The sequence below is a fragment of the Gambusia affinis genome, linkage group LG08 (assembly GCF_019740435.1).
Source record: "Gambusia affinis linkage group LG08, SWU_Gaff_1.0, whole genome shotgun sequence".
Lineage (NCBI taxonomy): Eukaryota > Metazoa > Chordata > Actinopteri > Cyprinodontiformes > Poeciliidae > Gambusia > Gambusia affinis.
This window is the reverse complement of record NC_057875.1, coordinates 8,554,716-8,698,894: the sequence shown is the minus strand read 5'-3', so window position 1 is coordinate 8,698,894 and position 144,179 is coordinate 8,554,716. Positions and strand designations below refer to the sequence as shown.

The 144,179-nt window shown below is 37.8% G+C and overlaps 5 protein-coding genes across 11 annotated transcripts; 2 read left to right on the top strand and 3 right to left on the bottom strand.

Annotated features, from left to right (window-relative positions):
- Positions 1–18,194: 18,194 nt before the first annotated feature.
- Positions 18,195–20,458, bottom strand: foxb1a (forkhead box B1a). The gene has a single exon (XM_044123793.1). It carries the CDS (start codon positions 20,076–20,078, stop codon positions 19,137–19,139), a length of 942 nt encoding a protein of 313 aa, XP_043979728.1. The 5' UTR covers positions 20,079–20,458; the 3' UTR covers positions 18,195–19,136.
- A 32,972-nt stretch (positions 20,459–53,430) lies between these two features.
- On the top strand, positions 53,431–65,217 carry bnip2 (BCL2 interacting protein 2). 5 transcript variants are annotated; one of them, XM_044123791.1, is made up of 12 exons: positions 53,463–54,433; positions 57,559–57,657; positions 57,762–57,826; positions 58,087–58,263; positions 60,405–60,587; positions 60,706–60,808; positions 60,877–61,008; positions 61,142–61,228; positions 61,314–61,412; positions 62,769–62,804; positions 63,306–63,336; positions 64,617–65,217. In XM_044123791.1, exons 1-11 carry the CDS (start codon positions 54,108–54,110, stop codon positions 63,313–63,315), a joined length of 1,317 nt encoding a protein of 438 aa, XP_043979726.1. In that variant the 5' UTR covers positions 53,463–54,107; the 3' UTR covers positions 63,316–63,336; positions 64,617–65,217. The 5 variants fall into 5 exon arrangements, with proteins under 5 accessions (XP_043979725.1, XP_043979726.1, XP_043979722.1 ...); XM_044123787.1 differs by lacking the exon at positions 63,306–63,336; XM_044123788.1 differs by lacking the exon at positions 63,306–63,336 and having other exon boundaries at positions 53,464–54,433; positions 57,562–57,657.
- Positions 64,807–67,447, bottom strand: gcnt3 (glucosaminyl (N-acetyl) transferase 3, mucin type). The gene has a single exon (XM_044123792.1). The coding sequence runs from the start codon at positions 67,345–67,347 to the stop codon at positions 66,052–66,054; it is 1,296 nt and encodes a 431-aa protein (XP_043979727.1). The 5' UTR covers positions 67,348–67,447; the 3' UTR covers positions 64,807–66,051.
- Positions 67,448–67,626: 179 nt separating this feature from the next.
- Positions 67,627–87,593, bottom strand: LOC122835065 (proprotein convertase subtilisin/kexin type 5). Its single transcript, XM_044123785.1, has 16 exons — positions 87,208–87,593; positions 84,683–84,886; positions 84,533–84,601; positions 84,341–84,380; positions 80,162–80,307; positions 78,710–78,904; positions 76,492–76,578; positions 76,188–76,386; positions 75,882–76,105; positions 75,557–75,799; positions 73,839–74,084; positions 70,920–71,115; positions 70,353–70,558; positions 70,087–70,187; positions 68,874–69,045; positions 67,627–68,781 (listed from the first exon to the last, which is right to left on the bottom strand). The coding sequence occupies exons 1-16, from the start codon at positions 87,392–87,394 to the stop codon at positions 68,411–68,413; spliced, it is 2,886 nt and encodes a 961-aa protein (XP_043979720.1). The 5' UTR covers positions 87,395–87,593; the 3' UTR covers positions 67,627–68,410.
- A 3,486-nt stretch (positions 87,594–91,079) lies between these two features.
- otud7a (OTU deubiquitinase 7A) lies at positions 91,080–136,562 on the top strand. Of its 3 annotated transcripts, none has more exons than XM_044123782.1 (13): positions 91,080–91,211; positions 111,594–111,723; positions 115,404–115,557; positions 118,094–118,279; positions 118,397–118,615; positions 120,559–120,660; positions 121,984–122,111; positions 123,408–123,520; positions 124,888–125,015; positions 125,112–125,261; positions 131,450–131,564; positions 131,910–131,994; positions 133,315–136,562. In XM_044123782.1, exons 3-13 carry the CDS (start codon positions 115,473–115,475, stop codon positions 134,872–134,874), a joined length of 2,871 nt encoding a protein of 956 aa, XP_043979717.1. In that variant the 5' UTR covers positions 91,080–91,211; positions 111,594–111,723; positions 115,404–115,472; the 3' UTR covers positions 134,875–136,562. The 3 variants fall into 3 exon arrangements, with proteins under 3 accessions (XP_043979717.1, XP_043979718.1, XP_043979719.1); XM_044123783.1 differs by lacking the exon at positions 91,080–91,211 and adding an exon at positions 97,520–97,662; XM_044123784.1 differs by lacking the exon at positions 91,080–91,211 and adding an exon at positions 97,711–97,727.
- Positions 136,563–144,179: the final 7,617 nt, after the last annotated feature.

Below are 144,179 nucleotides of genomic sequence, written 5' to 3'. Positions count from 1 at the left end.
GCATGGTGAAAGATGTATTGCTCGCTTATCTGCTCAGTGTATGAAAATGTTATTGGATTGTAAATGACCCTGCATTCTGATATGACTCAAAAAAAAAAATAATAATAATCTCTTTTTTTTCTCCTTATTTTTCAGTTTCCATCTTATTCCTTGTGACAATTTTTTGACACAAAGTGACAAATATTACATATTGCTCTGAAGGCTCAAAGTCTGCAAATTCAAGGAATTTAAATTTGTGTGCGTGCTGTGCATGTAGGTGGTGGGTTGTTATACATGAGATGAAATAATCACTTTCTTGTGTTGTTCCAAAAATCCCACTCATCTTAGAAGTTTTTCATAAGTTTGTTGAAAGCCAAGAAACAAAAACAGCCAGGAATGAGTGACAAGAGGCAGACTAATGATAAGCTTTATAAGTTTTGATAGGTTTTACGGCCTTCTCGAGCAGCTGAGACACATCACTGAGATGTGCTCTTGAGCTGCGCGGAGAACAATGTGCCTTTGAGAGACTCTCGCTGCACTGAAGCTGCCTCGTCCTTCCACCTCTTGCTGCATATGCTTTATAGCCGACAATAAACCATTTTAGTGCAAAATAAATTGGGATCTTATTGAAATGCTGGCGCTATATATGTCATCGAAGACATACAGTTATTTTTTAGCAAAGCTGGAGCATAGTTTATCATCTTGTGAGCGCTGCGACGGGTCTGTTCCACATCATTGGCTCCTCTTGCTTAGTTAGATTGTGAAGGTCAGAGTTCTCAAGCCTTTTATGGATGTTTAACTTCTGAGAGTTATCACCGGTGTGGGACACAGCTGATATATACTCTGCGCCAACCTGCCTTGGGATATGTGAAGCTTGCATTATATTTTGTCCATATGAAGTCACAAATAGTATCACACAGCATCTGGTGAAGTTGAAAGAGAAACTCATTTCAGTTATAAGCTAAGAAAAATGTTTTTATATTCACAGAATTAGTACTTTCCTAAAATGCACCATCTGAAATAATTAGTTTTGATGTGATTTCTTAAAGATCAGGATTTTGTTATTTAGTGGTTTATTATTTTGAGATGAAGATAATGTTATCTCAATATCTAAATGGACAACCTGTGATGCAAATATGAGTTGTTAATACTTTCATACTTCAACATCAGTGCTAAGATGAAATCTGAATCTGTAATTTATATTTTATCAAGCCAGTACAATTTATTCTCCTTTTTTTAAAATTGTTTTTATCTTGTAAAAGATTTTGAACTGCGTTATTGTTGAAATGTGCAGTATAAAAAATGTCTTGCCATAACAATAACTTAAACACTAATGTGCATTGGTATAACCTCCTAAACTTCAAATTAGGAGACCTCGGTTGTATTTAATTTGGATATTGAAATAACTTTTAAGTTGAAGAACTATGAAAATAATATCAGTTTTCTTGAGATGTTAACATACTTAGTCAATTTTTTTGAGATAAAGAAATAAATACCACATTCAAATGAAATTTAGCTGTGTTTCATGTGACAGACGAGTCAGATTAGATAAGTTGTTTTCCCAATATAATGTCAAGAAAATAAGTTGCTATTCAAGTCCTCTCAGAGTTTCCATGCTTTTTAATAAATGTTAATGTTATTCTTGTATAGATTATCCACATTGTAGCTAGTTTTAGAAGCAAGCAGCAGCATATTTTTCGGAAGAACAAAATGCAAATCATGCCTCCTTTCCACCATGGAAGTAACAATACTTTACTCTAATGTTTATTTGGAGCTTAAATAAAAGGCTTTTAGACTTTAAAGTGTGTGATTTTAAATGATAATGTTAAGCTATATTGAGATGTCAATCAAGTGACTTGCTCCTCCCAGTCCTGTTTATTTTTGGTGGTGTTAATATATCAGTGTCAATGTTCAGTCATTTAAATATGAACTCTCTAAATGCATAATTGACTTGAAATTTTCTGCTGCAGCTACTGGATCCACTGCCTCTGTTGAGTTTAGAAACTTTCATAAATATAATTAACACCCCACAGTAAAATTAAAACCCTCTCAGCACACAGTGCAATCAGAAAATTACCATAAGAAAGAATTTCTAAATTTTCCAAATGAAAGCTTGAGGGGAGAAACTTTCCCTTGAAACACCAAGGTGACATTTCATTTCCAACTTCTTAATTGATGTTCTGCTGATTAAAGCATATTTAATGCCGAGGACTGGGGGGGGGTTGCATCTGTTTCTGTGAGCTATCAGTTTGCAGGCGTGAATTGCAGTAGAGTTACAAGGCCGTGCAGCGCCTCGTATCTTTTTTATGTATTGCATCAGAGATCCAGTATCTTCTGGGAAAGCTGCAGATAAAAGAGCAGATTTAAAGGACAGGGAAATATAATTAGCTTTTAAAATAAGCCCCGCATCATGTGAGCCCCAGTACTGGTACTGTCATTCTTGCAAATGAAAGCTGCTGGTAATATCTCACGTTAATTCTTTAGCACTTAGCTGTGAATACCACAGTTGCATTAGTGTTGTATTGTTTGCACTGTAAAGTCAATGCAACTTTTCCGACTCATAAAAGACCAGTTTCATTAATTCCTAAATCCTATTTGTTAGAGCAAAACAGACAGATAACCCCCAACTGCATCTGTTTTTATGGATGTGAACAACTGATAAAACGCCAGGAAGTTTTGATCTTTAATTCAATTCCTACACAGACCTCTTTGTCAGAATAATCAACACAATCTGCATAATTTACATTACTTACTTAGATGCACGTACAAGCAGCAGCTTAAAGTAAAGAAGTTTGTTTTCTCATGTTTGTGCCTATTAGCCACAAATTAATTAATTTACCATCCGAAACCCAATTAAGCCACAAGCTATATTAATACATTGCCCTTTTCCCAGCATGCAAGAGGAAGCAAAACAGACGCTCTATTATTTTCCCAAACATAATCACATTTTTGCTGCAACGTTTATGTAATGTATTCAGGAAAGCCAGGAAGCCAAATCTTAGCAGGGAGAGGATGTTTTTAATATCCAAAAAGGCAGATTTATTTTTTGCCACTAGAGGGAGGGGTTCTACTCACACACACAGAGCAATAATATGCAGCTATAAAACACTGATGAGGCAGCTCAGTGAATACTTATGAAGGCTTCTAAGTTGGATTCACTCTCACAACCTTCAAAATGCCCCTCTCTCTAGTTTATAGTCCATGTATAACGACACCTCCCGAGCACCGATCATAGAATTACCAGCGTCTCAAACTCAAGCATTCATTCACCATGGGTTCCTCAAGCCTTTCACATTCCTCTATCCATCAATGATGTGGAAAAAAAGGGAAAAACGTCAGCTCCTCCATTTAATATTGTTTGTTTTGTTGTTTGTCAACACAACAGAGGAGATGTGCGTTTCTAAAGCGGGCTGTTAAAGAGGCACCCCCGGAGAAAGAATACACACAGGGTTGCCATGGAGCCCCATTGATGTGCAAATGTTTTCATTTAAATATTTTTAAGAGGATCAGCTCAGATTACGCCAAAGTTTGACAGAGATAATTCGATGGCTTGTGTAGCAGCTTTGTTTGCCGAGACCATCATTCAGGGCACGTCAGACCACCTTCACACGCCGTGCAGCCCTTTTAATGAAGTTTACTTTAAGTGGAAGGCCAAAGCTGCTACTGTGCAAAGGGAAGTCTGGAGTGGAGTGTTTTAAAAAAAAAGAGTTTATGTCTTTGCTTGGACAGATATAGGTGGCTAGGTGACTGCAGTTAAAATTGCTAAATATTTTTGTACGCAATAAAAACATGCACACACACGCTTGCAAATCACACCAAAAAGCTTTTGCAGTTACATCTATATATCTATATCTATATATATATATATATATATATATATATATATATATATATATATATATACATATATATATATATATATCTATATCTATATATATATATATATATATATATATATATATATATATATATATATATGTGTGTGTGATTTTTTGTTGTTGTGTTTTATTATAAATAAATGCACCATGGAGACCCCCTAGTATTTGGGACAAGGGAGAGTAGCTTAAATATTTATGCCTAAGCCTCTGGAGGCCAACTATTAGTAGTAAAATGTTTTACTTTTTGGGGCTGTCACTCTGCTCCTGCTCCTATTAACAACAGGACTGACAGAGACCTCTGGGTCAAACACTTTGAGGCAACAAAAGGCGCTGATGAAATCACTCAGCGAGACCCAAATTACTTCTGTGTCATTGCTGAACAATATTTTCTCCCCAAAGCATTCCTTCTCCTGTTAAAGCCGTGACCCCATCCTCTGCATATGGAAAAGGGCTGTTTGTCTATAACACTGGGGAATGGAGATGAGGAGAAGTTCATGGACAATGTTCGTGGCTCTGTTGGCCTCCCCCCACCCTGCTTTCCCGAGTCCCAACTGACGGCGAGGATCTCCTCCCTCTGTTTTGTTGTGCTTTGTGAGAAAAGTTGATAAAAACAGGTTGTAAATGGAGATGGGCATTTGGAAATGAACATGTTGGGGTGGAGCAGTGGAGCGGGAAATCCAAATATACAAGACCTCATTGAAAAAAAAAAAGAAAGAAAAAAACACTGGCAAAAGCAAAGTGAGTGAGGCGCTGACAATGTTTTGTGTGCGTGTGTGTGTGTGTGTGTGTGTGTGTGTGTGTCTAATACACCAAAATTGTAACCAGGAACACTAATCTAAAAATTGGCTTCAGGGTTAAAACTTTTAATTACTTTTGATCAATTATTGTTGACATATAATAATCACTAATTATTATTTAATAATTTAATAAAGTTCTCTGCTTTGAAAAATATCTATAATTTAAAAGAGACGCAATACTGCAATACTGTCCTGCAGAGGACAAAGTAGTGAACAGATCAATGTTAAAGTCAAATATATTTTAGGTGGGGCTATTGATTTGAAATTCCATCACATCTCAAAAAACAATTGAAGTAACTGACACATACAAAAGAACTCAAAACAAATAAATAAACAAATTATGTATCATAATGTGGAATTCCCCAGGAAATAAGAGATAAACACATAAAGAAAAGAAGGATCTGACAGGCTTAGAAAGCCAAGAAACCAGTTGAAATTTGTCAGTGTTAAGAAAACTGTCCTGATACTAATTTGGAGCAAATTAATATCAACTAATCTGGTCCTATCTGGTAGACTGCAAAAAGGTTTCTCGCTACTAAGATATTACACAAACATGTAACAATAGGAGAACAAACAACTTTCTTAAGAGTTTGAAAACCTACTTGTTAAAACTGACGACGTTAGTGACAGGCTTTTTTCTACATTTCTTAACACTTCAGCCACACTGTTGTTCCGAGTAAAACAATTAATCCAAAGAGCTGTCAACCAGTGAAGGGACTCTGATCATCATAAACACCTTCAAGTAAAGATTTCTGATAAAGACAAAAAGCAACGTGCTGAACTGGAATCACCACTGCAATTACTGCACAAACCTCCACTGCTGAAGAAAAAAACATGTTGAATCTTGTTTAAAGTTTGAGGCAGGACCTTTAGATGAGATCAGATGAAAGCAAAATTAGAACTCTCAATTGGTTATATAGAAAGAAAATAAAGTGTGATTCACCCAACTTGAATCCAATTGAAAATCATGGGAAAAATCTAAGCATGAGAGTGAATTGAAGATTCATGTATGAAAGAATACTTTAGAACCTTACCTCACCTGAGCCAGTGTAACTATATGCTTTATCAAAAAGGAAAGTTCTAATCTTAAAAATAGACAAGGTGTCTTACTCATAGATTGAAACTGGAAGCTGGTTCAACAGGAGAAGCCCAATCTCTAAAGGATCTGTCTCCCATTCTATTTTTTTGAAATTGTAGGAGCCAACAGTTAACCTGAAGTCTGAGAGCAAAGTGCTCTGTTAGGACTTTTTAGTAGTAGTTAATTACAACAGCCCAGCCTCGAAAAACCAATTATGTGGGCTAGCTTTTCACCTTCTCTCCAGGACAGAATATTTTTACTTTTGGAAATATTCCAAAATGATACAAGGGAAATCCTATAAACCTGTTTAATATTGAAATTAAATGACATGTCCTCGTCCAACATAACACTTTATTTTATTATCAGAGGCCAACGTAATTCCATCCATATCAAGTAATTGACTATGCAGTTTATTTTTCAAAGCTTCTGGTTCAAAATCTTTACTTCTATTTTTTTTTCAGCTGTATGTAAAAACACATGAACCATGTTTTCATAAATCTATGAAATAATGGTAAAAGTGACACAATTGGAAGAGCTCAAACAGCATCGGAAAGGTCTGGTCAGGCTGTTTCAAATCCCCTCTCAGCCCCAAGTGGGTGGTCCTTTTATTGTGGGTAGCTGTGCAGTCGCCAGGCATTTCCACGGATGGCTTTTTCTTTTCCCTTTTTTTGTATCCAGAAGGAGGAGGACTGCTTCTGCAGACGCAACAGTCACCGTCCCAAGCTTACATCCACAAGAATTAGATTCATGCTACACTGACTTTATTTAAAGCTAAGAGTTCTGGCACAGAGAGCATTAATTGACAGCCAGTTCTGTGGCTCTTTTCCCCTCCGGATTAAAGGATGATTCAGGAGAGGAAGGCAGAATGGACTCAGAAAGAATTCATTCAAGGAGAAAGAAGTGTTTTTTTTAAAGCAGTAACTGAGACTTGGAAAGGTTGCCAAATACGATTTAACACTTTCGACATACATAGAGTTTGACAGGTAGGTATGTTGTTGCTTGTCCACCTCCAAGATTCCACTTCCCTTCTTTTGTTCTGCAAAAAAAAATCCACCACTGTATACATAAACACATTAGCACTGCCATCTTCCTTTCTTACAAATAAACCATGCCAAAGTCTCCAAAATGCAACCAGTCTCTCCTAATATTGTCAATAAAATAATATTCACGTTTTTCATGCTTATTGCACTTTTAGAAAATGCTATAATCAATCTTATTATTAACGTCCTGTGAATATTTCCGTACTTTGTCATGTTAGTACCATAAACGTCAATTAATTTTATTGGGACTTGAATATATAGACCAACACAAAGTGTTGCATAACTGTGAAATGAAAGGATAATGATATATATTTTTGTTTTTTTTAGTAAATTAAAATCTAAAACATGCAACTTGCATTTGTGTTAGAATTTGTATTCTGACAGCCCTAAAATAAAAAGTTAAAGTGGTATACATCCTCCAACAAGGCACTCATTTGTCTTATTTTTTGTTTTTACTTAAATGCAGCTATTTGTTTTCAGTTGTGAGCAAAGACCATTTAGGCTTACACATTAGGAAAGAGAATAACTCCAATGCTGCAACAGAGATTGACGTTTACATAGTTTTAGGCCACTTTTTACCCTGACAGTAAATATTTGAGCGCCACCCAGGCATGGGAATAAAAAGCGACGAAGCAGCCTCCAAGCTGAGCACATAAGAACTGTTTAAGCTGGCCCTACAAGTCATACATCTGAATGATTTCAAAGAAACCTCCAATTAAAAGCTACAAACATGTCTTTGGAATGCGAACTAACACAATTAAAAGTCCTTCATGAGTGTATTAGAGGAATAAGTTGTGAATTAGCACTTTGAATACACAAGGCTGTTTTTATTCCCAAACCCATTCACTCATTCAAGAAGCAAAAGGAGATGGAGGGGGGTGGGGGATCTTTTTGAAGTCAGTCAGTACTCTTTCTCCCCCCACCTCTCCTTCTCTCTTCAGGCAAAAGAAGATTGAGTCAGCCTAATCTGCTCCTTGTACATTTGAATGTCTTCTGCAAAGAGCTCATCCTGGCTTGCTTGATAAAGGCCCAGGTGCAGAGACAGTGGCTGTGCCTAACTTTGTCTCTGTGGGGGCTGTAAATCACACGGAGAAGCCCATCCTTTGAAGATTGTCGAGGCTGATTTGTGGCCGTGAGGGCGAGCCCTTTTCCAGCCCAGCACAATGCTCTCAACCAACCAAGGAGGATGCCAGAAGGAGGCAGGACTCATAACTTGCTGATATGCTCGAGGGCCCTTAATAAGGCTGCACAACACACACTTCATGCAGCAAGAAGAAGAACTCCTCACTACGCCAAAGGTCAAGTGAAGTCAGACTCGGATGAAACCGTTGAGGTTTTCAAACACAGCCTAAAAATATCAGATGCAAAGGGAAAGCAGGTGTTGTCGAGAGCTAATGTTAACAAATCTGTCCTTTGGACATGTCAAACACAATCTGTAAGGGCTGCAGTACAAAAAAGCTATAAATTTGACACTGATCTATCAGTTTACCAAACACTCTATTACAAGAAAACCATGTACCTGCAAAGTCCAAAGGATTTGGTTATCTAAAAACAAGTAATCGTGCTAAGACTTCTTAATTTAATGTCAAATTGTTTATTTTTCATAAATATAAGTGAAATTCTTTAAAAGATGTATGCCAATAATCTGCTCAGTGGTCCCTGCCTTTCATTTGTCTGCTACAGTGCCATCTAATGATGCCAGAGAAAAGAAATTAGCCAGCCGTTGCACGCTCCCTTTGAGAGAGTCATTAAGGTGGCCGGTGCACGGCTAAGGCTGAGCCCTGTGAAGCTCTCTGTGACACACAGGCTTGCATGCCTCTGTTTGTTATTTAGATCCTTATTTACACTTGTTGTGAGAGAAAGAGGCTGGGAGCGCAGCAGTAGCTTCCTCGATTGGGTTGGATAATAATTAGCCGTGGGGAGCAGCACAGCAAGGCGTTTAGCCTCAGCTCCCGCCCCGTCGGGAGAAGAAGTGCATCGAGAAGTTTTATGAGAAACTTTCAAACCGCACTGTACTGTGCTCTGCATAAAATGTTAGTACCTCTTGAACTGTTGAGCATTTTGTCATGTGGAAACAACATGCTATTATGTGTTTTATTAGGGTTCAGAATGATGGAGTGCCACAAAGTGTCTTACCGCTATAAAGTAAAGTATAAAAGGCTTTTAGGTTTTATTTGCAAATACAAATCTAAAAGGTGTGGTATATACACTTTTTAGATTTGCATCTAAAAATGTACAAATTAAGTCAAGTCTTAATACAAAAGATGCATCTTTTGTATTAAGACTTGACTTAATTTTCAAGTCTTGCCATAGATTCCCTTCTAGAATTAGAACAGAATTTTGATTGCGCCATTGTAACACATGAATAGACTTGGATCTGGCTGTGTGTTTAGGGTAATAGTCCCACTAGAAGATTAAGTTTCACCCGAGTCTCACTTCCATGTAAGCCTCTAACAGGTTTTGCTATTATGCTATTATGTGTCAACAACTATTCTGTATCAACTATTTCCCAATGAAGCCTGAGCAACACTCCCACAGCATGACACTGCCATTCCTGTTTATTATGCTGGGGACTGTGCTTTTTGCTCATAGTTAAAAAAATCTATTTTGGCCTCATCCGACTTGTTTACCCCATATTTTGTGGTTTTTAATTGTGGCCTATGGCAAACTGCAAATAGGACTTCTTAGGACGTTCTTCAAAAACATGCCCATAATATTATTCTATAAAGTGAGCTTGTACTGCAACACTAATGGCTGTCCTGTCAATAGAATTTCTCCACCAGAGCTAGTGTGCAGCTCCTCCAGAGTTACAACAAGTCTCTTGACTACTTCTCTAACTAATCCTTCTTTTGCCCTCATTAATGTTCTCTATAGTTACACACAGACACAAATTTAATGTTTTGTAATCAAATCCCGTTTAAAGGTATTTGGATTTTACATAAGGTTGTCAGAGTAAATGGGGGTAAATATGCTGATGTTTGATGCTTTTGTTTGTAAATAACTGTAAAACTATGTATCATTGTTGTTTCACTTCATAAGCATATACTAATTTATTCTTATAAGGGGAGAAAATGTGATGTGTGGTAAAAATACTTAAGCAAGACGTTATATCGAGCCTATCTCTACCACTGACCTCCATCTGACAGCACCTGTATTGTTCTGGCAAAAGCCCAAAGTTAGATTTCAAGTCTGAAGCAGTGATATGGGGTGAGGTAGGCCAATATCTTCAAGTTCTGCTCTAAATCCAAAAAGTCAGTAAAACAAAGCAAGTCGTATTCAAGAAACAGGCTCTCACTCCTCTTATCTACTGCTCTGTATAACTCACAGAAAAGTAAGATGGAGGCAGCAAGCCAGAAAGTGATGTTCATTTGAGGTTTATGAAAGTGCTGGCCTGGCTCTTTCATCGCATTTCATCATTCTGTGCTTTGGTTAATGAATGTAATGAGAGCCAAAAAAGCAACAAATGAAGAGAACTCCATGTTTTCTGTTCATCATCACTAAAATTTCGACCTAAACTGGGTCTACCCTGTGGATAATTTGGAAAAGCTGAACTTGATAAGAAAAGCTTTTATGATTTTTTTTTTAGAAACACAAGGAAATTTATTGACAAGTAGTGCTATCAGCGCTATCATCAACAATTGAGTTGATATCCTGACTTAAAAACATTTACCTACATTTTGAAGCATATGAATTGCTTTTGAGTTGCACAGGCTTCAAACATACCGTACATGTCTGAGCCAGATTTTGATTCCAAGTCATGATGGATTCTTCTGTGAATGCAGAAGGACATTGTGACAATGTCTTCAGAGAACCTGTTCAATTTTTTTTTTTTTGATTTATACTAATGCTTGTCTACTTTTTTTAAGACGAGTTAATTCAATGATCAGTGTAACAATGATAGAGCTACTTCGCTCAAGGATTTATCAGTGTTGTGAATCAAAATAATCTATTTTGCTATGTATGAAAAATCTATCTGCATGAGTTCTCATTTGTTGAAACTTTTTGCATAATATTCAGATAAACATCTTGTAGCTTTCATCCTGAAGAATCAGCAGAACTGTTGTCATTTTAAAAATAATATTCTAAATAAAATTCTCACATGTTTTTGACTTGCCATCCAGGACCATTAGATTGATGATGAAGTCTGCAACATATAATTTGATAAAGGGTACACAGTGTTATCATTCTAACAGTGTGTGCATGTCCTTCTAACCGTTTTTTTTTTGTTTGTTTGTTTTATTTATTTATTTTTTTGCCAACTTCCTGTAGAAGTCAGGGAGCACGTTAAGAGGTATCGGCTGTTGTGTGCTACACGCCTCTGATCCAGGCCAGTTATTGACTTCCTGAGATTTGAATTAATTACTTGCTTCACAAGAGAAGCTGGATTGCAGTGGTACCCCCTAAGAAGTCCACTCATTCTTTGGGAAACAGCCCCATGGACTTGCAGATGGTTTCACTGAGATGTGCTTTTCCCAGAGAGAACAATTACACAGGGGATTGTGGAGGCTGGCATAAACCTGCAGCACACAGTCACCATTCTGAACATTTCAAAACAGCCATAGGGGAGGTTTGTGACTTAACATAAATTAGACCACCAGGGAATGGGAGATGTGAAGTGGTGGAAGGGAAGTATTGCAGATAAATGTGCTGCACTGAGAGTCTCTGCACCACAGAAGAAAGAAAATTACAATGTGACATCTTGGAATTCTATTAAAAATATTCTAATTAAAGCAGTTTAATGTTGGACAAATATAATCACAGCAACCTTATCTGCTGACATATTCTAATTTCCTTCCAAATCCAGTTCTGTGTGTTTAAACACCATGTAAAGAAATGATAAGAGCAATTAATGATGTTAAGAGACAATTACGGTTGGTGATGTCTGAAAGGGATTAGCTGCGCGCCGGGTTTGTATCATGCTTGCTTACAATCGGCTCAGGGCCTTGTGTTTGGTCTCTGTCTGCCACCAAAGAACGTACTTCAGCTGGGAAGGAGTATCCAGGAATGCAGGGGTTACCAGTGGCTGCTAATTAACCTCGCATTGTGCTCAGTGACAAAGAAACAAAAGGAACAAAGTGGAATTTCAATGCAGCAGATTATCACAATTACAATGAGCATGGCGCTGGATCATGCTCTTAATAGGGATTTTCACACCGGCCATGACAACATGAGATTGGATCAAAGACAAATGGAGTTACATTAACAAAACAATGTGGTCTTGTCATGCAACAAGCTGCTCCATCTGCGCTTTTTCGGGGGCTTCAAGTGCACAGCATCAACGGGCTCCTTGCGCCTAGATGCTCGCTCCTCCTCAGCAGCTCCTTCTCAGCAACTCTGGATTTGATTGTGAAAACTTTATTGCAGCTTTGTTCTGTTAGAGGGGAGATAGCATCCTTCTTTAAAACACACGGAGACAAAGAGGAAGTGGGCTGTGTGTTCTTTGCCAGTTACTGTTGTCTCTGTTTCTGTCCCACCGGCTGAATGGCAATTACCACTGACTTCCTATGCAGCGCGGAGCCCGGGCCCCTCTGAGGGTGCCCTGACCCCGTGGTGTCCAGAGGGAAGAGAAGGGAACTGTCAAAACTTACACGTCTCCGCAGTCCCTTGGGGAGTTCTCTTCCAGCTGCTGCCCCACGGGGGCTTTGCTGCACACTCCTGCTAATCAGCTCCATTTCATCTCTGGAAGGCCCCTGAGAGCATGCGGGCCCTTTTTCTCACCTCTGTTACCCGTCACACCTTTGAAGTCCCACTGCAAGTGTTAGTTTATGGCTGGAGAGGGTCCGATAAGATCCCAAAGAAGGTGGTGAATCAGGTTGCTGTCTCATGTTCAAAAAGTGGGAATACAAGGCTGCTAAAACCTACAGAATCAGTTACTGTTCTAACACCTGACAGCTAAAGCACTCGACAAGCAAAAACATTGCTGTGTGAAAACTGGTAAGTAGTTTTATTAAAGTCACTTATTTGGACATTCGGATGAGACTCTCACAATAGTGTAAGGCATAAGCAAGTGTTTGCTCATGAGGCAATTCTTTGAAAATATAATGAATGAATGAAAGTCAAATAGTTTAAGTTCAGCACATTTACTTAACTGACAAGCTGCAACAGAGCAGTCACCTTTGATACTCTTCTCACACCCTTCACAGGCATGTCAGACTGAAAACAAGATATTACATTTTAATTAAACAAAAGTTAATGTCTAGTAAAAAGAAAAACAAACAAAAAAAACATGATTAGCAGTAAGGAGGTTCAGCTCAACGCTGAAGTCATTCATTCCCCAAATTTTACTGACGTGCAAATGCCTTTTGAAAATTTTCCCACCCAAAAGGAGTGAAAATTTTGGGATATCTCAATAATAAATTGATGCATTTTTATGGTATTCTGTGTTTTAGACTTTCACTAAATGGTGCATAATTGTAAAGTTAAAGGAAAGTGATTTATGGTTTTGAACAATTTTACAAATAAAAGTCAGCTAACGGGTGAGAGTTATGTACTTTCCTGGCATATCATGCCATTTTATAGCACAATCAAGTAACTATGTTACCGTAAGTTCTTATAAAAATGTGGTATATATCAAACATAATTTTAAAGTTCTTTGGCTTTGCTATTTAACACTTAGAAATTGGCCTATGTCTCTTTAAGAAGCTCCAACTCATTCTGACACGCCATCTTTAGTGAATGACAACAATAGTGCTCCTCCATCATGGGGTTTACAGTCATTCTTAGGTGCATCAGACTTAGAAATAGTTCATGTGATGAGCTCAGCAGAACCACAGTTCCAGCAAGTGTTTGTTAAATGCTGCTGCTGCTAGTCTGGAGGTACTGAGTGGTTGTGACGCAAGGTAGCGGTGTTCTGTGAAGGAAGCTCGGCTAGTCACTGCAGCTCCAAGGAGGAGCTTTGTGGAAATAGGTGGCAGTTTGTGTCACTAAGAACTTATTATGCACAGGAAATCCAAAGATTTCTCAAAATGATGAGAGAATAGCATTATAATATAATAAAAAGAACAATAAAAAATAGGGCACTTTAAAATCTGCCATTTGTTTGTAATGAGCCCCATTACTCAGCCAAACCTAATGAAAATTGGTGAACAAACAATATCATCAGAACCAACAGGTCAGAGACAAGACAGGTCAGACATGAAGTTGAGAAGAAGGCTAATGTGTTGGGATATAAAACAACATATCCAGTTTTAATGATCACAGAGCTCTGCTCAATTCATCAGCTGAAAATGGAAAATTATGACACAACTAAGCTACCAAGGCATGGGTGTCCACTATGATGACTACCTGTGCAGTATATTAATCAGAGAAGTAGTCAAGAAGCCCAAATTCTGGAGCAACGGGCTCAGGTGTAGGAATCTGCCAGCAGGACAAGCATTAATCGTATGCTCCATATCTGGCTTTGATGGAAGGGATACATCTTGAAAGAAAGCCATAAAATGTTCTGTTCCAGTTTGGCTAAAGGCCGTGTAAGGGACATATGCTCATGAAGCATGCTCTTGTCAGATGAACCAAAAAGCAGAACTGTTTGACGCAGAGGTGGCAGCACCATGCTGTGGTGATGTGTGACTTCAGCAGAAAGAGGAACCCTTGTCAGACATGATGGGAAAGAGGGAGATAAATACAGGACAATCCTGTGGGAAAACCTGTCAGACGCTGCAAAGGAGAACTCATTTAATTTTCCTTTAGCTCCACAGTCACGCACTGCTTTCTGTTGTTATAAAATGTTACAAAGCTTAAGCGGTATGACTGTTTTGCAAGGCACTGTGTGTTGATCAGATATAAATACTGGAAGTTGAAGGTGTCAGGACTGAAGCCTGGGGCAAGATGAATGGTTTCTGTTAGATGTCTGCCCTTTACCTTGTCTCAACCTGCCCGACACTTTCACACTCAGGCAATAACAAGAGATTCAGTGTGCATAGTGAAGGTGAAGTTGAGGCCATTGGTCAACCGCAAAAGAAAATCACATAAGGTTTTTTATTATTATTATTATTAGTACCTTTAACTTTATTTACAGAGACAGAAACAACAGATTCCAAGTACATCCCATATAACATGTTTTGCCTTCTCAGACACTTGACATTTAAACAAACAGAAAACAGCTAATGTTCACACTCCTGAAAACTTTGAATCTACAAACAGTTAAGTTAAAAATGTGTCTCCTCCACACACTCTTACATTTGCTGCCGCACTCTCCCAGAACTACAAATTTTTTCTTGTGACACCAACATCTTTTAGTGCACTTAAAAAAACGTCCACTGTCTGCTGCACAGTGACAGAGTGGAAAATGTATTCTCTCCAATTTTTTTGTAGGTTAAAATATGTTCAAATTTACAGCACTAAAAAGTTTCTCTCCACTTTATAAACCACGATCTACGGCCTGCTGTAACGTCGTGGGGGGACACTGTTTGCCGCAGCTCAGTGGAATTTCACCGCTGCCACCCGCTGACATAATTTGTTTCACAGTCACCACCCAGAAGCATGAATCAGATGTTGACACTCTAATTTCATGCACACATGGGTGTTTGGCTGAGCCGGTCGTAGATGCAGCAGCACCCTCCCTCCCTTCATGTCTCTTTCCCTCTGGCTGCCCGCACCATACCTGCCCTTTGCCCTCAGTCACAGCCAGGCGGTTTATTTACCCTGGGTAGCCACACATTATCACTGATGATTTAAGCTTTTAGTGCCATAACGATGATGTGCACTGTGACATCTGAAGAGAAAGCTGAAATATTATTCTCACTGCAAAAAGTCATAATCTATTTGAGATTAGCTGAATCTGGATTTAGAGGCTTACAGGGAAAATAGTCTCCTTCCCACTAATCAATGAAGCCCACAGGTTGCTCTGTTTACCACTTAAGTAAATCTGTTTACCATCGTCCGCTGCTCCGTCTGAAAATATTTGCTTTACTGTGTTGTTTTTGCAGAGGAAAAGTGCTCACATGATGTGATAAAATAAAGCCACAAGCCATGTTTCAAAATGTCAAGAGCTTGTCTGGGATTGGCACATTTGCAGAGTATGATTAATGCAAGTTTTGTCTATTCCTGATTATTTTTCCTCTAGAAGTTGGCGCTGACAAGCTGCTGTGGGAAAGAGAGCGAAAGGATGAGCTGCACTTTGTGGTGTTTGTCCTCATTCTGTCATCTCAAAGAAGGCAGAGGAAACTATCTTTGGTGAAAGTGACCAGCCGGATGCGGCCGACGTGGACATAAATGCCAAAAGAAAAGAGGGGGCAATTGGCAATATTGTTTACCTCTCAACAAATGTGACAGGCTCTCCTGTGACTGAACATAAATCCTGGAGATAAACACATAAAGTGGAAGTTGTTTGTGTACAGAATGGAGCTAGGTAGCGGCAGGGTTTGCTGAGACACTTGCTTACTCGTGACAAACGGTAAACACACTGTAAATAACAGTACCCTGTCCGCATCAGTTCTTCACTCGGGGTTAAGTTGAGTTTATTGCAGAGGCCAGTGCCTGCATGCATTAGGCAAATCATAAATTATATATACTAATTACCTTGGACCCACATTTAATGAATTATTTTAATTAAACTACAACACAGGCTTTCATTTTTTTTGTGCTTGTGGTCTATATTTCATCCCCTGCCTGAGATGACCTTCTTCTTTGTCTAAGTGGAACACAGTTGAAAGAACAAGGACAGCGCAGTCCTTGTACAGCTACGTTCATACAGTTGACTGAAGTGTGTGAAATGGTAAAAAAAAAAAAAAAAAAAAAAAAAAAAAAAGAGCAAGGGAAGAGAGGAAAAAATTAAAAAATAAATTACAAATTTACAAATTGGACAAATTTTGGATTTGCATTTTTAAGCTTTTTTTATTATTGCATTATTTATTTCAATAACATTCATCAATTATTTCCTTATTTGTGCATTGTAATTTGAATGATTTTACACTTTTAGCATAATTTTATTCTGTTTAATCTGTGTTTGTTTTTTTATCGGTAATAACATTGAAACCAGCACAAACAAGCACTCTGTTTATATCCTCGGGTTGTTTCTTTCCCTAAAGCATAAACCACAACCTGTTTTAAGATGAAATATGCAAATTTTGAATTAATGTAATTTTTTAATTAGATGAAACCTGCGAGTTATTTTTTTTACAGTTGAAATGAAGGAATTAGTTTACAATAAAGTTTATAGATACTTGCTATTATTTACATGTTTGGTTATTATTGCACAACAGACCATTCTTTCCCTACAAGAAAAATAAATAAATAAAGTCACTAAAGAAAAACGAAAATTAAAGAATATATGTTACACTAAATTAAATTAAAATAATTTTTTGTGTGTTTTTCTGACAATTTTTTTTTTAGCTATTATTGTTTTTCTTGTGGCCAATTAATGATGCATTTTAAAATGTATTTTGCGTTGCGATTCTAGCGACAATCTGAAAAGATTTCCATAATGATTTACTTCTACGCTGTAAAAAAATAAATAAAAATAGGATCAGGAGGGCATTTATTTATCCAGAGTCAGAATTAATGGTACAAACACAAATGCACAAAGTAAAGGAGGGGGTAAAAAAAAGAACACTGTTGTACAAACAGTCCACGGGGGGAGGGGTGGATTTAAATTCCAAAAGGGTCTCGGCAGCTCGTTTCCTAGTTCCCCAGTCAGAAATGTTTTTGTGGAAGAAGAAAAAAAATCAGCCTTTTTGTCTTGCTGAAAAAAAGGCTAAATCTACATTGGTGGCCCAGTCGAAGTTTACAATTCTTTGCACTTTCAATACAAGTGAATGAGGGCGAATGAAGTGGCCCGAGACCCTTTATTTGATCTGGATTGCATAAAGTGACGGAATTCTAATGTATTTGTTTAATGCTCCGAAAGAGCCTGTTGCTTATTTAAGCCCCCTCCCCTTTTTTTCAGTAAATATAGAAATCGATTTTAAATCTCTCAAAATTGAAATAATATCAGTTAAGGTGTTGCTGATATTTTTGTCTTCATATCTGTTAACCTGTTGAATTAAATACCCGGAAAAAAAGAGTAATGCGAAATTTAAAGTTCAAAAAGGGGAGATTCATTCATGTAAGTATTTAGTCGTCTTCGGTGATATTAGTTACAAAAGAAAAATGTTTATTTGCATGCTGCGTGCAAGTCTTTTAAATGTTTGTTGTGAGACCCAACAGCGTTTGGCTCGGCTTGATGAATGAGGCTGGTTGTCTGCGCCGTGAGCAGATCGTTTCAGCTCCCTGCATCCTAATCGACTGCACAAGCTTCACCGAACTAAAGGCTTTCCTGCTTTTCACAATTATTATTATTATTATTATTATTATTATTATTATTATTATTATTATTATTAATTTAATAGAATTACAATTTGAATTGTATAATAATAATAATAATAATAATAATAATAATAATAATAATAATAATAATAATAATAATAATAATAATTTCTAGCTTTTTTGGATTAAACCTTCAGAAACATTTGTGATTGTTTACTTCATTTTTAATGAGAAAATAATTTGATGACCATTTCCCCCAATTATTCGGAGACTGTTTGCACACTTTTCCAAAGCACGCATGCTTGCAAAAATAAAATAATAATAAGAAGAAAAAACAAATCTGGGAAAATAACTAGAATTTGAGTGAAACAAAAAGACAAAAACAACAACAATAACAACACCAACAGGAACAGTACAAATTCAGGAACGCATGCTTCACCTTAAAAAATTACAAATTTTACAGCACCTGATAAACATGGTCACCACGGCTTTTAAATTAAATGCTTCACAGAACATTTTTTTCCCTCCTGTAAAATAGATATTTAAAACGTAAAACTAAAAAAAAAGTGCATTTTACAACAAATGTTCACATCTTGCATTTTTGAGGACGACAATATCTATATCTTTCAGTTTTTTTGGAAACATTTCGTAACTCACTTTTACCTTCCTGTCTTATCTTTTTTTTAGGGATGGTGTATGAACGGACCTAAATACTACTCCTATTTGGTATTACCTTTAACCATCATTCCAGCGTTAAAAGCAAACAAAAAGGAGTTTTTCCTTTGCAATATTATTGACAGTATGGTGGTCCCACGGAAACGGTGCAAAAGTTCAAATCAGAGTTCTTGTCAAACTAAAAAGCACCCGACCCTGTGGCCCCCATCATCAACACTTACATATCACAACAAACTGAAAAATAGAACTATCAAATAATTTATATGTTCAAGAGCAATAGTTCGTGTGCAGTTCTGTGCTGGACTACGATTTAAAGCGACACATTCAACACATATACACAAATAAGTCGATATGCAACCTCAACTCGCCTTGGTAGTGTCCGACTGCAGAAAATATAAACTTTGGGTTTTGGTAATAAGGGGAGTGGAACCTGGACAAATTCGGGCGATCAGTGCACGGCCACGGACTGCAGCGTGGAGGGGCTTGTCAGAGTCTCGCTCGGGGTCGCCGGGCTGCTTTGGCTCGTCGCTGTCTGTGGGGAGGTCGGGCTCAGAGACTGTGGAGAGTTTGATAGGAACGCGGGGATGTGGGGCGGAAGCGCGGAAAAGCCCGTCATGGAGGTCGGGGTGGGCTTGATCGGCACTGGGATGGCCGGTAAGGACTGTCCCCCGTGACACAGCGACTTTAAGGGCACCCCGTACGCACTGTAGTCGCTGCTCGTCATGGAGATCGGGGCCGCCGTGTCGATCACGCTGCTGTTGTACATGTGGGGCCAGGCCGTCGTGAGTTGGTTGTGCAACGGGTACCCGGCGGACATGGACTGCATGGTGGAGAACGCCAAGCTGCCGGGGACCTTGTACTCCCGGGCGATGATGTTCTCTATGGCGAACGGGTGCTTGAAGGTGGACGACTGGGATACTCCGAGGTTGTACGATGACATCTGGGGAAGGTGCGTTCCTGTGGCCGCGAGTGCGCTCAGTCTCAACTTGGCTTGCTGCTGGAGGTAATGCGCAGCATCTGACTGCTTGGTGGGGCCCAGGTGGTCTGACGCTCCCAGCACCTTGAATCTCTTGCGGCGCCTCAGAAAACTTCCATTCTCGAACATGTCCCCGCAGTTGGGGTGCAGAGCCCAAAAGCTTCCCTTACCCGGCTGGTCAGGGCGCCGGGGGATTTTGATGAAACAGTCGTTAAATGACAGATTGTGTCGGAGAGAGTTCTGCCACCGCTGCGTGTTTTCTCTGTAATAAGGGAACCTATCCATGATAAACTTGTAAATTTCACTGAGGGGCAGCATCTTCTCCGGACAGCTCTGGATTGCCATGGCGGTAAGAGAGATGTAGGAGTAAGGTGGCTTCTGGTCGCTGTACGTGTTTCTCCCCGGACGAGGCATCCTCGATGTTTCGTAAAAACAAAATAAATGAGTACAATGGGACTGTTAAAATAGAAAGTTTAGCTTCCCTCGCTTCCTCGATGAAAACTCGATTCTTCTCACGCAAACGACGGACGAGGAAAGTTTCGGTCTTGGCTAAAGTGGAGTTGCGGTGCGCGTAAAGAAGCCAGTCTCTGAGCGCCTCCGCACTGGAGATGGACGGTGCGCATTTACGGAGCGTCTTTTCCGGAAAAAGCGTATCAGTCTGTCCCGTCAAGGTTGCGAAACGGACTTCATTTGGGGGTTTCCCTTCGAAGAGACTAGCTGTCGTGCGCCTCCATGGCCTTCCTCTAACCATCTGATAGTTTTATGTAGTGACATGAGCAGAAAAGAACCCCTGTAGAGGCGCTCCATTAATGTGCCACCTCTTTGCTATCACATGACAATTGCCATGGGAGGGGTGGGGGAGGCGGGAGGGGAGCTGGGAAGGAAGGCATAATCTGGTTTCATTTACACCTATTTACACGGACACCTTGGGCCAATGGAAATCATTTCCATTTGAAGACAGAAAAAGGGGGCGAAAGAGGCTCGGTTACCGGATGGCACTCAGTGTGTGAAGGTATGCGTTCTTCTGCGGACTTAACGCTCCGAATTTAAATTAAAACTAGGCATATTTGGTATGTTATTATTTCTATTTATTAACCCATGTTTTTTTCGTGTGTTGATGAATGTTAAGACTCAAATTGAAAACTACATTTTGCAATTTTGCTGTAATAAACGCGAAATAAAGTGTGCATTTTTTTAATAAATTGCATGTAGTGTTTAGGAAATGCATTTAGTTGCCATAAAATTGTCTATGTTGCAGACACTGTAAAATAAATAATTTGCCACGAGTAAGTTTGTTGACTATTAGTTTTTCTCAGCTAATTTCACCCAGAGCAGAGGGAAGGAAGAATTCAAAAACATCAACACAAAGCAAAACAGCGCTGTTCAAACTGAAACTTCATGAGGCAATCAGCTCCATTGTGCTTATGTTAAAGAAGATTCAAAAAGTACTTCAGGAATGCAAATAAAACCCTCGAGGATGGTGTGGCGAAAACTGTATAAAATATCCATAAGTCAATTATATGAATGCAAAGCCCCGAAATGGGGAAGCCTATTTTCAACCAAGTTCTATTCAAGCTTTTTTTGGCCGTGCAGGGCCACCTTTTTACGCTTGGAGGGTTCGCAATGCCGGGGGACCACACACACGCACATCCAGATTTACTCATAATTTATGCTAATTTCTCCGCCTCTATAAACCCACAGCGCACCCCATCACCAGTCTGATGGATTACGACAAGAATCGCATTGCGGGGGAGCACCGAGCTCTCTACTTTTACCCAGAAACCTGCAGAGGAGCGTCCTCCGGACTGATTAACGATCTGAAATCATCAGTCAGGACAAATATGTAAAGCAATTCATCTTTAAAAAAATAGAAAAAAAATTACGGACAATATTGCAATAACGTATGTTTCCCAAATTAAGTTAGGGCAATTATATTTGTTTGTTGAGTTTGACCCAAAACCATGAAGCTATGCTTTTTTTTCTGTTTTACTTCAGCAGACCGGCTTTTAACACCTGTCATTTCACGTTAATGTTCCGCTGAAAAGGTTTTATCCAAAAGGAAGTGGCCTTGTCGCCCTCAACTCAAACACTGCGGATAATGACCACACTCTGCCGAGTGCCAAACATCTTCTGACATGCAGTGCGCAGGGCGGACAGTTTATTCACTCCCATTAATTGCAGAGAATTTGTTGGATACGATGAAGGCCCAGTCAAATTAATCAGCAAGTGCACATGCTCTATGGAAAGTTACTCATTTTACATCGTGATATTAGTGAGGAATTTGAAGAGCCACACTCCACGCTGTTTTAATTTTATTTGTTTACAATTTTATATATTCAGAAATTGTGTCTGCGCGTTGCATGTTAACCTGCGGCGCTTGTCTTAACCAACCGAGCGACGCAGACTTTAAGAGCCTTTTTTTTTTTTTTTTTTTTTTTTTGACTCCTCTCACTCTCAAACTCAGTGGCTTTTTGAGCTCCAGGGTTATGGGATATTGTTGGGCCTTTTGTCCCTGCCCAATGCACACACTGAAAATACCACCATGACTCTGAATCTGAATAGGTTTTCTTCCTAGCAGCTTCCAAACTCCCGAGTTCAAGCAGCAGTAGATCAAGTCTGCACTATGTTTGGTCATTTGTAGAAACCCGAACAAAGGTTGGGATAAGCCAAATTGCATTGCACTTGTGAACCGTGCCTCGGTCTGAAGTATCCTTTATAGCAGGAGAAGGTGGGGGTGGCCGCGGGGTGCACAAGAACAATTTTGTGTGAGCTTTAAAAAAAAAGAAGACGAAGGAAAACAAAGGGCACTTTCTGAAACATCTTAAAGTAGAGTAGTGAGGCGTGACATTCCCAGGGTGACGAGACACAAAAGCTGAGGTCATGGGGATGAAAAAGAGAATCAAACAGCCACTTTCACACGTCTGCCCTCCTCTGCTGCGCCGCAGAACACAATAGGAAACAAATGTTGTTAAAAGAGGATCGATGCCATTCATCCTAAAGCAGCGAATGATAGCCAAACAATATTGTCACACTGAATCGAGTTGAGATATGCTGCCACCCAGACCCAAGGAGAGGGAGGAGGAGAGGAACTGCTATTCATGGAAATGATTGGAAGACAAATTTAAGTTCAGAATGATACAGAAGATTGTAGGACATGCTTTATTTGTAAATTAGATAGCTGGTTATTTATAATAATAATAATAATAATAATAATAATAATAATAATAATAATAATAATAATAATAATAATAATAATAATAATAATAAAAAATTAAATTGTATAGAATATATATATGTGTGTGTGTGTGTGTGTGGGTGTGTGTGTGTGTGTGTGTGTGTGTGATGTTGTGTGCGTGTGTGTGCTCCAGGTGGGAAGGTGCTCCTGGTTGCTACATATGTCAAACTCCGCGCCAGACTCCAGGCGATAAGCAAACACATTGATGACGGAAAATGCAGAGACTCACATTTAAATACAACCACTTGGACTCCACGTAAATCCGCAGCCAAACATCCGTAAATGTGTCGGACTGCTCGCACTTATTCTCATCGTAGCAGAGGTTGAGACCTGATGGCCTTTTGTGTGGAAAACGAGTTCACTACAAGAAAAAGCGTGCGGCGGTGGAGTTTGTTGTCTGCTGCAAACGCAACCAACAGGCCCGTCTCTAATTAAGTCCGGGGTGGCTTCAGCCCCCCAGAGATGTTTTACGGCGCAATTAAGGACGCACCGATCATAAGGTATGAATATTCAGCAGAATGACAATTAATTAGCAACCAGAGTGTTTTCTCAAGAGCTCCTCCAAAAGCAAATTTAGCCTATATGATAAGAAAGTTAAAGGCCACCTTTAATTTTCACCAAAATAAAAGCTGATTTTTGAGATTTTAAAATAAATTAAAATTATTTTAATTTTAATTTATTTTATTTTATTGACCAAAGAGAGGGCTTCTTTTTGGCAGTCTCTTCCATCAGCTGTTTCTGGATCAAATCCGAAGGAGGGGCTCCTACCTGGAAGAACACCTCGGGGCATTCCCAACATATGCTCGGATTATGCTTAATGGTCTAATTACATAAATTAGGCATTCATTATACGGCACATCATCTGTAACAGATATCTCAATTGGACGGAGGCGGGAACAAGTAATTCAATTTGTCTGGGAATAGTTTCACCCAATTAGTCACTGAAAGACATAGAAAATAAAAAGAGAAAATAACCAGAGATAGCTTTCTTATTTTATTGTATATTTATATTTGTCTAAGTACTGCTTAAATGTCTAATTATTTGTTTCAAAGCAGTATTGATATCATTAGTTTCTCACTCTTAAACCATCTATCTATCTATCTATCTATCTATCTATCTATCTATCTATCTATCTATCTATCTATCTATCTATCTATCTATCTATCTATCTATCTATCTATCTATCTATCTATCTATCTATCTATCTATCTATCTATCTATCTATCTATAATATTATTAGACAGTATGAAACATCTGTCCATTTATCTGCTTCTTATATAGAAGTGTGTTTAGGTATATTGCTGTGTGTGTATGGGTGTGTAGGGGTGTGTCAGTTCATTGATTCCATATGGTGAGAAACAGCAGGGCTGATGAGCGCACTACCTGAGGTCCGCGCTTGCGCTGTCGACTGTAACCAAAGCAGAGACCTCTTTGACCCCTCCTCGCATAATTTATCATAGACAAGATACAATTCTCACTCTTCCTTTCATCGCTTAGCTTTTGGTGACAGATGACTCCGTTGAAACACACGGTGACTATTAGACTACACACCATACTTAGCCAGCTGACAGATATAAAAAGAGGGTGGGCTCAAGGAGCGAGAGCAGGGGAGATGAAGGTGGGAGGAAAAAAAATAAATAAAAAAATTCAAAAGGTGAATAGATAAAAGACAGAGTGACACGGATTACATATCAATATTTAGGGGAGTTACAAAAAATGTTATTACCTTATAATGAGTTAGTTTCACTTGAACAGTAATTATGCTAATTCTCATTTTCTGTATATATTGTTGAAAATGAGAGAATAATGCAATATTAAGCAAAGACAGATCATAACATATTAACAACAAACTCAACAGAGGAGTGAACTTTCATCATGAAGAAAAAAGATTAAAGGGCTTTAATGTAAAAAAAATGAAGCACGAATTATCATAGGTCAGTCACATACAGACTTTTAATTCACAGAGGATAAAAATGAGGTGGAAGGCTTTGTGATGAACAGAAACCAGCGCAAATGCATAATGAGTCAGAGATCACAGGATGAAGTAATATTAATAAGGATACACTAAGTTTAAAGGGGTCGTGGGTGAGAACTTACTCCCTTGAACCGTGTCATTAAGTGCTGCCTAACCCTCCCAGTTGACAGGTGAGACATTATGAGAGCAGTGGGAAGAGGATCAATATATAGGGTCACTTTAAGTGAAATCACATCCTTATGAGGTCAAAGCTGCAAGCTTAACCTTTAACCTTTCTTTTCATATTTTTTTAATTTATTTTCCTTTTACTGCAGAGAAACTGGTTTGTACTTGAATATCTGGGATCATAATATCCCAAATCTGACCTCTCACCTACTTTAACTGCTCTCTTCCAAGACCCTTTAAAATGTAACCTCTGGACTAATATATAACTAAAACAGACTAAAATATTACTGTGTGAATGACCTTAAAGTCATAAAATAATTAACAATGATTTACTGTTTCTTCTTCTTTTTTTTAACAACTTAAAACATCAGAAATGTATTTTAAATAATTACCGATTATATTATCCACTAATTGAAGTCAACTTCTTTGTGATTTATTTGTTTAAGTAGAAAGATTATTTTAAAATCTATAATCTAAAACAGTTTGAGCCTGGAGATAGATTGTATGTTTTCTTGTTTCTTTGCATATAAAATATGTATAGAAACAGATCACAAAAATATCCTTCTAGAAAGTAGAAGCTGAAACTTTAATATTTCTTAAACAGATTTTCAGTTGTATTATTTTTTCCTGTTGTTATATATGTATTAATAACAATAATATGCATGAAAACCCACTGTTCATGTTTAGTTGAGTTAAAACTTGAAATAATGAGGGTATTATGACAACGTATTCTCGTAATTGTGCTGTACTGGCAGATGGCAACAACATATTTCATTTCATGTCTTCGTAAACATTTGAGCTGTCATTAATGAGGTGTTTTCTTCACATCAGAATTGACCTTAAAGTTGCAGTATAAAACTATGTTCCATATTTATTAAAACTGTCACCATGTAGTGACAGTACACTATGAGACAGGTAATCTGAAAAAAAAAAATCAAGCTCCTCCACCTCCTCCCAGTTACTGCAAAAGGCAGTCTGCAAAAATGCACCACTCCGGGTGAAAAACAACCAATCAAAGATAAACAGAACCACAGAGTTAACAGGAAGAATCACCAAGCAGAGTCAGTTGTAAACCTGATCATATTGACGGCATTTGTTTCAATAACTATATTTGGTGCATTTTAAATTTTCTTTTTGGAAGTCCAAAATTAGATTGTCCAACAATTTCTCTGAACCTCTGAGATGGACAAGCATGCCTTAGATCTTATGCAGACTTTTAATCAGCTTATATTTAATTTATCGTTCAGAAAGGGTTCCACTCCACACCACTACAATAAATAAGACTTAGAGATATATTTTGTTTCCCTTTTTTCTTTGGATATTTAGTTTTACTCAGTTAAATAATTTTCAAATAGACCTTAACGTGATTATTAATAAATACAATTCCTGATTATGAGTAAATCATTTGATTCCTGGCAAATAAATCAAAGATATTCTCAATATGTTTACCTCTTTTGAATGTGGAAATGCAATGACTGCATTCAATGGGTTACAATTCATTCTTCAGACATAATTTTGATTTATGTAAATTAATATGGCATATAAATACAAACATACGGTATGTGTTGAGTGTCCCCAATTAATTTCTGTGCTGAATTAAGTGCTGAACTTAGGAACAATTCCTTGTACATTCACATGTCCTCTGCAACGTCACCACAGCATTTTGGTTAGTGAGCAAGACAGCTAACTGATGCAAATCCCCTTATGTTGCTGGCTCTGGTGGTTGCAAGGCACGGTCTTTTGTGTGGCTCATGTTCACTGAGACCTTGGCAGTGATCAGAACACACTTAACCAATTGGGACCAAATGAGGGGCATTTTGCTCTGTCTTTCATCTCATACATCAGGGAAATGCCTGGTCTCCACGGAGGGCTGGCAGAACTAAAGACCAGAGCAGCACAATGCACAATAACAGTAGAGGTGAGTTTACAACACATGTAAACAGTAAACACATAGATGATCCCCAAAGGGAAGGTAAGAGATGAAAAATAGACCGCAGCACACTTTCGTAAGAAAAGTTGGGAAACAATCAAATTGCAATTCTTGAAAGTTTTGCTAACCACATGAAGACATAAAGACATGCTTTGGCTGTGGGTGTGTTCTTTCTTTTTTTAATTTGCATAAGGATTTTTAAAAGCCATCTTTCCCCTCCTCATAAGGTATGAACACAAAGACAATTGAGGATGTGCCAACACTCTGATAATGCCCAATATTTGGACTGGCCAGCAGAGACAAGCTCTGCAGTAAATTATAAAACATTAAATAAATAGTATATTTATTGTATGTTATACTTTACTTACTACTTCTCTCAGATATAAGGAATAATTTCCTTATAGTTGTTGTTTTTTGTGTAAAGGCAAAAGTGTACCCAGCATTATGAGTGAGTAAATAGTTACAAAAATAAATAAATAAGTAAACAAATAGTTACCTTAATCTCACCCCACACATGTATCTTCTCAGGCCAAATATGAACTGGAGATGTGACAAACTAAGTTTAAAGAGGAAACAACTTTATTTTGCCACCACACACAGCGAGCAGAATGATGGAGGCAAAATAATCTCCACAGGTCACTCTTGGAGAACTGCAGGAAAGAGCACAATCTTGGATCAGATGTATAACTTCACAGGGTTGATGTTATCATACTGTTGTTCAGTTACTATGGAATGAACGTCCATTGCTATTTTGTGTTATCTTAAGGGTCTTGACTAATTTAAAAACCAACTGTAGATTTTCTTAATCAAACAAGAGTTTCCGTAATGGCTGTTTTTTTTTTTCTTTTAAAAAAAATATTGCTTTGTGTTTGTTTTTAATTATCTATCAATAACTATTTTTTGCCAACTTAACCATGTCTTAATTTTAATATTCTCTTTTGTCAGTTTGTGATATTTATTTGTGGATATTGCTATATGGATGAAGATACTTGTCACTCATTACAGCTTATGAAGTGTCAGAAACAGCTAGTAGATGGTAAATATACACCAATTGGCAACTTAAAGGAATTGCTTCAAAAAAGCCTTACAAGAACTAGCATCAATTATAGCACAATAATGATCACAGATATGTTGGTAAATCAATACAGAAACAATTCAGCAAACACACAACTAATGTTTTCCGACAGCCACTTCAATTCACAGACATGAGACCCACAGAAGACCTGTGGGGTGTTCTTAGAGGAATTTTAAGAGGTTTTTTTTTTGTTTTCTGAATAACTTAGATATTAAATATATAATGATGGCTATATATTCCCCACTCTGTCTGCTCCTTCCTTTGAAATGTTTAAGAAGAAGACTAAGTGATAAGTAGAGTTGTAAAATGATTAAAACAGGGATTACAACAAGGGAAAACACATTTTTTCTTGTTGTGGTTTCTTCCTTCCCACCTCAATAAACTTACTCCTTTAAAAGTTAGTTTTAAAAATATATGTGAGATAATGCAACTGCAATAAAAATTTCATCTAATTATTTTTTATTTTTTTGTAAAACCTTTGAAGTGATGGCAATATCTGTGAAAGTTCTGCATAACATCACATTTTTAAGCATAATTGATTAGCTTTCTCAAATTGGAGCAACTTTATACCAAAAACATAAAGACAAAGAAAAAAAATACCATAAAGTTTCTCTTGAACAAGAACTAACAAATATAGGCACTATAGCAACCTAAAGAAATGTGTGACATTAATCTAAATTGAATTTGAAAACTTGTGTCACTGTGGAAGATGCTTAGTACACACTGTGCATTATTACCGTGGACTGATTCATCCAGTCCACCATGGCCTGGATGAATAAGTCCACGGTGTTGCTGGCAGCCCAGGACTTTGCAAAGCGTGTCTAATACGTAGAGGAAAATATATATTTATGTGTCTGAAATACGGTTGATTAAGTGTTCTTCAAGCAGCACTGTAGCTAATATATGGGAAGATTTATTTTTGACGGGTAGCAGTAATAGAGATGATGAACTGTGATGTTGATTAGTAAACCCTTGTGGGTCTGCACTTGAAAATAATGTTGTTGACTCTGACCTGTTCAGGAGCCAGCACTTCAGTTGTAACAAGGCATTGAAATTATAGACAGGGAATCTACGCAGACTGCATGCACAGAGAAGAATGCAATTACATTTCTATCAAACAAATTCAGTCCAGAGCCGGGGTTTGTGCTATTAGAATGCACTAATGGAATAGCACAGAAAGAATCCAATGAAATGTCAAGTGCTGCTGCGCATCAGGAAATACTCTTTACCCGTCACACCTACTGTAGGCAGAGACAGAGTGTTAACAGGCTTATCAGCTAGGGAAATGTCCCATTCCCCTGCCTAAACCAAAGCTATTACAATCCCAAATAATTAACTTTCAGCAGAGTAGCCACTTGTGTTGACAACCAGGATCAGAAGAGCAACATGTAGAATAATTTTGATCAAAGTCGGCCTGTTTCAGAGTGCGAAGAAAACCGCATCCTTGGGTTCTGGTTTTCAATATATTTAGCCCGCTAACTACTGAAGAACTAGAAAACAATAAGTTCACATTATCCCAGTGTTATCATGCTTTTTGTCAAAAAACTGTGATTTTCAAATTTAATATAAATGAAGCTTAAATGGTAAAAAAATATGCTAATTCATGATGAATTGCAAAAAAAAAAAAAAAAAAAAAAGAATGCAGGAAGTTTTCTTCTTTGTAGGTTGCGAAAGCTGTTTTCAAGACCTTAGGTTTCTGATAACTGGTACCATGTCTAAAAATATTGATTTATTGTGTATTTCCTCTAATCCACACAGGATAGAATTTTACAAACAGGCTCAAATATATATATATATATATATATATATATATATATATATATATATATATCAGGGTACAACCTCAATTTTGTTAAATTGAGGTTGTACCCTGAGCACATGTTTTTTGTAGACATTACTTCTTGGACACATGTAGCATCACATGTAGCATTGTAATTTATTACCCTTTCAGGTATTGCACCATCTTGAGTGGAACAAATTTGATTTCTCTGCATTTTCAGAGTGAGACCATGAAGAGATAGCACATCTTTTCCTCCTACTTCTTTACTTCAACAAAAAGGGACTTATTGAGAAACTTTCTTATCTGTTGGTCCCCGACGATTGTTTGGAGAAATACCATTTGTCTGTTTTCTATTATTCCTGCCATCCTGAGGAGAAAGATTTTCTGCATCTAAACATAACCATCAGAACCATATGTGACCAATCTAACACACTGAAAGTGATCTATGAGAAGACACGGCATCCCAAATACAGTTAAACTTATTTTATGTGTATGCTGCACTTATTATTTTTGAAGACTGACAGTGCTACCTGGAAGAAGCATATGAACAGGATTGACTTGATGCAGATGTAGGTAACTTTCCTTATGGATGTTCAATGAAGAGATTTAGCTAAAACCTGTCACTGAACAACACTCAAAGTGAGCAATTAAGAAATAGAGGGACAGTCACAACTACTGACATGTTCATTTTGATTGTTATTTATGACATTCCTGCTTCGCCTCTTCCAGTGCAACAGTTTCCTTCTGTCACTTGCAGTAATAAAGTAATCGGATGAAATGCGACATGAATGTTTAGACTGAGGTAACTTCAAAAAAACATCACGTAAGTTTCCTATAAAAGCAACCTGATTTAAAAAAAAAAAACAAAACTCTAAGTTGAATGGTTTAGATTGTCATATGGGTGCCAAACTTGCAAGATGGCCATTTTTCCCAAGATTGAGAGGAATATGTGGGTAATCGAAGTGCTGAAAGTCTCATCCAGTTGTGAAGTTGTCTCCAAAATGACTGCTCTGAAGTATTCATCTGTTTATGTCTGCATCCCACTAACTCACTTGAAGAGACTTTAAACCAACTCAGGTAATAAGGCCTAATAAATGACAACCAATAAAAAGCATTTACTCGTGAGTGTCAACATGATTAATTGTGCAGTAAAAAATCTATGCGAGACCTCACAGTCAATGAGGGCAGTGAAAAAGGCATTTTGCATTTCAGCATAACTGGCACCAGGACAGGCATTTATGCGAGTCTATCCATGGAGTGGGACGAATACCATATTAATAATTAGTCCTGTAATTTCTCCTCAGGAATTACTGTGCCTCAGACTGGTTAGTGAATTTAATTATTAGCAGCCTTTTTGTTTCCATGTCCCCTTCATTACTGTCAGGATTGATGTAACGTAAACTTCATTAAAAATTAAAGCGAGACTCTTAATTATCAGGCTACAGTGACTGAAGTTAGAATTAGCCAACTCAGTGATGTGCAAATGAGAGCATTATTTAAGAAACATGCTGGAAGTAGTTATGCTAATTTCAAGAGTTCACAGTAGCAGACCTTTTCACTTGCAGTTGCATATTCATTAAACACACTATGCAAATTTAATGTAGCAGTCTCCGTAATGCCTTGTTAATTTATTCAGATTTATTGAGAACGACTTGTAAAAAGTACCAATTTAATTACCCTATCTCCTTGGAAGGTAGGGGATGTGGCCAAGGTTTTAAACTGTGTAAATCAGGATTAGTGTGGTTTGATGGAGAAAAAAGGGAATGAGAGGACGCCTCTGTTAATGGCCATGCGTGAAATACATATTGATTTATTTAAGGGATGATCCAGGTAGCACTCTCAGCCAGTGAAAGAAAAGCAAAGACGAGCCTGTTCTTTTTGTAAATTGAAATAAAAACACCCCTGAACCTTTGCATTAGGAGACGTGCAAATATTTATGATATAGTGTTTTGCTAACGTCTGTAAATGCACTATGTTTTACAATTAATCGCTGGTTATGTTTCCTGTGATACGAGTCGTATATTTATTTTGTAACCCGGACCACTTAATGCACAAGGTGTAGTGATAAATTACATTTCACTGCAGTTCTGTTGAAGGGGAAAAAAAGCAATGACTGGCACACAAAAACCCATCTGGTGTTTCTGCATAGTTTATATCAAGGTGAAACAGAGGAAATACTTGCAGTAAAAAGCAGACATTATTTTGTAGACTACAGTACATTTACAATAAAAACAGCACAGGCATATTTGCAGTGAATACTGGAGAAGAACAATTATCAGGGTCTTTTTGCAATGACATTTAAGACCAAGGTTGAAGCTCATTACCTAAATCAGAATTCTGCAACTTGTGGCTCTTTAGGCCCTCATCGTTGGGTACTAGTCACTGAGGAGTTTTTAAACCTAAAGCTAATATTAAAGCTAGCTTAGCCAATTTTTATGTTTTCATGCTAAATTATATGCTCACAAATTCCGCAGCATAAAGGCTAGAGGTAAAAAAGTGAAATTCAACAGTTTTATTTTGTCAAAGCCCCAAACCAAATGCTTTACCCCTCAAAAAAAAAAAAATTAAATTTAAAAATTTAAAAAAAACATGACCATTATTTTTTCTTGTTCTAAAGTCAAACATTAGAAATAATAAAAGAAAAAGAATCACATAGTGGTTATTTGAAACATTTCATAAAGTATCTATTAGTCTAAAAGTAATGTAGGTTTTTCTGCACAGAAAACATGTGCTTATCAGGAGCAGGGGCAAAAATGAGTCAACAAATGTTACAATCAGTTGACTCATTCAGTTGGCATAACCCCTTTCCTTGGGTAATACCTTCTTACCTTACCTTATTTTATACTTGTTAGCACAGAACTACATTAAAATACCAAATCTTTTTTGATCGGAAATACATCCACATTAAAGGATTTAATATCAACTTAGAGTCTTGACAATGAATTGCCATAATATTATCAAAAACTATATTATATGGTAGGAAGCTGTCATAAATACCAGTCTTTAAGTATCCAAATCTTAAAGAATACTCCAAATAAACCTAAAAAGTATGCTTACCCTCAGGATAGACAACTATGTTAAATTTTAATATACTTACAGACACAGGCATCTAAACAATACAGTGAATGGAGCAACTACCCCATTTTTAAAAATGGGGGAGAAAAGTTATGTTTTAGCTTGCCAACTTTTTTAGCAGAACTACTTTCATCACTCCAGCAGTCAGATTAAGTGCCCTATATCTCTCATAAGATTTTCTTGCTTGCTATTAAAAATATATATCTAAGAATTAGAATATAAACTTCTAGTCTCACCCTCCTTCATAGATTGTGCGTGGGGTGATTGCACCCCACGCATAATCTACACTATGGAAATAAAAGTTGCTTAACTGAAAATTAATACAATCTGATTCAAGTTTTTTTAAGTGCTTTATCATGTTTTTAATCAAGTACATTTATGCAGAAAAAACTTTGCACCGAATTATTCTATTGAGGCAGGTCTGTACATCTGTAGCCAAACATTAGAAGTGATCATTGCAGCTGTAATGTTAGTAGACACAGGTATCATGCAGTAAAACACCAACCTCAAAGTTACTCCAATGTCATTAATAATTTTTGAACTGTTTTATGACATCATGACTTTAAGGTATCATAAACTGACAAAACGAAGACAATTTTTTTGAGGCTATTGTACACTTTTTTCCAAATATGCTCCCTCGTTTTATAACATACATGTTCAGTCCATGCTCAGTAACTTTTTATATTGGTGAAAAGTTCATCTATTTCAAAAATAATTATTCTGTTTTAGTTTTTAAATATTCCAAGATTAAAATCCACATAAATTGGTTTCCTTGCACTTCAAAATGCTCTATGATTTTATGTTGGCAAATCACATAAAATCCCAATAAAACACATTGGTTATCCATTTCCATCCATCCATTTTCTACACACCCTTTGTCCCTAATGGGGTCGGGAGGGTTGCTGGTGCCTATCCCCAGCTAACGTTCCGGGCGAGAGGCGGGGTTCACCCTGGACAGGTTGCCAGTCTGTCGCAGCACATTGGTTATGTGGTTATAAATTGTAAAATGTAAAAACGTTGTCTGTAAAAATGATTATGTTTCAAACAGCACTGTAAATAGAAAAAAAATATAGATTTTACCCCAAATTTTGTGGCTGTTAGCAATTTGTTCCACTTTTACATATTTTGTTGTAAAAATTTTCTCATTGTACAACATTAAACAAAATGTTTTATGACAAATCCAACTTAATATTCTTAAATAAATGTTTTAGAAAACTCTGGAATCTTTTACCACTTGGTTTCCAAGATAAAATATTCCTTATTTGCAATCTGTAACTGTTGTGTCAGAGCATATAAACTTCTGGTTCAATGAGAGGTGACCATTACAAACAACACAGCAATAAACATTTGCATCTAAAAGCCTATTTACTGAATTGGAACATGTCCAAACAGAAAGATTTACTGCGCATTGAGAGAAGTGCTAATTAATATGCGCTTTTACTTCAATATATAAAGCCTGGAAGACAAAAAAATAAACATGTCTGCTCACACATTGGCAGGGCCTGTTTACTCTAATGGACCTATATTTTAGGTTTAGGAATACTTGTGTCTCTGAATTTGAGCTGTGCTCCAACGACAAAAATGTTCTCTCAGTTGTCTGTGGGTGACTTCAAAAGTAAAAAGAAAGCAAAACCTGATAGACTCTGCAGCCTAATAATCTTGTTGGTTTCAAGTGGTATGGTCAGCTGTCAGTGACTAAACCTCAATCCCCAGGGATGCAGTAAAAAGCCTGAATTGCAGAAAAACATCCCTGGGGCATATGAGATGGTGGTGGTTAAAAAAAAAAAACAACAACCTGCATTTGAGCTCTGAGGGCCTTACTGCGCTGACCGTGTTGGGCCAGAGCTCATGGTCTACATACACACCACTCCAGGAGATAATTACACTGACTTGCTGTCTGTTGCTTGTCTCTGTTCATCACTCCCTGCTGCGACCTCTTAAGTCCCTTGAGGTGTTCATAAGGAGTGTGCATCAGAAGGTTTTCATGACTCTTTAGCTCCATTTTTTTTTATTCGTTTTACACAGCCAACATAAATAAATATACCTATTTAAATGGTAATAATTCACCTAAATTTAGATGAATCAATAGGAAAGCAAATAAGTGGAAATGCATAAAAACAAGATGAAGAGCACAATAGTCATTGACTTTGGTAAATATGTGAAAATTTGAAACAAAATATTATACATTTTAATGACTTGATTTTTTTTTCATTAAAAAAAATCTTTTACTTGAATGTTACGTTCTACTTAAAAAGTAAAGCGCTCAGATTATCTTGTAATTTAATTTGGTCAAATTTTGATTTAAAAGTCAGTTTAAAACTAAAAATGCCTTTTGAGCTTAACTCACCATGTTATTCTTTTTTTCAAGCTTTAAAAAGTCAATCAAAACCAGACGTTTGACAAGCACAATATAGTTTATGAAGACCATTATTACAGTTTTTATTAGAATTGTAATTGAGGTTTTGGTCATGTGATCAGTACATTTGTCTTATGTCTTTGGATATACAGCCAGTGAATTTATGTTGGAGATTTTTGAAGCATTATTTTACACTTATTAATTAAAATAAGCTGCATAAACATGAATATCTAAACAGGATGGAAATACTTGTATTTGAGTAAATGTAACATGAGTAAATGTCTACAAATGAAAAGATTCTAAGTATCGCTACTATTTTTTTTATCCACGTCGTCATGATGCTGTTCTAAAATGCTGATTGTATTCATCCCTACTGAACCCCCAAACCAGAAGATGACTTAATTCACACCCGTTATCATCTTGGGGGCAATCATTTCCATTTTTCTCTCTGAGAGTGACAGATGTGATCCATCCAGTTGACCATAATTAATCTGTGTTTAGGAGGAACACCGTCCACAGGAGTCGAGGTATAGCTGAGGGTCTGTGTCTCAGGACTGATCTGTGCGGGCCCCATTTGTTTCTACGTAATTATCCCATTGCTGTGAATAATGGGATAAAGGGTGCAAGCATTGCTTTGATAGGAGTGAGATTAGTTTAATCAAGTTCATTGCTCGGGCCAGGCCACCAAATCTCATCCCCTCACCTCTCAAATCACCAGACCCTCTCACCTCCATTCACCGAAGCTTTACGGCTGCCACATTAGTGTGAAAAATTTATGACGTTGTTAGTTTTAATTGCTACCCCTGTTAGGACAATGCATACAGACGGCTTTGTGACAAAAGGATGCATAATAAAGCAGGTGATATTGCTGAAACAAAGCTTTGAAAGTGTACTGCATCGTAGGTTTCTGTCCAATCCATTTGTGTATTTCAAATACTGGTTAATACTGCAGAAATAACAAGTGGATACCATTTACACCAACCCTGGTCCTCAAGGTCCCCTGTCCTGCATGTTTTAGGTGTTGCTGTCTTACACATGACTTAAATGACAGTGTGATTAACGGACTTCAGCGGCTCTAGAGGAAGTCATGTAATCATTTGAATTTGGTGTGCTGGAACAGAAACATATCTAAAACATACAGGACAGGGGTTGTTGAGGGCCAGAGTTGAAGCTCAATGTGGGTTGGTTTTTTTCAAACTTGATAGTCTCAATTAGGGACCAAAATTGCCTCCATCATCCTCTTTTCCTGCTCCCTATTTTTCAACCTTAATTTAACATTTGGTTTTGGTACTCAGAAGTATTTCTCCTTGTGTATCTTATGAACTTCTAAAAGATTTGAAAACCTTTGACAAAAGTTAAACCTATTATTGTATTTAATTAGTGGTAAGCAATATGATGAACTTAGGTTCTGAATGTTTAGAAAATCTTGACGAGTAGCCAAAGTACAGAGATTGTGACATCCTCTACAAGGCTCTTTCAAGGTACGCCTATCCCCTTGCTCTGATGCATAGGCTAGCTATTGTTTTCCTCCTTTATCTTCAACTTACAAACATAAAGGAACAAAGAACATTACGTAGCTAAGTTGAAATGCTTACCGGTTTTAGATATTACCAGTGTTAGTAAGGTTACCTAAAAATATAATTAGAATTTTATGTGCCGTCCACACTTCTTAAAAAAAGTACATCGATCGTAGCTGCTCAGATCTGTTACAGCAGATGGAATCAGAGGGCAGTAAACCTTTCCAAAAATATTTAGTTAATCAAAGATCCCTGAGTTTTAAATGCAGTCCTACTTTTGGACTTCACAAATGCACAAGGATGGCTTTTTGAAAATGTTTTGTCCTCACTTGGCAAGAGCAAAGTCCTCTCCTCCAACTGCTACTTTCTACTAATAGCTACTGGTGAATTTAGCTTGATGTTTACACTAGGAAGGCTAGGTTTGTCTGGTTAACTGGTAGCTATTTCATAAGGGTGAGATTACAAGGAGATTAGATAAAGCAGCAGCACAATGATCTATGCCTCTATTCATAGGGTTGGAATGGTAAAGTCTAAGTCTATATTCCTGGACTGAAATGTAACTATTTTTATGTGGCCTAGTAATCTTTATTTGTATTTTACATTTTTTGTTAATTATTGCACAACAAAATTATCAAACCAATGGAGTCTTATTTGTTTATTTAAAGTGATACAGGAAATAAATATATTTATTATAACCTACTATAATCTCAGCTACTATAATTTTGTGGCAACTTCAGCCAAATATCAGAAATTATTTATCATGTTAAGATTCATTCTTAAGAAAAAAAAATATTGGTTTTGAGTAATTCAAGCACTTCCCATTTGAAAGTCAAACATGGGATTTATCATTGTAATGTGTTACCCCCTGGAGGTATATATTCATGTGAAGAAGTAAAAAAAAAAATAAAAATCACAGGATACTCTGTGTATTTATGCTCAACAAATCATGTTTGGCAAAAGTGACAAACTCAGCATGCAACAAAGGCATTGAACTCCTATGGTGATAGAAAAAAAACAAATCCGTGAACACATGCTCCCTACAGCACACCATCACTCTCTGCAGCTGGCCAGACGTCAGAGGACAGGAGGCCCCCAAAGTGTCTAAAGAGGACAACAACTTCGTAAACAAAGCCCCGAGTCGAGCTTTCTCCCTGAGTCCCGGCTTTGACTTTCTCCTTCGCAGATCTGCAGCCCCCTCCGCACCAAAAAGGGGAAAAATACAATTGCAGCACAATTTGGGTGCCATTCATCAAATAAGACATAGGATTAATTAAGCCTGAGGAGTGAATTACCTCCCTCTTCACTCATCATCTCTTACCCTTGGCCTGGGGTAGGAGATGAGTTGGGAGCTCTGCACTGGAGGTAAGGTGGGTAGGGGGAGGAGATGGAGATACTGTAGTATTAATATGTGTTTAATTCACCTCAGAATCATGCAGATTTTATCCCATGTTTAAATGATGTAGGACAATATAAATGCTCCATAGGGGAACACCACAGCAAACTTATTTTTGACAAATATATGTTTTAGGAGATGTTAAAAAAAAGGGTTGAATGATATAACTTATTTCCTTAAAAACACTCCCCTAACATTAAAGGCATTAAAGTATTTCAGGTGATATTTTAGCTGACATCCATTCTTTTAAGAATGAGCATTAACAATGGGTTACTGTGTCATAATACCCAGTAATAAGTAAAGCTTCCCTTTCCGCTTGTGCAGAGATATGACACAGGTACGTTCATTACACCATGGCATCCTGTCCCTGAATGTAGCGGGTCATGCTTTTGATGAATGGACCGTGCTGCCTCTAGCTCCGGGCAAAGATTCGGCACCTCAAGAGGCTGACGGGATGCAACCCTGGATGGGCGAAGAAAGACAAGAAAGAAAGGAGGAAATGAGGGGGAGAGGAAGACAGATGAATTTCGATTACCCAGGAGTTCTGTCTCCCCTGAGTTCTGCTTCCAGAACACATTATGAATCTAATGCGCTATTATTCTCTATCACCCTCCTAAGCCTAAAACAGCTGTCCTTGGGGTGTCTCCTGTAATAGACAAGGGCTTTTGGGCCCTTCGCTAGGACAAGACGGCAGCTTCTACGAGGGCTCTTGACATCCTGCCGACTTAATCGGCAAGTGCTTCTGCAAAATCGACATTGCCTAGAGAGGATAGCAATCAGCGTTTGTGGAGTTACAGAGCATTGATATTGTCACAGTAGTTTTCAGACACAGTAAAGCCTGACCTTTGAGAAAAAAAGAAATCGGTTCTTTTTTGATTGGTTTTTCCTACTCTTCAATACACTTTTTTGACTTTTTAGTTCCTTAAAGGTTAGTAGCAAATGTACTTTGGAGTATCCAAGGTTGTATTTGATATTTTGTATTTTTTAACAAATATGGAACAAAATCCAGTAACATCAGGCATTAGCCTTTAACCATATACATCTATTCACTGCAAGCTATCTGTGCAAACTTTGCATTGCAACAGTTTTCATATTAGCTTTTTGTCATGTTGCAATGAAACATTTTTATGATGGGCAATTTAAAGTAGTAAATAGGAAAAATTCTGAAAATTTATATCTATATCATTATATCTAAATCTATATCCCAGATAAAATAAGTTGCATCAGGATGGCTCATTAAAAAGAAATAAAAATAAAAATGAGCAAGTCTCTTGATTGACTTTAATAAGTAAAAAATTTGCAATGAGACTTGGTGAGAAACTGATTAAGATAATTTCCCTGTTATTAAGAAACAAATGGTCATATCAATGACATTTCAACAAGAGAAGAACTATTTTTGACACAAAATACACTGACTATACAATAAATAGAATCTATGCATTTTTTACAGTATACTCCAACACTGTTAATGATTCTCACTTTAAACATGAAAGATGTGTTAATGGAGGTGTAGTATTTGATGTCGCCCTTCTGCTAATTGAATTAAATTGAGTCAAAGAGAAGAAATATTTGTCTTGGGGGCTTTATGGCCCCAAAGCCCTGATTACAAATGCGTCTCATTTAATGAAAAGAATATATCTCCATTCATTAAATATTAAGCAGAAGGGGAAATACTGTGACTATCCATTCATTTCAGAGAAATAAAGTCTCATTGGAACAACAAGCATCACAGCAACAACCCTGCTGCTGTGTAACAAACGCCAAGTCAATCTTAACGGGAAGTTTAGTTGTTAAAGAGATGGTGAACAGATGGAACAAGCCTGTTCATCTCATCTCTGTTTCTTTAGAGCAATTAAAAGTTTCTGGCTGTTTTTTCCTCCCGTTCCTTCCCAAGTACAGATTGCAAACAGAACAAGAGGTCAAATATCTGCAAGGGAACAACTGTTCCAACAAGCTGCTTTGGTCACAGCTGGTGTAAAACATGGACGCGCGTTCACCTGAACGAGGACTGATAATCACCCCCAAACCAAAGTGAATAATTAGTGTAATAATTACCAGGCTTAAAACAAATCTGCGAGCCGCCCTCCCTCACAATGCCATCAAGAATAACAGGTGCTGAACATACCCGGGAGGGACAGAGATTAAAGATTATTTCATTATCCTGTGTCTCCTTCAGGCACAGCTATCTTCTGTTTTATCCTGTCGTCCATAGCACAGGGTCATGTGTGTGAGTGTTGGAGGAGGGGGGCTCATTTTCCTCTGGCTTGGCAGTTTTGGGAGGCAGTCATTTGACAAAGAGTGAACATTGTTTGATCTGGGAGTGTAAGCTGTCCTTGAGCTTCCTGGACTCTCCGTGTCCACATAACCTCCAGCTACATAGAGTTAGGTTGCATTAATGGTTATTATTTGCTGCCATAATGTATTTTTCCTGTAATCAAACCCTGATGTTGATATTATCTTTGCTGTAAGTGTAAGTAGATTAATTTCTCCTAGACCTTGAAATATTAAAAATCATAGATATCTGCTGAACGTATATCTGTAAAAACAAATTAGCATTAATGATTAAAATAGCGGACAATACTTTCTATTTCTGTGACTGCTCAGTGGCTGTGTATACTCTCAGTTTTCACTTAAGCAATGAAGCAAGTGAGCCTAAGGGTGTTTGTTCATCAAGGAATTACTTAAAGGCTTGTCAAGATGCCACAACTTGTGCTTCAGCTCCCAGGCTCTATCTGTGTTGGTTATTCAGACTTCCTGTGTGTTTTTGAAATTGCTGCAGCAGGTGCAACACATATTAGACCCAGTTAATCAAATATTTGTTTCTGCTGCTTAATAAAGTGTGTTTTCTGTTTTAAATCACAGTTGGACTTACAAACATCACAGCAACAGTAAGGTTAAAAGGGACAGTGTCTTGTTATTTTATCTTGGAATTTTATGTAATAGACCAACACACAGTAGCACAAAATTGTGCAGTGATAAGAAAAAATGTGTGGTTTCATTTATTTTATTTTTAATTTTTCACAAATAAAAATCTGAAATGTGTGGAGTACATTTAAATAAAATCCATTGGCAAAATGTTTCCAAAGGTTACTTGAGTGTCATTAGTAAAATCAACGATAAGATAACTTTTTCTATTTCACTGAACTCCATCCCTCCTCCAGAAATGGAGAGAATATGGCATGACTGCAAATTTAGCCAGCCTTGCAACTAAAATGACTGCCTGTGCAAAGAGAATATTATTTAGAGAAGCAGCCAAGAGGCCCATGGTGGAGAAGCTCCAGAGATCCAAGTTTTGGTTGGCAGAGTCTGTCAACAGGACATGATTACTTTCTGACCTGTTTTGAAAAGTGGAAAAAAAAAACAAGAAAACATGGTTCAAAGAAACCACAAGAATTCTTGTTTGCAATTTGCTAATGCAGTGGTTCAGCTCAAATAATATTTATGTATTAGAATAATCTAGTCAAAATCCAAACTTAAGTCCAATTGGAAAGACTTGACAATTGACTTTTGCAGATGCTTATTTTGCCCCTTTCTATTTTTTAAATAAAAGTGGCAAAACTTCTGAGCAGCTGCTTAATGCTGATAGAGACATACTACCAGATTTACACCCATTTACTTTTGATTTCATATTGTGTGCTTTTTGTGTTTGTATATCACATACAAAATGAATAAAGTGAGTTAAAGTTTGTGGCTGAAACATGACAAATCTGGGAAAAGCTCAAAAGCTGTGAATAGTTTTGCAAAGCACTATTTAAACAGTCAAAATAAGTACAACGTTTCTGCAAAGCACTAATGTTGAACAGATGAGCAATAATGTTTCAATATTTTAAGGCAGCAAACTTGCATCCAGCCACATATAAAATGTTTGATGGGATTCTTCAGTGTTTCTATTCAGCAGGGAGCAGAATATATGAATGTCTATGCAAAATAAAGATGAATGTGAGCTTAAACGAGACACTGGTCTATTATAATATCAATATGACATACTGCACTTTATCTTTTACCCAGCTCTGTTGTCTTATAATGTTACATCATTAGTTTTCCTGACAATGATTTAGCATTCAGCCATCTACCCCATTGACCTATGCTGTGTTTAAATGTAACCTTCCTTTAGCCCCTGCTATCATTTGTCACCTCTGAGCCGTCAGAGACACACAAATTGGACGCAGCCTGGCACAGTCGCTTGACAGTGGGACACAGAGGGGCTGCAAAACAGAAGAGGGACAATCTGCTGCATCCATTACATTTACATGGCCTGGGAAGGTTAGCAAGTTGTTCCTGAAAGATTACTGCCTCTAATTTCTTTGGGGAGGGTGGGACCTTGGTTCTGATGCCAAGTCTGCTTTTCAGGTCAGGGCTCCCTGAATGTTAACTAAGACCCAGGAGTAGGTCAGCAGGCAGGCCAAGGGAACACAGCAAAACCTGGCCCCACTGTTAGCTGGTGGCCAGCTAAGCCGTGCAGAAAGTTGCCATCCATCTTTGGCACAGTTCTAATGATTCAGTTAGAAAAGGTGAACATTGGTGCTTCATGCAAAGCACAAATACTAAAATAACCACTAGTAAACAAAGTGACTGACTTGAAACAGGATCAAATTCTCTTTTTTTCCTGCATGTCAAGGCAAAAAACATGAAGTCAATGATGACTGACAATAATATAGAAGTATGCAAAGAGTCATATTTGGGACAATTGCCTTCTGGTTTATTTATTAATGACTTTTCAGAATGTTGTCTTCAAATGTAATTTGTCAGATGCATGCAGATGTCACAGCTCTCTCATGTAAAGGACAAAAAACACAGTGCTTAAGAACTGACAGTTGTAATGTATAATGTTAATAACTAGATCCAGAGTGTGGTTTACATTTTTATATATCAAGAAATGTTTGTTTGCAATTCTGAAAAAAGCAAATACTCACAGCAATTCAAGTTTTGTCATTCAAGACAAAAACATAGAAATAGTACAAGAATTCAAATACCTGGTAATTATTATTTATTAACAGCTTTGTCTCAAATATCCAGATGTGTAAAACACCCAAAATTTGAGAAAAATTCTGCAAAATATTTGCATTAATGACAATGAGCATGAGCAAAATCATTCTAATCTAATTAATCTAAAATGTCCAATTTATTGTACTCAGTATATTTTATGCATTATTTTGTTTATATAAATTTTCATAAATCTTTTTTTATTAATTTCTTCTCCTAAGTTGCTATATCATGATTTGGGCTCTCAGTAAGGATAAAATTTGCTTCTCTCCAATGCTATTTGTCACAATTCAACCTTATTAGAAATACATAGAGCCCCATGTCATTTCTCTGAGTTTGGTTTTACAATGCAAGAGCTAATTAGGAATTGCTTCATTATTTGTTAATAAAGCTGAGGACTGACTCAGGGGAACATTTCAGAGGAAGTTAATTATGCAGTCTGCTATTCTCAAACGATCTCAGCAAATGTACATTAAGGCTGTAAAGCTGTTTTGTGCTCTGGTACCATTATGTATTTGTTTTTGCTGCTCTCACCATATGCAACGACTGTGTTATTCAAAGAATGTTTTGTTTGTTTCTGCAGAAAAGCATTGGATTTAGTTCCTGTGATATAAGGTAGCAATTGTTAAAGCTTGACTTTAAAACATCAGCCTAATCATATGTTTATATGCTTGATGTTGTATTATCAACGCACAAACAAACAAAGCAGATAAACTGAAGACTCATTTGTCAACTCAGAGCATGCTATAAAGATCTGCACAAAAATAATTCATCTCAATTTTTAAAGTCCATGAAGGAAAAAGAATGCCTTAATGTTTTCACCTTTCTTCACTGAGCTGTGCTTTAACACTTTCTTTTTACATGCCGCACAGAGGTAAATGATGCTTGAACATCAGGGAGATTGCTCACTGTTAACCATATGGTTTTGTGCAAGAGGTCAGAGTGTTTGTGAGGGTTAATACTAAATGCCGAAACATAGACAAGAGAGACCCATGCATATTAATGTATTAATGTACAGCATGTATTCCCTTGTGCAAAGAAGATCTGACAAGATCATTTTTCTTCTTTGAAAAATGATCTTGAACTGTGCATGTTCAGTTTCTTTTTCTTTTTTTTTTGGTTTCTTCAAAAACAATAAGAAATAGCTTTGTCGAATCCAATTATCTGGCAAAAATTATGGCATTAAAACAAACCATCACGTCCCATGGTAGAGTAAAAATGTTGAACTCATGGTTTCACTCTTATTTTATTGTAACATTAAAAAAGCTTGCATTGAAATATTGTTTTTTTCCCCTATTTCTGATCAAGTCTTTTCTCACATTGACAGTGACTTGCTTTAGTTTCTCTTCAGCCACCACAAGAAATAAATATTTTAACAATCAAGTCAGAACCCTCTTTAAAACCCTAAAGATGTCCCGTGCAGTAATTCTCCCAGAAAATGTGCAAAATGTGACCAAAACAACTGCTGCCTTATGCCAGAATTAGCAAACAGTTATCATTTCTATGACATAAAAGGCTCTGTGCCAACATGCAGTAAAATAATAAAATATTGAAATGTCTATGAAACATAAATGTGAGCACTTGCTACATCTGTCTCTTGCTAATTGAGTTGGTACCAAGAATGTTAGTACTCTGGAGAATAATTTGTCAGTGCAAAACATCGAATGGACCAATTTATTGGTTGCTTCAGGCTGTGGAGTTCCAACAGTCTTTGATCAACCTTTTTTGGGTCAGTATCTCTCAAAATGCAGCAAGGAAAATTACACAGTGGAGAAAATGTTTCATGTTTTTTAAATAGACAACGAAAAGTATTTTTGTGGTTCCACTATGTGGCTCTAATTGCAAATGAATTCTTTATCAGATTTGAATCCAGTGAAGGGAAACATAGACCTCTGTGCATCATATTTATTGTTTTGTGTGCAAGGTAGCTTAAACATTTGTTATAAAACAGAGGGAAAAAAGAATCATTATAAGTTTTCTTTTTTCCATCTCTCTCTCTGAATGTCAAACTCACTGACTGTAGACTTGTCTGACACATTTGAAAATCTGCTTCAAAGGGTTGGTGTTAGCTGAGGGGTTGATCAATCTTTGATTTGAAAAGTTTCTTGACATTTTGACACTGATTATTGTTTCATACCATAGCCAAGTGTCAAACTTCTGTTTTGCCTTGACAAAAAGTAACTCTTTTTGTTTTAGTGTAGGAAGTGTAGGAAGTGTACTTGTTTGATTCTCTTCAGAAAATTTAACTATATGACAAATTAATTCCAATTAAATAAGTAGAGATTTGTCTTGAGGTATACACCTTAGTCTTACTCAATTTAGTGGTATGAATACTCTGATCAGACCCTTGCATATCTACTTTGCATATCTATGATATGAAAATATAAAATAGTTTTCCAGCCTGCTCATGTTCCACATCTGAGAATGTAGCATTAATAGTAATATCTCCAGCTAAGAAAAATTGATACCAATGTTTTGGTGAAAAATTCTGCGACATGAGTATTGTAATTGAAAAACACCACATATGAAAGATGATATTATTATATTCCTGTCATAGCCCGCAAGAACTTTATCCACAGAATTACTACTAATCTGCACAACAAATTGCACTTTTTCTAAGACATGTAGGCAAATGGCATATAAAAGTGACTCTTACATGATATTTAAGTAGCACAATGTCATGATACACCATGCAGATTCTCTGTTTGCACCGATAAAGATCCACTCAATTCAGCTTCCTGGCTAACTTGTGATTTCTAAGTAATTTAATCAATAATTACACTGGGGGTCACCGATAGGCTGTGTATACAGCGCCTGACCAGATAATCTAAGACTGTATATAAAGTAGCTTTCCTTGTTCTTGTACAGTAGTACAGTGTCAATTATACACCTTTCATGCAAATTAACAAGCCTAATTTGCAATAGTGGTGATTCATAAATTAAACATTTTAAATAAGTGACAGGACTTAATGTTTCAAAAAAGGTACTTTATTTCTTGACGTATTTAAAATGTGCTTTTAAGCATGCATGGTTACATGATAGTTTTAGTTTCTTTTTATATATATATGTATATATATATATATCTAGTTTAAACAACAAAAACTGATATTTTATGTTACTATAAAAACCAAATTTTGTCACAACATTCTAAAAAAGCAGTATACGCTGTCGTGGAAAAAAATCTATTTCCAAGCACTGTACAGGTAAAAATCACTCAATCAGGTTTATTCATATATTGTGAACAATACAGAGAGCTAGTAGGACAATCAGTAATGAAGCAAGTCTGGATGAAAAGCTCTGCCAGGCAGAGACTACACATGAGTTTTATACCAAAGATAAAGAATTAACAACAAGGGGCGAGACAGCCTGGTTCTGATGCAGCTGTAAAAAACAACTTCCAACCTTCTACATGTAACCCAAATAGTAGCAAATAGTTCTTTGCTACTAGAAAACTATTTGCTACATTCATGACTACATTCATTCGTAGTCATGAATGAACATGCTAGTCATGTTCATTCATATAACATGATTAGCAGATGTGACCTTATTGTAATTTTTCCATCACATGTTTAGTCAGACTATTAGATTTTTCAGTAACTAATTTAAAGTGAAAAAAAAAATCATATTGGCCTAGTATGCTCCCTACTATAACATTTACATAAAGGGCAGTGTTTTGTTTTATGCTCAGGAGTGCAGCTGGCCCCTTTGCTAAGCAGTTTTACCTCTGAAAAAGGCCAAGTGTCTATACGCTGATTATCATCTCATCTCATTCATTATACCCATGAATGGTCCCTTAGTCACAAGGATGGAAACTCTGGTAATGTAGCCAGAAAAATTAGATTTAAAGCACATTTTAAAAAAATGCTGAATTGGTTTAATTAATCAGGAAATACAATCAGTAAGTGGAGATAAATTCTCCTGTGTTCCCTAAAAACGCTGTTTCAACACCACGCCATTACTAGCTGGTGTGTACCCATATGATTATGCTCAGTTCAAAGAGAAGATCGTGTGTTTTTTGGACTCCAGATTGCCAACAAGCACTAGATCCCATATGTCAACAAGAATGAGACTACTCGCAAAGCAAATACTTGTGTAACAACAATAACAGACATCTTCTGAAGCCCTTCTGGGATAATTAAACAAAACTAATACAAGTCAGAATCATAACCTTATTCACAAACTACAACATATTTACTTGGAATATGTCCACACTTCACAATAGCGAGGTCATGCAATTCACTGTTGCTGGAAACATTTCAATAAGCCCCCTCAAGATAAGAAATCAGTTCTGGCTATATCATTAGCTCACATGAACATTCTCCCAGAGGACCTTTAATTTGAGTTGGAAAAGCCTGTTCCTTCACTGTGAGGTTAAAGAGTGGGTGACAAGTGAAGAAAATCACAGTGGAATGCATTAATTAGGTAGACCTAAAAGCATATTTATCAAAGGCTAAGCCGTACGGAAATGATCTAAGAAAGGATCCAATAAAGACAAAACAGGTTAATAGAATAAAAGGCCTTGAGCTGAATGTGTGCTTATACATAAAATATCTACCTGATCTCACATGTAAATGAAATATCAGGATGTGTGCGGATTAAAACATTACAGCAAGCTGAAACTTGTGACCTTTAAGCAGTTTGACAGTGACAGTCGGCATCTTCTGACCACTCTGATTAAAATGTCAGTGCCCCTGACTTCATTTATCTCAGATTCCACACCAAACGGACCAATATTTGCTCAGAGAAAGAAGACTGATTACACCAAACATGAATATGCTGATATCAAAGATAAATATTTAATGGAATCTTATGATCAGGAAAAGCAGTGGTCCACAGAGGAAACAAACAGCCCAGCGACTCGGGCTGAATCATCTAAACGGTGTCAATCACACGTGGAAAAACCAGGGCTTCGTTCGCTGGCAGTGATGACTTATGGTCCCTCGGTGGCGATTGAGACAGACGGGGCTGATTGAGAGAGCTTATCTTTATAAAAGGGGGGGAAGCCATGGAATTGTTAACAGGATGTGATGGCTTGCGTCCGCCAAGTTGAGCGGGGAAATAAAGCTGCCTGGCTGCAGTTGCCTTGCCATCATTCTCAGAGGTAATGATCTCTGTCTGGCTCAGGAGTAAGTAATAGTCTGCCCACAGGCTACGTGACATGCCGAGTTCACAGGCAAAGTTGAACCAGGACAAATGAGCACTGGTCAGAGCAGTGCTACACTTACAATAGAGTTAACAAATAGATTCATGAGGATTAGAAAATAAATTTTTCTTTTCAATTCTATTTATTTATGTTCATTTTATCTTATTTCTATTTTAAATAAGGTACTCACTAAGATAACAATAGTTTGTACAATATTTTACATATTTAAGAGGAAGTTAAGCCTACACTGATAAGCACTAATCAGAACAGAGCTACACTTGTAGCAGTTTTAATAAACAGATTAAAGAGTCAATTATGATTTATAATTTTTGTTTCAGCTAAAATAAAAAAATATAAATTGAAAATTAAAAGAGCATGGGCAAAAATTATCTTATTTTGTGCCGTGTTCTGCATTCCTTAGGGAAGGTTTAGCTATGACAGATGTGAAAACAGTGATTAACTTGCAATAGAGTAAATTATTTAATATCCTTTTATATTTATAGAATTATTTTTATTTTATCTTAGAAAACACATAATATTAATTTTTGAACATTATCTTGCACTGTTTTGGGAAAGATGAACCTTGATTCATTTCTTGTAACACATTACTTCAAGCTCTAAATACAATTAAATGTTTTATTTAATTTTATTTTAAAGGAAGCACACAAAAGAAGGTCTAATGGTATTGTCTATATCATATTTCCATTTTTCTGGATTTGCTGGGAGATGTTTAGTTGACTCAGTCATAAAGATCTAGCTCCGCTCAATTATCTTTACCAAGATAATTAATCAATTCACAATGCTCATTGTAGTCTCAGAGGCATCTTCGAGATAATTGTTCTCATTGACTTGAATAATTATTTGTTTGCCCATTTAATTATTTTCACATTTGGAAAACAAATGAATGCTTGCTGGTACACAATGCTATGTTTCTTGTTTTCATTCAAGTTGGTGAAATCAGGAAAAAAAAAAGAAAATGAAAAAAATAAATGCAGTGGAAAACACTAATGTTATGACAATTTCTGTTTTTGCTGCATGTCTCCTGAGAAATTAATCAGATTCAGTTTTTGTGTCATTATGTTGTCTCTTCAAAACTCTAACCTAACCTCAATGTGAAAAAGGTCAATAAAACATGATTTTATTTCTGCCTTGTGGCATATACTCAAACTACACTGGATCAAAGCATGAATATTTCTCTGATAGAAGGTTAGCTCTGGGTTACAGACACGGTGTCCTCATTTTTTCTTTGACTGGTACGGTGAAAACAATCTGAAAACAATCTTTGGAGTTCTCAGTTCACACCGCATGAGCGAGACCTCCCGGCTAATGTCGCGAGCAGCACAAATTATGAGAGCCAATTTAATGGCACTCCCTAGTATTTATCATGCTGTTTTAAATGTTTTGCTCATTTGTTTCCATTAAATATTTCATCTTCCCTTAAATATTCATTTAACTTCCTCTTTAAATTTTTTACCAGTCTCTCTGCAGTTGCTATCTTCATGCCTCCTTTTTAGGCTTTGCAATCATAAATAATGATTGCTCTGCACCCAAAAAAGCATTGCATAGAACATGCAAAAAAAATCCTTTTTGTCTTTTCTCATTATTGATATACTTTGAGTAGCCTAAATACTTCCCATAACTCCACTTATGGAAATTGGTTGGAGAGTTCTCTAAATGATTCTGCTTTGTAAATAAGATGCAGCCTATGTTTTTGTACCCAGTATCTATTCCTCCTTTCAAGACAAAATGAGATCCCTGCTTATTATGTATAGTTCCTGTGTTGCTTTTAAAAGCAAGGATCATCCTTTACGAACCCTGAATTAGACAATGAAACTTTAGCTTTCATTGTGAAAAAAGGTCCGTCTGATTTGCAACAATAGCTGTTTGTTGGCCCTTGGCTGTATAACTGAGCACAGAGGCTTACAATGAACAGAGGAACACTATAAAATTATATTTTAATGTGTTTCTTTCTCTACAGTTCCACTGCCTTCTGTTTGAGAAGGGCGATGTACTTGCATATGTCCTGCCAGGTTAATAGTTTTAACCTGGGCGGAAAAAAATTACTTCTAAACAGTTTTATATATATATTTTTTTTATTTTTTATTTTTTTCAGAATTTGAAAAGATGAGGCAATAGAATAATACAGCAAGCATGTCGAAGATAAGCATAAACTTTAATTTTTCCCCCTGGATTATCTACTTTGTGATGAGGTTTAATTATCCAGCAGAGTAAATAGCAATGTGTTAATTAGAAATTATGCTGAATGATCCACAGCAAACATTGCTGGAAATAACCAGACAGCATAAATCTATAATATAATCTTTGTTTAGATTTTTTATTTATATATATATTAACTGATGCCTAAAAATCAAATGAAACTAAATGTTCCTCAAAGGCCATACTGTTTTGGAATTTGTTCTTTATGGTGATATTTTGTTGCTGCTTCTTTATAGTGCAAACAATGTCTGTTGGATGACTGCAAGTATGTGCATCTGAGAATCATGAGGAGAATAGAAAAATATTAGTGTAATTATGACGATCAATGATGAAAGGATAGCCTTAACAGTAAGGATTTTCCACAAGACTAAATCGTTATAGCAAGCTTTTGACTCCACCTAGTGGCGACATAAAAATTCGTTCTACTAAACGAATGAAGAAAGTAAGCTGAGAATGATATTTAAGGTTTTCAGATTTCAAATAATATAAACAGAAAGTAATTTATTCTAAACAAAAATTAAGTGTCATGCTGACTCATCTTAAAGAAATTGTACATAACATATCTGAATAACTGGTTGGTTTCAGATGACCATATAGCCCATGCATAAATACTTGTATTTATCAGCAACACAATGGACTTTATGAGACAAATATAAAATCATCTTAAATGCAGCATGTATGGTTTAACAGTTTAATAAGTAATGAAGTTGTTTCCTTACTGTAATGTTGCCACCAATTTAATTAAATAAAATGTTTGCTTTCGCACCCAACATACTTTTTACAGTATTTTGATTTTCTTTATTTTTATTTATTTATTTTTCTCGGAAGATCAGGTTCGTCTTTAGGCCAAGACCTTCGGCATGTTCTGGAGTGATTTAGCAGCCTAGTGTGCTTAACCTTTTAAGAATACTACTCCATTGCAGGATACACACTCCAATACAGCCCTGGCCATATTTATTAGCAGATCTGGTAAAGATGTGAAAAAAATGATAAATTAATTTCAGCTTAGAGACATGTAGAAGTCAATTTCTTCTAGACACTGTCTGATAATCTGGAGAAGTTCTTATATTTATAAAGACCTCTCACAGTAAGAAGGTAGTTTAAAAAAAGTTTGTACCAAAGGAAACCAAGTAGATTGCATGGAATCTTTGACTTACAGCATTCACTCCTCCTGGACCAGCAGGGGGCGACAGCAAATTGCTTGTTTTAAGTAATTGACTTTACAGCAATCCCTTAAACCAGTGTTTCCCAATTCCAGTCCTCGGGGCCCCCTGCTCTGCATGTTTTAGATGTGCCTCTATACCAGAACAGCTGATTCAAATGATTGCATGACATCTTCTGCAGCCACCAACTACTGCAGGAGCCTGTTAATCACCCAAAGATTCAATCCAGGTGTGTGGCAGAAGGGAAACACCTAAAACATGCAGGCAGGGGGGGCCCGAGGACTGGAATTAGGCAACACTGATCTAGAGCAGGGGTCTCAAACTCCAGTCCTCAAGGGCCGTCCTGCAACTTTTAGATGTGCCTCTGCTGCACCACTCCTGAATAGAATAATTAAGGCTCTGGAGAACTGATCTACACAAGGTGGAGGTAATTAAGCCATTTCATTCCAGTGTTTTGTACCTGTGGCACATCTAAAAACTGCAGAACTGCGGCCCTTGAGGACTGGAGTTTGAGACCCCTGATCTAGAGAGATTGGGTAAAGAGGAGAGGTCAAAAGGTTTCTCTGCAGGCTCCCACTTTATGAAAAGTGTACTGTAGGGAACAATAAAGGGGTTTCCTTTTAGCAGAAGGGTTGTACAAAGCATTGACAGCTGGAATTCTGTTAAAGACAATATTTCAAGATGGAATTTTTTCCCCCACTGAATATACTCATAAATAATAGTTTTATAAAAACATTTTTCAGTGAAATTGACTATTATTTAAATGATTAAATTATTGTGCTGCCCAATGAGAGCAAAGAGTTTTAGGATTGAGACCTTTCACTGTATGGTACCATTTGTAAAGGGATGTGTGAGCCTTTTACAAAATTCTTTATAAACCATTTTTGGTTTAAGGATACTTTATTACATTTTATTTATGAGCTGCATTCCAATAAATTGAGTATTTCTCAACTTATCAAGGTATATTTTATCACAAACTCATACATTTATTCTTATTCAACTCAGTCTTTATTCCCTAATTTTCTCACAGTTTATCATAAGATCCAGTAAACTCAGACAGGTTGCTAAATAGTTTTTCAAGAGAGTATTTAGTTGCTGTATTATATCAGTTCATGAATAACTTGTATGTTATTCTTTAGCATTTTATTAGTATAGAAACAACATAATTAATAATATGCACAGCTATAGTCAATAAATTGTAATGTTACTGAAACTTTTATTTGTTTCAGTAACTCAATTCACCAAGTGAAACACAACATACACATTATTACACACAGACTGATGTTTCCATGCCTTTGTTTAATGATTTTCCACTGACAGCTAATGAAAACACATTTAGATTATTACATTAAAATAGTAAAAACAGAAAATACAGAAATGCGGGCTTACTGAAATATAAGTTTAATATCTGCTTGATTATTATTTTCAAAAGATATTTTTAATTTGACAAACAGGAGGGGCTTCTTCTGACCTGTTGTACAATGAACTGCTACTATTAGAGATCCCTACTGCCCGGTCATCTGTCATCACTTTGAAAAAATGTGTATAAGTTACATTCATATTCCCTTTCAGCTTGATCAGGTATTTTAAAATTCATACTAATACTGTAATTCAATCAAGGATAATAAATCCAGGAGAGGCTAGTCTAACATATAAATAAAGATGTACCTCTGAGTAAAAACAAAAATAAGAAATTGTATTTGTGGAAAGTGAAAGCAGAACCCCCCAAGCACCCCTCGTCCCCCTCCCTCAAACTCCGTCACCTATTTAATAAATGCCCACGCGCATAATATCCGTTTAACCGTCTATGGTTGCAATCGTACGTCGAGGAGCCTAGAGTTTGGGCAAGTTCAACCTACCGCTATTTATTAATTTTTCTGAACAAATGAAGACCTGTGTACAGTAAGCGGTTGAACATACATTCCGCTAAGAATAGACACTTGGTCCAAAACTTAGCTGTTGTTAGCCGCAGCTACCGGCTAAGTTAGCTCTACGTAGCCGAAAAAGCTAACGTGACTAACGTTTGTTAACGTCCGCAATAGAGGGGGGAGAGCATTGTGACTTGGAGGAAGGAAGGAAACTTGATAAGCAGGATCACTGCGTACTGCTGCTTGTGCAAAGCTAGCACACTTTCAGACCACCAGCCTCTTACTGTGACGCGTTCAGAAAAGGTGATCAAATCTAAGTACACGGTGTGATATTTCACACTGCTTAGTTTATTAGGTATGCTGATTTACAAACGTGTTAGCAACGCGTCGCTTGGCTAGTTTGCGGTTTCCTAGAGCTAGTCCGTTAGCAACAAACTTCTGAAAAAGTTGTTAATTCAGTTTGGCTTTTTGACTGTCATAGAAAATATAAGAAGATCGGAGTATTTTTTTTCTACACAAACCCCGTCTGAATCGCGTCAGCACCAAGGGAACCTAGTAACAGGACTCATGGCATCGGACGTGAAAGAAAGTGAAGCGGTGTTGAAGGGTGTAAGTGACACAAGTTTGAACAATAGCAACTCAGATTCTGTCACACCCAGCAGGACTGATGGGGATTTGGGAAACAGACCGTCTTCCGGGGTGTCGAGAAAGGAGGGTGGCCAGGATTTTCAAGATAGCTCAGACTCCGCGTTGGAAAATCGCGAAAAATCTCGTCGAGATAATGTGCCCAAAACAAGGACAACGCCAGGAAAAGTGCAAAAACAGTCTGGAGGAGGAAGCTCTGCCCCGGTTAGCCTTTCCAAGGCGCATTCACCACCAAGAGCATCAGGAAGGTGTGTATTTTGGGGATTTATTTAGGTGATTAAACTGTTAACAAGTGTGTAATTTCACATCGCACCAGAATTTAAATCAAAATAACTAGTAGGCCTATGCATCTTTTTAAACGTTTTGGGAAGTTTGTGTTTATTTTTTTTATTTTTTTTTTAAATAAATGTTAGAAATTCTTCAGTGCCAGTTTATGGAAGAAATGTTTAAAAGAAAACATTTCTGTCAGAGCGCAAATTCCCTTTTAACCATAACAATGTTTCATCATTCTGCATGTTTGTTCCTACATGAACTTCCCCTTATTCTCGCCTTTGAAAATGTAACAAAAATAGAGAAAATATTTAGAAATTAAATTTAAATTCCCAGACATAAGTTCAGCTCATGAAATTTATAACAAGCTGTATTCAAATTACTACTCAAAAGTTGAATGGAATTAAAGAAACAAATCACTTTCTCAAATTAGAGTTTACAGCAAAATAATTATAGTGGAATCCCTTGTACTTCTCAGTTCATCAGGTTTACTTCTCAGAAGGAGCAGAAAGTAGTAATGTCTATGCAGTTTAAAATCATGCAAACTTAAAAACTTGCTTACTCAATATAAACAATGTTCACAGCTAAAAGTCAATAGAAATAAATTGATGAGAAGCATTGAAGCTCCATTTGGTGATATAGGCTTGCAAATGATGTGTTTTTGCAGTTTTTCTTAGTAATTTCAAATGCTTCTTCTTTTGTAAGACCTCCCAGTACTGTGAAAGTGTATGAAATTACCCCAAACATTTCTCCAAGTATTTTGCTCCCATTTAAAAACTATTGCTTTAAATATAACTTCAAGTTCCTTCCATACACACATGCATTTTCACTGAACTTCTACTACAGCTAAATCATAAGAATGCCATACTGTAGCAGAAATTATTCCAAAACGATGAGATAAAGTTTGGATGAGATTCCCAACTGTATCTTTTGATATGTGGGGTTTGAAATTCTGTCTCAAAAAGCTTGTTGATTCCAGATGAATCAACAGTGAATGTACCGGTAATCAGATTTAGAAGGGTTTATGCTGATGTTTATTAGGGTGGTCTCAGGACTCCAACACTTGTTGGAGACCTGAGACCAGGCTGCTTTTTGCAGCATTTTTATAGCACGTTAGTTATCTTTAAACATGCAATAAAAATAAATTTGGGAGCATGCTGTGGTGGTGTAGGGGATAGCGCAACCCACATTTGGAGGCCTTGAGTCCTTGTAACTTGGGTCCGGGTTCAATTCCCGGACCCGACTGACATTTGCCGTATGTCTTCCCCTCTCTCCTTCCCCCTTTCCTGTCAGCCTACTGTCATATAAGGGACACTAGAGCCCACAAAAAGAGATCCCCTGGAGGGAAAAAAATAAATAAATACATAAATTTGACAATGACTTTATTTTTGGTACAACTAGTTTATGTTTGTTTTGTTTGAGGAATTCTTTAATCTCCCCTGGCAACTACTCATAACAAGTCACAGTTGGTGTTTTGAAGAATCTAAATAGCATACAATAATTCAGTGAGACTTTGACCAGTTCAGATATTTTAGTTTTTATATGCATTTTGTTCTAATAGTGAAAAAGCTCTCTATAAATTCTTTCCTAAATATTAAAGTGTGTTTTAAAGAATTTCTTTTAAGTGCTTCTTCTTTGTTTCCTTCATTATCCTTCCTTCTAGTTTCTAGGGTTTCTGCTGGTATCTTATGCAAACTCCTATTAGACATCTGTCAACAATTCATACTGTGTGTATGAATTTTACATTTTAAGATGAACTTGAGCAGTCCAGAAAATTATGGGATTTTACATGTGTGGGAATACTAAAAACTGTAAGAATGGTTTAGGCCATTTCTATTCCACAGTTATCATAGTTTACAATATTTAAAATTCACCACACCTTTGTACTGACATCACCAGCACCCTTGTAACAAATCAGTGCACATTTTTTAAAATAAAATGTCAGATGTTCTGTGTGGAAAAATAGACAGGTATTGGATTTCTAATAAAATCACAAAAACAGCACTTTAGTGTGTTTGACATTTCACACAGACATTTTCACAGTTTAACTTCACCTTTACATTTCCATATAAATAGACATTGTGTGGTGACTTGTGTGGCTTTATGTAAGCTCAGTGTTATGAGTCAAGTTTTTTTTTGTTTTTTTTTTACTTTCTCATTTTTTGCAGTTTAGCTTCCTTATTTTGCTGAAGTAGCTTACTATTAGTCTTTCCACTTGGTTTGCAGTTTTCCTTTAAAGGAAGCCATTTGCCTATTTCAGCTGTTAGGTTGTGTGGAGATTATTGTCATTTCGATTCAGATGCCTAAATAGGTTTATTCTGACATTAAATACCAAATCTATGGAATTTATGTATAAGCACAAATGCATTGTTGTACCCTATAAAAGGGGCTCTGTGTAACAGCAATACGGATTCCACATTTATCATTAGTTAGGCGTATGGCTTATAAACTAAGCTCTTTGCAGCAGCTGGTAAGCTTTCAAACGGCAAAATACCTGATTAGGAGAGCAGTTACAACCTGAAGCTTTTGACTTGATGCTTAAACATGCGACTAAAAATGTATTGTATGGTTTAAATTTTCAACTGTTTCATGCTTATTATGCATAGTAGGGAATCAGTTTAACACATCAATTCAGTTTAAAAGGAAGCTATACAATGTAGACCTTCAAACTCACTAATTTTCTCTGAGACTATCAGCAGAAATGGCTGTCCGTGAACTTGAAGGCAGGTTTAATTTACTTTAGACTCCAGTAAAGGCTAAATTAGTTCCAGTGTACTTGATGAAATGATTTTATCTTCAATGCACCAGTGTCTTTAAAAACAGGCTTTCAGTGTCTGACTCAGTAACCCTAAAATGAACGGGACTGTGGCGTTTTAGCAAATGAGTTCAACTTTAAGGCTTCCTAGCTAATCTCATTAAGACTGTATGCATCACCTTTAAAAAAAAATAACCAATTATGTGTTTACATTTTACAGATAATCTGTGGTGGCTCGCTCTTGAACTTTTCCATTTTATTCTACAAATGTCTTGTTTTTTAGCAATTAGATTCAGTTAACTATGAAATGTTGAATTCCTGTTTGTGTTGCCCCTCCTCCTCCACAAGCAGCTTGGAGCGGGAAGAGTCAGTCGCCACTACAGAAGCTCGTCTGAGAATGGAAGGAGTTGAGCTAAAGGAAGAGTGGCAAGATGAAGACTTTCCACGGTACTGAGATTCTCAGATGCATAGATGCTTTTGCCCACATTATGGGCAAAAATGTGAAAATCATAAAGTACTGAAGTTAAGATTATTAACTTATTTTTCATCAGGCCCCTCCCAGAGGAAGAGGAGCTTGATGAGTTTTTTTCTGAAACCTCTGAAGAGAGAGACCCTGGTAATCATAACACAGTAATGCACTTCATATTACTGAACAAATAAAAAAAAAAATCTGAACTTTTTAAAATATTAATTCAGATTTTTTTCTGAATCTTAAAGTTAAATCTTTGAGTACTCTTGAGTCTTGCTTTGTCTTTTTTCTGTTTTTCTTTTTCCAAAATATAATTTGTTGTCATTGCATTAAAAATGAATAATTTAGTCTATTTTTAAAGTGGCTGCACATATAATAGAACTACTAACAATTATTATGTATCCCAGGTTATGGAGAGAACCAAAGCAAGAAGGCCAAGAAAAAACTCTCCGCTCCAGACCTGAGTTTGACTCTGGACCGCAGCGACGGTTCTCTTCTCTCTGATGAGTTGGAGGAAATTACAGATCTGGATCTGGATGACATGGAGACGCCCTCAGACAACAGCAATGAATTTGAATGGGAAGGTAAAAATCACAGTGTTGGTCTTGTAGTGTTTTAGTGTTTCTTGTAACACTGATTGTTTTACTTTGCCTTACTAACAGAATGGCAAAATAACTCCAGTAAACATATTGATGGAAAAAGTGATAAATTCTTGGGAACATGCATGTAGTGCTGGGCGGTAAATCGATTTTATCGATTGAATTTTCAGTTTTTTGAAGATTTCATTTTTGAAACTGAGTTTTCCCCCTCCTTGATTTCCATAGTTCAAAGTGATGTCAGCCCAGCCAGGTCTTTAAAATACCTTTGTATTTTATTTTTTAAGAAAAAGCAAGAAAATAATTAACTAAAATTTAATTTATTATGAAAAAATCAGATTTTATATTTAGGCTTCATCACCCAGCGCCTACATGCATGTGGGATCCTGTTATAAGAAGCTAGACTTCAGTTTAGAAATGAGAAGCTGCCTGGTCTCGTTTTACTAAACTTGGTCTATAAACATTGTCCTTCATGGACTTTAGGGTGTTTTTGGTAGCTTACTTCCTCAACTCTGTTTAAAATGCTGTTTGTTGTTCTTGTTCCCACATTGCTGCATTCCTCTTTCTCACTTGGAAGAGTTGTTTCCTATGTCTGCCTGGAAACAGGCTGCAGTCCAACAGCAGGTTTTTCTCTTCTTGTGGTAAGAGTTCTTGGACAGACTTCATTTATTTTTTTACAAACCACAAGTCAATCAAATCCTTCATCCCAATCATCTCTTCACTTGTTTGAATGTATTTTCTCCTACATGTTATGTTTCTTGTTTTTATTTTGATATTTTTTTTGGTTTGTTGTATATTTTAAATGTTCATTTTCTAAGGTACTAATGACAGTTTAGCACTTCAGAAATGGTTTATTTTCAATATATTCACTATTTTACAGTTTGTCTCTTTTTAAGGGCTTGCATTTGATTGTAAGTAAATCTTGTAGATAGTACAATGAAAATAGCTCTTCTCTTACTGGAAAATATGGACCAGATGAGGAGAACACAAATCAATACTGAAATCTTAAATTGGGTGTATATTACAGATTGTGCTTACTGTATAAACATTCCCATGTAAGTGTTTCAGTTGAATTTATTTGTGTAGTTTGACTTTGATCATTCAAATACTTGTCTTAATGTTGAAACACTGTGCAGCAATAGATGTACAAAATACACACAGAAGTTCCTAGGGTATTTCTTGGAAGAACAATTCAGTGCAACCAAGGTGTTTACATACATTTATATCGAAAGAATTTTTTTCGCACTGTGAAATGAAATCAGAACAGGTTTGTCACGATAACATTTTCTGGACAATAAATTGTCCCACAAGTTATTGCAATAAACAATAATGTTTTGAGTTACAAGTAATATAATGCTTATGGCCTAAAAATGCAAGTACACCCTCTCAAACATCAATAAACTTTCATTTTTAAAGAACATTTAAACCTGGAACTTGGTTAGGAATTTTTTTTTGTTTTTAGCAGCTATTTAGCAACTTTTACTAAAGTTTTGGCTTACACATAAAATAGGATACCGAAGTCTCTGAATAAAAAGAAAAAGGTTTGATATTCCTACCACGGACCTCTCAGTAGTTTGTAGTAATTTTATCTCCTTCCTCCCAGCAGAACGGCTGTAACTGAGTCAGGTTTGCAGACAGCTGTGCTAACACACACTCTTTATGTCCTGCCCACATAAATCTTCCATGAAACTAAGATTACGGCTTTGCTATGAGCCTTCCAAATATCACTTTATAACTATTTTGATGGTAGTGAAAGAAAATCTGTAGTTTGCTTTTCTACAGAGTATGTAAATATCTTACTTCATTTGTGTTTGTCAATTTTAGTTGTAATGTGATGTTTTGTTTGCATTATGAAAAAAAGCTCTTTTTTTTTTCTTCTTCCTAATGAAAGGCCAGGAAAGAGATAATGAACTGCAGCTGTGATTGTTGGATTTTAATCTGAGAGCAAAGCATGTCAAGATACAGATGATCAACTGGATGTAATTGGAGCATGAGGAAAATAATCTAAAGATTTGAATGTATATTTGATGAAAAATGCGCTGATTTTAATCACACAAATTATCAGATGGCTTAATTTATTTATTTGCTAAACTGTATATTTAAATATATGTTGTTTTTTTTTCATTTAGATGATCTTCCTAAACCAAAAACCACAGAAATACTACAGAAAACCGTCGATTCGGTCCAGGAATATTCAGCCTCAGAAGAGCGGGAAGAAGGACGACGATGGAGGATTTTCCGTATTGGAGATCAAGATCACAGAGTGGACATGAAGGCCATTGAACCTTACAAGAAAGTCATCAGCCATGGGGGTCAGTGTAATCTTACTGCCATGCACAAAAGCACAATGACTTGACTTCGATGGTTTTAGTTTTCCAAATTTTCTCACTTTAAAACATTTTTTATAAATGTTTGATATGTTGTTTACAGGTTATTACGGAGATGGTCTGAATGCCATCATCGTGTTTGCTGTTTGCTTTATGCCTGAGAGCGGTCAACCAAACTACAGATACATCATGGATAATTTATTCAAGTAAGTTTTAATTGGGATCTTACTGCCAGCATTTGAAACAATTTCTTAACGTGTGATTTCTTCTCCAGGTATGTCATTGGCACCCTGGAGCTGCTGGTTGCTGAGAATTACATGATTGTGTATTTGAATGGGGCAACGTCTCGGAAAAAGATGCCAGCTGTTGGCTGGCTCAGGAAGTGCTACCAGCAGATTGATCGCAGGTAATTCAGCACAACTCTGAAAAAGACGCTGTTATCATAAGTAGAGTAGATATGTCACCATTTTCGTTTAGTCCAGTTAGGAGACCATTCTTAATTTGAACTTTCTTAACCTCTGATTGGTCTCTTCGTATAGGTTACGGAAAAACCTAAAATCGCTGATAATTGTCCACCCCTCCTGGTTCATTCGTACGCTGCTGGCACTCACAAAACCCTTCATAAGGTATGTTGTAGGTATAAATATTTGGAAAATTGAAATAATTAAGGCAAAAATATTTGCATTGTGCCATTTCTGCTTCCTTCTGCAGCTCCAAGTTTTCTCAGAAAGTCAAGTATGTGTACAGCTTGAAAGACCTTGCTGAACTTGTCCCTATGGAGTACGTGGCCATACCAGAATGTATCAAACAGTAAGTTTTCGACACATGAACACCGTTTGGTTTAGGTTTTGCAGTTACAGTTATGTATGAAGGTTAAATTTTCACTCTGTTTTCAGTAGAAACAGAATATAGGAGAGGGTATGAGCTGCCAAATCTTCAACAGTCACTTGAAGATGGATAGGGATACCCTCTGCACAAATAATGCTTGTAACAGATTGTCCCACCTGAGCTGAGTCTTTACAGCTCCTCCAGCGTTACCATGGGCCTCTTGGCTGCTTCTCTCAATATTGCTCTCCTTCTCCACAACTTTTTCCCTGACTTGTCTGATGTGTACATTGGTCTTCATGATGCTGTTTGACAAACACTAAAATAATCCAGCTGTGTTTATACTGAGATCAAAGTAGATAAGACTGGTTCTGTTTCTGGTAAGTCCTCTTGTGAAGGCAGGAAGGATTTTATTTAGGGTTGTAGACATGCAGAGCAAACCTTCAACTTTATTTGTAAAAGAAAATCCTTTCACTTAAAAATCACAACTTTGTGTTGCTCTATCACATATGGCAACAAACTCGACAAAGTTTGTAATCATTGGATGAAAAAAGTGGGAGAAGGCAGCTGTATGTGCACCGCCAGTACAAAGTGTTGAATTGCATTTTGTTTTTTCGCTACACAACCAGACACAATATCAGCATGTCCTAGTCGCTCAAAGGTGATTTCCTACTGCTTCCAAAGTGTTGAATTTCTGTTTCTTTTTGCTACACTGTTACATTCTTCTTTGTAGTCATCACTCACTTTTACACTTTCCTCAGACTTGGGGTAAAACTGTCTTGTTTATTTTTTTAATATGTTGTAAGATATTAAAAAAGATGGAACTAAACTATGATTAAAATCACTTTTAGTCTGCAGTGTCAGTACACAGTTGCCATCTATCAATATATTTTCTTTTATGTCAATGATTAGCTGGTTCCACTTTAAAATACAGCACTTCGAAGAATTGTTGTCAGATGCAGATCATTGAAAAATCATGTTCTGCAGAAATGTAAATATTAGCTTCAAATTAGAGCAAGGATTTTTACTTCACAGAATTTTTTTAGCACCGGGATTATATCTAAGCTCTAACAGGTTAGATCTGTCCTAAAGCTTTTTAGATCTAGGAAAAAAATAATAATAATAATAGAAATATATGTGTGTGCATACAGTAGGAAAGATATTTGTAAAAAATATTGTGAATAGATGAAACGCACGTTGTTGTCATTTATCTCCACGCTTTCAAAAAGATACTGCTCAAAACCTCAGAGAATCTCTGAACATTCTGCACATTTTGATCTGTTGTTGGTGTTGGTTGTCTACATTTTCTCTGCTTAAACCAGTTTTCCTGCCCCTCTTAAGGTTTGACGCCGAAAAAAATAGGAAAACCAATAAAAGGTATTTGCACTTTGACCAAGGGTCAGTTTCTGCATCCTTTTGTATTTTGTGAAACTAACAATAAATTGATCAGGTAGCTTGCAGAAACGCACCAAGACACCTATTCTCTTAAAGGAAAGGCAATCTCCTCTGCAATTCTCAACTGATGTGATTTAAATTCCAAGTAAACAGACTGAATGACTGTCTGCTCATTAAAATAGGTGGCTTGGTGAATGTTTAACCAGCTAAATTCTCGTTTGAGCCAGTAATGTAAAGTTAGCAGCATACTTTTATTCTGCATTGTTTTTTTTATTTTTTTATCTATAAATATTGTCAATCTTTACATTTTGCATAAGGCTTTTTGTATTTCACAATGTGCATTTTCTTACGCAGTTTAGATAGTAATGTAACAACTTTAAACAGGTTATACAAAAATAACTGTGCACAGATTGTCTTGATGTCACACTTACTGGCACTTATTTCTTGTTTAAAAAAAAAAAAAAAAAACGCCCCAAAAACCAGACAGGTTTAGAGTTGCTGCATTTTATATTTGGTAAGTTTTTTTGTTTTTTTTGTTTTTGTCAAAGTTAGTGCCACAAGGAACTAGTTTGTCCCTGTCATTGTGGTGCTTGTGGTTGCACTGTTGCACATTAACCGTGTCCTCACATGGTTGTCAGTAAGTGGCCCTCACTGAACGCCCATGCTTGTTCACGCTCACAGCTTTCTGCATGACTCACTCCCTGCTCTCCTGCTCCCCACTGATGTTTTGGTAAACAGATCGTTTGTCATCTTTCCTCTTGCACTCAGAAATGTACTCCTCTTTCCTGTTAAGTGATTAATGTTCAGCTGCTGCTGTGATTAGGATAATTGATTGAAAAGTATAACATTATTTAACTGTCAAGGACAGAGAAGTTTTCAGTTTATAACCTGTTGAAACAAAAGTTCTTGTGAGGAGTTTGCACTTCACAAACTTCTTGACATTAAGATTAACAGAGGCTCCAGTCAGTTCATTCTTCTTAACCTAGAAATATTAAGGACTTATCTCCAATTCCTTCATTTTCCATTACTTTGAAAATGACCACGTCTATCAAAAACCTTGCAGCTTTGTTCTGTTTTAATTTAGATTGAAATTGTGAGAACAAGTCCAACTCTGAATCAGTAGGTCAGACCTCAACCGAAATTGGCCTGATCGATAAAATAACAACTAAAATCCATTAGAAAAGAATGAAGTGCATTGATTTGACTTATCGCACTTTCCAATAAGCTGGAAGATGAATATCCAGTAAATGCACATATTGGTCCTTAAAGGACACTTGTTTGTTCTCAAAGGCAATTAAAAACATTGTCATGTACACTTGGTGTTGACTTTCTAGGTAAACTGAAATGTCAATTTTTTAGTGAAAGGTATGTATGATTTGAACATTTTCTAAATGTGAATATTTAGGTCAAGCCAAAAAAAAAAATCAATTAACCAGCAACAGCCTAAAATGTGTTTTTGAAAGCCTAAGCTGGTTTGATCCACCACTTTGTAACAAGCTGCACATAATATCGAATTTTAAAAGATCTCAGTGGACTCTGACTTATTTTGGGAAAAAAATTATATATATATATATATATATATTTAATTTTTTTATTATTATTTATTTATTTATTTTTGTTAATAAATTAGGAGTTTTATTTTTCTGACATTCATCCCAGTCTGAACACATTTCGGGGTGTGATTCTGAAAAAGTAGTATTTTTTAGAGGTCATTGTTGTAAGCTGATCCTGATTGATTGCATAAATGCCTCCCCGGTCTCACAGTCCTCTTCTGACTTCTGAATGTTTCTGCAGAGTTGACCAGGAAATATCCGGGAAGGTGGAGATGGCTGCTGCTGCTGTTCCTGAGTGACCACTTCACAGTGCCTCATGAGGAGGAGTCTCAATCTCTAACTCCTGTCCTCGTGTTTATGTTCTGCTCAAAGTTACAGGAGATTTTTTTTGCACATAAGAGTGCATTTTTTAATCTATGCTGTTTGTTACATTTTCAGACACTTTGCTGTATTTTTTTCTTGTTTACCAAACAACCTAACCCTTATAACTTTGCCCACATTTGCTGTTCGAAATATTGTATTTTGCTTTTATTTAGTCCCCTATGTTAAGTCAAGCCTGTTTTCGGTTTCTTAGTTAAATCCTCACTATTTAACACTTTGTTACAAGTGGTTGCTGCATGTTCTGCTTTGTTACATTGAAATATATATTTATATACAAGGTGTTAAAGGAGAGAAATTTAATATATTTTTATGAACTGATTTTTAAACTGCAATTTATAGGTGTCAAACTCACAGAGTGGCATTTTATGTAAAGTGTTGGCAGCACCTTTTCCACTGTTCATTGCTGATGTTCTGTTAAAATTTCACCTGGGGAAAATAAAGTTTTATTTTGTTGCCCCTCACTGGAATGGGCTTTCTGGTTGTTGGAAAGAGAACCTGAAACAAATTAGCTTAAATATCAATGTATAAAGGGTTTGTGGAAAGTCGAGAAGCACATTTGTCATAAAAGGTGTTACATTTTACTCAGTAATGTCTTTCATATGTACACTTGTTTGTTTAATGCTTATTCTGTCAACTTATTACATTCAACCAGTTTCTTCTTGAAGTAGTCAAGAAGCAATCAGAGACCGTGTTGATCGTACATTATCCACTTTTAGCTCATAAAGGTTATAATAGGGTTTTTCCTAAAACAGATTTTAACTTGCTAACAATCTGTCCAAGCCCCAATTATGATTAATATATAAAGAAAGAAGACAATGGTGTGGTTACCTTCTTGTGCCCAGCTTGCAGGCAAGAGTGAGCAAATGCTAGCTTATTGAATCAGCTTTAAATCCAGTACATATTGAAATCAAAGATTTAGAACATTGTATAAGAAACAGAATACCATTCTGACACAATAATTAAAGTTAAAAAAAGTGCACTGCTAGTAAGCTAGCAGCAGGAAGCAATTGCATTTTATTTGCCTACACGAAAGACAAATTTTCATGTTACATTACAGATAACATTACAACTGTAATAAAATGTTGTTTTATTTTAACAGTAATTTAAAATGACTATAAAATAGGTATACTTTATATTTTTGACATTTCACTGATAATACAGACCTTGTATGTTTACTCGGGGGGGTCATCGCCCTGTGAGAATCCTAAACCAGCTTATACCTGTCAGATGTTCTACTGCAATAAGATAAGCTTCTCAAAAATTACCTGCTCCATTTGAAAAGAAAAAAAACTATACTACGAGAGATAAGGATATTGCTGAGAGTCCAGGCGGTCTTGATCCAAAGCTTTGAAACGCAGAATTGACTCCAAACACCTGATGGAAATGTTATCAATTTCTGGGTCAAACTTATTTGCAAAGAAGTGTTGCTGTTTCAGGAGCCACTGGAGGTCGCCGGCGCCGTACACACACACAGCTCTCCTGTAGGTCCCCGTACATGGATGGTACGGAGCTCCTTTGTTCATGTCTCCTGTTAAATAAGACCACTTGACAGCTCGGGCGAGAGCCATCATGTCCGTCGTGTCATATTTGCTGTTTGAGGGCATTGATCCAGGAACCGAGGACATCCTCTGCAGGGTGGCCCACATGTGCTCATCTGGACTGTATGTGTCTTTTTCCCACTCCATGAATTTCTGAATCGCTCTGCTCTGCATCACATATTTCACAAAGGCCCTTGAGACCACAAAGTAGGCGTTTCCTGAGAACATTGGGCTGCTGATGGGTGGTGGGCTTTTTCTCACTTCTGTTCTAATGACCCTGTCGGTGACATTGTGGTGGTACTGCCAGCGACCTTTCTTGGAGGCACTGGTGGCTTCAGTTTCCATGCTGTTCCTCCCATTGAGGACTTTCAGAACCTTCACCATCTCTCTGTTGGTTTTGATGGGAAAGTCTGTCCCACAGGTATTCAAAAGGTATCTCCACTGAACTTCAGTGTGCAGCAGATCTTTCATGCAGTTCAGATCTGCCTGTACTCTGTACCATGAAGCATACACAACACTTTCTAATTTACTGGCAACAAAAACATTGGGAAAGCAGGAAACTATTTTCTTCACAGCCTTGTGAAAAGACGGGGAAGACTTCAGGTCAATATGGACACAGTAGATGTTCTGTGGAGCATAAATAGATCGTAGGAGTCGTTCAAACATCTCAATCTTCTCGTGTACCACTATGGAGTATGCAATGGGAAAATGTAGCTCCTCCTCACTTAAAGGCACTGTAACAAAATCTCTATTCTCAATGTAAGCTGCACAATCCTCTGTTGCATTAATGTAGAAATCCTCAGAAAAAGTTTTTTTTCTACTTCTGGATGCTAGAAGCTTTTCTACTTCAGCCTTGGTACCCCCTACATCTCCAGCGATGATGGCTAAACAGGCCGGCAGGTCAGCAGAAAACTGATCCGGGATATGGAATTGAGAGGGCAAACTTATGTCAGTGGCGGTTTTCCAAAAAACAAAAAAAAGGAACAAACAAGCCAGGCTGAGAAAGATGGTCCACAAAAAAGTCCACTTTTTCTGGAGCGTTGTGCAAGTCATCTCTTTGCTCAGGGGCGACGGGGCAGGTGAGCTCTCATCAATGCAGTTTCCAGTTTGAAGGAGATGCTGTGGTACTTAATCATCCCTTTGTGGAGGTGTGTCCGATAAGATGTGAAAGGGCGGACTGACTAGCACTACATCCTTGTTCATGATTAAATATTATTGCATTGCTTCTGTAAATGTAGAATTTCAAAGGAACTTTATGTGTATTTTTTGTAGTTGCCTAAGGAGTGTCAAGACACTCCTTAGGCAACTAAGGAATGTTGTCTAGAATAAATCATGCAAATTTATTCTGGAACGTTCAGTTTCCCAGATACTCTTTTTTAATGTTAATTATAAAAGGAAAATACATTTACACAAATATGAAGGTAGTTTTTCAGTCCCTGCTCACATGTCTTACTAACAGTGTGCATTATATAGATACAGGCACTTTGTAGAATCTCACAACTAAAACACAAAGAAAAAGAATATCATCGCAACAGTTCTGGCCAGATTTTTACATGCAATCTTCAAGGACAAAATGTTTTATTAATTTTAATGTTGAATTTAATAATTGCTTTTCCAGGGAGGAATTATTCTACAATCTAAAATTTCAGTGATTTTTGAAAAAAAAAAAATTGGATGTACAAGTTTGGATTTATTGGGGATTTTTGCCTCATGTACACAGTGCAGAAACATTTTACATGCACACACACTAAAATTTCTTTAAATTACCGTCAGCAGGTTGCACTTTTACCAAACCCTTTTTACGCCATTACCAAGCTTCTGGCACAGACAACAACATGCATCATGACAGTATATATTATATTTGATACTCTGCGGAGTAGAGAAATTCCACCACAAATTCAAACTTGTGCATGCAGCTCTTGTTTTAAAAGTTATTTTAATTTTAAACAAAATCATGTTCAAATAATCCTTAAAGGCCTGAAATTAACACTATGATTACATGTAAACATCTGTAAATGCATCTCCATGTCTTTCTAAACATAAACTAAACTACCTTTTTAAACCAAACTTTACAGTTATAATCATTCAGCGACAGTACACCTTGGCATGGATGCATCTACGACTGATTTCCGATGACCTCTTGGTCTGCGTCTGTGTCCTGCTCAAGGATGAAGCTGTAGCGTCTATAAACTGATCCGCCTCGGCTGGTGTAAACCACATCTACCTCATCGCCGCTGTCAGGCTCGGGCACGCCGTGCGGCATGTTGATGCCACCGCCCCCACTCAGTCTCTCGTAGCTTTGGCTCCAGCAAAGCCTCCTCCTGGCATGCACCTTAACCAAGGCAAAGACTGCCAGGGCCAGACCGGCTGCTAGCAGCAGGGCAACGGGCACAGCAGCTGAGGTGTGCTTTAAAGCCTGTGAGGACATATTTGTGTCCAACTCCTTGTGATCTCCAGGCCTGGACAGAGGAGCCTCCACACAAAGAGCTAGGGAGGAGAAAAAAAAAGATAACACTAATACTGTTTTTGTTCCCCCATCAAAGCAATCCTGAAATGCTTTGGGTGGCTGGCATGTTTACCTGAGCGAGTGTCACAAACACAGCAGCTGGTGTGATTCCCTGCAGCCTGACAGCAGCGGGAGCAGCGGTTCTCTACAGCGTGGAGGGCGAAGTCTGCGTGACAGGTCAGACACTGGTCAGGTCTGGGGCCGACGCAATGCCTGCAGGAGCTGTCACAAAGCTCGCAGGTTTCCTACCAAACAGCAGCACGCGTCATTGCACAGCACATAATACACAGAGCAATACACTGAAAGAAGAGCAGAGTGGTTCAATAACTATTAGTCCCTTCTTTCATTCCCCTTAAACATTTCCATCTTTTGTCATGTAACTCCCAAAAGCCTTTTGAGGTTTGATCAAACCTATTCCAGTTTAACTCTGCATGTTTGGGATTTTGATCCTGCTGAAAAATGAGTCTTTCCCAGTTGTAAGTGTTTACAGTCTCTTAAACAATTTCCTCCAGGAATGCCATGTAAATTCATCTTCTTGTCAACTCTGACCAGCTTCCACAAAGCCACAAAGAAGAGAAGCATCCCCACAGCATGATGTTGCCACCGCTACATTTTAGCACAGGGGACGGTTTTTGTTTTGGAGACACAAAGCATCTCCTGTGAAGACCAGAAATACTTATAGGTCTCGTCATATAAGAGCACCTTCATCAACATGACATGTAAGCTTACACACCTTATAACTTATTTTCTTCGATGATAACTTAGTGCTTCATACTTCTCTGTAAAGAACAGATTTATAGAAGGCACATCTAAAAGTTGAGCTGTCAGCAGAATCTGCTTAAGCTGCGGATCTTGGCTGCTCCTTTGGTGATTTTCAGAACTCAAGATTCTTTTTCATAACCAAACTCTGCAGTTCCTTGGTCTTCATGGTGATGCTTCAAACCTTCACAGAATATCTGTATTTATATTAACATTTAACTACATGCAAAAAAAAAAGTAAAACAATGTGTTGTTTCCTTTCATAATTATTCACTACGGTACTTTGTCTTAGCTTATCACATTAAATGCCAATAAAATAAAATGGAGACCGTGGTTGTAAGCTGTTAAATAATAATACTTTTGCAAGAAACTGTATATTTACTTTACAGTAATGTTATTTATTTTTTTAATACTACAGATTCATCTCTCAAACAAAATTTGAACAAGACAGCTCTTCCTGTTCAGGAAGAAATGTAATATTAGGCAGTCTTACAGAGTCCTTCTGACCATTGTAAGTGTGAGCTCACCATTTCTGAAAAGTACTGCCCCTCCTCACAGCGCGGGTAACAGACACTGTCCTTCAGAGTGCTACCCCAGTCACACGTCAGGCAGCCTTGAGGCGAGGAGTCTGAAATCACATGTACACTGCATAACTCCTCTGAAATTCTTATGCAAATAGGGAAGATTTACTTACAAACATTGACATATTAGAAAGACAAACTCGATTCGACAATACAGCCTATTGTTCACTCAAACAGGAACAAAAAAATGCTACAGCTTGAGACGTCTGTACCTGTGCAGGTCTGACAGCTGGTATGGCACTGTTTGCAGAGGTCATTGACCTGAAAGAAGCGGTGCGGGCAGCGTTCGACACACAGCTTGGTGCCTTTCAGTTCCAGGAGAGGAGGGAGACAGGCCCGGCAGGACTCTGGCCCCGGCCCTGTGCACAGCTCGCAGGACGGGTCACATTTTTGGCAGTGAGAGCCCTGTTTGTAATACCTGAAGAAACACATAAATGACAAATGGATAATTTGATTCAAAAAAAGCTATTCATTAAAAGGTAATTAGATATGTATCAGATTATATGTGCAACAGAGAATCAGATGAATTAGGATCGATTTGGCTCAATATGTAGGAGTCCATCGGATACCCAGGGGGAATGTAGCTTACCACCATCAGTGTGTTATTGTGAAGCACTTTCTAGTGCTCTGGACTGGGTAAAGTGCTATACAAGTACAAGCCACTCAGTCAAAATTACATTCTAAGAATCTGACTTCCAAAACAGACACAAGCTGTGATATTTGGATTATAACCTTTCAGTGCAATTTAAAAACAATCAGGTCGAGCTTCAGTTTTGTACCCGGTGGGGCAATGGAGGACACAGAGCTGGAAGAGCCGCAGGTATCCCACAGAGCAGGTCAGGCAGTCTCGAGGCGAAGCCCCAGTGCAGCTGGAGCAAACACGGTCACAGGGCAAACAGAATCCCAGCTCCTGTCCGTCAGCTTCGTGCCTCGTGGAGTACGTAGCAGCAGGACATTCGTCCACACAGCTGCTGTCTGGAGGAGAAAATAAAGAACATTGGATGCCAGTTCACATATTTGAATCATTTCTATATGTTCTCTGCTACTGTTCTCTTTACCCGTTCTCAGCTCTCAGCTTGATTGTGTAATTTAAAAACAGAATTCAGCATCCATTACTCATCTTTCCAACCCTATAAAATACTGGAAAATAGATTTTTCTTATCCTTGACTGCAACAGAAATTTAGAAAAAGCGTCAATAAAAATAAAATTGTACAGTAGATACTATGTTGACAAAGTTATCACATTTGTACACCACTGCTCTCCCACTAATCTGAGGTCAACTCTCCCTCTCCTGATTTCTTTCCAACCTCATTTCTCCATCCTGATGGTCTAGCCAAATTTGTTTCTAATAAACTCATTGGAAGGTATTTCCTTTTTATAATGATGTTCTTGGGCAGTGTTTCCTTTGGTTAGTGTTGTGATCTGTGTTTTTCTGTGTGTTTATTTTGAGTTTGTTGTCTTGTCTATTCCCAGATGTGTGTCTCGTTTCCTGATTACCTCCTGTGTGTTTAATGTCACCTGTGTCTCTGCTGGGTCCTTGTCGATTGTTCGTTCCAGTGTGTTGAATGTTTGTCCATTTGTGTGACTTGTTGCTACCAGTGCTGAGCCCTGGCCTTACGCTCTGCTGTGCTGCCTGGTTTTTGGACTACTTGGATTATTTGTACCTTTTTTCGCCATTAAAACATCATCTTCTCACTTCAACCAGGGTCTGCTGCGTTTACCTCACCACCATTCACCATCACTTCATGACAGTTAGCGGTCAGGAAGAACCCATTAAGATCTCAACAAAATAGAATATCAGCAAAAATCAAATTTGTTTTTACAATGTAATTCAATAAGTAATGTGGTACATTACACAGAGAGTGGTGTATTTCACAAATTATATTTGTTTCTGGTAATTTTGATAATTCTGGCTTCCAACTAGTAAAAGTCTGAAATTAATTAATATTTCTGTAAAGGGAGATCTGAAGTGTTCAAAGGTTTCCAGACAGTTAGCTCTGATGCTGACAGAAACAACACCAGCAGATGACAGCTTTGCAAATCATCAATGACCAAATGAAATGCAAATTAAATTTCATCTGAAAAGAATTCTTTGTTCCACTAAGCAACACCCAAGTCCTTTTTCTTCTCACTCCTGGTAAGATGCTTCTGTTGTCTCTGGAGTGGTTATCACAACCACGAACCACAGCTCCTGTCCACACCTCGTGAGTATTCCCCAAACTCTTAAATGGACTTTGGTGCACAATCCTCTTAACGCTGGTGCTTGTGTATCTTCTATCTACACACTTAGTCCTTCCACTCAATTTTTTATTTATATTGTGGGATGCAGCACACTCTGACCACAGGGCTTCTTTAGTAATTACTGTACTTGACAACTGCTAAGTCAGCAGACTTCCCCATGATTGTCCTAGACTTAGAGTAACCTTTCTGCATTAAAAATCCTTCATTTTCGGTCTTATGTAATTTGATATTTTTTTTTTTTTTTCTGAGGGTTTTGAATTTATAATGATGAATCATGCATTGTTTAAAAAAAACATTTCAAAACCAAGTCAACTTTCAAAGTTAAGTAGAGCAAAACTTTCAGTATAACAGCATGATGTTAATCCAAATGCAGAACTTAAGTATGAAAAAACTAAATATAGCCTTGCGCCTATTGTAGACTTATCAAATTTAAACAGAAGCTAAATTCATCGCCAATTGCAAGCATGCGATTTCTAAGTTTTATTTGCAGTGTAAAGAATGTGTTCATTTGTTCATTTGCTGTACAAATAGACTGAGTTGGTTTTAGGTTAGCAGAAAGTTTTGACAGTTTAAGTGGTCTGTTTCAGTTAGGAAAGTTGAGTTTTGAGTCATTTAGTTGTGTCTGATAAAAGGAGGAAAAGTAATGTTTACATTTTTAATCTCTTCAGCAGAGGATGACCCACCTGGAGTGAAGTAAAATACTCTCTACAAACAACATGGTAGCTCAGCTTAAGCTTACAAAATGTTCCTGAACTAAAGCACAAGACTTCAACCGAAAATTAAATAAAGGACATCCTCTTGTGACAACAGCAATGTTAGTGCTGAAGATTTGCATGTGGTTTCTACGTAAGCATATTGCTGTCACAGAAGAAAATATATTTTTGAAGACCATCACATTGTAATTATATTGCACAAACGTTATATTGTGCAAACGTGACAATTATCTTGAATAAACTTGATAATAATACTGTATAATTGTAATATTTTCATCCAGACGATGTCTCTTCAGTGCTTTTATTGCAGAATAATGGGTAGTATAATGAGTAATTTACAAGTCTTGCTCAGGTTTTGCTACATTCTTGGTCTAAATCATGGAGAGATACTCACAATGTGATACTGCTGCACATTGTAGATGAAATAATTGTTAGAATGCAAACTCTGAGAAGAGTTTTAAACAAAATAGTACCCACAGCTGCCCTGGGGCGGTCTGAGCAGGATTCAAACCAGCAACCTGCTGATTGCAGGGTGAACTCCAACCACCGTTACTACCATTACTCCAAATACCATGATTCAAAATGAATCAGAACCCTATAAACCCATTACATAACCATCTGGACTTTGGCAACAATGTTTATCTCAGTGTATCTAAATGTAGTGACTTCAGTTACGTCTTGGTTATTTGTGTTGCATATATCACATTCTTTTGAGAATCTCAACATTGGTGGAAAACACTCACTATGAAGGTATTTGGGGACAGCACAGGTCAGACATTCATCACTGCTGGGGCCCTGGCAGGAGTAACAGTGCTCGTGGCAGCCCATGCAAGTGAACTGGTCGTTGTGGAGGTACGTTCTCATCGGGCACGTCTCGTCTCCTGTGACGCCACACAGTAAGGTGCTGGGATCCAGCACCAGTCCCCTCTCGCACTGGGTGCACTGGTTTGGGTCTGGACCACTGCAGCTCATACAAGTCTGGTGGCACTCTGCAGATACGCAACCAAGTTAGTGTGTACAGGTGGAATGTCATCACCCCTTTTACATAACAAAGAGGAAGTGAAAACCTTTGTGGCTTAACTGTAAGAGCTTATTGTTATATGACCTTCTATAAGCCACAAACACTTAAATGACAGGTAGACAAAGTTTTACAAGCAAATCTATTTCTTATTGGTATTACAGTTACTTTTGGTATTTCAAGCTTCCAGATAAATTTAGATTTTGATTAGGGAAAAAATGTTTAATCAAAAAGAATATGCTAGGAATTGTGGACTGGATAAAAAGTATTTTTTTCTGCTTAAACAAGTTTTAGAAAAAGTCCATCTGAGTAATCCTGTCTTTTCTTTCTCCTCTTATTTCGTAATATATGATTATTATCCCCTAGATAATATTTTATCAACCATCTTTCTATGCAATGATAGTTTTTCAAGTTTGTCTCTACCAAATGTTGCCAGTTCTCTTTTGCAAATAAGCTCTAGTCAGTCAGATGGAGACTGAAAGAGAGAATCAATTTTCATGTCTTTAGATTCTCAATCAGATTTCAGTTTGAACCACTATTTTTTTTTGTTCCAACTCTAACTGTATGCATAGGATCATTGTTCTGCTTAAAGAACCTTTGCTATTTTTATATATTTTGCAGACTCTTTTTTTTCAGATTTTTCCTCTATTTAGCTCCATCCGTCTTTCCATCAACTCTAACTTCTTTCAAAAATGCCAGATTAGACTTTAGACTAGGTTATGTTGACGTAACTTTGGGATAAACCTTTTATTTGTGAAAAGGTTTTATCCCAAATGAGTGATAAGTTTCTGTTGTTTCTTCTGGACCTGCTGCTTGGTTGCTTCTCCTATTAATGCTCTCTGGGCCAAGTCTGTCTTTAAAGTTGTATGGTCAAGATTTCTTTCTTGTTATTCCATGCTTTATCCATTTTGGAGAATGATTTGAACATGATATTTTAAAGGAATAATTGGTGGAGTACTGTTTTATAACCTAACCCTACAAGCTTCTCTACAACCTTATCCCTGACTCTTCTGCTGTGTTTCTTGGTCTCGGTGATGCTGTTTGTTCTCTGACAAAACATCTGACGTCTTCAGCTGTGACACAGAGTCACAGCTGAATTTGTATTGAGATTAAATGATACGCTTATTAATGGACTCTTGCTTCATAAACCTGCAAGGCAACTGGTTCCACTTCACTGTATTTACATAGCAATAGCAAAGGAAATTGATTATAAATGCACAGCTTTCTTTTCAGAATTTTATTTGTGAAAAAGGTTTTAAAAAACATGCAACCTTTTTTCATTTAGAATGATGGAATGCTTAATGTTGGTCTATCAAGTAAAGTTTGAATAAAATACCCTGAAATTTCAGGTTGTCATGTAAAAAATTGTGGAAATGTTGAAAAGGCATTAATCCCTTTAAAACACAGACAGCAAAGATCATGAAATTGAGTTTGAAAGCTTACCCTGGCACTCCGCAGCTGATGTCTCATAGTAGGTACCCACAGGGCAGTCTTTGAGACATGAACCTTTATAAAGCTTGGGACTGAAGGTTGAGCAGGTCTCACAGTCATCTGGCAGTGGTCCAGAACAGCTGCCACAGGAAGGGTGGCACTGAGTGCACAGGCCCTCCTCCATGTCCTCATAATAACCCAGGGGACAGCTGGCCTTGCACACACCATTTAGCATCAAGTAGAGGAACGTACATTCTGCAAGATGGAGACAAGATGAAAATCAAAACTGCACAAGATTACGTTTTGGCTATAAGCTAGAAAAGATCTAATAACTCACTGAAACAGGTTTTGTCATCGGAGCAGACATCACAGTGGGGAGGGCAGCGTCTGCAGGTACCGTCTTCTGCAGGGTATGCCCGCAGTGAACAGTTCAGTCTACATGTGCCGCTCTCCAAGTAGTGGCCATCAGGACAGGAGAGACACTGAGACTTGTTCTCATCGCAAGTCAGGCAGGAGCTATCACAGGCCTCACATGAACCGTCTGAAGTCTCAAACAAACCCCTGAATGTAAAGCAAGGAAGACATCTGACAGCGAGTGTAGAGGACACAACAGCTCATCTGTATTATTCACCATACTGCTTACTCTGGGCAATTTGACCAACACCGGCCTTGGTACAGGAAAAATGCGTTGCTGCCTTTTGGGCAGCTGATGCAATTATCACTGGTGTCAACGCAGTCCTCGCAGTTTGGCGAGCAGTCTTCGCACAGCCGGGTGGGAGGGTTCGCATAAGTGCCCGATGGACATTGTTCTACACAAGAACTCTCCAGGTCCAAGAAATACCCTGAGAAATTACACAAACGTAAACACGAAGTGTAAAAATGTGCATGTTTGCAGTGTTCCAATCATGTTCCAACCTGCAGTGGTAGTGAACAGTTAATATTCGCACCTTGGAAACAGGAGGAACAATCCAGCGCCTGTGGGCCGAAGCAGGTCTTACAGGATGGGTCGCACGAGTGGCAACCACCAAATTTCCCTTAAAATTAAACACGTGAAAAGTAAGTGCCAAACGTTTCAGTTTTTGCGACCAGTAGAGGGCAGCATAGCCTGCTAAAACGGAGGGTGTTTTCCGAGCACAATTGATGACAAAGTACATGAACCTGCATCAATTCATCTACTGAAAAATAAGAAATGCATCAAATTTATGAATATTTGCAGAAAACCTTTTCCTGAAACACATGACATCTAACAGTGGTACCTCTGGCTTTCTCTTTCTGCGTATGTTTATATTTTGTTATTTTACTTGTAACCTTTGTATGGCATTTGCATAGATGTACTTGTATGTTATTGTGCATTCATTTGCCACCTTGTTCTCTGTATTGTTCACTGCAGATATATCAATGCAAAAAAAGATCAAATGATCTCATGATGTACAGATTTTCTAGGATATAAAATAAAGAGAAAAAAATGAACAACAATTAGTTAAAGGTAAGTCAAATTCTGTATTTTGCTTGCAAAAAAGACCCTGACTGGAGATAGTTTTACAGCTTAATTGAGTCCAGTTTCACCCAGACAGAATCAATGGACATATTTATGATGGCACACACCATTTGGAGTCCTTTTGAAAGGTCTTCAGTTTGTGTTGAAGCAAAGATTTTGGGAAAGACAGAAGAACATTTTCCACAGTATTCAGAGTAATAAAAGCACAGCGGAAAGGTCTGGAGCAGACTTCCCGGAGGTGTCTAATTGGGGATGAAGGGGCTCGGCCTGACAGGTAGCCAGCGGAGTTTCACACGAACCTTTGCAGAAAAGCAATTATCACTGTAGCTCGGGACTAATCAGACTTTTATAATGCGCACAGAAGCCATTCCTCATGAAAAGGCACATGACATCCTGCTGGCAGTAAAAGGGCTGCAAAACCATGAGAGGAGAGGCAAAGTCATCGGAACTGATTGAACAAAGACTAAACTGTCTGTGCCAACATTCAAACCTAACGATATTTAAGCAGCATCACATTTGGAGCTTCTTGTTAAATTACAAGTTCTTCTCAAAGTTTTTATTTTTAGCTACATTATAACCACAAGCTTTGATGTGTTTTTCTGATATTTTCTATGGTGGACAAACATAAAAGTAGTTTGCAATTGTGCAGTAAATTTTAAGAAATAAAAGTCGGAAAAGAGTGGCTACCATTTCAATGATAAAGTGGCTTCAGAAGTTCTCTTATTAGGAAACAGAGTATACCTTCATGGAGTTTAATGTCAATATGAACTTTAATACCAATGGAAGGAGAAAGAAATTTGTTTTTACTCACAGATCAATCAAGAAAGTAAGATGTTATCTTTGTGTTCCACGTTCAGTTTTGTGCTGATGTGCTGACTGGCTGTTCTGTTACTTGGCTTGCTCTGCCTCACTTTATTACCGGGAATCTCGTACAGATCACTACCATATAAAGTTACCCAATTCTAAAATGTCAAACACTTGCTGTTATTGAATATAAATAAAAATAAGGATTCACTGCAGATTAAAATGTCATTTATGGTGTTGTTTCCGATCCAACAAATGACAAATGCAGGTTACAATGAGTGCGCAAGAATTTAGAGAGTTAGCTAAAAGAGCTTTGCAGTAAATTTTTAAACGGATGCAATGTTCTGGCTGTAACATATATAAAATATTAAAATATTAAAAGTACAAATAAAACTTAGTCTAAGAACTGCACATGAAACATTTCAATAAAAAAATTGGACATATTCTACACACATTGACTTCCTTTGAAAGTCAAGATTTGGCTGTGTTAGATATTTGTCATTAATTATGTCAAAGGCTGTTTATTGATAATTAATGAAACTCTTTTGAAATTGTCAAATAAAGAAAGAAACACACCAATAGGACTCACTGGTTGGTACAAGGTCAGAGCTGAAACTGATAAACTATTGACCTTGTGTTTTCTCTTTGTTTGACAAACTCTTCTGATTTACAGCATCTATGGTCCTGATTTATTTTCAGCAGCAATGAGCAGAATGTGATGGTGAAGCACCTTGATTACTGCATCCTTCTAATGCTACTTAACAACTCTCATCATCAAATCTGGACTCAAGCCTTTTTTTTCCCCTCAGCAAGCCAGCTTACTTTCATCATTAGCCAAATTAAATTAAGTTTTTTCTACTTACCATCAAAATACTGGCCAAGTGGGCAGTTAACCTGGGGACACTGTCCATGCAGAGGCAGATTCCCACTCAGACAGAGGTCACAGTCTGTAGAATGAGGCCCATGACAGGTCTGGCACGAGCTGTGGCAAAGCTGACAGCGCCACCCACTGGAGTCACTGAAGGTTTGCGATGGACACTGTTTTATGCACTCCTCTCCTGAAACAGCAAAGAATAAAGTGACTTTATTCCAATAATAAAGTTCCTAACTAAACATACACAGTACTAATGAGACAATATATGAATACTTTGAAACTCAACCGCTTAAATATGAAAAATACCAGTCATGCAGATATTTGAGCAAGTATTTGCTACCTTTGGAGTTTTTTTGCTTGTGATTTTTTTGTCCCTTATTTAGACATCACTAAGCAGACGTTTTTTTTTTGGGGGGGGGGCTTTTCAGACAAAAATGAACACAGTACGTAATGAAAGTAGTTTTTAATTATTAAGAAATGAAAAAAAATGTCCAAATCAATCCAAACAATAAAATCAGCAGAGTGCTTCCCAGCAGGGTTGTTCCTTCTGTGTTTTTCCTTCAGAAACCTTCTCCATTTTGTACTTGCTATGCCACCTTGCAGATGAATTTAACTGGCACCCAATCAGACAGATGAGCATGAGAAAATAAAACATTTAAATATATTATTTATTTAATAATGATTGGAATACAGATAACATATTATGGTTTAAAAACAGATTGAAATGTATGATTAAAATATTATAAGATTCCTTTTTTTCCCCTCATCTTTGCTCCAGCTTTGTGAGGCCTCTCTGGTTCCCTCTGGTGGTCCCTGAGGGAGCTGTGGCCCCTACTTTGAAAAACACTGATCTAAAACATTTAGCTGTGATACCAAGAAAAACAGAAGAATTATGTAAGAGTGTCACTAGTTTCTCACAGTATTTTAGTTCCTCTTAAAAAAAAGGCAACAATTTAAATTTCTTATTTGCTTCTTCGGAGTTGCTTTTTATCCAAATTTCACTAAACATACAACCACAGCAGCCAAACCTTGTGATTACACATAATAAAATTATATATTCCAAAGGTCACCCAGTTGTCCAACTGAACAAAGTGACAGAACACTTGCTCATCTTTATTAATATAAAAAAAAATTCTCCTCATTTTTTCTACAATAAGTCTCAAAGCTTATTGCTGATAGAGAACAATGCTAATTCATTCTTTGCATAAACCATACATTTGCATATCTTTTTTTCCCAGATTTACTGGCACTCGCCTGATTTGCAAACCAAATGAAGACTCAGGAGTGCCACTATTTGTTTATAATAAGGATAAATGCTCAGACACAAACTAAACCAAGCTTTTTTTCAATAATAAGAACTGTCAGGATCTGTTACTTGCACTTCACTTTAATTTTTTTAAATAAAGGAGTGAAGGAAATATATATGTTTTTGCAGTTGTACCGTTCAGGAAGTAACCGGGCTGGCAGGCGAGACAGCGGGTGTTGGTGCTGCAGTCCTCACATGGCGCTGGACAGGACAGACAGACTCCACTGACGTGGTCCTCGTAGGTGCTCTGAGGGCAGTGTCTGCGGCATTTCTGTCTGAAACTGTAAGGAATGGTTCATTCAAATACCACCAAATGCCATTCCCAATATTCATTTGCACCCAATAGATTAAAAATCCATAATAATTAGAAAATTAATTGTCTCGCTCCAAGTATTTGTTATTGGTTAATGACTGTTTGACTTTTAACTGTCATGCTTTTTAAACAAGATGAAGTTTCTTTTTTTTCTTTCCTTTCTTCTTTTTTTTTTGCATTGGTTAAAGTGCAGAAAAAAAAAATGGCCATGGAAAACATCTCCGGTTTCAAAGTGATGAAGGTGACTGCTGTTGCAAGCAGCTACTGCAAACTCAACTTTGAGACTAGATGAATTGGAAACCAGGGACCTTAACATGCCCTGTGTCAGTCCATGGCACACCTGCAGCTGCATTGTTGACTTCAATGCTCTGCTCTTTCAAAAGCTTTATTCATTCAAACAATAGTATGACAGCTTAGAAAGAGGAGCATTTTTTTAAACAGAAAGTAAAAAATAGTTTGTCATTCTGTTCTCTGAGTGCTTGAATCCCTTATTTATTACGTTGCAATTTTAAGCTTAAAAATTGAAACATAAATTAGAAATTTTTAAGCAAATTTAAATTAAACTGAGAAAGATTTGCAAATAATTTAAAACTGGCTACTGCTAAGCATGGACTGGTTTAAAAATGTAAACCAGATCGTTCCAATACTTTGAAGTCCTTTTACTGGGATGTCATTTAACTTAGGAGAGTGCCTTATGTTTTCTTCAGCTATGAACTATAGAGTAAGTCAGAACACCCCTCCCCCATCTGTCACTACGCAGTCACAGTCTGGCAGAACAAAAGCTGTTACACTTTGGCCATGCTTACAAAAAATAACAAATGTGATGGCTTGGGAATTATTTCCAGACACAACAAACATTGGGAGTCTTGTTTTGGAAACCAAAGGAGCAACACCCATCTGTTTTATTGAGATAGGGTTAAGGTTAGGTGATAAAATTCAAAATCTCAGGAAAATAACAATTTTACAGTGTGTTCATCTATAAATATGCAAAAGGCAAGAAAGTATCATCCTTTTTGAATTCAGACAATAGTTTTGATATTTCTCGGGGTACATGGAAGGATCAGAATAACTGTTGCTTTTCTATGTTAAGTAAAACTAATTAGCTCATATGAAGCCCATGCTTAATAATTATTCCCCAGCTTTTGTAAGAGAACCCCCTCTTGCTGCCTGTTTTGACAAGTTCCTCTATGACAGAATATGACCACTGACAGTCCAAGCTGCACTTCCAACTGCGTTGCTGTGGGTTTGGTGATAAGATGTGGTATCTGTTTGAGAAAGAACAGCTGGAGACGCCACACCACATCCATCAGCTCACTCACAATAGCTGCAGATGGAGACCAAGGGTCTGTCTCAAAGCTAGGAGATGATGCTCTGCTTGAGAATCTGTGGGATGTTTAAGAAACCCTCTCTGCAAATATTAGCCTATGCATTCCAGGAGAGCACATGAGCAATCCCTTGCAACTTTCATTTAGGTCTTTTACCACATGATTTTGTTGCTAACTTGTGAAACTAGACTTTAGCTTGTGCATATTTTTTTAATAAAATTCCCAAAATGAGTGGTTTAAGCTATACTCTGAATGGAGCACAGCAATTTTCCAGTTTAGCTGCACTTTGTTAGCGCCTTAGGGAGAAAGATAAATGCCAACAAATACCAAGCATCCATCTTGGTGAGATTTTGTCCAACAGCAAGTGTTTTATTCAACAGTGACACAGGCCCCAGGGATTTATAGTTACACCAAAACTGTCCGTCTTCAAAACCTTTCACATTTTTACTTTGCGGCTGAAAGCAGAAACTCAAATATCGCCAGCTCTTAAAGCACCAGGAACTGTCGCAATCTATCCCAGAGAGGTGGCTCTTTCACTTTATGATTGACTCATAGTTTATTGGGTTTCTTTTATTGGTTTGTGCTACCCATGGTAGATGCAATAATAACTGTGGGTACAGGAATTACTGAGATGGTCTGTCATTTTACATTTTTAAAGTCATTAGTCTGACTCAGCTACATGCACTGAGGAAGACTGAGTATCTCTGCAAACCTGTGAAAGGAGGTAAGTGGAGACTTTCATTTAAGACATAATCTCCTGTCATTCACACAGGAAGTTGGTAAAGTCTGGTATTCATGTATTTGTTTCTCTATGTACTACTCCCCTACTTCATAACATGCTCTGTTAGGTCTCTTCTAAGCTCAAACTGAGTTTCAGGTAACAGCTTGTGACTGAAAATGGAAGGTAACCTGACTCACATCATACCAGGAGGCCTAAACTCGGGGGAGAAGTACACAATTGGTGTTCTGTTCAAGCTCTTAAACCAGTTTCTCTCATTGGGTCTAAGTGATAAGTTGCTGTAAACAGAAATCCAGGCAAAGTGTTCCTGTGATATAAAGAAGGCAATTCAACTTCAAGTTTTCAGAAAATGGCATGGAATGTTACCATTTACAGAGGCTAAGATATATATTTTTAAACAAAACAGTAAGATTTAATAGTAAGAAGAAATTGCTGGGTTTGAACCCAGTCTGCTCAGTTAGCTGCTCAGAGGAGTTTACGGGTTTGCACATTCTCTTCATGCATGCATAGGTTCTCTCTGGTTACTTCAGCCTCCTTCAATTGTGGAAAAACACACATATTAGGACAACTGTCCACTGTAAATTACAGTTAAATGTATTTGTGTGCATGCATAATGGTTTTCCAGCACTGGTTGCACTGAGAAAGACTAACCACCTGCCCAGAATGTCCCCAGCCTCCCACCCACTGACTGCCCCCTTGTGATCCTGTCTGTCTTCAGTGGTCACTGATGGGGTGAACCCCAGACATGTCCCTAGTCCAACACAAAGCAACACAGAGACACACAGGACAAACAATCACAGATGTACACACTTACTCACTCAGTGAGAACAATTCAGTTAGCATGCATAATTTTTGACAGTTGGATGAAGAGTACTGACAGAGAACATATGTATGTGGAGAACATTCAAATCTCTCAGACAAGGATTCAAATCCAGGACATTTTTGTTCCAAAGCAACATTATTAACAACTGCAACAGCATGAAGCCCTAAGCTAAACGTCTTAGAGCAAAACACAGTGGCTTGCAAAAGTATTCATGCCCCATTCAGTACAACAAAATTAATGTATGCTATTAGGATTATGTGACAGCCATTTGTAGTCTAAACATTTTTGCATTCTTTGTGATAAAATAAAATGTATCAAACATTGAAACATTTGAGTTGGAATTTTTAAGTTATAAGGTAAGAATTGTTTATTTAATTAGCTTTTCCTACTTTTAGATCTAAGAATAAAGAAAAAACACATCTACAAGGGAGAAAAAAGAACTTGGCATTAGAGTAATTTCCATATTTATGGAAATAAATAAAAACGATCTGGACTCAACACAAAGTAGCACATCATGTTGATGTGACACTTTCATGTTTTTTTTTTTTTACAAAAACAAATTAAAAATATTTCCTTCTGCATTGTGTAATTTAAGCAGTGTGTATTTTATTTGTAATATATACACAACTTTTCTGTTGGGGTCTCATAGGTTTTATTAAAGACTATTTTTGAACAAACATCATCTAAAGACAGGACATTTTCTTAACGTGGTGACTTCACAAATATGACCTCTATGAGAGAGTGACAAGAAGAAAACTATTGTTCCACTCACACTTTTTCAAATAATAAGCTGTAAAAAAAATGCACACAATTTTCCCTTCATTTCCAGCTTTTGTGTTGGTCCACAACACCTGCAGTTGTTACATAAAAAAAATTCAGAAAGATCAAGGAGCGTGATTATTTTTACAAGACATAGTGCACAAGACAAAAGAGTGTGAGAACTGCAATAATTCTTCCTTCGTGATTAAAAAAAAGCTTTTGGTATAAACTGGTGCAGCATTTCTGTTACAGGTTGTAATCACACCCCTATGTCTGACTTTTCTAACAGCAAACATGTAAGCAATGAAAATTTTACTTATTGAATGAAAACGCTGAAGGAAGATAAAAGACTCACAGAAAGTAACCTTGAACGCAGCTGCTGCAAATCTCAGGGTCTTCTCAGTACAAAGGAGAAAAGGGGATTAATTAGAATTCAGAAGAAGAGGCAAACAGCACTTTCCACCAAAATCATTACCCCTTATGTAAGAATACTTTTTACATGAGGGGTAAGAGAATGGGGCTCAAACAAACAAAAAAGTCTGTTTACCGGTAGAACACGCTTTGCAGGGCATTTCACAGTTGATGCACTCTCCTGTATCAGGGTCCAGCATCTCTCCTGAAACACACAAAACCAGCAACATTAAAGGTCTTTCTATCAAGATACAGCCTACACACTGACTCCGCTTCACCTTTTTACCTGTGCCACACAGCGCTGGTTGGCAGACCCCATTTTGAAGTTTGTAGTGTTCCCGGCATTTAGCACACAAATTGCCATCTGTGCAGAGTTCACAATTGGCTATGCAGGACAGGCAGACGTAGTGACCCCTGTCAGGGTAAAATCCCCTGGGGCAGTGCGTCCGACAGCGACCTTGGTGCAGGAAACGCTCCTGTCCGTCTTCATCTGTGGAGGAAGAGGAAGACGCTCAACCTACAGCCTTGAAGCCGATATTGTATTATTATTGCTAATAAAGATTCATAAACCATTCTGTTTCTGACAATAAATGAGGACATAAATGCAACTCAAGGTATAAAAGAAAGATGACACAGCACAGTTGCTGCAGACATGTTCAGCATTTGTCACTAAAACAGATGGAAAGGCTCACCGAGCGAATCAGTTCGAATGATTAAGGACCAGGACGTTCAGGGAATCAATCAGATGAGTAATAAAAGGGGATAACAGCAGCATGCAATGACTGCATCTCAAACGTATTGACCACAGCTAACAGATCGCTGCAGAGAGACTGATTGGTGATGCAAGTAATCATTATTGTTACAGTGAGGAAAATAAGTATTTTTCGCACTAATAATTTTATTTCAGTCAATATATTTTTTACGGTCCAATTGACATAAATTTCACAACAGATGGCAGTACTCCATATAAACACAGAGATAGGAACCAAAACAAAAAAGTCCATGAATCAAGTTTTGTGTACCAAAATGGACAGATAAAGGGAATATATATTGAACATGTGATCTGTCAGTAATTGGAATTAAATCCAACTTCTTGTCAGTGCAAATTCACATTAGCTGTCTTAATCATGATGTACTATGAAAAGTCTCCTCTTTACAAAGCTATGTCACAAGTGCATATCATGATGGGTAAAACCAAAGAGCTCTTTTTAGTCCTCCTCAACATCATTGTTGCAAAATATAGTAGATGTACTGTTATAAACATGTTGTGTTCCCAAATTTCTGGATGCTCTATTGAGAACATAATCAATGAAGGGGAAAAAAATATTTCCTTTTAAAACAGCCATGACCAAGTGTTTCTTATAAGATTTTAGACTGCAGAATCAACCAACACCTAAAGGCAATGCCAAGAGCTTCAGAAAGATCTGAAATTAGCTGGCACTGTTTGATCATGAAAACAATAAATAATACCTTCAACTGCCCTGACCATTAAGTAAAGAAAAAGCATCTAAAAGCCTGTTTGAAATTTGTTGCAGACAACTTGGATAAATAGTGAAATGCTGCAGAATGTGAGCCAAAGTATACCACCGTATGTCATTGCACACCAGGAACAATGACACCCCACATCACCCTTAAACCCCCGTACCAGCAGAGAAATTTGGAGGCGGGAACATCATGGCTTGTATATATGTTGTACTGGTAGACTTAAGTAACAGAATAAAGAAATGAAACAGTTTATTGTCTTGATATTGATTTCTTTAACAAGGCAATGATTCCAAACACAAAGCCAATAAAACTGAGCAGAAAATAAAACTCCAAACATTGACCCTTTCAGCCACTGCACATAAATTCTATAGAAAGAACTGAACGTCAATGTGCATGGAAAAGGCCATCCTTAAAGATTTTATCAGTTTATGAGCAGGAACTGATGAAAATCATACCTGCACAATGCATCCGACAGACTAAACGGCAAAGGCAGTAGGTATCAAAAAATGATTTTCTTGTGAAGCAATGAATAATTTCAATTTCAATTTTTGTTCAGTAGTTATTTCTTGTGAAAATTACTTGGGTTGTGACTGACATCTGGAGTGAATTTCACATCAGTGGCTTCTTCAGAAATATATTTATCAAGAGAAGTCCTAATGTGTTTAATGCTAATTTTTCACACTACATTGGACCTGTAGCAGCACCTGTGTCAGCCATAATTGTTTTGTTTTTTTTTTAATCCCCACCGTTTTCCTCATTAAATGCATATTTTTAATAGACAGCCACAACCCTATCAGAAAAATCCTATTTTCATTCAATACTAAAGTGTATATTTCCCCTTTGATTAACAAAGGCTCCATTAAGAGATGATCAAATTACACTCTGAAAGGTAGACAGAGAAATGATCACACCTACATTTTTTTTGCCCCTCAGGTAAAAACATCAGCAACTTTTATGGTTTTTCTTTGAATGTTTAACAAGAGGGAAGGACAGACCATGTCCCTTCTCCAACACAAAGCACTCAGCTTTGTTAACCATTAAATAGTGCCCCTTTAAAAAAATAGAAGAACAAGGATTGTTGAACTTGGGTGGCATTTAGAGGACACAACAACGAACAAAAACTAGGAGGGAAAGGCAATGGAAACCCTACATTCCTTGATATATTGCGACTTTAAATAATGAGATCTTTATATAGGGTAAAGGTGAACCATAGAAAAGTGGCTCTGGGGGAAATTAACAAGTTTAACCCTCATCTTTCATTTGACAAAGCTATCAGTTTAAAGCTGATTCCCAGTTCAGGTAATTTAAGAAAAATCGCTCACTCACAAACTCCACAGGTAGTGCAGTCAAACAGCTCGTGTCCGTCGCACTCGGAGCAGGTGGGGTGACACAGGACGCACTGGTTTTTAAGCAGAAACTGCCCGCTCGGACAAGACGACGAGGGTTTACATCCAATAAATCCAACGCTCAAAAAGAAGAGAAAGAGGAAGATGAGCGCGGAGATGGAGCTCATGGTTGTGCTCTGGTACTACGAGTGAAAGTGGGGGAAAGCGGCGAAGAGGGAGGTATGGGAGAGACGCAATGTCCGCGCTGCAGGTGCGCTGGCTGTCTGATGGATGTGTGTGGATGTGTGTGCGGCTACACAGAAATAACTTGCTGGACCAGTTGATAAGTGACGCATCAGGAGAATGAGAAGTGACCGTGGTGAGCATTTAATAAATGATCCCGAGAGAACGTCAATTTTAGAGCAAAGTACCTTTGTTAGAAACACGAGTTATAAATTTCACAGTTTCATTAACATGCACTTAATGTGACATCAATAATGTCATATCTTACATCAGAAAAATATAGTCTGAATTAATTCAAAAATCAGTTTGCAAGCAGTTAGTTCATTTAATTGTTTCAGTTGAGGAGGAAAAGCTATTCAAAACAATCTTTCCCTGTCTGAAAAAGTAGTCTATCACCCTACCCCCCTCCAAACATCAAACACACATACACACACACCCTGACACACACCCTGACACACACCATTCCCCCACCCTGTCACACATACACCCACTTGTTAAAAAAAGGCATTGACTGTGATTAACCACAACCCCGCCTGCCTTATATCACCAGCCCTTACCGACACAAAGTAGTCTAAAATATCTAGTTAATAAACGATTGTGACGTGGATATATTGATATATTTCTGAATATTAAAGCTAGCAAATGATTTACTGGAAGGAGGAGTATTAAAGCTTAGATCAATCTTATTTCATAAAAAAATATTAGCAGTCTCAAATTCATCATATCTGAAGAGGAAATAATCTTTCTATGGGAGTCTAAATTGCATAAAGACAAACTAGTTGATTGTACTTTAAAATATCTTCTTTTCCAGAAGACATTTATTCTGGAAAAGAAGAAAAATCTTCTTCTGCAAATATTTAGAAGATTGAAAGATATATTGAAATATATTTCAATATACAACTGAAAGACTGAACATTCAGTCTTTCAGTTGTTTATTTTGCTTCTAGTAACTAAGAGAATCAACATTTGAATTATGAGCGATCAAACTAAAGGAATTATTAATAAGCAATCAGATACAAAGATGAAATCTATCTTAATGAGTTCAAAAATAAATGTTCCGGTTAAAGATTTAATCTCTTTTCTCACAATTTCTTTCTGGAACAGTAAAATAAGCAAGAACTTAATTTATGCAAGAAAATAAAAATAAAGTCAACTGCATGCGCAAGTTTAACTCTCATCTTATTGATCTTAGGGAAAGTTTGGAAGAATTCATGAAAGGGGTCTCAATATAGGAAGGTGTGGAGGTTAACCAGAAAACATTATTAAATGACAGGTCATGGGAATACCTCCATTTTGGGTCAAATGTTGTTTACTTTCTCAAAACCAGCTCAGGCTTCTGCTCTAGATTGCTTGTCCTTGTTTGAAGAAAAAATATCATCAACAGAGACTCACACTGGTGCTGCCTGCCCGGGTGGTTTACTTTAATGCTGGAATGCTGTTCCACTCTTGAAATTTAGAAATGTTGGCATCTCAGAAAATCTATCTTGCTGAAAGATTCAAAACATTCGAGTGAACAAGAAACATCAGAACCAAGTTTTAAATAAATGGATCAGACTTGTTGTAGACGCAGTTGTTAGCTGGTGTCTCTCACACTGATTCACTGACTCATCTCTCGAAGTACGCATGGTTTAAACCTTTTCCTACATCTATATCTGTTAGCCACTAGAAAAAATGATTCCACCATTTTTCTGAAGAGCATTTGTTTACTTTCTCACAGAGGAAGAGTGTTCCAAAATAAATGATAAGTATATCTTTCTTTTTGTATGCAAAAGTCAAAGACTCAGAGTGATGTGAAATATTCTTAATGGAAATGGACAAGGTTACATTCTGTTGAGATTCTTACTTATAGGCACACAACAGATTAAGAGAATTCACCTTTTACAAACTGTTTGTCATACCTTCTTCATACTCATTTGGGCTATCTCAAGAGGAAGCGGTAGAGTCCAAAAATAATTTAGTTTAATCTGAAATAACCTGAAGGTGTTTTTGAATAGCTAAGTTAAGTGAAGAGTTTACAGATTCAACAAACTGAATGATGAGGCATTTTAATCAGACTACAAGTACGTTTTTAAAATAACATTTAATCAGTTAGTCAGAATACTTTCATCCAGCCCACATTCCTTTATTTATTTGGTCTATTATCCATCCATCCATCCATTTTCTGAACACCCTTCGTCCCTAATGGGGTCGGGAGGGGTGCTGGTGCCCATCTCCAGCTGCGTCCCGGGCGAGAGGCGGGGTACACCCTGGACAGGTCGCCAGTCTGTCGCAGGGCTATTTGGTCTATTATCATTTTCTAATCTTTTAAGAAATGTGTTCTCATTAGCTATAAAATGAAAATTGTCAAAATTAACTAAAATAAAAGCTTGTAAATCTCAAACCATGTGTAATTAATCTATATAATGTGTGTCATTCTGAAAAGAGTTATAGAGTCATTTCTAAGGCTTTGGGGGTAAAGCACAGTGATGCCCACTGTCCACAAATGTGATTATATTGGGAATAAACCTTCCCCTGGGTGGCCACCCTACCAAAATTACCAATAACTCAACCAGGAGTCTCAAAATAAACCAGAATAACATTAAAGGTACTGCAAAACTCATGTACCTCATCAGCTGAGATCAGATTTCCTGATTCAACAATAAGAAATATATTTTGTTTTATTTTCTTTGATGAGATGAGTCATTTGAGTATATGAGAAAAAAAATTAAAAACAGGAAAAGTTGTTTTTAAAGAAAACTAATAACCAACTTTGTCCTCTTCCAAACCTGTTTCGATGTGTTTTTGTGTTTATTGTCCTGTTGAAACACCCTCTTGTGACAAAGTTTCAACTATCTGTTGAAACTTTGAATTGAAGTAACTGAAGTAAGGACTGTTTCTTCATTACACAACATTATGATGCCGACCTTTTGATAGTCCATATGGTTTGCTGCAAATTTCAGTCAAAGTTGAAGTTACAGATTTTTTACACAATTAGTAACAAAGACAAAGGAGCTGGAATTGTTGATGAAGCTTCGCCACTAAGACAGAAATTGAAAACAAAATAAAACAGGATCAAACGGAAATGTCTACAACATGAGAGTCTGGGTTTGTTCCCTGTACTTGTAGAAATAGATTTTTTTCACAAGCTTAAATCTCGTCAGTCATTGAAGCCTTTTTGCTTACTGCTGAGAACAGTGCTTTGCTGTCACAATAAAAAATTGTGGGTCTAAAGAACCGAGACAAAGATAAACATGAGTCTGTAAAACTATGACAGGAACAAGATACATTTTTTATTATACTAAACACTATTTTTTATTTAAAATATGGACTTTTTAGATATGATGCATGAATGAAATGTGTGGCCATCTGTAATTATTTTGTGGTTTTCTTTATACTGTTAATATTAATTCTTGTACTTGATTATTATTATTCTTTTTACATTAAAAAATTTAAGACAAAACAAAACAAAACAAAAAAAACTTCAATGCACTGACTTGTTTATATATTTTTGTTCAAAGACAGCGACACCTTGCGGAGCCCCCTTGGAGGTGCCGCCGGGGTCACTCGCGGACGTCACGGCGCTTGCGGAGGAGGCGCGGCTTGGTTCTGCTGCAGCGGAGAAACATGACATGGGGATGAGCAAGAGAGAGAGAGAGAGGCAGGGAGGCAGACAGGCAGGGAGGGAGGGAGAAAGTGAGTGAGACAGCCTGATTGGAATAAACGGCTCGTCAGTGGTCTGGGCCGAAAACGTAATGATGGGGAGCAATGACTGAAAACGCAACGGTAAGACGGCTTGAGCCGATTTCATTTGTTCTATCACAAAATCCTCACGTTAGGCGCACGACTGGACGATCCGTGGCTCATTTGCTGTTAAAAACAAAAGGCTGCACACTGCAGACAGGTGCACCTGTCTTTATGCGAGTACGTGCTTCGATGAAATCAAGTTCAGGTTCCGTGCGCTTGGCTTTATTTTAGCTCGAAGGCAGACACATTGAGGGGCCTAAAAACCTCATCGGCTCTTTGGGATGAGACTTCAGCCGGGCTGATGGGAGTAAAACGCCGTACAAACATGCATCTGCATGCTTAGTCACATACCTTTGTCATGTAGAACCATATAGTAGCGATGTATTATAGCCTAATTATGAGACTGATGGGTGGATTGTGTGATGGTAGCAGGTCATTAAAATTTCTAATTTTAAGGTGTGGACCCATAGAGATATTATTGTGATCATATTTGATATTTGGAGATATTGGTTATTAAAAATCAGTGTTTATTTAAGCCAGATGGCTCTACTGTGTTGATGGTGAAGAAAAGCATCAAGTCCCACTTTAAGATGCACATTATGAAATACAGGAAGAACACCTCTGTCTGCTTTTACATTACTGTAGGTCTTGTTCACAATATCTACAGATGCCTGCCTGTGAAGATAGTGAGGCCAATGATTCACTGCTGTGGTATTTTTAAACCCTACTCATGTTCCCTGACAAAGACCTACATAATAACACTGAGCTGCTTCACATTTCTCCTACCTCAATTAAAGGATGATGACGATTTTTTATTTTTATTTTTTTAACATCAGGTCATCTCAACTCTACAACTCCTTCCCGTCATGTCTGATTGCTTCAGTCTGATTCGTAAGACAGGCAGCTGACAGCAGGTAGCTCAGATAGTTGGTAGGTAGAGCTACTAAAGCAGGCCCTGCGGCTGCCGGGCCGAGCCAGGCCAACGTCAGCTCTGTGGAGGCTTTGGGTGCAGCAGGGCACTAGGGACAGGGCGCCTGGCACCTGATCAGTTGCCACAGTGAATTCTGTTTTCAGTCTCTGGCATTCAGCAGAGCCAGAAACGACTATCGTTGTTGTTGTTGTTGTTGAACCTGGTCAGGCTTTCATGTCTCTGAGGCAGTGCTGCTTTATCAAATCGTTCCTGGACTGATCCAAAATGACAGGCCCTTGTAACATCTGTGTCCACCACGTACATCAAATACCCAAGCGAAGAGATACCTCCATCAGATAATTTCAAAAGAATTGACTGTTATTAGCATGACACTTGAAGTTTGAACTGCCAATAAGTTATTTTTCCCCTTGGTCTCATTATTCACTATTTGCTCTGGTTCAGTCCGCCTGTGCATCAATTGAATTAATTACTTCCAATCAAAGTGTTGTCAGTTTGTTTCTCCCGACTGAAAGATAAAGTTCCTCTTTGTCTTTCAGCTTTTTAAAACAGGCCTGCGCATTTACTCGTATTTGGAACTATTCATAATTTCCTCCTGCTTGACTCAATTCCAGAGGAAAAAGAACAGCCTCAAAGTATGATGCTACCACGCGCTTGCTTCACTGTGGGTGTATTATTCTTTGGTACTATGCAGTGTTGTTTTTTCATCAAAGATACCTTTTTGAATTGTGTCCTAAAAGTTTGGAACAGCCTTGATGTAATAGGACTTGACCTTTTAACATACTCTTAGGAGACCTTCAAAGACCCTACAAAGACCCTGTAGCCCAGACTTTAGTAAAAATGTAAAAAAAATTTGTCACATGTACTACAGAGCCAGTAGCTGTCAGTAATTTCTCCAGCTCTTTTAGTATTGCCCTAAGCCTTTTCCTAGGTTCCCTGAGCCGTTTTATTCTCATTTTCATCATGTTTAGGTTAACGTCCCATTGCTGTTAATAGCACTGTCCAATTGAGCTTTAATCATATCACTTTTCAAGTGACAATCAAAGGGCTGACCAAGCAAAACAAAGGCATAAAATAAATTGACATTCTATTAAGAATAGTAGAAATAGTCAAGATAAAAACTGTCAAACAAGCAAGTATATTTTCTTCACTTGGAAATCTTTTGGTACTCTTTTTTTCTTACCTTTTGACAATGAGATCCCTCTGATAATTTGGAAGCTTTCTCAGGACCATGGTTGTACTACTAAGTAGAGACAGGAGACGCCTGTTGCAACATTCATCCTTCCATTTTCTTACACCCTCGTCCCTAGTGGGGTCGTGAGAAGAGCTGGCGCCTATCTCCAGCGAGACATTTCGGGAGAGAGGGAGGGTACACCCTGGACAGGTCGCCAGTCCATCGTAGGGCACCAGTTGCAACAGATGAGCTTTATTTGGTGTTAACCAGATGGCATTAAATTATGGAAAGTGCGTACTGACTCCTATTTAATTAGAGCAGGGGTGTCAAAGTCAAATGGACGGAGGGCCAAATAAAAAATTTAGCTACAAGCCGAGGGCCGGACTGATCAAATGTTCATTGAAATTTTTTTAAATGACGCATATAGTCTAGTGAACCTAATTGAACCTACTGAAAACCTAACAAATATATTCCAATATGATCAGATAAATAAAGCAATATTTTCTTATGGCTCTGTCAGTAATCTTTAATTTTCAACAGACACAACTGAAATATTTTTAAAATATAATTGGATTGAAATACAATAAAATAAAGTGCAAAAATCTATTAATCAAAAACAACACTTTCATCAAGGAGAAGTAATATGCAGTGAAAACAAATATTAAACTTTAACTTTTAAACTTGAACTGAGTAAAACCTCTAAATATAAACTCTAAACCTTGTTTGAAACCCCCGGTTCTCAGTGTCCACCTTTCTTTTTGCCATTTTTGATGGATATCTGAAAGTTAATTTTACAGTTATGCTGACGACTGCTGTGCTAATAACCCTTGTAGACCGGACGTGTCGCCGGCGACACATCTAAATTTGCAGTACCGTAATTCCGCCACACGTAGCGCTAAGTGGAAAAATTCCAACGGTTTCTGAAAGGGGAGACGTTGCACTTTCCAGCAAGTATCGGGTTAATACGGTAACTTCGCAGCTGCAGCTGCAGAGAGTGTAATTAATCCGGGGAGCACTCGTTTAATAGACGGTATATTTCGGCAATAACTTGGTGGATATTGAAAGTACCTGTTGTTATGGATACATGGGTAAGTACATCATCTCACAGAACATTTAAAGAACTACTTACAGTTCAAATAAGGAAGATATTTTTTTTCAGACGGGGTGCCGGCTTGCTGCGGTCTGCGGGCCGGTTCTAATAATAAATCAAGATCATCCCAGGGGCCGTAAAAAATCTTCTCGCGGGCCGGATGTGGCCCGCGGGCCTTGACTCTGACATATGTGAATTAGAGTTTGAATGAGTTGGGTTATACTGAGCCCAGCCACTTCTTTTTTTTTCTTTTTAAAAATAGGGTGTTCTCAACTTCTCAACTTCTCTGTTCATCTTCTTTTTTCAATCAGTTATTTTAAAATATAACAAATATAAACAATTATTATTATTATTATTTTTTTAAAGGACATAGGCCATGAGATTTTTAGGCTGCATTAATGGTAAAATAAAAGTTTCCTAAATTATTTCTATTGGTGTACTTTATTTTAATTTGCAGAAATCTGGTATCATAACATACATGTAGACATTTTATTTCCACTGAAACTGTACGACATAATCTAAAACTTTGCCTTGTACACTATTTCATCTGAAAATAATTCTTAGAAAATATGACAAATTAGGCGCCCTAACCTCACCAAGAAAAGTCCAGCTGATATTGTTTATTAATGTCTAATTATTTTTTTTACTACTAGAGGTAGATTATAGAAAATTAATTCAACTTGTTGAAACAGCTGAACATTACCTGGTGGGTACGAATTAACGCTTGATCGTAACAGAACTTGAACAACTCTGTGTCATCCCCATAAACATGGGGTCTGACACGTAGAGTTGAAATTGGGAAATAAGCAGTTCCCTTTTATAAATGTATATAATGAAACTAAATAACTTTAAAAGAACCTGCAAATAACACTCCATCCACTGTTTCCTTTTAAAAAGAACCCCATGTCTTCATGCCTGACTCCTTGAAAGTTTAGTTCCTAGAGGACATGAATGAGTCAAGTGCCTATTGTAATCATGGTTCAATCAGTGCACAGCTTTGAAGTGGGAGCTGTTCTTCAGACATATCTGCAGGTGAAGAAGCGAATGGTAAGTGTTGTGACTAAGGGGGAAAGAAGTCAGCCAGAGTTTGTGGAAGCTCACAGAAGGGGTCCTGCTAGATAATCATAATGGGGAAAGGTGATGAGACTGTGGTAGCCATCTTAGAGTTGCTGCTTTGCTCAGATATGACTTGATAGCAGAACAGTGTTGTATACTATTAAGAACTACGTTTAACTAACCAAGTACATAGATTTTAATATGTCAAAGTTGGATATGACATAATGGTGCAGACAACAGAACCTATAAGTATGTCTGTAATGTATTTGCAAGCACACAGATAATGTTTTACAGAACAATGCTTAATAGTTTTTAATTTAAATGAGTCGATCTACATCCAGACTTGGATCTGGTAATGACATCATTCCCTATCTAATGGTGTTCCAGTTCCAAATCTGAAAACTTACAAAGTTTGTTAATTAATTTGTTTAGTAACCAATAAGGCTCCACAATATTAGGGAAAAAGATAAAATCGTGTTATTATTTTTCATTTGGCTAGACTTTGCTAACTACCTTATCTTTTCCCACCAAACATTATATCTACCACTTTCCCTGAAGTTCCTAATCTTGGTAATGACCAAAGTTAGGCTAAAGGTTAGTTTAAAGACTAGTGCTTTAGCTTTAAACAAGATATCTTCAATTCAAATTCTTGAACCAAAACTGTCTGTTATTATACATAACAGTACTTCAATCACAGATTGTGCAATTTGGCTAATTACATTAAAAGAAAACACTTGTATCGCTTAAATTGAACTTTTCATTGACAATTTAAATAGACCATTATAAAATGGTGCCTCCTGGAGACGTCTGCCACTGTAACATCCCCATCCCAAAGCCTACAGGGCACAGCCGTCCCCTGCACTGCCTTCCAATCAGCAAGGGAGCCGTTTATAAATCATACAGAACACTGTTGCACCGGATACCCCTGGTGACTCAATTCAGATTCACAAGATTGGTCATTTTCATTCACTCAGGAAAAATAGGTCACACTCCTTCCTCTGTGAACCCCCACCCACCAACTCCCCCCCCCACACACACACTGGATTGGTTTTTCAGGGTGTTGTCATTCTATCACATTTATAGCTGTTGAGACATTGTGGTTTGGCAAGTTAGTTTGCGTATTTTAGACTTCTCATTACATCTTTCATTTTGTACTGAAAGTAAAAAAAATAATGCATAGTTATGTCCTTATCTTTTCCTTATAAAGCATGTTAAATCTTTAAAATAAGCCTCTCATAAAGTCATTTACGAAGTGGACTACGTTAAAGTGTAAAAGTAGTTATTAATAAATAAAGATAAAAATATGAATTTATGACGAACGTGAGCGTGCTGCCGCAAGTTGCTGCCTCAATGTATTTTTTTGCTGATGCTACCATTATAACGGGCCCTGTTGTCCGATCCCAGAGAACTATAAACAAAACGCTGCAATTTTAATGGCACGCTTTTTGCGTCACATCCTCGCTTTGTGCTCGATCAGGACGCAGCTGTGAGAACGCATCTGCAGCAGAAAGTCTGCTATAAAACATGCTCAAAATTAGCTGGGGAGGTTAAAATGAGGAACAATTACTCAGACTACAACAATCAGATGAGGACTAATGTGTCCTTAAAATGGAATGAAGAAATTAAGTTTACAGATGTTTTGATAGGCACAATTAAGTGAAGACAATTGTGTGTCCTTAGGATTACATTATGATCTGTAAAAGTACAAATTTAGTTTCTGTTATTAATATTGTTATGTTCTGCTATTGCATTGAAAGAACGAGAGGGGGAGCTCTGAATATGCATGTGACAAAATATGCTGTATATGCAGAAGAAGAGGAGAACGCAAGAGAGTAAAGAGATAACTGAAGCTGAATTACGTCTGATGCTGCTTATTTTTCACTATTTTAATATAGCAACACCACAACATTGGCAAAAAGGATGTCTATTTCTGTGCCTTTACCTGCTCCATTCATGGCATGCCCAGGGGAGCCGTTGGAAACTGTATCGCTAGCCAACGGTATTACTAAAAATGTTCGACAATTACGTGGTGGTGATAGCTGCATGGGGGGATGGCTGGCCTGATGCCAGAAAGCGCGCGGTTCTACTTCATGCCCTGGGTACAGAGGGCCAAGGGTTTTTCCACACTGCTGAATACCGGAGACATGTTTGCTGCTGCTATTGTTGCCGTAAAAGAACATTTTGTGCCGAAGGTGAACGTCATTGCTGAAGTTTCGACAACGAACAGAGACCGGATGAGACGGTAAACCAATTCGCGGCAGTTGGCTGCTACATGTGATTTTGGGAACATGGATGAACAAATGCTAGGTGATTAACTGATCGAGCATGTTGCCAATACTGGCATAAGAGACAGATTATTATGTGAACTGGACTTAACACTTGCTAAAGCTACTACATTGGCAGTGCAAATTGAAAGTGGATTACATACATTATCTTAAAGCCTGATTTAAAACACGGGTTTGGGCCGTTGTTAATCTTACACCATGTAGTGCCGGTATATTACTTCTAGCTACCTCCTAGCCCCCCACCCAATTTCCCCCGTTTTATTTCAAAAAGAAATACCATTTGCGCCAAGTCTAGAATCTTTAAAGAGAACTGATGGGTGGTGACTTTCTGGGTTGTTTGTATGTTGTCTTAGGTGAGACTGAGATAGGCAGTCTTAGTAAAGTCAAAATTTTTCAGGAGATGCTACCACTAATGTAGTAAGCTAATATGGCTGCCCTGTATGCTTCAAAGGGGCTGTGAACGTTTCCGACGTTAATTATAACCACAACCCCATTCTGATCAGCTACTGTATTGTTTAGGTGACTTCATTTATGAATTAATTAAGAAATTTATTGTCATTACAACATCATTCAAAATACCAGTTACCTACCAAATTGTAGATTTATTTGTGTTTGATATAGTTTCTACAATTTTAATGGGAGAAGAGCACAGTAGGATTGCCATCCTTTTCGTAAAATACGGAATCGCCCCGTATACGAGACGCGATTTGTTCGGTATTTATGTATGTCCGACAGTAACGCCTATCACACGGATATATACATTTAGTGTAACAATAATTACGAAAATAAAACACAAGACATGTTAAGGTCAGCTAAATTGTGTCGGGAGCTAGTAAGGACCCCAGAACGCGTCGGACCAATGATGATGTCACGGTTGCCTAGAGACGGACACTAAGCCCCTTTTGCACCCCTGGGCCCGGTACCAGCGGTGCAAAAGGGGCTTAGCAGTCGTGGTGAGCCGCTCTCAACCTGCGTCTTTTTAAAACGTCCTCAACCGATACTGTACCATGTCCTAGCAAAGATACAGACGTGAGAAGGAAGACACACATCCAAGGCTGAACAGTGTCAGTGAGGATGAATGCTAGCAATTTTTAAAAAAATTAAGAGGGAAACTGAAGAAATTATACTGTCTCTTTATTCTTTAAAATTTATGGTGCTGTAGTTTTAGCTTATCTAGTGAAATAGAATGACACTTTCCGTCTGCTAGATCAGGGGTCTGCAACCTGTAGTTCTGGACTACAGGTTACCACGGGGGCCATTGACTACTGGCCCCCATGGTAAATTTGTTCTGGAACCAGCATTCACATACATATTTGCACATAACTTTATTTCTTGCTGTCTGAGAAATTTTTAACATTATATCAGGTGTTATAATCAGTTACTCAGTACTTGAGTAGACTTTTTACCTAATACTTTCTATCACTACGCCGGCCATCCCACCATATGAAAGAAGGGTGACATGGGCTGTAGCATGCGTCCTTATTTTAATTTCTGAAAGGTGGCAACCCTACAGCACAGAGTTTTCCCAAGTAAAAGTGATCATTCTCCTAAAGTGTAAATTTCTTTTTAACTAATCCTTTTTCAACTGCTACTTTGTCTTTCATATATTTTGTGACTACAGAGTAGTCAGGATGCTATTGTTGAATCTGTAAGGCACTTACTTAATTTACTAACTGAAAGACCACAGAGTGGAGGAAGAGGAGACCTCACCAACCAGAATGCCAGGTTCAATGATAAACTGTTGCCCTAATGCCTAATGAATATATATATTTTGAATATGTTGATCATAGCAGTATACTAATAAATGCTGTTATCCAACAGTCATAGGGTACCTCAAACTGAACCATCTGTCCAAATGGAAATGAGCAGGTAAATGACAACTTTATTTATTGTAAATTCAATTTTGAAGCATTTATTATAAAGACCTTTAATTGTTTTCCAAAATTCCACTGGTATGTCTTAATATGGCATAAAATACTTTTACTTTTTGTTGCGGCAGCTAATCATCACAATGTAAATTTCTCATAAAAGATATTACATTTTTGGGACTTGGGTCTTTCTAGCAAAATTGACTATTATAATTCTTGAACTGAGTCATAAATGTCATATCAGTCAAAACAGGAAGTGGTCTTAAGTTGTATTTACTCAGATTCCCTTAATATCTCACATTGCAGTGGGTTGGGTGTGTTTTTATAATTTATCCCTAAGAACATAACTACTGAAAAGCCATCTTGATTTTATGCTTCAGATTCACTGCTTTCTCGACAGTCTGACGTGTCTGTCTTCACTCGTTCTGGAGCTTTATGCAATCTGCAAGTACCGTTTCTTGACTATTTTTCCTTTTTTTTTAAATCTCCGACGCTATATCAAACAACAGAGGTTTTGTGACAACTGAATTAAATTGAATCGAACAACACACACTTTCTAATTAATTTAGTTTAATTAGGAGACACCCATTCAGTGACATGGAGAGCCCCAACCCAGACTGCAGAGAGGTAAGAGTGCTAACTACTCTGATGAGAAAACTAAAGAGTTTCATTTGTTGTTAGACTGGCACTTAGAATGAAGGCATTTTTGTCAAGAATAGGACAACCATGGTCTGCACTTTTTGCAAGAATAGGAAAGTCAGCAAAATTATGCTGTCTAAATATTTTTTATATATTTATAAAATAAATCTATCCTTCAAAGGTGAGCACATTAAAGCTTTTTCATGAGAAGAGTTCTGTCGGAGTTCTGAGATCAAACAGCTTCAGATATATCTGGTAAACCCACAAAGAGCCCAGAAACCTCAAAATCAACAAGTTGCAGATATTGAGAGTGAAGCTGATTCAAAGTCAAATTAGCTGTTTATGTGCACAACCTTTGTGAGCAAAACTGATTTGGATTCTAAATACATAGTTTTACAGTGGCAATAAGGTGCCCTGAAGCTAGTTTATATTGGAAAAGTAGCTAGATATGATAAATATATATTTATTTTATAGTTGCAATTAGGCCTGTCGCGATAAACACGGTATAACGGTTCGATCGGGTTCGATCCTGTGGTGTGGTGTCCAACAATGGGCACAAAATAATGGCTACAAGTCCAGTTAACTAATTTTAAAACCAGGCATTAATCAATGCTTTACTACAATCTACCTGCAATGCATGTGGCTAGTGCCAGTCCTAACTGAATGAAAATCATTATAACCTATTTATGTCACGTTAAGAACAGCTGAAAAGTTACTGGGTTTATCAACTGCGTAGCAGTTTCGCTCCAACTTCTCCCCTCGTCATTTCTATATTCTTTGCACGAATTGTTTTATAAACATTAATGTTGTTTCCACATGTCATCTCCAATGTCCGCTGGACTTGTGGTTGCACCGTGTCAGCTGTTTGGGATTCCCCACTGTAATTTCTCCTCAGAAAGCATGGAGGAGAATCCGTGCTTTCTGACTGGCTACCTGTCACGTTAACGCTCCCAGTCGGGAAAAACCCCTGATTTAGATCGGAGTGGCAACGATTTACAGTAACACACCACACACTACAGGATGATCAGTTACGAAATCACAAGTGACAATCTTAGAACGACCAACATTCTAAGATTGTCGTAAGTGGAAAATGTAGGTGTGAACTAACGTGTAGTGTAAACTATTGCATCAGATAGTCGATGTGCCTATCTTCTCTATCTAAATCTAATGATTACTGAAGGGCAATGTGGTTTACAGACTTCATAATCTGCACTCTTTTGGTTGAATGCAGTATTTATTTACACTTTGGCGTTTTTATTCAAGTACATTTTTGTTAGTGGAGACTGAGAATCCATTTTATTGTTGTTTTTGGTTTTGTTTATTTTATCACTTAACACATTTATTTTCAAAAGTGTTACGTGTTCTTTTGAAAATAAAGTGTGTCTATCTTTGGCAGAAAATCACATGCATTATTATGTCATTTCCATTAAATAAGTGTAAAAAGGTCTTCAAACAATATTATCGTTTATCACAATAGTTTTTGAGACAATTAATCGCTCAGCAAAATTTGTTATCGTGACAGGCCTAGCTACAATTAGATTTTAGTTGCAAAAAGCTTATTGGCAATAAACACACATTTCATTGTTTTAAAAATAATAAATAAAATAGATTATAAATATATGTGTAGTGAACACGATCAAATGCAGCCAACTGATTCTGTTCAGTAAGTTTATTTTTATTATTTTGGCTAAAATGAAAAACAAAATCAACCCAATCTCGCAAAACATGTTATTGAAGGCAAAGCTGAAAATCATCAGAGATTGTTGGAATGAGCTCGATTTTGTGAGGTCTCATTAAATACATACTTGACTTAGAAGAATTTGGAGTGGAGATTTAGGACCCTGCTTGGTACCACTCACTGACCTGAACTGAGAGGGTTTTTATGCTCTGACATAGAATAACCTGACTGTGATCAGACCAACCTGACATAGTTCAGAGCTTTGCTCTGCCTGATTGAGTTGACGGGAGATTATAAAGAACTTTATTTCCAGGCAGCTTAGCTGCATGGCTGTGGGTGTTTCTTATTTCTGAAATAAAAACAAAGAATCAAAGCAGAAATCAGGACAAACTAAGTTATGTCCTTCTTCTGAACATGACGTGTTGATGGATAACATGGCTACAGTTCTGTTAGCGATATTGGTCTTGCATCATGTTCTAAAAGCCAATGCAGATGTTGACCAAAAGTAATATGTGCATTATTATGGGGATAAGATTGATGCCCTGAGCATCTAATGTGGATGGAGATGGGGAGAGTGACTAGGTATTTTAGTCTTTCCATGTCTTTTCTTGATTCCACATTAAAAGTCTTGTTTTTTGTAATATGCATCATGTACAAACAAAAAAAGTTGTAGGTTTCTGTTTATGTATATTTCTCTAAAAGTGTAATTTAGGGTCAAGGTATTGAATGTTTGAGAAGGCTGATATTTTAAAGGGTTATGAACTAGCTTTCTGCCTTGGCACCCGGCTCTTTGTTTGGATGAACTGCTTCTCTGTCAGAGCGGAAGAGCTGATTTACCTTTGAGGACAGGAGAGTGATTATTAGCTGTTTTCAAAAAGTAATTTCTCATTTTCTGTATGCTTTCTTTTAATTCATTTGTAAGTATACAAGCGTATACAAGAAAATTGGCCTTTTTTATAACTAAGACCATTTTGTTGTATTTGGGGTCACAAGAGAAGAGATTTATTCCAGCTGCCACAGGGTTAGAGAGTTGATCCTTAAAACAACGTCTACATAGAGACATAGTTATTTGTGCAAACTCCCAGCATGACCAGCCAAGGCCATGGACCTTACCAAGCTCCGTGGCTAACACGAAAGCCTTTTCTGCTAAAATCAAATCTTTAGTGTGTGTCAGATACAGTACACATTGCATATTGCTCTGTTTAGCTAACGTGAGACTGTGTAGCAGACAGGCTTCAATGTATAGAAGTTGTATCAGAACTGCCATTGTGCTGTACTTAGCTAACGGGAAGCCTGTTTGTGAGGCGGCCACCCACGTGACCACGTAGAATGGGCATCAGCCAATGAAAAGCGGCCCCTCTGGTAAGGTCCATTTTATTAGATTTAATGAAAGGAAATGATTCTACAGGCTAGAAATTCCCCAGATATGTTAGATAATGATAAATCTTCCTGTTGTAAGTAAATGTCACTTGGGTAACCGCAGCATCATTGCTGTGATAATTAATTCTGATTCTGACTCAGAGGTGCCATAGATGGTCAAAGCTCCGTTTGTTGGTATAAATGGCATGGACACCAGATTGGTGCTTTGTTACAGTTCTTCAAACTTATTATGAATATCCGGATAAGAGCCCTACGCAGTCGTTAACACAATGGGAGAAAAACGATCATTTTGAAGCATAAAAACAAAAATATATTTTTGACAATCATATAACATTAATCTATTTGTAATATTTGCCACCTCTCCTTTGCAATAGTTAACCAAACATATCAGATTGTGAATACATCTCTTATCCCATTGTCCTCTTCTGGTGACCACACTTTTTCTGTCAGATTATTTTCTAAAGTCTCATTAGGCAATTTCAAATCTTTAATTTTCCTCTAAGTTCATTATTCTATATTTTTATTTGAATGCATGCTGTGACTCACAGTAATTACAAAGAATGGAATCTTGTCTTCTTAATTTTCTGGTTGAGTTAGTTTAATTAGCATAACTTGACAAACACTTCAGTTCCGTTTGAAGAAATATAAGTCCAGATAATGATATTGTATCTGTTTTCCACTCTACCCACAGTGCCTTTCCATGACATGTCACTGTTTTTATTCCACGTTTGGTTTGGTTTTATAAATGAAAGCTTGGTTTCATTCATAAAAGTTTTTTCATCAAGGTTTTGGAAAATATTGGCCAGATCTGGGTGTTTAATGCGGTTGGAAAGTTTTCAGCAAGTTGTCCCACATCTTATGCTAATATTGGTGAGGTTCTCTGTTCCATGGTGTGCAAATAGGGCAGCAGTTTTTATTTTACACTCCTCTCCTTGCTGATACCTTTGACATTGTAATAATTTTCTTTCACATATTTTGTAAACTTTGCAAATTACGACTTCACATAAAGAATGTGTTGGGAAAATGGAGCTGAGGTGCCATAGATGGTAAAAGCTCAGATTGTTGGTATAAATGGCATTGTCAACAGATTGGTTGTCCATTCTACATTTCAGCATAGATAGGAATAAACCTGAGAAGACTGAATCCTGAAATTGAATGAAAAAGTTCAGGATGTGTACATAATTTTAGTCAAAGTTACTTCAGTTTTTAATTTTTGATATTTTCTCCTCACTATTATATTGAATGTTTTTCATTTTATTTGTACAGGTATAGGATATATGTAATAGTATGTGAGGAAAATTTGGAAATTGTTTAACAAAATTTCTGTATTCTGTATCAAAAAACCCTTTCATTTTATTTGTGGTGTATTGAAAATTGTGATTATTCTTGAGAGCGAATAGTGCACAGCAGCATTTAGATACAAAGAGACATCACTGCTTCCCGCAGCTTCTTTCCCTTAGGATGCACAAAGCAGCACATCTTTTTAATTTCAGGAAGAAGAAAGATGGAAGATGTCTTTGTAGAATTTAATTTAAACTCCACACAATTCAATTGAAATGGTTTATCATGATAGGCTGGGACCTATGGAGTCCTTGGTGGCATTGACTATCTTATGCACTTTTGAAACATATTCCAATAAAATTATTTAGAAGTAGGATTGTACAAGATATTGAAGTGTTATCTTCTTCACAATGGTGATGTGTACAATATCGGAATTAGGTTTTATGTTTCAAGTGTTAGGCATTCATGCTCTTCATAGTAATAAATTTCCATCTCAATTTAGTGGTTGAGATGATGAAGCTAATGGAGAGTGATAAAGACATCATCTATCAACAACAACAAAAAAAGCATCCTGGTAACATGGGTTAAGCATGATCAGTGTCGTTATCGCTATTTTCAGCAGCATAATTGCAAATAAATATTTTCTGAATATTGTGCCCTTCTTTTTAGAAGTGCAAACCATGCACTTCGGTGTTCTAATACATCATATACTTGTGGTTAAATATGTTCAAACACCATAAGTAAAATCTTTCTATTTTGGGAGCACAGGAAGAAGGCCCACTTTTTTAGGTATACTAATTAATTTGAAGACAAAACTGAAAGTCTTAGATTAACCCTGCTCTAACGGTAAAAAAAAAAAAAAATGAAAAAGCATTTCTTCCTTTCTTTGCTTGTTTTTTGTGGTACATCATAACACCCCATTACACAAATTTCCTATGGTTGTAAATTGTTGCTTGTTTCAATCATTCTAATAGACTGGTGATTATTAAATATTGATGTGGGGTGAAAATTGTGTTTTTCCACGAGCGTGTTCATTTATTTCCTCAAGCTCTGCACATTAGCAGTTTTGCTGCGACGCGGTGTTGAAACTGTTCACTGCTTTCACAGTTTAGTAGTATATCAGAAATATCTGTGCTGTTTTCATTGTTGTAGGAATAAAAGGCTTGTGCTTTTTTTGTTTTATTTTTTTCGGCCTGACCATTACTGAGAGGGTGGCTTGACATTTTTGCTGCGCACGAGCATGTGAACAAGTGCGGCGTAGGAATGAATGCCTTCTTTTATTCGTCTTCTGTGTTTTGTCCATGCTTTGTGGAAGCACTTGCTCTGCTAACTTTGAGATTGGTTAACATATTATGGGCACAGTAAAATTCACACAGATACACAGACATGTGCTCTCCAGAGAGGGGGGGGGATCATGTGCTGTTTAAAGTGAACACAGCGTTTACAGCTTGTTGCTGCTTGGCCCTTGAAGCTGCAGCTTAACTCTCTCTGTGATGAAGCTTCAGTTCAGCCCGCCGGCCAAGTGGTTCAACTAAGCCAAAGTACTTGGTGGTTACTCCCTGTTTGGCCTGAAGAACCCCACAAATTCTGACTAGTAAGTGAAGGATCTGACTCACTGAAGTTTTATTAATTTATTGAGTTTTACAAAAGTGAACTTGAACTTTTTTATTTTGTCATAGTACGGCCATAAACTTTTGGTGGATTTTATTGGACATTTTTGTGGTACGCCAGGATACAGTGTAATGTATAAATGTGACGTCCATTAATAAAATCTATTCCAACATGTCTAGAAAGGAGAAATGCAGTTGGTCTAAGAAAATTAGTGAACAAACAAAATCATAAAGACCAAGGAACACAGCAGAAAGGCCAGGAAAAAGCTGAAGAGAATTTCTTCCTGAAAGTTCTCCTCGTTTTATAACCTATTGTTGTAGGTTATTAAACAATATCCTATTTCAAGGAGAACCATTTAATCCATCTTCTGAAAAGGAAAAGCCATTGCACAGCTGCAAACCAAGACATGAGCATCCACCTACACACAACATTCTGGGCTGGCAGAGCTTTAACTAGTGAAGTAGTGAAGAGAAGAGGCCCAAAGTAACTTTGGTGGAGCTGCAGGGGTCCACTGGACATGAGGATTACTGTAATTTCCAGACTAGAAGCCAGTACATTTTTCTCACACTTTGAACACTACACGGCTTTTTACTAAGAGGTTTTGAAAGGCTAGTCTACTACTTGATGACAAGTACAGTGAATTTGCCTTGAGATAAAAGTGGCATTGAGAATGACAACGAAAGAGAGACTTAGAAAATGTGTATGAGCCTGTTTAATTCAACTAAAATAAAAGCTCAAATTAGCGACCCAATGACTTTTCCTTTTTTGCCTGTAAACAGCCATGTTACAGGCAATGTTCAGAAAATTATTTACAAAATGCTCCCGATATGTATGTCATTAAAATAAATAAAAAAAAATTGTATAAATATTTCATGTTACTGTACATGGATTCCTGCGGCTTAAAGATAAGTGCTGCCTATATATGGACTGTATCTTCTTTTCAAAGTTGGATGTATTAGGTATAGTATTTGTTTTATGTTCAGTTACACATTGTTCTACCTGACAGCTACGGCCAGCACACTTAGCAAGTCGTGGCAGCGAATAGCAGCAGATGTATAAAAAGCTTTAACAGAAATTCAGCTTTTGTTGTTTTGTTTTTCATTTATTATTTTTTGTGTACCTTTGTAACATTACTGGATATTTATTAGAAAAGGATATCCTGTGTCTGGACTCCTTGAGCATTGCCTGTTTCTGTTTGATTTTTTTTCCTTTGTACTGTATTACAAACCATACACCTGTTTGCTTGCTTTCAAAAAAATATTAAAAGCCTAAAAATGAAACAAATCTGAAGCTAGTATGAAGTAAAAATTGATAAGGTGCCTATGTGGAGGTTAAAACAAAAATATTATGTGTACGTAAATGAACAGAATGTGACTTATGTCAAAGCCCACGTACTTCCTAAATGTTTCCTTCACTAACATTTACAATAGTAATAATATAAATATAAACTTAAAAAAAATATACTTTTTAAAATATTATTTAGACCCACACAAAAAAGGCATAAACCCTAGTTGACCCTAATAATTAATATTTTGCCATTATGGAAAAGATGGAGTGCAAAGCTTGGAATCTCAGTGCGTGTTTTCACCTCCCACCTACTGTGTACCAGCCTCACATGTGGGCGATCACTGCTCACTATGGAGACAATTATCTCAGCTATAAATCATCCTGTTACTGGAAGATGGCTACATTCATATTAAGACGTGCATCATAGAAAAATTTCCAGCAGCTCATTTGCAGATTTCTTTTTTTTTTTTATGTATAAAAGTGTTCTGAATGATAAATAATTTTCTGACTGTAGGGTTGTGTTGAAGAGTGTGGTCGCTTCCAGTGTTCTGTGAGGCATTTATTTATAAGGTTCCTTCAGAGTCATTTCCCAGTAAAGTAAGTTTAAATTTTTTTTAATCAGCCAGCTTTTTTACTGTTTTTCTTTACTGTCAGTTGGAACTGCAGAAGATGTGCTTTATTTATTTATTTATTTATTTATTTTTGATGAAGTGACTGATTTTGATTTTATAGGAGCTCTAGAATCTTCAAATTTTACACAGGTATGGCTATGTTGTTCTGTAAAGTACATTTTAAATGTATTAATATAAAACATCCTGAATTATTAAATTAAATGCTAAATCATCTTCAGAATTATACCTCTCAGTACAGTTGACCCAACAACCTTATGATTGCTTACAGATCAAACATTGCCTCAATCTATAACTATTATGGGAAATTGTGTGTTTCAGCATAATGACAATCTGCTTTATTTATAGGAAATTAAAACTACGGTACATCAGAGGTTGCCAACTACCACAGAAATGTGACAACTGTTGCTTTTGTTCGGTTTTTTTGTGTGTTTTTAAAAGCAGACTAAAGACGCATTTATTCAGTTTGGCTTTTAAATGAAATAGTTATTAACAATATTGGTGAAGATGTCATCTGTTTAACTGCACAGCTATTTGTCTTTATTTTAGATTTAAATGTTTGCTTCACTCCTCCACTTAAAGTTGAAATGACTTTTTTTACGCACATACCTCATTTTGTCACAGTAAAATTTTTACTGCGATATGTTAGAGAAAGACTAAAGTTGGAAGAAAAATATGCTTTAACTTTCAAGAATAAATAACTTTGTCACTTTCATTTAATGAGAAGTGCCAAAAAATATTTCTCAGGAAAAATATTTCATCCCATCTTTCTCTGCAACAGAGTACTGAGCAATCAATCAATTTTAAAAGTCATTTATGGGGGACTGTTCATCCTTGACAGAGGTTTCTATGTTTTTGCATTTATTATTTTTCATATTATTAATATATCATTTGGTTTTTTTATATACTTTTTAAAATATTTACAGCTTCTTCAGTAAACTGCACAATTGTTTCTTTTCAGTTCCTCCTTATTTGAAACTGATTTATTTTCTAGTTTTCTCAGATTAGTCTTTTTTTAACGACTGTGAAGCACTGCATGCTTTGGATGGATGAATGAATGAATGGATGATTCAGATAATCTAAACCTTAAAGTCGCCCCATATACCTGAAGGAACTAGATCGAAGTGCCCTTGGGCCAATTGATCTCAGGAAGTAAACAACATGGTGTGCTTTATGTGTTGCACTTCTACGTGCAGCATAGAAACTCAAGATTTAAACGGACCAGAGACGGTAAGTGACAATGACATGGTGGCTTTTGGTCTGAAACTACACTGTCTACACAAGATGAAAGATGAAACTGCGGTTGCTCATCTGGCGCAAATATAAATAGAGGTGACAAACAAAGCTATATCTTTTGACCAGGTGTAAAGGGCTACAGCATGTACTGTATTTGCAATAGTGTGTTGAAACAACTTTTGTGGGAACCAACGAATCAGATTGTCAACTTTCACTTGTGAGTTTTTTGACAAATATGTTCTTAAGTTAATGTATTAACTTAAGAAATAAATTAATACATTAACTTATTTCACAAGTCATTAACTTTCTTAAGTTAATGACTTGTGTGGAGGTACAAGGAGCAGAAATCCCTGCTGTTGAATCTTAACAATAACTACTCATATTAATTAATTTATAGACCTTTTAAAGGTCATCGCCTGTTTTTAAGTAATTTGTCTGAGCATAAGCATTGTGTTTCCTTCTATTTCCTACATATCACAAAAAGGTGTCCCTCACAACTCCGTTTTAGTGCCTTTGACTCAAGAGGTGTTGACTGTTAATCAGACACAGTTGCACTGATGTGGTGTTTATATGATTCCATCTTGTTGGTTCCACCGAAACACTGAACAAAATAAGGACATTTTATTTCAAAACCAAAAGAAAATACATTCACTTCTGCTTAAAATTGTGCTATCCTAATAGAGTTTGCGTCTTGTTATATTTATTTTGTATATTTAATATTAAAATATATTTAAGTATTTTAAGTAAAGTTTTGAACTTCTTAAAAAAATCCTGTAAACTTTTAATTTAACAATAAGTTGATTTGAAATAGGACTTCACAGTGACGCAATTGGTCGCACTATTGCCCTGTCGCAAGAAGGTCATGGGTTTGAATCCCAGTCCAGGTTCTTTCTGCATAAAGTTTGCATGTTCTCCCTGTGCATCCATGGGTTCTCCACTTCTACCCACATTCCAAAAACACGACTGTCGGGTTAATTGGCCTCTCTGAATTCTCCTTAGGTATGAGTGTGTGTGTGCATAGTTGTTTGTCCTGTTTGGCTTTGTGTTGGTTTGGGGTCCTGTCCAGGTCCAGGGTGTACCCCGCCTCTTGTTTGTTGACCGCTGGAGATGAACACCAGCACCCCTCACTCCCACACTAGGGTTACGCGTGTAAGATGGATGGGTGATTTGAAATATTTTTTGAAGCAAACAGAAGTTTTAAAAATTGTTGATAATGATTAATGATGTGAAATGCAGAATGTATAAGTAAAGAATGATTTGTATTTTCAACATATCTTGTCCAAATTAACTTGTTAAAGATAGAACAAAATGCAGTATACTCTGAGTATGAACCTTATTTGAATCAAATCCTTAATCCATAATCCATTATCCATAATCTTTGTCCAGGGACTACAAGTCGCGCCTTGATAGTATTGGGTCCAACCCTCTTTTGCTTTGTGCTTTGTCTTAGAAGATATGGTCCAAACTGACATTTTGGCATTGTGCTGGAATTTTACTTAGCCTGCACATCCATATTGCAAACTTCTCTTATCACCACATCCCAAAGGTTGTTCTATTGGAATGATATTCAGTGTGAAGGCCTGAAGTGAAGTGAGAGAACTAAAAGTGTACAATGAAAAAAATTCACAACAATTCTTAACCACCAGCCTGACCATTGATTACAAGTCAGAATGGATCCAATCTTTTATGCTATTTCTCCCCCCGATTCTGATCCAACCATCTGAATATTGTCGCTGAAATAGAGGCTTCTTACACTAGACGTAAGAATGTTTTGTCAGTCCAAATCTTGTAAATTGTGGCTTCTGTTTCTTGTTCTTAGCTGACTGGAGTGCCTCTCAGCATGCTAATGAGTAGTTCATTAAGACATGGTACTCAACATACCTAGATGTAACAAGTGGCTATTTGAGCTACTGTTGCCTTTCTAACAACGTTGTTATCCTCATAGCTGCTAATCACCAGGTGTTTTCTCTTTTTTTGGGACAATTCTCAGCAAACCTGAGAGATGGCAATGAGTGAAAATCCCAGGAGATCAACATTTTCTGAAGCAGACTAGTGGAAATACCAACATTAAGATGCTAAAAGTATTTTACAGTAACGCCTTTTAATTTCAGAAATGATTAACTTAATGTTTCAACTCAGCCATTTTCAGGATTTGGTTTCTATAATCTGCTCCCAACATGTTTTTTCCCCCTAGATTTAGTTTAGTATGTATTTTTTTTCTTATTCAGAGTAAGTGTGGTAACTTATTTTGATGATCTCTGTTTATCTGTGTCTTCCAGGATTCTCTGCTTCCCCAGAGTCTTCCTCTACTCTGCTGCCACTGAAGCCATGGACTAGATCAGCGTTTGATCCTGGCGGTCCTGTGGTCATCAGATGGCTTCTCACCAACTGTCAGCAAAGACTCTGGATGTAAGTTTGAGACGAACTAAGACTAGAGGGCTTTTATTTGCTTCATACACTATCACATTCAACTGTTCTATTACTCACATTAAATCGACATCCTGTTATTGTTTTTTTCTTTATTACGAAATTATGCAAAACCAAAACGATGTTTTACTTTTAATTGCTAAGTTTTGAGTTTAATTTCTGAGAGTTTGTGTTTGTCCCAGCAGAACCCATCAGGCATTTCTTCTTTCAAACTGATTTCCATAGTTTTCACTGCCTCGGCTTTCACGTTTACTTTATGTGGGCTGGTTTTAATATATCAACAAAGAAAAGTGATTGTTTCCACCAGGGTTCATGGTTGTCTACTGAGGGTGTTAGCGTCTCTCAAGTTAGCAAAGTGGGACAACTAAGAACCCACTTTTTTTTTTTGCATCTGTAACAGATAAGATATTCCCAATTAATGATGGCCATAAAAAATATGCGGGTGGGAAATTCTTTATTTTGGAAATTAGCAACTTTTTTCAATGTTACTGAAATAATAATACAGTTTGTCCAGAGCCACAAAACACACTTGACCCTTGGAAAAAAATCTGTTTTATATTATTTTACAAATCTCTGCTATATAATATTTTATGGATTCTAAATAATAATCCTTTATCTGAATAAATCAGAATCATTTATTTTATTATTGAACATTTAACTTTTAGATTTCTTTTGCCAGTTATAGCAGTATGTATGTTCATACACACAAATGTAATGCAATTTATAATCATTAATCATGAAAAATGTTAAAAGAAATCCATAAGATAAAATTAAATAAAAATAGTTGTTTTAAAATACTTTTTGCAGTTTACCCCAAAACTTAAATACAAATTGTTAATTTTTGAATTTATCCTAGTATTTTATTGTTAAAACCAAGCAGACTGTTTTAACTAGTTACTGGATATTGTGTCATTTTCACATCATCATGCATAATCATTCACTAACACCAGCAGCTGTTAAATATAGTACTTCCTGTCTGTAATGCTGTGATGTGGAAATAGTCTGTCTTGTTGTGTTTTCTCTTAGAGGGGAGATTTTAGTTGAATTCTGTTCATTTTTGTTTTTGTTGCTGCTGTAATGGCACTCCATATTTGTAAGCCTGATTCATTTTAGCTGACAAATTTGCTAAAATGTCACTTTGATTAAGAGGAAGCTGGACAGCACATTTCTGTGGCCCACATTGTTTTACGTCAGGTGTGAGACCACGCTTTTCGGTGTTTCTGAGTCATAATTAACTCCCACATGGAAAAGCAATTTTAACAACGTTGCTTATAGGTTGGGGGAAAGTGAGGTCATGGTTTATAATAATCCACTATTTTAGTCTCTGCTCCACACTACAAGGAACGAGGTGTTTAGTGCTACAAAGCAATATTCTCTCTTAAAGGTTAGCTTAAAGTTCATCCATTAAGTTCTTTATGCAGTAGTGAAGTATTTTAGTTCCCCAAAGAAAAAAAAAACCCTCCTTATTTGTGCTTAGGTCTGATGGAGGTTCCTGTTAACATGGTTTTCTCTTTAAGGACGCTGACAAAATTGACATTTAAACATCCGTTTTTCTAACTAAATTGTTTTGCAGCAAAGACCTTTGACATTATACCGATTATATTCAAATTTCAGACATATTATAAGAGTAACAGTTTGTTAATAAACATTGCCTTCCTAAAAGATTATTATGGTGGGACAACACAAGTACTGGGGAAGTGAAAGGAGCATTATGCATTTGGTTTTTTATTTACAAAACAAATTAGAAGTATTGTATTAGTGTTACTCAGATCTATCTTATTATGATCTGTTTAACTATGGTCAAATGGATCAACGTACATTTTCTTCACATCTTTTTTTTTTTCATGTTCGCCATCCTGCTGACATGGTTGTGCACTAATAACCCCTCAGCCTCCAGGCTGCCGGTCTGCACACAAAGGCCTGGTGTCACAGTCTCCAGCCTGTGGGCGTTTGTTTTTTTTCTGCTGGTGCTCTGAGATCAGTTCCTTTGTCACCCACCCAGCCTCTGCTGGAATGAAAGTTATGCATGAACTCAGTTATTCCCCAAACAACCGGAGTGAATGCATCTGCATGTTGACTGTTATTTATGACCCAATAGTGTCTCGCTTGTTGATCATTAGATTCACAGTGCTATTTAGTTTCAAATATGCTCTCCAGCTAGCAACTAAATAGCATGGCACTTAATCATCCAGTTACAGCAACAGGCATCAGGCGTCCTGACTTTCAGTCAAAATAAAGTTTTGTTTCTGACTCACACCTAAAGATTTCTGGTTAATACTTTGTTCTAGGCTAAATATCTTTAGATATTGAAGATAGATCTTGGTTTCCTATATAATAATTTCAATTTTTGTCTAAAAGTGATGCATAAAAAATGTATGAAAAAGTAAGTGCTCCTCAACTTGACAGCCTTTTTGTGGCAAAGTCCTTCTTTGTCCCACTTTTATTACAGAGTTGTATTAATTCAGCCACATTGACTGGTTGGCACGAACTGCCAGTTTTACAGCCATGCCACAACAACTAAACCAGATTTGAATCCGGACTTTGAGTTGGTCACTTCAAAGCCTTCAATTTTTTTCTTTATCCAGTCTGTAGTTAATTGTTTTGTGTGCTTAGTATCATTGTCCTGCTGCACAACAAACATGTGCTTGAGCCTAAGGTCACAAACTGATTGACTGACATTCTCCACAAAGATTTCAGAGAAGAGATTTTATTTCCTACTACTAGAAGAGGTCATGAACTGGAAAGCAGCTCCGGACCTTTACATTATCACCATGTTTTATCTTAGATTGAGCTGTTTTTTTTTTTTATTCTGTTTTAGAAAATATTTCAGAAAGTTAAAGTTGTGCCTGATCAGTCCAAAATCTATTGCCATTTTTGTCCAGTCTCTTTCCAATTGTTGAATCATAATCATTAACCCTAAGTGGGGCTAGTTTACCTTAAATGGAGTTCTTTAGATGTTGTTCTGACTTTCTGGGTTGTTTTGTGGGATCTTGACTGTGTCTCCGATGTGCATTTTGGAGTAATTTTGCGAGCTCCTGGAATGGTCCAGCACTGTTCTGTTTTCTGTGGATAGTGGCTTTCAACATGGTTCAATTGAAACAACCACCTTTCTAAACTCTTGCAATCTAATTAATTACAATAACTTGGTTTCTCATCTGTTCTTGAATTTCTTTACATTCAGGCATGATGTGGCTGAATGTTTTTTTTTTTCATTATAAAGCCCCACAAGTTAAATATTGAGCCCACAGATGTTTATAAAGTCAGGAGAAAAAATAAAGAAAAAAATCTAGAAACTATTGTCTGAACAAACTGGGATTTTGAAATTGATATATGGTACAAACCCTGTGTTGTGATTACAGACAGAGGAGGAAAGCCTTCGGAAGTGGGCAGGTGTGTCCTGGAAAAATAAGCACTGGCTGTTGCTGATATCTCTGATGCTGGGTATTATGTTATGACTCCTGGCAGGAGCACTCCATGCAGCATTACGCCTCGGTACAAACAGGCCCAAGCCAGGACTGAAATAAGAGACAAGGCAATCTCGCTCGTATTTTCTCACAGGGACTCGCCAGGGATGAGATCTTTAAGGTGTGGCTAAACAGTTTACTGCAAAACAGCATCCTCGTCGCTTCTAAGGTTTCCTTCTCTGCTTTGTTTGTTCCCAGATGAGAACGTGAAGGCTGGCGTCCACCAAGGCCACCGCTGCACCGTGGGCAGCACATACACATGATCACATGACTCTGGACATGGACGCGGTCCTGTCAGACTTTGTTCGGTCCACGGGGGCAGAACCGGGTCTGGCAAGAGACCTGCTGGAAGGTAAGCTTTTCTGTTTGAAGAGAGGAGAGACTGAACAGGGGTGGGACAGGAATGAGAAGGAAGGAAGATGACATAATCAAAGGACAGGAGGAGAGGTACCTGAAACAGGAGGCATGTTCGCTGATTTAGAGGCAGGACTGACGGGTTTACGAGTGCAACACCCCAAAAGAAGCTTTGTGTCCATTCACTGGTGCTCACTGAGTAGCAGAGGGCTGCTGGTACATGTGTGGTTCTGATAAAAGAAACAACACAGGGGGATGAATGTCAGTCAGGTCAGGTTCAATATTAAACCTTTACATTTAAATTCACATTGAGCAAAATGTACATGCATCCGGGACACATCTTCATATATGCTCACAAAATGTGTCCCTGTTTTCAAGCCTCTTGCATCTCTCTCTCCTTGCTTTGCCCCAAAACCTGCTCTGGTGCGAAGCCTCAGTGGAATATGTGTGACACGAGCAGACATCAAACAAGACAGTGCACTCAGACGACACAGGCTCAAGCCCTGATTGTCCTATCTCGGTTTATTTTTTGCCCCCTGATGTTAGCTTAGCCTTTAGGATGTGCATTGACACAGACCTGCGTTGAAAGACCAGCTGCTCTGTTGCACTCCGGTCCCAGCCAGGAGGAAGACGAGGCAGTTGTGCTACATGTGGTGCTCTCTACAGGCTGTTTTGGGTATTGAACCACCTTTTAATTTTTGTTAACTTTTGTTTCTCTTGTCGCCTTTTAGAGACTGTTGTACGAGGAATACTTTTTTTATTTTACCTCAATTTGCTAACTATTTACAAGTAAAGCATTAAAGGTTGTCTAAACATTTAATAAAATGCCTAACATGATAATCATGTAATATAATACTAACATATATTGATTATTATGGCTAGAATAATGCTATGCATTTCATTTTATTGTTTCTTTTTACTACTACGAATATTGGAAAAAAATACAGAAAAAATAAAGTACATATAGTAAGCTATAGAATATAGGATTATGGTCTGAAACAATAGAGCCCCTTTTAATCAAGTAGTTTTTAAGTGCCTATTTCCTATAATGATGAAGTTTTTTTTTTCAGTAGTAGTAGTAGTAAACTGCTTTTTCTAGAGAACAAGGAGTCAAACAAAAAGCAGTTATTTGCTCCGGTTGCAATTAGCGATTCTGCAATCTGCTTCCTAACAGACTTGCTGCTTGTCAGCTGCAGATTTAATGCTGTTGTTTCCTTTAATTAGAACAATAGGAGGTGCATTTAAGTCTCCCCACCGTTTCCGCTTGTGCTTTTGTGGAAATTCTTTCCAAATATCTGAACTTGTCTTAGTTTGGGAAAATTGTGAAGTTTTTCTTTCCGCTGTACTTTTTACATTTATCCTGGCATTCTATAAGACAGATTTTAAATCGAATGAAGGAACCGTAGAATTTTGAAGCTGTAAGTTTTTAAACTCTTGGTATAATCATCACACCCATAATTGGTCCATGTTTTGCATCTTGTATCAGAATCTGGACTTATGCATCTGAAGTGTTTCTAATGGATATTGATTATGTATTTTTATGCTTCAGAAGAGTGTGTCTGTGCTAAATATCAATCATGATCCTGAAAGAAAGCTTCCCACTTAAGCCTTTAAAGATGATGCATTAAGGTGCAGAATGGTGCTCCGAGGCTGCACTGTAGGCTGTAGGCCTGTGTTTCTGAAGCTCATGCTGCTGAAATCCAATCCGTGAAATGTATTTTACATTGACAAATGCAAAAGCTGCTGCTTAGCAGGACATGCTTTCATATTCATATTCAGACTCACAGACAGACATCCTGTCTGGAAGGCTGAGGTCTTCCTCCTCGGGTCTCCACCACGGCGAAGTCATTAGTAGATCGAGTTTCACAAACACACTCAGGTTACAGTGAATTTAGACATAGGCATTTGTGTGCTTTTATTTATTTATTTATTTTTTTGTATGATTTCTTTGGCGAAGGTAGAAGTCAGAGAGTGGTGTATGAAAAACTGACTTGCTTGTCTTAAACCTTGAGGGGATTTCTGTTAAAGAGACAGAACTCGGAGGAGACACCAGGGGTATCTCTTTGTGCATGTCAGGATATTGCTGTCACCATACTGAAGGTTCTGTCTTTCTCTGACTTTAGTTTTGTGCCAACACCCAGCCTCCCTATGATTCAGCATGTTTTCCTCTGATAAACGTTGATAAAAGCACTGCAACATCTTCTCATGTGGAGAACCTATAAATTTGTGAAGCTATGTGGTCTGATGTGTTGTTTTTTTTTTGTTAGAGATTATAATTATTTTATAAATTATTTAAAAGCCAAAAGTGAATATAGCATACCAAGTTGATTAAATGTTTCAGTGAAACAGTGTTATCTAATTCATCTCCAGGACCTGCAACTGTAAACTGTTTACTCTAAACTTTGGTGTGTGTGCGGTGTAGTCTTGCACACTAACATCTGTTTACATGCATGGGACTGTAGTGAAATCGAACCAGATTACTCAATGGAGGTTTATTTTTCCTGTTTGTAATCAGACTCTGACTTTTCCTTCAGGTAAAAACTGGGACCTCAGTGCTGCTCTGAACGACTATGAGGAGCTCAGGCAGGTCCACACTGCCAACCTGCCACAGGTCTTCAACGAGGGCCGCTACTACAAACAGCCAGAGACACGTGAAACACCCAGCCATGTCAGCAAGATCGACAGGCCGTGTGCACAGAAGCAGGAGGACAATGCACAAGGTAGTAAAGCCAGTTCAGCATCAGCAGTGGTGTTTTTTTTGTTGTTGTTGTTGTTTTTGTTCTTATGAACCTCGTCTTATGTCTTATCTGGATAACCTTGCTTGTGCTCGCCCCTAGAGAAGCGTCTGTCCCGTGGAATCTCCCACGCCAGCTCTGCTATCGTCTCCTTGGCACGGCTGCAGGTGGCAAATGATTGCACCAGCGAGCAGTTCCCTCTTGAGATGCCCATTTACACATTCCAGCTACCTGACCTCAGCGTCTACAGCGAGGACTTTAGGAGCTTCATAGAGAGGGATCTAATAGAGCAGTCCACCATGATGGCTCTGGAACAGGCGGGTGAGTCAGATGAGGATTTGGTACAGAACATTTTGTCATGTTAAAACCACAAACCTTGGTGTATTTTGCTAGAATTGTATGTGATTAACCAACACAAAGTTGTGCATCATTGTGATGTTGAAGAAAATAAAATTTTAAGTTTACAATCCAGTGCAACTACTTACCTTCAGAAGTGAGCAAACAGCAAATAATAAAGGACACAGCAGACAGGTGAAGGAGAATGGCGTGAAGAAGTTTAAATCAGGGTTTGGTCACAAAACTTTACCACAAATGTTCAATCCATCATTTAAATATTGAAGGACTATGACAATTGCATATCTACATAGGATTAATCAGAGAAGCTGCTAATGTTGACCTGCAGCATGGGTGGAGGAATCTCTGCACAGCTACATATAAATGGCTATAAATATACGACAACCTCAAAGAAGTCTGCGAGATACTGGAATTTGAAACTAGGGCAGAGGTTCATTTTCTAGCAGAGGTTAGTTTAACATATACTTCTATGCTAAAATGGTCCAGTCAAAGTCCAGGCCTTGATAGAATTGTGAATCTGTTCCAATATTTAAAAAAATAGATGTCCATAAGACATTGATTGAAATTTAGCTATTTTGAAAAAAAAAAAGAAGGGATTAATTTGTCTCTTTGCTTCTTTACCTGTTTAAAGTAAACTGAAGTCAAACAGAGTAGTTGCAATAAAAAATTCCATTAAGTTTGAAATACAGACAGATGCACAAGATGAGACTGACCCAGTGAGACAGAACAGATCAGAGCAGCAGCATCCGGGAGGGAGGATGACAACAGCTAATTCAAAGCCTCCCGGATCCCAGAGGGATTCATCTGACACTTTCAACTGAAGGAGAGAAACCTGCTCAAAAGTTTTGAATCTTGCAGAGAAGCTCTCACTCTGATGTTATAACAAACAAGCAAAAAATTTGAATATTTTACCAATAAGGCATAAACAAAATGTCTTAAAACTGCATGCCAAATCCTTTTGCTTGCTGAAAAATAATTCAAAATAATATTTTTTTCAATCAGTAAAATAGTTGGGTTTTTTTTTGCAAATTATGCAAAAGTTACTGTAAAATGCACCAGTATGCATCTTTCTGTATTTCCTAGCAGGTAGAATTGTCCATGTGTGCTGCATGTGGAGCACGCTATGAGGCCAGCATCATAAAACAACAGGAGGTTACAGTATCTCAGAAATAAAGAACTGCAAATTACAGAAAAAAAGAAAGTCTGCAGTTTGTGACTACAGTGAAGGCAAAATCATTCAGAGGCTCCACTGTGTTTACTGTTGTTAAATAAATGATGGAGCCAGATCAGCCAGGCTCAGTGCTGTCCGCCTACAGTCAGCATGTGTGTCGCGCTGAGGGTTCTTCTTCTTTCTCGCTTTTTTTTATTTTTTTTTAGAAAAGTTAGAGTTGTGGTTTCAAAGTAGTTTCTGGGGGACTGCTATGGTTGCATGAAAAAAAGTGAAATATATAGAGGCTAAAAAGGAACATAACCAACGGATGCATGTGCAGAGTGCAATGTGTGAAACAACTTTAATTTTTTTTTCTTTATTGCACTATTGTACAATTGGTATTAAGATGCATGTACTCAACTAAGTTTAATGTAATCGTTTGAAGATTTCCAGAGTTCAGATTCTTTATTCTAAACTATGCTGTCTCCTAAACCACCTAGAATGTCAGTTTTGCAGTGTTTGTCTTTTACCTGTAGGAAGAACATTGTAATATCAATCTGCAATCAAGGCTCCTCATATATACATAACATAACATAACTGATTGTGAAGTGGAGCCGTCATGGTTCTGCAAAGCTCAGTGGCACTCTGTGTTGAATACCGACATGATACTGTGATCTGCAGCGTGTATTTTACATAGCTTGTCTGCTGGCTGCAGTTCTTGTCTTCAGAGGCAACTTTCTGAGTGTTCTTGTGGTTTCAGGACGTCTGAACTGGTGGTCCACCATGTGCACCAGTTGTAAGAAGCTTCTTCCTCTGGCCACCACAGGGGATGGTAACTGCCTCCTCCATGCTGCCTCTTTGGGTGAGTAAGCCCTAAAAATCTAAATTTCTGCTGTGCAATTTGGTGCAAAAATAGTTTTTTGAAGGTCTTTTACTTAGACCTCTATTGCCCTGATCCTTCTGGTTTATACTGATCTTCAGTTAAGTTTCCCTTCTATTATTAAGTCCAAACCTTGGCATTTGTGTAAAATGCGTTAACCTCTATAGTGTGTTTATTGGGTAAATTCCAGTTTTGCACATGGAATACTTGTTTGCAAGCACAACTTTCTGGAGCTTCAGTGAGGAGATGGATTAACTACCTCAGGAACACCAGAATGCTGCAAAAGTTATCATTTCAGCACATCATTGATCTCAGATGATTTAACCGTGCATACAGTTTGTTAGCTAAGAAAAGTCACTTGAAAGCTTTGTGGAAATGTGTAACTGCAATGAATTTTAAATAAATTGTGATGAGTGTGCAAGAAAGTGGGGAAAGAGGCTCCTGTGTTAAAACTTTTAACCTATAATTTCACTTTATTACTTATATAAAATCACTAAAAATGCATGAGATTTCGGTGAGACTTATTATTCACCTTTAAATTAAACAAAAATAGATGTCATAAATTGTATTAATCTGTTAATAATCCACAATCTTGAGATGTTAATTTTTGCAATTCAGACTCCTTAAACATTGAGTGTTACTCCATCTCCAGACACAGTAAAACCATAGGTGGGTACTTAAATGAGTATTTTTTACCAACGCTAACCCATTTTATATTTGAATGTAAGCACAGCGAGATACACAGTGGGACATTCAACAAAAGTAACAAGGTGTGAATTTTGTGTTTTGAAACTATAGTACTTGCTGTATCATATGTGTAACTTAAAGTTAACCAAAAGTAAAAATTGTTGAAGTGTTTTAACTGGGAAATTACTGAAGCAAAATGTTGTGAATATTCAACCACAAATTACATCTCTGGCACCAGAAGACTAACCTAGTTCCTGGATTGAAACATCTAGTGCTGTGCCACAGCTAGTGATTCCAAAATCTTGCTGAATAAGGACAAGTCAAAGCTAAAAGGACACGAACAAGAGGAAAGACTAGCTCACCTGTACTTTGTGTTCTAGAGACATGGCATGTTCATCCTCCTCAGATTCGTTCCTCCCCAGTGCGAGGGCTCTAAGGGCAGCCGAGGTCTATAGGCACCAGAGTTATTGTAATCTGTCCTGACAAGATCTGTCTGAGGAGGACATTTTTAGTTAAGGAGCTGCGGTCATCTAAGAATGACAACTTAAGGACAGCCAGTGACCAGTGCATTCTTTTCTCAGTCAGAGTTGTTGCTAACATTGTGTTTTTGTCTTCCAGGGATGTGGGGCTTTCATGACAGAGACTTGATGCTAAGGAAATCTTTGTACACCATGATGAAAAGTGGAGCAGAGAGAGATGCCCTGAAGAGGAGGTGGAGGTGGCAGCAAACCCAGCAGAACAAAGAGGTTCGCCGAGCACCCATCCATGCAAATCAAACACAATGCCTTCTCTCCAAATGATACTTTAATAAGAGTGGAGCAATAGATCAACCACTGAAGACCTCTGGTTAAAGTAATGCTGATTTTTGCTTCTTAACTCAGCCTCACTCAAAATCTGGAAACAGATTTTCTGTGATTCTAAATGTACATTAGTGCTGTAGCAGTTCAAGTAATGCTGCCAAATCCTCTGCACTTCCTCTGCCTCCTCCTGTTTCCCTGATGTCGGATTAAAGTTATTTTTTTTTTTCAATCTGTGAGAGAAAGTGTGTCACCAAAGATAGACCAAGCAAAGAAGTTGTCCATATGTTTATGTTTGAAAATTCCAGTCTTCCAGTCTTCCAGTTGGCCCAGTTATGTAAGATGGATTCCACAAAAGGAGGTGTTCTGGTTTGAATTTTGGAAGGGACCGCCGTCGCATGACAGCAGACATCAGCTGGATTCTCACAGCATGTTTAAAAAACTGCAGAATCACAATAATTACATGAAAAACACATGTGAAGTGCATAACATGATCTTATTTCTGTTCAGACAAATTGAAAACCAATCATTCCTCTGCTGTTAAAAAATACTATTACTGTTAAAATGTTAACTATAACATTTAAATTGTTTTCGACATGTAGAATAGAGCAAAATCACCTACTAAAATACAATTGTGGTTTCAGTTGCTCAATACGCAGATTTTGTTTTTGGTGTTCTTTTTAAAAGGTAAGCCAGTATAACAAGTTGGTGTTAGGCGGTCAGTTAAATCTTCTCACTAAACGTTTTTGTAGAAATCAATGAAACTCTCCTCAAATGAAGTTTAATAACTACACAACAATAAGTTATGGTTAGTATTTTGATTTGTTTTGATATTCTGTTCTAAAATGGGATATTGCATAAATAATATTTATAACTTACTCAAGGTTGCTAGAATGTTTTTTTATCTTTTAAAGTAGTATTGAGTGTTTTCTTTCTTTATTTATTTGTACTGATAAAAAATTGGCATTCCGTCATATTTTGGCTTTTATATTTATTACCGATTCAATACCTGATGTGATTTTTTTGATGGCTTTAAAAATACTTTAGAAAACCTGGAGGAGTATTGATCAGTACCAATTTACTTCTTGAGGGTAAATTGTAAACAAATGGGAGATGGCTTAATACAGGGCTGTATGTCATTTTAAGATATGCATTTTATTGAGAGGAAGCACACAGTGACTTTGAATTAACAGTGATTTTATGGCAAACTATAATTTAAATTTTATTACCGTGTTTTTTGTGCAGTCAGGGCTGGTTTACACAGAAGAAGAATGGGAAAGAGAGTGGAACGAGCTGCTGAAGTTGGCCTCCAGTGAGCCTCGCACTCATCTCAGCAAAAACGGGAACACCAGTGGAGGGTAAGTTCACCAACGCACATGAATGTACAAATCTTAAAGCAAAGTTTTAAAAAAGGCAGCTGCAAATTAAACTCGTCTTCTTCTGCAAAATCACACCGTGAAACGGTGCCACCTACTGGCTTCTTTGTAAGTTTTTTTTTCTGATCAGAGAGCTCTAGCCCCCACCCTCCCCATCTTGGGTTTGAGTTACTTTTAGCTGCAGCAGGTTGCACAAATAAACGTAAGAGTGGTTTTTTCTCAAGCTAAAGAGGCGGATTGGAAACTCTCTCTGGTTTCCTCCTCCCACGCAGAGAAACCTTGTGGTTTTCACCGTGTTTCCATATTCACTGAAATAAACACACATATGTTGTCACATACTTCAGCTCTTCGAGGTAGGCTGCCGATCCGGTGGAACAAGAGAAGACGTGTGAACAACAGAAAGTTTCAGTCGAGATGAAAATGTCATTCAAGTACATCCAAAAAAAAAAAAAAAACATTTAATGTTTAGGGGAAATTTGATTAGAATGAAAAAAAAAAATCTTTTATAACAGAAACGGCAGTTGGTTTAGATTAGATAAATGACATTTTTCACTAAAGGCTTTAATGCTACAACAAAAGTAATTTTTCCACTACATGACTACTAAAGCAGACTTAAGTACTAAAGACTCCAATGCTGAAAATGTTCCTTTCAGGGGAGCAATTTACTTATTTATTGTGGATGTTTGAACCTCTCATTAAGCTTGACTGTAACAGACTAATAAGGTTAGGGATGTTTGATGGTCGTAGTGAGATGAGCCTATGAATGGGCTGATTGGGATTCACATATTAAGAGGCTCTTTATTAGAGTGAATTTGGCTGTGTGGCTGACAGGTTAATTGTTGCTCATCCCCCGTTTCCCTGGTGGTTGCAAGCTCAAGAGTGCTGCCTGTGCTTTTTATCCATCTCTCCATCAGCATCTCTTTCTTCCCCTATTTTATTTAATTGGCATGACTACGAAATTATGGATTTTATTGACCTGTTTGAGCACTGCTTTGAGAAAATGAGGGGCCATGTTCCTTCTGGAAAGATGTGGAAAGCTTGGAAAAATATTAGTATTTCCAAACTTTATTCTCTGCTCAATCTATGCGTCCTTGAAGCTTTTTCATGCATGTTCCAGATACGAGCCTCACTAGTTTTTAAATAACAGCAGTAAATTCAAACTAAAATATTTTATAGTTGAACACTGGGATAAAAAAAATTATTGTGAATTTTGGAAATTAAAGTATGGAGTTTAGACTGTAAAAATTTGTGGTGATTCAGGGAATGAATCAAACATGGGCAAGATCCCTTCTGACTCATGTAGGTGTGTCTGACTCATGTGTTGTCATGTTGTGTTTTTCTTTCCCCAGCGTGGATAACTCTGAGGATCCAGTCTACGAGAGTTTGGAGGAGTTCCATGTGTTTGTGCTGGCCCATGTGTTACGCAGGCCGATTGTAGTGGTGGCCGACACGATGCTCAGAGACTCCGGAGGAGAAGGTGGGGAAACTGTGTATTCATTCAATCAGTCATATGTGGCTCAGGGCAAACAGCAAAGGAGTGACCCGGCCATGTTCTAACCTCCCTTGGGAGCAGCGTTTGCTCCCATCCCGTTTGGAGGGCTCTACCTGCCTCTGGAAGTGCCTCCGAGCCGCTGTCACTGCTCCCCCCTGGTCCTGGCCTATGATCAGGCTCACTTCTCAGCGCTGGTGTCCATGGAGCAGAGAGACCAGCAGCGAGAACAAGGTAAGCATGCGTCCTCCACCATAAAAAGCTTTTCATTGCAACATGGTGGAATTTTCTTTTAACTCTAGCAGGATTGGAAGGTAAAGGGAAGGTTCTGTCTGTTCTGTCTGAGGTGAATAATGTATGAGACGGCAGCCTAATTACCTGAGATCCATTATTAAAAGAGGCCAGTTGGCAGCATCAAGCGGGGAGTGGTCATCGCTGAGGAAACCGGCCAGCTTCGACTCCTAAATGCTGACAAAATTATTCAAGCTTGCAAAAGCTGCTGCACCTTTTTCTTGACTTGACGTTCCAGCTGTGGGTCTTCACAGTAGGTGTGTCTGTTTTTGCGTTTTCCTCGGTCACGGTGGGGAAGAGGTTGTGATGCAGAGCTTTGCAGAACATGTTGATTGTGTTAAGCTGTGGCAGGCGAAGTACACATTTTAATTCCCCTCCCACTTTATGGAGGCACTCTTGTTTTTGCCCTTTCAGATCCCTGTGTTCCCGCTCACATCTTAGCCTCGAGGTCACAGACTTCCTGTAAGTGACAACAACAGTGGATCTCCCTGACAACCGGCCTCGGCAGTCACGGCACTCAGGAGTCACTCGGTCGTTGTTTCGTGTGGGAGGTTGACGTCTCAGTCTGAGTTTCACTCTAACGCAGAATGAGACGTCACCTTGAACATAGACACAGTTATGCAAATGGATTCCTTCTTCCTCTTCTGACTGTTCCTTAACTAGTCACTCTTACAAACACCCTGAAGAACCTCCTGCTAACCCCACCACTCTAGACTAATCAGCATTTTAGTGGGTGTTTTACAGCCAAAAGTTGACGTTCTCTGCTCTTCCACCAGAGGGTGCATGTGTCCAGATAAAATGGCACAGCATAATCACAACACCCTTGCGTGGTTGTACTTTTTTCATCCTGGTACACTGTGTCCTCATTTGATAAGATCAGAAAGTCTGCACTCTCTCCAGGATGTTATGAAAACATTTGAACTCTTGACATGGTCCATTTGTATGTCATGTGGCAACTCATGTTACGCAGCAGCAATGCAAATCTGCACTACTTTAAATGAAAGTCTCATGAAAATGCAGGCTGTACGGTACAACTATAAGATAAAATGTGGCCTTTTGCATTTCCCTGTTTCATCTGAATCAGAAGAAGCACGTTATGGCTCTCTTGTCTGAGCTAATGCCAGACAGACCAGAAGATACTTCACTATCTGTCCTCAGCAAATCACCTCTCAGAAGTAAAGTCCCGACCGGCTCCGGCCTAAACAGGCAGTCCACTATGTGGACGTTTCAGGTGCAGGTTGCTCTTAGTTTCCCCTGACTCAGCAAAAAGCATCTAAGAGGGGCTGCTGGTCTGGTGTGTGTTCAGGTGTCGGAGGACTGGAGGTTTCTTCAGGAAGAAAACATTTTTAGAACCCCATTCTGCAGCACAAAAGTATTCAGTCCCTTAAACTCTTCCACACTTGTCATGTTATTGCCACAAACATCAATACACGTTAATTTGTAATTTTAAGTACTAGACAAACTCAAACTGGAACATTTGCTGAAAGGTATTTCAAGTAAGTTCTAAGCTCTGAACACTGTTTATGCCACCTATGGAGAGGGAAGAATATTGTACAATGCTGCCAGGACAAAAGGGGTTGTCCTAAAAAAAGACGTCAGGAACAATTAAAACCCAAAAGGCCATTTTTACCCTCTATTTCTAGAGTAATTACATGTTACGCCATGAAATTCTGCATCACCTCTTGAAAGATTCAAACTCTCTTAACATCTAATATGTCACACATGCTTAGTTGTAACTTTACACTGAACATGACTGTGACCACAGTGAAGTATGGTGGAAGGACCATCATGCTGTGGGAGGGAAACACCTGTTTGAGGCTGCAACTGTTTGTTTGATACTGACTTTGAGGGTCACAGAACTGATGTTCACAGATGTGCTTTATCCACTCTGACTCAGCTTAAACTGTTTTGCAGTGAGGAATGAGCATACACAAAACCTCTGTAACCTAACCTGTAACTGCAGTAAACAACAAAGTAGCAAAGTTGGAAAAACAAAACTTTGAAAACTACCTATCATGATACTTCATAATTTTCCAGTGCTTGTGTTGGTCCTGTCAAATAAAATGTCAATGAAATGCATATAACATTTTATGTGCAATACAATAAATGTAAAAAAGTTCAAGGGGTGTAAATACTTTTGCAAGGCATAGTCCAGGAGTTTGACAAGCTATTGTCCGCCTTCTTTTTATGTGGAAGGAATGTGAAGCTACTTAAATGATGAAAAAACACAGGAGGGGTGACTGAGGCCGAGTGCTGTTGCTCTAAGATTTCTGTTTGTTTTCAGTTTTTCATGTCTACATCCTTGGAGAACTGGTGAAGCGGTTTTCTACTCCAAGTGTACCTGGATGTGTGTTTCCTGCCCAACCCACCAATGCTCACCTGCTGTGTGATAATGAGTAAACCCTCAGTATATGATAGCAAAGGTCTTTCATCTGCCTGTTTGTGCTCACGCGGTCCAGCAGCGTGTGAGGGGAACTGACCCTCTGGAAAAGTCTTGAGCCTATTTCAAGCTCTTTTCCGTAAATCAAAACACTCCCAAGTTTTCTTTGGCGTCCTATTGATAAACTTCTTGCACCCATCTGGTTACATAAACTGGCCAGAGGACCACCTACATGAGAGCATGGTGTAACCATTAACTTCTGGTCAGTGGGGTTAGATCTTGATCTTTCAATGGATTCTCTGTTTTACTCAACTTTTCCATCTTTGCATGACACCAACACACAGCTCTTTATTGAAATTAGAGAGTGCTTCACAGAATGATTCACACTCCTTGAACTTTTCAAGTTTGTCAAGTTAAAAATACAAACGTCCTCGTATTTTGGGGGGATTTTATGTGATAGACCGACAAGCAGTGCATAAGTGCAAAAACAAAAACAACTTACCGTTCCAGAAAAAACGTTTATCTTCCTGCTGGCTCTCTGTAGCACAGCAGAGAGCAATCAGGATGGTGTGAGGAGCTTGTACACAAGGGTGAATGACAGTGCGAAGACCCTCCTCTTGGCTCTGATTGGTTGTTTTTGACAGGCCAGTCCATTTGTTCAGATAACAACAGAACCATAGGGAAATAGCAAAGGAGCTAAAATGTTTTTCACAGATTATCTGTCTTATACTGTCCTGATATAATCATAATGTGAAAAATGTGTTTTATTAATAGAATTTACTTAAAGATAATATTTATCAACACAATTTAGACTTTTAATTTGCAAAACTTTTCAGTTGGGTTCTTCTTTTTATTGCTCTGTCACATAATAAAAAGTTCAATTATCAATAATTTTGCAAGTCACTGATTAGATGTTCTGACCTTGACAGTTGGAATGGTGGTGAACATCTCAGTGTTGTTTATGTGCACCACTGCTGTTTACTCTAGTTATTTAGAGCCTGGAAATCTGCAGCTGTGCAGAGCACTAACTCAGGAATTTGAATGTGTTACTTTTCCAGTTTGCACAAATTGTTCTTGAATCTCACTGCAGCTGAAAGACAGACTAAATGTTGCAAGTCAAATCATGTAAGAGAAATGTGCTGTTGTCCTCTAAAGCTGAGTTAAACAAGGGAGAGGATGTTGGTCTGCTCTCACAACCCAATGCATTATATCTTTAAGATTCTTTAAAAAATCAGAAAAGAATAAGCTTATCTCCAGCATAGTGTCCCAAATGTAAGCCAGGAGAAATTAATCTCCTGCAGTTATTTCCTTACAGGTCACACCCATGTTTGCTTGTCCTGCGCTTCTCTGTATCATTCTTGAATCAAGCTTGCAAAACGAGCAGCAGCTATGACGTTGACTGCACAGCTTGTATTCCAAAGAAGGCTATGATGTCATCCTCGCACGGACTGTGGGAATTGGTTATTGGAGGACAACAAAATATGGCTGCCGACAGGGGATAGTAAATATATTACAGCACACTTGAGTCCCCCAGAGTTCAGTTGGCAGAGCTGAAATTGGATCGGGCTCAAGCTGGAAGAGCCGAGCGTGCACGCACTCACACACAAAGGAGGCCAGCTGCATCGTGGGAGCGGGGACACCACCTCACAGACCTCTGCTTGGCTGCTGCATGACCCGAGTGGGAACTAAAGAGAGAGCAAGTTTATCGTCTTCTTCTTAGCTTAGCTGTGTTTGTGTTTTTTATTTGTATTGAGACAGAACTGTCTGGGCAAAACTGTTCTTGGAAAGACCCTACTTAATGGAATCCCTTTTTCCTTTTTGTCAACAATGCTGGCATGCCAGCATCCTATTACTGTTGGTCTTTCATTGTTTGTTTTGGGGATTTACTGTAACGTGTATTGCGTGCTAAGGTAACAGCTGATTTGACGCATAGTCAAACACAATTAGTCATCCATTCACCTATTGTTGCTCTAGTCAGGGTTTGACCTGACTAAATCTCTCATTTCAGCTCTTGGTCCAGTGTGTTAAATTTCTCCTGGAGTTGTAGAGCCCTGATCTATCACATGAAACTCCAATAAAACACATTGAAGCTTGTGGTTGTAACGTGACGTGTGAAAAGTTAAAAAATAGAATAAGTACTTGTTTACAAAGCCCTAAGAGATTGCATGATCCAATAGCACATTGACTCTGTATTTATGCAGAGGAGAAGAAATGCACTTAGAGCAGAGACTGGCCCTGAATCATCCATTTGGACTCTGTACAGGTAGTTGTTTCTGCTCCTCACAGTCTCCATGAAGCCTACAGAGCACAGCAGCCTGCTGGCATTGGAAGAATTGATGAGGCCAGGAGAAGACTGTGCCTTCCATCTGGGTCTGACAGGGAAGGCTGGAATGTCCTCAGCCTGAACAGCCTGCCTCTCTTTACAGTCATGCAGACAACAACCCCCACACTAGGTAGCCTGATGAGAGCCGTTATGTGGGCCAGCAAGGCCCAGCTACTCCATCTTACACTGTTGTTTTAAAAGACTCCCACACATTCAGAGGAAAGAATCATGTACCCTACTGTAAACTCCTGCCCTGTGCATGTGCATTTCCCACAAGAGGAAGCCCAGCCTGGTGCCTGTTTTTTGTTCTTTACCCACTGATTGGTGCTGAAATCTTTTTTACTGCTTGTAAGTAGTTTATTATATTGGATAAAGATAAACACTGTTTTCTTTTGTCGTTTATTATGCCCAAGATAAAAATGACGTTTCTTCACTGTTTAAACTTTAACACTGCTTCTGATCTTAGTCGTTCACTAAACAAAATGAAGGCATGCTGTCCCAGTCTACTGTAGCACTAAGCTTCAAATCTACAGAACAGATTAAAAACAGGATTACAACAAAAAACACTGAACTGAACAAACGCCATGAAACACATTAAAACAGAGAATGCTCCTAAATTTTAAAATGAATATAACGCCACACAAACTGAAATACAAAAAGCAAATTTTTAAACACAGGCACAAAACAAAGCCCAAAATTTCAGAAAACTGCAAATATAACATGTAAAACATAATCAAAATTATGCTATGTCTTTTTAGTTCCATTGCAAAAAAAAAAAAAAAAGCTACTTTATATATTCTGCATTCATCTTAAACATTTTTAGTTTGGTTTCTTTTTTTTTCACAAATACATATAAAAAATAAAAGGGAAGAACAAGAAAGTGTATAACTAGTGAAAACAAAAACAAAATCCCACAGATAACACAAGTTAACAAATGGCAATAATTGGCAGATTTACAGAGTTTCAGTTAAATCTGCAGAAGTCAAAGGAAAAAAATAGAATTTTATTAATGCAGTATTTATGTAGTTATAATGTGTATTTATTTGTTCTTTTTTTGTCTTTGGAAAAAGAAAACAGACTAAGGAAAATTACTTACCTTTCCATCCAATCTTCCATATTGAATACTTACTTAAAATTTTTAATCAACATTTGTATTTATAATTTAAAATGTTCTTGAAAATGACAGAGGACCCCCAAAATGACCCTGGAAAAATATAGAATTTGACATGAAAATGTAGGGAAAAGAGGATTTGGATAACTGAGTTAAGTTTCTTGTGACATTGCTCTTAGCAAACTAGCCCTGAACTCCAATCAGTTGAAACTGTCCAAATGCTTTGGCGCCACATTCGCATGTGAGAACCAGCATCATTTAGACTTGCTACTGTAGATTGGACCAAAGTAATGTAATGGCAATTTCCTCTCTTTCAGCTGTCATCCCTCTGACCGACTCTGAGCACAAGCTGCTGGCACTCCATTTTGCTGTGGATCCTGGTGTGGACTGGGAGTGGGGAAGGGACGACAATGACAACACCAAACTAGCCAGGTAAGCCTGAAACATCACCAGCTGTTATGTATCAGCAAAGCACACAGAGGTACTGACTAAACAGTTCTGCCAGTCCATCCATCCACCCCCTTACATGTTACGTGTTGGGATTTAAGTGTGATTACTGGCTCTGGGTTTGGGTCACTTCATTAAGAATAAGATCGAAAGATTTCAGGCAGGTGTTGCATTTTTCCAGAAGTGGCCTCTGGAAATCTGCAACACCTTCACTGAGTTTTGAGTTTATGTAATCCTTCTGCACGCCTCCAGTAGATATGTTACTGATATGTTTGTCAGATGTAAATGTGTTTTTGTCTTTTAAAAAAGTGTTTTCAAATTGTTCTACAGTCTGATCTTGTCCCTGGAGGCCAAACTCAACCTGCTGCACAACTACATGAATGTAACATGGATCCGAATTCCCTCTGAAACAAGGGTAATTTGTTTTCAGCTGTCACGTGTGTGTTGTATTTGTCATGGTTAATTTAGCTTTATAGAGACTCCCTTGTTCCAGATGTTTCTGAAACCCTTTGGTTCTCATCAATCGGTTCTATTTAGTGTCAGAACGCGATAATCTCTCACATTTGTGGTTATGAGTCACAAAAAAACAGAAAATTGTTTATTTCCCAATAGTTTTTTCGAAAATGTATGCTTTAGATCTTTCCAGTTCTTGCTTAGATTACCTTGCGAAGAGATCAATACTGCTTGGATTATTTTGCATGTGCTATGTTAGGTTTTTGAGTGAAAATCCTTCATGAATTCATGCATATCTTTAAACTGAAAACAGGAAACATGGTTTGAATAGTGTGGCATGCATGAGTCTCTTTTACTCTGATCCCCTAAATAAAACTCAGTACCAACATTTTTGTCCAAAAGTCACCTTGTTCTTTTGAATGAACAACTATGCTGTAAAGACATTAGATAACAAAAAGCATCATGAACACCAAGGGACAGAGCCGACAGGGCCGAGGTAAGGTTATGGAGACATTAAAAGCATGGTAAGGTTATAAAATAATAAGCAAAGCTTAGAACATCTCAAAGAAAGTGTACATCTCAACTTCAAATCTACCAATATATAGCCACCTAAAATGTCAGAAAAACTGCCTTAAGAGGCCAGTGGTAACTCTGAGGAAGCTACAGAGATTCATGACTTGGGTGCAGTAATCTATCAACAGGACAGTTATTGGTTGTACATGTTACAAATCTGGATTTTAGCACAAAGAATGTCACTGTTGAGAGAAAGTCATTAAAAGTCTCACTTAAGCATTTTTCCTTGCAGGAGACGGCAAACAGCTCTAGTGGGGTGAAACCAAAACTTAACTTTATGGCTACAAAAACACTACGTATAACAGAAAACAAACATTGCACATCTACATGAACACGCCATTCCATCATTGGTGAACAATGATGGTGGGAGGGTTACATTGAGGGCATGTTACATTGAGGGATACAGAGCTGGAAAAGCATTGATGAGAAGAAGATTGTTTGGAGCTAAACACAGTATAATCCTAGAAGAATACCTGTAAGACTAAATACATAGGCACTGCAAACTTTATTCTTATTTTCTGTGAAAACGTTTTGGTTTTAATCCTTTTTTTTTTTTTTTTCATTTTACAACAGTACACTACTTTTGTGAGCCTATCACTTACATTTCAAAATAAATACATAATGATAAATAAATCCGAAAAAGTTTAAGATGAAGGTCTGATCAAATTTAAAATGTTTTTATTTTTGTGTGTGTTTGGCTTTTTTGCAGGCTCCCCTGGCTCAGCCAGAGTCTCCTACAGCCTCTGCAGGTGAGGATGTCCAGTCTCTTGCTGAGTCCATGGACTCTGACCACGAGTCTGTCGGCAGCAACTCAAACATTAACACTGGGAAGCCCAGCAAAGAAAAGGACAAAGACAAGCAGCGCAAGGACAAGAGTCGAACTGACTCTGTAGCTAACAGATTAGGAAGCTTTAGCAAAACGCTCGGTATCAAACTGAAGAAGAACATGGGAGGTTTGGGAGGGCTTGTGCACGGCAAAATGAACAAGTCGAACTCTGGCTCAGGTCGTAATGGGGAAAATGGAGGGGAAAAAGCAAAGAAGAAGGAGTCAAAGGCAACCAAAGGGAGCAAAGAAGATTCAGGCCATTCAACCAGCTCCACTTCCTCCGAGAAAACCACAAGTCCCTCTCCTACAGATGGAGACAGACCGTCAAGTTCTTCCCCGACTGAGAGACAGGACAGCACGGGGCGAGGCTCAGGGGACAAGTCCTTGGAAAACTGGAAATACAGCACAGATGTCAAGCTTAGCCTCAACATCCTGCGGGCTGCCATGCAGGGGGAGCGCAAGTTTATATTTGCAGGACTGCTGCTGACCAGCCATAGACACCAGTTCCATGAGGAGATGATCAGCTACTATCTGACAAACGCCCAGGAGCGCTTCAGCCAGGAGCAGGAGCAAAAGAGGAAGGAGGCAGAGAAGAAGCCTCCTGCCACTACTGAAGTGTCCTCAAAGAAGCCGGAGCATGAGAGCGTCTTCCAGAGGGAGAGGTCTGACAGCTCTCCTCCGGAGAGCTGCTCTCCCGTCCTGCCCCACCACACCTACAGCAACCCGCAACCGTTGCTCAGTCTCAAGACGCAGGGCAGAAACAGTCCCATTCCTGCAGCCAATCTCTCTACAGTCCAAGTCCCTCCTCTCACCCCTCCGCCGAGCTCGCATCACATCTCCCACCCAACCTCTGTCTCAGCCCCTGCGCCTTACTCTTCTCCCAGCATCGGTGCTAAGAGACCCGGACCCATCCCTGTGTCTGCTCACTACAGCCATACGCCGCCCATCCAGAGGCACAGCGTCATTCACTTACAAGATGTCAACATGCAATCCTCCATCTTCCAAGATGACCCCTACAAGCCAGTGGTGGGCACCCTTAAGACATGTGCCACCTACCCCCAGCAAAACCGCACGCTCTCCTCCCAGAGCTACAGCCCCGCGCGCCTGTCAGGGGTCCGCACAGTCAACACCATGGACACGCTGTCCTACAACATGCCTGGCGAACACAAGTCCCACACGTACACCAACGGATTCAATGCGGGAGACATTCAGGACTGCCTCGAGTTCGCCGACGAGGACAGCATGCCTCACACCTGGCTCGGTCCAGACAAGACCAAAGGGCGGAGCTCCGGGGGCCCTTTGTACTGCTTTCAGCAGCGCCGCTGCAAAAGGGAGAATTGCTCCTTCTATGGGAGGCCGGAGACGGACAACTACTGCTCCTACTGCTACAGGGAGGAGCTGAAGCGCAGAGAGAGGGAGGGCAAGGTCCAGAGGCCTGTATAGCCATCACCGCTACTTTCAGCATCAACGCGGCCGCAGGACACCTGAGGAAACAACACTATCCGCTCTCCACATTTGAAAAAAAAAACATAATATTGAGCATTTCCTGGGTTTATTGAGTAATGCTCGTGCGTTCCTGTCCCCAATCCCCTGTTACCTCACGATGAGGAAAGCAGAACTTGAAACAGTGAGCAGCTTTGGCCAGATTTTAGTTTTTTTTTTTTTTTTTTTAGTTCTTTTTACTTCTGTCCCATCAAATTTAGTCTTTTACTTGTTTTAGAGTAAAAGTTTACCTATGTGATGTAAATTTATGTGCAAGAAAGCTCTTTATTTTTCAAAGTGCAAAAAGATTTGCATCTCATCAGGAAGGGACATTTTAGCTCTTTTAATCAGTTGAATGCAATACCTCTGCCTGGTTCTCCATGGGATATTTGTAGTTGTTTTGCAATCAAAAGAAGTTTAATGGGGGGTTAATATTAGACTTTAAAGCAATAAATTGGTGATTTTTTGCTACACTCTCTCCCGGTTTTGTCTATGCACCAATAATATGGATACTGTAGGTTAACTGTGTCTTGTGACTCGTAAAAGAACGTCACAGTGTGCTTTTTGTAAACAAATTTGAGATACAGAAATTAAAAACGTGTAAGAGTTTTAGACTGTAATGTTGGATTAGAATGAAATGTTGAACTCTCATTTGTTTTGTGTACCTTTTGTTTTGGGGTTTTTGCCATGTTGAAGGGGTTTGCCGTGTCAGAATTGGACTCGAAATATTGTGTGATATCACGTTTCACATTCTTGCACGTATCCTAAAATCCACAAGCACTGCCACGCTGGCTTCTTAACAAAAAACAACTAATTACAATCAAAATTTTCAACATTTTTATGTGCCAAACACTTTACAACTGCTTCTCAAATATGCAGTGATTGTAGTGTGTCTCTCTGAGTTGCCTGTCGACCAATCAGCTCCGTAAATGTGTGTAGATGAGACAAACTCTGAGTCGTGTCAGCAGGCTGATGTGTGTTTTTTTTTTTTTGTTGTTCTTCTTGTTTTTTTTGTCTAAAGTGTTATTACGCGTCTCTAGCCCCCCTTCCAATGCCCACACAACACGACGTGCAATCATGCTAACAGCATTACGGTATGTGGTGACCTGCAGGAAAACGGAAGACAAAAGGAAACCAAGTCGCCGGGTCGGTGTGAGGTTATTGTTCTTCCTCATCCAGAGGCCGGTTCAAAATAAGCACCTGCTGCTACGAGCACCTCAAGCCTTTGTGATCTTCAGTGCTTTAACCAATCAGTGGGATTTTTAAGAGATTTAAAAAAGAAAAGAAAAAAAGAAAACCCGGGGTCTCTTAAGTGCTTTCTGCTCATTTGACATGACTACTGTAAAGATGCAGTGTTTGTGTTGCTGTTTGTCCTGGTGACGCTTGGATAATGTGCCATGCTGTCCTTAACAAAGTGTGTCCTGGCCAAGGATGTCCACTGCTCCCTGGGTTTGCTTCTGTCTCTCTCCTGTACACACTGCAGTGTTGCTCCCCTCTGTTTCTCTGTGACCAGTTCATGGACTCCCACCATGTTAGGACTGTAAGATATGATTTTGTATTCCTTTGAGAGTTTTACACTACTTTAAATTATTAATTTGCACATTAGGTACAAATGTAAATATGACAAAAAATAGTCTATTGTTACAAACCTGCCGTGTCTGTGTATTATTTATTTTTGAAATGGGTTGGAACTGGTTTGATGGGTGTTCACTGTTGGGCTGTTAGATTTGACAAAATATAGAGATCATATCTAGAATAATGCTAAATTACATCACAAGACGAAGATATATTAAAACATGGAGGGCACAAACATCTAATGTAAGCTGTTTAACACTGATGATTGGTACTCAAAAAATTCCTTGTAAACTTGTACTCTGCAACATGTTACAGCTCAGCTTTTTACTAGAACAAAAAACAAACACGGCAAGCGAATAAATGTTGGTTTAATCATCAGCATTAAACCAACATCTTCAGCAAAGTCAGCACTGGAATCAACTGAACAAAGTGTTATTTTTATGCAAAATTTCTGCAAAAATTACTTTTACTTTGTTGGACAGTTGAAGCTTTAAACCACAAAATGCTTTTCTCACTTCTTGCAGCATCTAGCTGCACTACAGTAAGCTAGCTTGTGTAAGGACGTAAACACGTCAGTCATTTTTAGCCTTGCTATTTTCATTGCTGTTTACTTTTAAACAGTGCTACCGCTAGCCATGGCTTTGCTAGCATCTCTGCTTTTGATTTGTTGAGTTTTTGTATCTCTTTGCCACCACAAGGAGGAGGTGCAGCTACCCATCAACCTTTGTTTCACACATTTACTGCTATATTTTTAATTTTTTTTTTTAAATGATTCAAGTTTTAAAACTTCACAAAAACATAAAACAAAGGACGCTTGTATCTTAAAATTGTGGATAGATAGATTTAATTTTATTCACAATAAGAGTTTATAGCTCCAGTTTGGAAAGAACATCCTCAATCATTTTTTAGCACAGGAGTTTTGCTTGGAAGAAAAAAGATCTGTTTTTCCTTCTTTTTAATTGACCTGAGCCAGAGTTGGGGGCTGGGGGTGTGTGACTTATACCAAAATTGCTTTCAGGTTACTGAGATGAGAATCTTCAGTGAGCTGCCAAGTAGGACAGCCTTCCAGGCTGAGAGCTGTAACTGTGCCTTCTTACTCCAGAGATACTTTGTTGCCAGAAGAATCGACATCATGCTGATAAACTGGTGCTAGAGAAAAGAAAAAGCCTGCAAACACTTTGGTGAGAGGTGTCTTAGTTTCTCAGATCATTAAATAAAAGTGAGGTTTTTCTGCATGTGAGCATGTTGAGACAAAATGGCTTTAAACACCCCACAAACTGACTCACGGGATATTCTGAGAGATTTATTTATCATCACAGCAGTGTGGGGCTGAAGTTAATTATGGCTTCTTTTAATCGTTTAATGCAAGAAGGGTTGCCTTTTATTAACAGTTCTGTGAGACATGTTTTATGTTGTAGCTCTTTCAAAAAGATGAGTCGTGATGTAAATCAGTAAATCATTTGCGATCTATGTTTATCCAACAGTGTTGAAAACAAAACATAAATTGTTGAAACTAAGAAATGCTTTGAAAACAGCTCTAACCAATCAGAATTTGAACTGATCCTGCAATGTGAACATACGAAATGACCATAAATGGTCCAAATCTTGTGACTGATGGGTTCATTCGCCTAAAATCTGTGAGTAACTTGCAAAACACCAAACACATAATTTGAGTGCAACCAAAGAAGAGGGGGTTGGTAATTCTGCAATAACCGTTTTTTTATGGAAATATTGTAATTAATTAGAGAATTCACTCATATATGGCTTAAAAATCACTGAAAGGCTTTTTCTTCAATCCCAAAATTTTTATCCATGAGGATAAAACCTGAAAATTAAATGTAAGTTCAGTGGTCTCCAAGCTGAAGGTCTGCTCCGCTTTAGGGTTAGACATTATTTTGTGGAGGAATTTGGTGTATAAATTCACAGTTATATCTAAAAGAACATCAAAAGTGAACATTTTATGTCGGACTGCATTTGCTTTCCTTCCCATTGAAGAGTTAAATGGGAGAGGGCAAAGTAAATTAAGGCTCCTAAATGAAACATAAATTTGATTACAGTGTGGATTCTTATTATGAAAATGTTTTAAGGTTGTTTCAAACCTGCAACATTTTCCATATTTGCTAGATGAACAGCAATTGCAAATGCAGAACTAACTTCTCATGTTCAGTGCCTTCTTAACTAAAAACTGAAATTCAGTTTCAAGCCTCCTGCTCACCCTATGCCAAATTCTTCAGAATCGTCTTCCTCCACAATAAATAATAGCTGCATTCTTTATGATTGTTGACTAATACACCAATCAGTTGCACAGCATACCAAAGAACCACACATCTGTTTCTATTGTGCATTCTCCTGTGCCCCACACACACACACACACACCCTGAAACTGTAGAGTCATTTGAGGATTTCTAGATCTAGGTGGTTTAGGTTCAGGGCATTTTTCAAATAACCGAAACCTTTGTCTGACTGATTTGAGGCAGGTGAGGTCTTAATTTCTATATGCATAAAGCTGATTTGTGAAGTACCTCTAAAACAGGGGTCTCAAACTTCAGTCCTCGAGGGCTGCTGCCCTGCAACTTTTAGATGTGCCTCTTCTGCACCACACCTGAATAGAATAATTAGGTGATTAGGAAGGCTTTGGAGAACTGATCCACACAAGAAGGAGGTAATTAAGCCATTTCATTCCAGTCTTTTGTACCTGTGGCACATTTAAAAACTGAAGGACAGCAGTCCTCGAGGACTGGAACTTGAGACCCCTGCTCAAAAATGTTTTGCCACCCCTGGAAAATGGGAAGTTGAAACATCTCACTGTAATATCTAAGAAAAGCACATTAGATTGAGTTAGACAGTGGAGATGTGGGGGAGATCCATGTCAAGAAATAATTGGTTTCTGTAAAATTACCTTGGCCATTCTTACTTAGCTAATATTGTTTACAACTTAAGTTGTTTTTCCAGCACCATATATAAATGTGTGCAAATTAAGTACATAAAGTAAAAAGATTCTCTTTTCTGGCCAATCAAATTATATCCACATTAAAACAAACAAGACCCTTTGAACGTCATATCGGCGAGGATATGATATAAACAGTTAGATTAAAAGTGTAGAGACACAATAATGTACACCGCACAAAGGTCTGTGGAAGGCCTTTGAATTCAGAAGGATCTAATCTGGAGAACGAAATACTACCATTAGAAAATATATTTACAAGGATAATATCATGAAATGGATCTGGATAAAGTAACACATTTGCAAGCATCGTATAGTGCTGGTGTTTAGAATGTGATCAGGAAATGAACTTTAAGATTATGCAAAGTCACAAGACACATATTACAAAATGCAAAAACCTCATTGTCGCTGCTGCTTTTACAGATAAAACCCCCCAAAAAAATAATAATAATTCATGCATTTTTCATGTAAATAACTAACAAATGTGGGCAGGTTAAACATTCACCACTCGTTACCTTTCAAAGTAACCAAACTTGAAAACTATTCCTTTAAATCTTGATGACTTCATGTGCTGTATCTGCATTTTATATCTGTTGCTCGTCCCACAAAGCTACCTCAGGGCCTCCACATTCTCAGTAGTGTTTCCTCAGAGTCCCTGTTAGGCATCTTCTATATTAAGCCCTGAATTAGACTGAGCACATTGTTCTCCTTCTCAGATTTTCTGTCTTTTGAATTTGCATGAGGAGCCTTCCATTTAAATTTCAAAAGAACAACTGCTTGCTTTGCTTGTTTGGCAGACGCCTAATTTAAGGCAGACATATTGTAAAATGGACTCAATCCATTTCCAGCTAGGGCTAAAAGACTGTATAAATACTGTATTTGTTGCATCTTTTTCCTCCCTCCTATGATTAGGATTCCTTTGAAGCCTATACCTGAGCACATAGCTCATAAATTTGGATTCTTATGGTAATCGGGCATCTCATTAATACCAATTAAATTCAAGTGTGGAATCAATAAACTCCTCCTTTAATTATATAAATTATATATTTGAGTTTCATCTGCATACTTCTCCTAACAATTCCCTTTCAGTAAACTGGAGCCTGCTCTACCTGACTGCATTTGCAGGTCTGTTTTCAACAAGGTTTCTGCATTTGATGCCTCCGCTGCTGTGAGTGGTATGCCAAGCCCCTTCCCACCCACCTCCCATAGCTAAGCCTTATTCTCAGCCAGTGCCAGCCTCCAATATGTGCACTCATCCCATCCGCACTGTGAGATCTTAGCACCAGCTCGGCCGTACACTACGCTGGAGAGTGGGTGGCATCACATGGCCCACCATCCTACCTTCTGGGAGTTGGCTTGGAAGACTGTGCAAACACAGAGGCCCCAGTGTGATTAAGACCACCACTCCTGCGGCTTCTGACCAGCTCCTTCCCCCCCCTCCTCTTGTGGAATAATTCCACCGATTCTCAAATCAGAGTTGCCCACACACCTCAGTGGAGCATAGACCCTTTCCAGCCAGCGGAGCCTCCCACGCCTCAGATGATTTGAGGACAACTAGTACCACCCAAACGCTCTCTCATTTGTGTTGTGCTTTTTTGTACTCACTGTCCTTTATTCAGAAAAGAAGAATGTTTTAAGTTTCTGAGCCCAAGTTTCTGCTGGGTGCAGAATCTCACATGGGAACTGTGCTGACAATCCAAAGAAAAACTGTGTCTATAGAGATAAATCAATCAAAGTGAAACCGCCTCCTCCACCCCCACATCCTGTCTGCAGGGTGATACTAGCAGAGATGAGTTCCCACTGCTCGTATAAATGTCTGTACTTTGCCCTGCGTCTGCAGCAGTATACCTCAGTTGAAAGAAGAAGCCTGGCTTCTCGTGACATTAAAATCCATCAGATTTAGACAGAATATCTGCAAAGCTGTGCATCTTTTGTGAAGTTCTGTTATATAAGTATTAATTATCAGCTGAGTGTTTTGTGAAAGGACTCCCATACACTCCACTGTTGTCTGACCAGAGCTTAAAGAAAGAAAGATGTACTATTGTGGTACTGGATTTCATTTAGGGGTAAAAGAGGATTGCTTTGTTTTGTTTTTAAAAGAACATTTAAGAATTGTTTATTTTACTTGCACTTTATAACCATGTTTTGTGTTGTCCGTATCTGTCATGTAAAATTGAAGTTTCTTGTTGGAATAAGCCGAAATGTGAAAAGAGTAAGGAATATGTATGTCTGTTCCTGTAAGTATTTTAAATCAAAATCCCTAAAATGCCGCCTGTCATGGCCAGCCGTTGTGCTGTGGTGGTGCCAGGGGTGACAGCTTGTCTGTGTCTGCAGCTCCAACCTGCTTGGAATCAAGAGGAGTGCAGAATGAGGAGGAGAACATGGGGCTCTTCATTGGAAAAATATACCGCCTGCAGGCGTTGTATTTCTCTCAATCTAAAACCACATGTGATTCACTTTCAGCCACACCTGTTACCTTTTGTTGGTGTCAGAAGCCAAACTCACATGAAAACGGGAAGGGGCCACATTTGGTGATTTTGCTTTAAAAGTATGTCTAGATGAATTGAGGTACTCTGTTGGCTTGTATTAGGTTGATTCTAGTGTGTGTTCTGCACAAATGAAAGCTGAAGCACGTTTGTAAATGATCTATTACGCTACAGTTGCAACTTCCACCGAACCGTACACAGATTATCTTTCAGTTTGACCTGAAGTGCAACAAGTAAGGAAGGAGTCCCCAGCAGTTGTCGCTCCGCCCTCTTACGATACCCCAGCAGTTACTGTAAATATTTGCATGCATCGTATAGTGGGAAATGAAGGAACAAAGTGAACTTCCTGTTGCAAGAATAATACAGGCTTGTGAGAAGTGTAACCGGGGAGTACTGCTCTACAACTGTTCAGTGACTTGTGCTTCTGTTCCCAAGAACATATTTACAGTAATAAAGAAAGACCAGACTTTATGGAGCAGGAGGGGAACTGGTAAAAATAGTCCTTCAAACACTACTAAAGGTGGAAAAAAAAAATCTTTATGACACCCTCTTGACTTGGTCGGGCTTACAGAGCTTTTGCCAGTGTTTGCATTTTGAGATTTTTAGAAGATTAAATGTATAAAATGTATGAGGCAGGAAAATCACTTGCATTGTTATGACCCAGGCAGAAGAAAGCATTTACTTGTGTGCCATAATACTGATTAATGTAATATGGAACCTAGAGAGTTTATTTGTGGTCTCCTACAGGCAAGCTGACACCTTTTGTGTCATTCTTTATTTTGGTTCCACTTTGCAACACTTACAAACAACTTGTATGTAAGTGGCAAACCACTAATTTCACTTACTTTCACATCCAAATGTCTAACCTGTGAAATTTGGATTTTTATCTTCATTTAGCTTAAATGCATTAAAGAATAAGAACTTTCATACACAGTGTTGCACCATCTCATCATACCTCTATGTAGCCTCGAAAAGTATTCTTCTCACTAAATGAGACCTACAATGTTGCAAACTTTACACTGGATTTTTTGAGGCTTTCTTTCAACAGTGACTTTCTTCTTAGTTTCATGTAGTGCAGGATTAATGTAGTTATCCTGTTAACTTGGTAGTTCAAGTTGCAGTTGTGCCATACTCCCCGTTTTTGGATGATGGATTGAACTGTAGGACGTCAAAAGCTTGGAATAATGTTTTATAACATAACAAATTACATTTTTTTTCCCAGACCTGTCTGCTGTGTTTCTTGGTCTTCATAATGTTGTTTGTTCTGTAATGTTCTTGAACAAAATTGAGGATAATTATAGTCCATCACAACAGGATAATGACATTTGCAGTATAGTTGTCAGTGATTCAGAAAAGTTTAGAAAAGGCTGCATAGCAGTTTTCTCAGAGGCTGCTCACAGTGATACTCTAGACCAGGGGTTTTCAAAGTATGAAAGGGTGAGCCCCCCTCCAAGGAGCACAATGCCTGCTGCCGCCCCCCCGAACTTTTTACAGTTCAGTTGTAAAAACTCCACCTTCAGCCCTGCCCAAAACCAGTGATGGCATAGTTACTTTGAAAAAGTAACTATAATCGGACTACTGATTACTCCTTGAAAAAGTAACTTAGTTATATTACTGACTACTTGACTTGGAAAGTAACTAAATTACATTAAAAGTAACTTTTTAGTTACTTTCAGCAGCTGCTAACAACAACACTCCGCCTCCTCTGAAAATAACATTGATCTTTTCCAATACTTAATTGTCAGCTATTTTATAATGGCAACATCAACAATGTGTCTCCACTGATAAGGTTGAACTGAAGAGGAGATTGTACAAAAAACAGTACATAAAAAAAAAACCTGAGTAATTTGTGTGGTCTGGAAAACTCTAAGAAGGATTTTAAAGCCCCCCTCCCCCTAGCCTCCACATTCTGCGTTACGGCCCTGCGTTTGATGTCGCAGCGCACAGAGCTCCTCCTGCAGCTCCACAGCTCAGATGGCTGCACAGATTTGTGACACTTACCGTAATATTAATAATTATAACGGCGCTAACTTGCCATTATAACTATTGGCAACTACGTCTACGGACACGTTTATTCGTGGGTGTTTTCAAGTTTATTGCGCTGTTCATATTGGTCTCGATGTTTGCAGTTTTGTGGAGCGCAACGCGAAGCTCGACGTCATTCAGAGGTAATATATTAACTTGACATTAACAAAGACACAGCGGGACGGATCATCCGGAAAATGATGGACAGGGAGAGACTGACTAAAACTACCTTAATG

What these genes read in the sequence shown, in the direction of transcription:
- bnip2 (XM_044123787.1), top strand. Translation starts at nt 54,108, where the DNA reads ATGGCATCGGACGTGAAAGAAAGTGAAGCGGTGTTGAAGGGTGTAAGT. An exon ending in CAAGATGAAGACTTTCCACG is followed by an intron (nt 57,658 to 57,761) that starts GTACTGAGATTC and finishes ATTTTTCATCAG; the next exon opens with GCCCCTCCCAGAGGAAGAGG. An exon ending in ATACCAGAATGTATCAAACA is followed by an intron (nt 61,413 to 62,768) that starts GTAAGTTTTCGA and finishes GCCCCTCTTAAG; the next exon opens with GTTTGACGCCGAAAAAAATA.
- gcnt3 (XM_044123792.1), bottom strand. Translation starts at nt 67,347, where the DNA reads ATGACTTGCACAACGCTCCAGAAAAAGTGGACTTTTTTGTGGACCATC.
- otud7a (XM_044123782.1), top strand. Translation starts at nt 115,473, where the DNA reads ATGACTCTGGACATGGACGCGGTCCTGTCAGACTTTGTTCGGTCCACG. An exon ending in GGCAAGAGACCTGCTGGAAG is followed by an intron (nt 115,558 to 118,093) that starts GTAAGCTTTTCT and finishes CTTTTCCTTCAG; the next exon opens with GTAAAAACTGGGACCTCAGT. An exon ending in CCTCCATGCTGCCTCTTTGG is followed by an intron (nt 120,661 to 121,983) that starts GTGAGTAAGCCC and finishes TTTGTCTTCCAG; the next exon opens with GGATGTGGGGCTTTCATGAC.
- foxb1a (XM_044123793.1), bottom strand. Translation starts at nt 20,078, where the DNA reads ATGCCTCGTCCGGGGAGAAACACGTACAGCGACCAGAAGCCACCTTAC.
- LOC122835065 (XM_044123785.1), bottom strand. Translation starts at nt 87,394, where the DNA reads ATGAGCTCCATCTCCGCGCTCATCTTCCTCTTTCTCTTCTTTTTGAGC. An exon ending in CTGCACTACCTGTGGAGTTT is followed by an intron (nt 84,887 to 87,207) that starts GTGAGTGAGCGA and finishes CTTCCTCCACAG; the next exon opens with ATGAAGACGGACAGGAGCGT. An exon ending in TGTTTGTGACACTCGCTCAG is followed by an intron (nt 68,782 to 68,873) that starts GTAAACATGCCA and finishes TCTCCTCCCTAG; the next exon opens with CTCTTTGTGTGGAGGCTCCT.